Source organism: Polypterus senegalus, chromosome 6, assembly GCF_016835505.1.
Source record: "Polypterus senegalus isolate Bchr_013 chromosome 6, ASM1683550v1, whole genome shotgun sequence".
In the NCBI taxonomy this organism is placed as follows: Eukaryota; Metazoa; Chordata; class Cladistia; order Polypteriformes; family Polypteridae; genus Polypterus; species Polypterus senegalus.
In genome coordinates, this window is record NC_053159.1 from 185,381,883 (window position 1) to 185,526,061 (window position 144,179).

Sequence of the window (144,179 nt, forward strand, 5' to 3'; positions counted from 1 at the left end):
CTTACTACAGCAGAATTGGTAATAAAAAAAAAAAAAAAAGGTGATGATATTCTGGTCAAACTTACCGTACAGCACTTCCTCTGTCAGGTAAGAACGCCATTAGCTGTCAAAAAGAGGGGCGAGCACAGCTGTGAGGGGAAAGTCGTCGCACAGTTTTTAAATATGACATGCATATTTTCTCTTAATGTAAACTGACAAGTTCTGGGGAGAAGATCAGCAACTGCAGCAGGTTAGTCTGACAGACTCCACGAATAGAAGGCTTCAGAGGTGGCTTTCCAAAAACTCCAAGCAGCTTTCAATGTGCATTTTGACAAATACGTGTCTCAAGCCACAGATTGGCAGTGGTCGGTGAAGTCAAATAAAACAGAATACAAATCTACTAAGCAATCCAAGGGGCGGCATGGTGGCTCAGTGGGTAGCGCTGATGCCTCGCAATTAGGAGACCTGGGTTTGCTTCCCGGGTCCTCTCTGTGTGGAGTTTGCATGTTCTCCCCGTGTCTGTGTGGGTTTCCTCCCACAGTCCAAAGACATGCAGGTTAAGTGCATTGGCCATCCTAAATTGTCCGTAGTGTGTGCTTGGTGTGTGTGTGTGCGTTGGGGTGGGCTGGCGCCCTGCCCGGGGTTTGTTCCTGCCTTGTGCCCTGTGTTGGCTGGGATTAGCTCCAGCAGACCCCCATAACACTGTAGTTAGGATATAGCGGGTTGGATAATGGATGGATAGATAAACAATCCAAGTCCATTTCCGGAACTACTTTTATTTTTTTTCTCTGATTTCTTCCTAAGAACACACTTCAACCCATTTTTAGCCTTCAGTTTAGTCAACTGAAGTTTGAAGTTTAAGATTAACAGAAGTTTAGTTTAAAGTTTAGTCAACTTTCTTCTAAAACTTTGTTTAAACAAAGGGCACCGTGCACCATCTTTGACTCTTACTACACGGTTGTGTGGCTTCACACTTCACTCAAGAGCAACTGCAACAGGCAAGCTAAAATCCTATACACGCTGAGCTTGACAAAACGTACACAATGAGAAAAAAAAAAACAAAAAACAAACCATGTTAATTCATATGTAGCAAATAAGGCACAAATATAAAACAGTAACTTTATAAAGATGAAAGAATGCTTTATCATATGGCAAGAGCAGGAATTTTACTGAACAGTCAGCATGGGTTCAGTACAGGGAGGTCGTGTTTTACTAACATGCTGGAGTTCTGTGAGGAAGCAACAAAAGGATACGACCAGAGTGGAGAATATGATATTATTGACATGGACTTCAGAAAGCATTTGATGAGGTGCCACATGAGAGGATTGGCATTAAACTAAAAGAAGAGGGAGTTCATGGTAATGTTTGTAGAAGGGTGCAAAATTGGGTCAGACTCAGGAAACAAGGGGTGATGGTGCGAGGAACCTCCTCATAATTGGCCGATGTTAAGACTGGTGTTGCACATGGTTCGATGCTAGGGTTGCTGCTTATTTTAATATATATGATTTTTACGTATTATTTTGATAGAAATATAAATAAGAGGTTGGTTAAGTTTGCAAATGATACCAAATTAGGAGGATTGGCAGATAATCGAGCATTTGTTGAATCATCACAGAGGGACTTGGACAGCACACAGGCTTGGGCAGATTTGTGGCAGATGACAAATAATGTCAGTAAATGTAAAGCACTACACGTAGGAAGTAAAAATGTGAGGTTTGAATACACAGTGGGAACTCTGAAAATCGAAAGTCCACCTTATGAGATGGATTTAGGAGTCGCAGTGTACTCTAAGTTATCGATTTCCAGACAGTTTTCAGAAGCCATTAAGAAGGCTAATAGAATGTCAGGTTATATAGCGCCTTGATGTGTGGAGTACAAGTCACAGGAGGTTCTGCTCAAGCTTTATAACACACTGGTGAGGCCTCATCTTGACTACAGTATGCAGTTTTGGTGTCCAGGACACAAAAAAGACAAAATGGCACTGGAAAATGTCCAGAGAAGAGCAACTAGCCTGATTCCAGGCCTACAGGGGATGAGTTATGACGGAAAGATTACTGAGCCTTTATTAGTTTAAACAAAAGGAGATTTATGAGGACTTAGAACATTAAGAGGTCCGACTACACAACTGACAGTCACAGGAATGCTCCATGACTGCCTCCGAATCTCTACGATTATGTAAATGATGAGGGTGACTGAAAAAACGCTGGAAAGTCATGTAATGTGACACGGCCTTTACTGTAACATTCACTGGGCCCTGTGCACCTCAACGGGTTTCTGAATATTTGGGGCTCAAGCCCCAATAATCCCTCTCTCCTGTAGACAACAAGTTTTGTCAGGTTAAGAATAAAGTTTCAAATACATTTTGACATGACCTGAAGAAAAAATAAAAACCGAAAAGATTTACACGTTTCATTCAAAATAACGCCGCTTCTAGAAACGGGCAGTAAGACAGCTCTGTACTCCCACCTTATGAAAGGTACAACATAACAAGAGATTAAAAGCACACATAAAATAAATGCATATTTAAATTTAATTTGATAATCTTTATTTACAACTTAATGTTGGCATCATGATGGAAAACTGAAACCAATATGGTGTAATGTGTAGGGTCCAATTTGATTCAGCTTTGCATTTCACATTCCAGTTTAAAATCAGCTGATATACAGGAAAAAAAACGAATTTGACTTACGTATTTGTCTTGCCTGTGTCGTTCTGCTTATTCAAAATCTGCCGCTGCAATTGAAATATAGCCTATAGGGTTGTTATTTTTTTACACCTGGGGAGACCAATAGATTGAGTCAAAAATAGATGAACTACCATTTTTCTTTAAAAGCCAATATACTGCAGGAAATCATTAGGTCTTTTAAAATAAAGGTGTTGCTTTTTGAGAACTGGGATGTTGGGACCAGCCGCTTACTCAAAGTTGGATGTAAAATGAATTCGGTTGTTAGTTCTTTCAGCAGGATCATTTCTCTTCTGTCAGTGGGCTTCGTGTAGCAGCATGTTAAGTCAAAGGAAGTGCCTGGAGGGGGCTTATTTGTTTCTTTTCCCCCCCCAGGATAAATGATACAGTCTCAGTCCACAAATAGTCAAAATAAACACGGGTCAACCTTGACTGCTGGGAAACTCCTTGGATAAACACAGCATTGGATAAACACCGTTGTGAGTCAGAGACTGGGGCAGAAGGGGTCCAAATGTTCTTGTCCCTTTTTCAAGTTTAAGCTCATATTTGGTATGACAATGAAATTTGGAAATGGAGAGAAAGTTGTTGTGACACTTAAAAACTTTGGAGTCGTGAATGTGCACTGTTTCATTACGCCCTTCTGTGACCTCTAAAGAAATCGTCAAGATAACCTGGGAGATGACACTGTCCTGCTAACTCGAGCCAAACACAGCATTACATATTCCTCATCTTTTTCTTTTTTGTTTAACTGATGAACATTGTTTGAACAAAAAAAAAAAAAAAAAAAAAACAGCGCAATACATTCACTCAAAATCTGTACGCATTTTTTGTTTTCCCTCCAAACACACCATATGAGGTGCACTTGCAGTCCATGTGTTTTGGCCATGATGGTCCCAACTCAGAGTGCTGCTAGGGTCCAACAGAAAGATATTTTACATGAAACACTGTCACTAACGGCAGCCATTTTGATGTCCATGAAGCACAGCTAACGGGTGATATTCCTATTCGTCCAGATCCAATGTGTTTAATTCTTCTTCAAGTTCATCTAGATCTTCTCCAGTGAATAGATTTTCATCCACAGGTACGTCTTCAGATTCTCCATCTGGCTGATTATCCTCTTCAGACTCGTCCTGCTCCCCGTTTTCTTCTCCTCCCCCTGAAGCTTCGCTGAGCTTGTTATCTGCAATACAAACAAGGCTTCAAGTCAGTTCGTTATACCACTAAACATGCACTTTTATGCAAACCTCTGATTTTATTTCTTTCTTTTCACTAAATCATTTTCCAAACAAGGGCTGTGCAAAAAGGCAGGCTTGCTGGCGTTCATTTCAAAAAGATTTTTCTGTAAGTGGCCAATTTGGGCCTTTAACCGAGAAACCTACTTAACCTTGAACATTCCTTTATTTACTCAATGCATCAATAAGGCTGGGAATTGCATGTTTTAATTTAAAAAGTGTCAGTAAGGTTTGTGTTCTTTACATAGCCACTTCGTATCTCTGCTGTTCGCGTGTGTGTGTGTGTGTGTGTGGGGGGGTCTTGGTGTGTGTGTGTGTGGGGGGCTGTACACACGCTAAGGAGATGCGGATGGATCAGCTGCTGGCTTTCTGCTGCTGGTGAGATGTGTGTTCTGCTTGTCACTGTGCACGTTGATCATTTAAAAGCCTGTACAGCAGCTGTCCTTTTGTCTCACGGGACGTCAAAGTGTCTTCCGGGAAGATCACGTATCGACCCAAGATTTTTTTTATTATAATAGAGACATCTCAGTACAGTAAGTCCCCTATATATGAAGGAACGCATTCACAAGTCCACTATGTAAGTCCAACAAAGTCAACCAAAGCACTCAACAAACGCAATGCAAGCCCCAATCCCCAACTCCTATAGAAAACATGTACAGCTATTTGTACGTAAGAAAATGCTTTTAAAAGTTAATATCTTAATTTTGTTACAGATTTCTTGTGTATCTCTCTATTAAAAAAAAGAACTTGGAACGAGACAAGACTTTTTCCTGTGATGAGACGTGATCTTTTGAAGGGAGAAAGAGACACTTTCACGTCCCGCGAGACGGTCAAGTCACGTCATACTTACAACCTTTGGAAGCAAGTCCCATGAGGCGGTGTCTTTTGCAAGTCACACCCTACTTACCATTTTCAAACAAGACCACAGTCATCTAACCTCTCAGTTGTTGGAATGCTTTTTGGCAGACACACTTCCTGTGCTCTCTGCTCTTAAAAATTGTATACGCTCTAGATGACATGTCAATGACTAAGCGAAGAAGAAAGAGCAACACGTCAAAAACAGACCCAAAAGCATTGGAGAAAAAAAGAATGCAAAAAAGAACAAAAATAATCTAAGTGAAAATTCTGAAAATCAGGAAAGTAAAAATCAGCCCATCCCGTGAGACTAGACTTTGAGCCAAGAGATTTAACCACAACCGGGGCCAGAAAAAAAAAAACAAGTAGAATGTCGTAAAGAATTCAAAATCGTTGGCACGGTACATATGCAGAGCAGGTTTGAGATAATGGAAGGAGGAAAATTCTCAAGTCTCAAAAAAATAATAGCAAAGATCGCATTAGCACAAACAAATGGAAAATATTACTCAGTGAAATAACGGAACAGTGAAAAGAAATAGATTAGTGTTTGACTATGTCTGGGGGAGAACAGAGACAAGGCAGTGAGACCAAAGGAAGGACAGCTGCTATACAAGCTTTTAAACATTCGATGTGCCGCACGAGATGCAGATCACGCTGCATGGCGGCAGTAGCAGCAAGCCAGCAGCTGATCGAGCAAAGAGGAGATAAAAAAACAAAAAAAGCCAAAACTGTACGTGTTTCCCATTGTATCACCATTTAGGAGGGGTTAGGAGCGACCGCATCTCCTTGGGGTGCGTTCAGGCCCAAACCCCCCCCAAACTTCCCCGCTTCACAACGATGTGTATCATTGGCTGGGGGAGTGGGTTGGTGCGAAGCCCTCTAGTTTTAACATTAAATAACAGAAAGCTAATTTTTGTTTCCATTATTTCCCGTCAGCCGTTACTGCTGTTTATGCCATCAGCCAGCCTACGTATGTAGACTGAACCTCCTACTCTTCAACTCTTATTGAAAACATATTTGTACTGTACAATACACAAGAAAGTGCTTGTAAAAGTTATTTTTTTTATTGATGTTACAGATTTCCAGGGCATTTTATCTTTAACAACAAATAAGTTTTATTCCCATTGTTTTCCATCAGCTGATTTTGGGACAATAGACTCGCTTACCGTTTCTTCAAATCCAATTCTGGTCACCACCCACAAAGTAAGCAATCACATGGCATCACCACTCAACATTTACTGCCCATCATTTAATATTGATGCCCATTAAGTTTTCGCAGTGAAGATTCATGGAAGGTTTTGAAGCGATGACAACAAAAGCCATCACAAAAAAAGTTCTCCCACCGCTAACTCCAGTTTAAGTGTATCAAAAGAAAAGTATTTGCTATGAGCATGCTCCACCTGATGGGATGCACATATCTGAAAATCACACATTTAGAGTTGATTAATGCAAGCTGACGAAAACAAGCTGTTCACAAGATCCAACCAAAGGTCCCTATTGTGCCTGCGCTTTGCCACAATACTTGGTTTTCTATTGCATGTTAATGTGGTTCTCTGAGTGAAGAAGAAATTACCCATAACGAGTTTCTAACTGTGTCCCCCTGTTCTTGTTGAACACCCATATTTTTGGACATCTTGGCTTGAAATAAAGTATGTTAACTAACACTGATACAACCACTTGTAGAGGATGCACACATATAACTGAAAATTTAAATAATACTGTAGGTTTTGCACTCCGCCTAATGCTAGACACACAAACTTACTCACATGTTGCCGCGAAATTTGAAGTTATGCTACCATTTTTCATTTTTCACTTATTTAAATCATTTTCAGTTTTATTGGACATGCACATCCACATCTTTGAAAGTTCGTATGTTGGGGACTTACTGTATATCACCTCAATCTACTTATTCAGAGTTTATTTTTACACAGTTGCAATGGAACCGAAACAGATTAGGGATTCTGTGTACTAAATCCTGCAAAATGTGACTTTGAGGGCAATATTTAAGGTATATGTCAAATCATCTTGTATCCGGGGCAGACTAGTCACCGTCATTGAACATTAAATGTTCTGAGCTTAGTTACCTTGAGCTGGGATACATTACAACTAGAGGCACAGTCATCAGCCACACAGAAGAGGATGCTGGAGCTGAAATACCCAACTACCCATAGCCAATAGATTTACTCTAAGGAAGGACACCTGACAGTACAAACAGCTGGGTTCAATTACAATAATGTGTCTCCACACAAGATTGACAGATAAAAATGGTGATATCACTGGCACAAAATTATCCAGACAGATAAATAGCTGGCTGCCATGCAGGAAAGCTGTTACCATGGAGAAAAGGGGACTCGAGAGATGATGGTAATGAGCAAAAGTCCCTTAATTTACTCACCCCTGTGAATCAGTCCACTAGAGCATATTTCACTTATACACTGCAACCTCTTAACTAAAGATGGTTTTATTAAGCACAGTTGTCTTGCACCCATTCGCCATGAAAGTGAACATTAGTGAAAACATTTTGGGCCCATGATTAAATATTACTTTTCTTGCACTAAATAAGATGCAAAAAGTTGTGAAGAGCGTGAGACAAAATGATCACTGCGCAAGCAAATTAAGTGTGTGAGGCTGGCTGTGAAGACAAAGTGTGTAGTTTCTTAGCTCTTTACTTAACCGTAACTTTTTACAAAATTTAACTTATGATAAATGAGTGTGTATATTTATGGTAGTAAATGATAAAAATAATTAATATTGCATATAATTTACACATTTATGACTTACTAGATCTTTTAAGTTTTCCTTAAATTTTCTAGTCTGCATGTGTTGTAGCAGCCACGAGGTGCTCAGACTCCTATTGCCCTAAAACGGTGATTTACTAAATTTATCTGGAACACACCCAACTTTGATTTTGCTCACACAACTCAGAGACATGTAAATGGCAAATCAATCAAAAGGAAAACGAATATACTTAATAAATAATAACGCAAAGACAAATATCACATGTACAGACACTCACTCAAAAATGAATAAAGATAATAAATACAGTGAATGGTGAAAGTACTGATCCCCCTCTTGGTGCTTATCCTGATTTCTCACATTACAACCTAGAATATAAATGGAGTTTTGGCGGATTACCACCATTTGATTCATACAGAGTGCGTAGCACTTTGACAATGCCAAATATTTTTTTATTGTGACAATAACCAAGACAAAAAAAAAAAAATCATGAATGTGTCAATACTTTGTAGAGCTGCAATTGCATTTGCGAGTCTCTTAGGGAATGTCTCTATTGGCATTTATAGCATAACTTGAAGATTGTAGGCCACTAACACAGCCCATCAAACCTAAAGGAGTCAGAGCAGTTTTGCCTTGAGGAATGGGCAAAAATCCCAGGGGCCAGATATGCTAAGCAAATAGAGACATTCAACAAGACACTTACAGCTGGAATTGCAGCTCTAAAAAGTATTGACTTTGGAATACTTATGCACACTCAGGATTTGTTTTTTCTTTTGTCCTAATTATTGTTTGTGTTACAATAAAATCATTTTGCAAGTTCAACTCGGTAGGCATGTTGTGTAAATCAAATGCTACTAACCCCCCTAAAATCCATATTCATTCCAGATTGTAATGCAACAAAACAGGACAAAAACTGAGGGGGAAGAAGACTTTCGCAAGGCACTGCATTTAACTAAACACAGATACAAAAGTAATTCAACAAAACATTAAGCGCAACAGCTGCACTTGGGCCCTAATCTAGGATCCTGAGTTGGTTTGTCATGTGGTGGGCGCGGCAATGCAATGTATTAGCGCATGCTCCTAACCTAACCTAAACTCACCTCGCCTCACTAAGCACAAATGATAAACACTCAAGACGCAGTCCAGTTTTACAGAGGCAGATGATGGCGGCGGCGGTGGTGTAATATTGAAATGAAATCTCATGTAAACAGCCTCCTGAAGGTTATGTAAAGTTTTGTCCTACCATGATGCACATGTAAGATTTGTAGTTGGAAGTGCTCCCCAGATGAAGACTTTTCCAACCCTGATGAAATACAGGACAACAATATAAATCCACAGAAATCATATAAATTGGGAGTAATAGTAATTCAACTAGGCAGTGAAGCAATGAAATAAAAAGACACCAGATGACTGTGATCCTGCTGTCTTTTTATGGCTCCATTTTAAAAGTAGTGCCTCGTCTCATTTTACCCAGCAACCCTTGCGGCAACCACCAAAGCTGCCCAATGGCACAGTACTCCTGGGATTTGCAGTTCATTTCATTAGTGCTGCTACAGTATTTTCTGCAATAGGTCGCAAAACTGGCAAAGTAATTTCCATTTAATTGTTTATAACCAACTTGCAAATTGGTAGATCTGCGAATTGTAAAACCTATGTATCTAAGGGTTAACAGGCAACACTCGCATACATACAAGACAACTGACTACCAAGAGCATTAATATGTGCTTACGGCTAAACAAAAATGTATGAAGCCTTCTTTTGTAATGTAAACAGCTTACTCGCCTACCCAGGTCTGCTAGTGAATGGCATCTAGTAATGCCACAGCTGCATGGCATCAAACAAATTGTTTTCACGTGCAACTCCTGGCTGCTGAATTGAGCTGCCCATCTCCATTCTAACGGGTCACTTCCTCAGTATGTTTAAGAAGCGTGTGAAGATTCTTGATGTGTGAATATCTAATTGAAAATGGCTTTGATAGGTTCTTGTAACCAAGGAAGTGTAACTCACTTGTTTCTTCTAATGAACTCTTCCCTAGTAATGATCAGTTTTGTAACCTTGCCCTGTAACTCTTATTCCTTACTGATGTTTACTCTTTAGGTTGACCTCTTTTGTAAGTCACTTTGTAGAAAAGCATCTACTAAACAAGTACATGTAAAACAGTGTGCAACAGGTTTTCTAGATCACTGAAACAAATTCCTACATGCAAAAAACAGAAGTAAACCCTTTCCTGTTATATTAAGCAGGGTGTCTGTTTTCAAGTAATAATGGTAAATAATCAATAAATCAATGGAGATCAATTGTTAAATATAAAACATGCCCATGAAACTAAAACAGATCAAGAGTAATCTGTCACATCCTCACACCAACTTAAGTTTCTAACCCGATTCATCTGAACTAGCATTTTACAAAGCGGGCTCACTCTTACACTGACATAACCACACACCAAGGTTCTATTTTAAATTGCACTTTAGACAGCTATACCTCCCATCCGCTGCTGGGACTGAGTGTTGGTTGAGAGCAACATTACAAAAACGAGAAAAACTTTATTATGAACTTACTTGCTAAGCAAACACAGTTTGCAGTTTTTGATTAAGTTTGAACAAGAATAGGTACTATTTGTTCAACTTTGGCAAAAGCTAAGAGTTTACACCATGCAGCTGTGTCACTTGATCTTCTCCATATCTGCTTGTCATGTTGCCTAACAAGAGGGTGGCTACAACCTCACTTAATCCTCTTTAAGGAGAGGATAAATTAAAATACCAGTTTCACATTTCACAGCAAAACCATGTGTATTACACAATGCTCCATTTAACATGCTCTAGAATTATTTCAAATAGGAGTTCCTGACATTGAAGAACTCTTTGACTATCAGCCAAAAACAGAAAAACTGAAACCCAAAATGTCGAGCTTTAGATTCTGACATTTTAGTCTTTCAAGGATAACAGAGTGAAAGTGCCTCAATCACTATTATGAACAAGTTTTATTTTATGGGTACCCATTTCAACAGATTATTAAAAACTAGGTGTTTTAGTTTTTAGCTTTGTAACTACTGTGCCCTCCATTCTGTTGTTTGGGACAAAGACACGTTTTTTCTTGTTTTCCCCCTTTGCTCCACAGTTTAACATTATAAAACAAACAATTCAGACTTGTGATTAAAGTGAACATTGCAGACTTTCATTTAAGGAGATTTTGCAGACATTTTGGTCACACCACAAATGTCAACACTTTTTCTACATGGTCCCCCATAATGTTTTGGACATGGCAATGGCAGGTTTATTAAATGTGTCATATTTAGTACTTTGTCACATATCCCTCACATGCAGTATCTGCTTGAAGTCCGAGATTCATAGACCTCTCCAGGTGATGAAGATCTGCCAAGCCTCTAATGCAGCTAACTTGTTGTAGGATGAAGCACCGTCCTCTGTGTTTTAGAGGCATTTACAGGAACGTGAACAGATCAGATGTTTCTACATACCTTAGAATTCATTGTGCCGTCAGGAGTCACGTCATCAATGAAGAGATGTTTGCCAGGACCTGTGGCAGCCATACATGCCCAAACCATAACACCCCCAGTACCATGTTTAACAGGTGGAGTGGCCTGCTTTGGATCTTCGGCAGTTCCTTTTCATCTCCAAACTTTGCTCTTGCCATCACTCTGATGAGGTTTATCTTTGTCTCGTTTGTCCACAAGACCTTTTTCAAGAATTCTGCTGGCTCTTTGAAGTTCTTTTTCACAAACTGTAATCTGGTCATCTTGCAATTGTGGCTAACTAGTGATCTGCATCTTGCAGTGTGGCCTCTGTATTTCTGATTATGAAGTCCTCTACATATAGTTGCCTTGGACACATCCACATCGGCTGAAGACTGTCTATGATCTGTCGGACAGGCATTTGTAGCTTTATCTTTACCATAGTGAGGATTCTGCTCTCATCAGCAGATCAGGTTTTCCGTGGCCTACCAGTCCCTTTGCGATTACTGAGCTTCCCCAGTGTGTTCTTTCTTCTTCATGATATTCCAGACGGTTGAGTTAGATCACCCAAAGGTTTTAGTGAAGTCTCAAACGGTTTTAGTGTTGTTTTCCAGGCTCATGATAGCTTCTTTGAATTTCATTGGCACAGCTCTCGTCCTCACGTTGAACAATGGCAACCACAGACTCCAAAGGGTCGAAGCAAACTGAGGTGTCTTATCAAGCCATGAAACACACTTGAGGAATCACAAACACATGTGATACAAATTTCCCCAGACATTATGGTGCTCTGAAATGGTGGTGGTGGTTGGGGTTAGGGGGGCATTTATAAAAACTGCAGTCATTTCTATATGGCGCAGCCAAAATGTACTCAAATCCCCTTAAATGAAAGTCTGCCATGTGTACTTTGAATTGTTTGTTTTGCAATTTTAAACTGTGGAGCAGGGGTATTAATCAAGGAATAATGAGTTTTTCTCCCAAACATTATGTTGAGAACTTTATATTATTTTATTATTATTATTTTATTACCACACCTGTTTGTTGTCTGGTATAAATCTTGTAATTGATATTTAACCCACTTCCTATTGTCAAAATGACTTGAAGTTTTGAACACTTACTCACTTCCGATGATAATACATGAATCAATAATCAGTTTCACTAAATGATCAATTAATCCATGTGAATTAAGAAATGAAATTTTCATATGAAGACTAGTTCAAGATTTCAACAATAGATGGTGCTAGTAACGGATAGAAATATTAAAGAAAGTGTTAAAATATTGATTACAAAATTATACTGAAACAAACCAAAGATGAAAAAGTTGAAAATAATATATATATATATATATATATATATGTTTTAAAAATCACACTTATATTACGTTAAAAACTGTACTAAAAAGTAAAAAATAAATCTCTCATACACCACTTGTAAAATAAAAGCATGGGCGCTGTACATCAATCAATATTCAAAAGCGGCCACCTTTAATTTTAAGAGTGCTGTATGAGATATTTACTTTTTAGTACGCTTTTAACTTAATATAAGCGTGATTTTTAAAAAGTATTTTATATATATATATATATATATATTTTTTACATTTTCCACTGAGGGTAGAATCACCTTTTTATATTTATTTTTCATCCATAAGTAGTTAAATGTATCCTCCTTTTTCTACTAAGATGCTATATACAGTGGGATGCAAAAGTTTGGGCAACCTTGTTAATAGTCATTATTTTCCTGTATAAATCGTTGGTTGTTACGATAAAAAATGTCAGTTAAATATATCATATAGGAGACACACACAGTGATATTTGAGAAGTGAAATGAAGTTTATTGGATTTACAGAAAGTATGCAATTATTGTTCAAACAAAATCAGGCATCATCTTGCAGCAGATGGAGTCACTGTGCATCGTTCAATCATTCGGCGCACTTTACACAAGGAGATGCTGTATGCGAGAGTGATGCAGAGGAAGCACAAACAGAGCCGCTTGAGGTCTGCTCAAGCACATTTGGACAAGCCAGCTTCATTTTGGAATAAGGTGCTGTGGACTGCTGAAACTAAAATGGAGTTACTTGGGCATAACAAGGGGCGTTATGCATGGAGTAAAAATAACACAGCATTCCAAGAAAAACACCTGCTACCTCCAGTAAAATATGGTGGTGGTCCCATCATTTTGTGGAGCTGTGTGACCAGTGCAGGGACGGGGAATCTTGTCAAAGTTGAGGGACGCATGGATTCCACTCAGCATCAGCAGATTCTGGAGACCAATGTCCAGGAATCAGTGACAAAGCTGAAGCTGCGCCGGGGCTGGATCTTTCAACAAGACAACGACCTGAAACACTGCTCAAAATCCACTAAGGCATTCATGCAGAGGAACAAGTACAACGTTCTGGAATGGCCATCTCAGTCCCCAGACCTGAATATAATTGAAAATCTGTGGTGTGAGTTAAAGAGAGCTGTCCATGCTCGGAAGCCATCAAACCTGAATGAACTAGAGATGTTTTGTAAAGAGGAATGGTCCAAAATACCTTCAACCACAATCCAGACTCTCATTGGAACCTACAGGAAGCGTTTAGAGGCTGTCATTTCTACAAAAGGCGGATCTACTAAATATTGATTTCATTTCTTTTTTGTGGTGCCCAAATTTATGCACCTGCCTGATTTTGTTTGAACAATTATTGCACACTTTCTGTAAATCCAATAAACTTCATTTCACTTCTCAAATATCACTGTGTGTGTCTCCTATATGATATATTTAACTGACATTTTTTATCGTAACAACCAACGATTTATACAGGAAAATAATGACTACTAACAAGGTTGCCCAAACTTTTGCATCCCACTGTACATCAAAAATGTAAAATGTGAATTTAAACTGCATTACCTAAGTTACAAATCAAAATGTAACGTGACATTTTCTTACTTTAGAGTGGCCTGAAATGTACAAGGCAGAAAAAAACTACAATGCCAAATATAAATGGTGGCTTAAAGTTAACTCAGATATTCAATAGGTGACCATGGCTGGAGTATAAACATTCTACAAGACTAAACAGAAGTAAAGATGTTTTCAATCTGATAAATAAGGCTTCTCAACATTGGGAAAGTGTTGCACTTACATTGACTTGCAAAAATATTAAATACCCTTAAAAGTCATCACAGTTCTCTTGATTTCAAAAAGTACATGCATATACTCCACCTTTTTTATAAATTGAAAACCTAAACTTAGTTTATTTTTTTAAAGCTAAAATGAATAATTTGTCAAAAGTACATATAAAAAACATTAGATGAACTGAAATCTAAAAAGCTCCAAAAATGTGCAAATTAAAGCATAACCTCCAGTTCCATGCACACACATTAACCGGGTTATGGCGAACAACCTGGTTAAGACAGAAACCTGGTTTCTTTAAAATCTGTGTTTACATTTACTCTGAAGTTCTATTTTGTCAAAACGCTCTGACGTTTTCATTAAAGCGAGTATGAAGCCTATGATCATTTTCTGTTGTTTTACAAATATATTTAGTCAAATGGATCCTTTATTAATAGGTTTCTGTTACAGAGCTGCACAAGGCAAACTCTTTTCTGCTTCGCTGTGTGTTTGGGCCCTGCAAAGGATGTGGTAAATATACTTCTTGCCTTACACACAGTGCTGCTGTGATACATTACATCAGGTTACTAGTTACTTTAAAATGTAATCAGACTACGTAACGCATGTTACTTTCAACGTGTTACTGAGTTTAGCACTGTACGTTCAGCTCATCAACATATTATTTAGCAATTTCTGAAATAGTAATGGATCATTTCAGCCAGGAGAAGGAATAAGGTGATCACCAGAGCACTTAACTCTGGAAATGTGCTTTGTGGATGTTTCTACCCTTGGTTGCTGTGCAAAGCAAATACAGTTGTGCTTGAAATTTTATGAATCCTTTATTTTCTATATTTCTGCATAAATATGACCTAAAACATCATCAGATTTTCACTCAAGTCCTAAAAGTAGATAAACAGAAACCAGTTAAACAAATGAGACAAAAAGCATACCATTTATTAAGGAAAATGATTGAATATTATATATTTGTGAGAGGGAAAAGTATGTGAACCTCTAGGATTTGCGGTTAGTTTGAAGGTGAAATTCGAGTCCGGTGTTTTCAATCAATGGGATGCCAATCAGGTGTGAGTGGGCACCCTGTGATATTTAACACTAGAATTACCAGAGCCTACGAAAAAACTCGTAATTCCGTCCCACCTCTCCGCCAGTGTCCTTTGTCCTCTAAATGTGCTGATAAAGAGAAGCTAGGAGCAGCCGGCTATTCCATCCCCCCACCAATTTAGAACGTGCACGAACTTCTCCCAGCTCATGCCTTGATTGAGTATCTGGGAGTGAAGTGGAGTTTTAGAGTGGAAATAATAGATCATTATTTGGAACACACGCATTTCATGTCTGTTCCGTTTCTACAGTAATCTGTGTAAACACATTGTTAAAACAGAAACGTTTTTTACATTCTACTAGTAGATGACAAAATGTAGGCATAAACTATATAATGTATGAAGCCTGAAGTCCAAATATCAAAGAAACATTTTCACAAAAGATACAAATATAACACAATTGCGCTTTTATTCAAAAATATAACTGCAGAAACAAAAAGCCGCCTTAACATGTGACATTGACACCCTTTTATTGAAACTGCCTCCGTGGTGCAATAGAATCAGTTCCCGCCTGGGAATCAAAAGGTCGCGAGTTCGATCCTGCGCCAGTCTGTTTTGAGAAGTAAACTGCTCTTAGTCTTACTATTTTTGAGTAAAAGCATACATTTAATTTCAGTCTGTAACAGCCGGTGCAATTTATGATCCTTGTAAAGGTTAGCTTTTTTTTAAATTCACTATTTATTCTCTCAGTCGCGTTCAGAATCAATCCATACAACCCCATCTGACACGGCTGTTTTCACATAAAAACACGCTATAGCTCTACAGTGTACCACGATGCATACTAACGCCCCCCCCCCCAAAAGGGTTCTGACACACAGACGCTTGTGAAGCTGCCTTCTTCGTATCTCACCGTCACTTGATTTTCTTTTTATTCAGTTTTATTGAGTGTTCCTGCCAGTCCCAGCATGTTGCTGTATGCTGTTTCTTTTGTACTCCAGGACATGCAGAGGAGAGAATGGTAAAGAGCAGTAACTTCGGCGCTATATGCAATCATAATCCAATCGAAATGTTGTGGGAGGACCTGAAGCAAGCAGTTCATGTGAGGAAACCCACCAACATCCCAGAGTTGAAGATGTTCTGTACGGAGGAATGGGCTCAAATTCCTCCAAGCCGGTGTGCAGGAACGATCAAAAGTTAACGGAAACGTTTAGTTGCAGTTATTGGGGGGTCACACCAGATACTGAAAGCAAAGATTCACATACTTTTTCCACTCACAAATATTTTATATTCGTTCATTTTCCTTAATAAATAAATGACCAAGTATAATATTTTTGTCTCATTTGTTTAACTGGTTTCTCTTTATCTACTTTTAGGACTTGAGTGAAAATCTGATGAGGTTTTAGGTCATATTTATGCAGAAATATAGAAAATTCTAAAGGGTTCACAAACTTTCAAGCACAACTGTATATGCACAGGGTGGCAGAGTGCAGACTGAAAAATCCTAAACAGTATCGCAGTTAAGGGTTTACATATATAATCAGACCAAATAATGAGGTTATTCACTGAGAAATTTCTCTCTAATTTGGTTTCTCAGAGGCCAACAATCTGATTTCTCAAACTGGAACACGGGTTTACGTGGTATTTTACAAACCAGGTTTCTGTGAATAACAGGGTTATATTGAGGTGCATGGCCACCGCACAATAAGATATATCCTTAGGCAGGGTTCAAAAGAAAGTATAACAGGGCTAATGCTCAGTGGTGAAACAATGCCAAGAAAGGCTAAAGAAAGTAAATCTCCAAGACTGGAAGAAAGGACAAGAGCAGACCTGACAGAGTAATTTAAATTACCAAAAGGGGAATACAAGTTAGACTGTTTTGGGAACCAACAATAAGGAAAGACAAAGGCAGACTAGTCCTGTTAAACTTCTGCAATTCTGCTAGCAGATAAAGCTTCACAAACTGAAGAAAGACTAGACATGTACTGGGGGTTCAGCATTTTTGTCTCTCTCCATGCTACCAGTGTACTCGGGTCCTAATCCAGTTGGTTCATTGTGTGGTGGGTGCGGCAACATGCTATTGGTGCATGCTCCCAACCTCCTCCATGCTACCAAACAAATTTGGTAATTTTTTCCCCTTTTTTCTTTGTTCTTGGTAGATGTTGTCATGTTTATCTCATCACATCAAAAAAATCACTTTTGTCACTTAATGGATTAAAGGAAAAAAAATGTTATGCTTTATGGCCTGAAACATCCCAACATGAAATGACAGGCTCAGACCTGCTTAATCCAATCTAGGGAAGCAGGGGGCCTACATTTATCCCAGCTCCACTGCGTGCAAGGCAGCAAATAATCCTGGATCCAGCACCAGCTCAGCACGGGGCACACTCAACATGCACACCTATGCATTCACAAAGGGACAATTATAAATTATCACCCCTGGGGATATGGGAGGAAAGCCCAAGCAGGCATGGGAAGAAAGTGCAACCAGCATTTGGATAACATCCAGGTGTGTACGTGAATCAAGGACATTGAACCTGCAAGACGGCAGAGCTACACACTGCACCATCAAGCAATGCAGCACAGCACTGACACCAGATGCTTTCGGCTTGGACCAAAAATAGTCTACGTCATGGATGGAAGTCAAACCTATTAGATAGATAGATAGATAGATAGATAGATACTTAATTAATTAATTACTGCTTATTACTGAAGTATTCAAGTAATGTACAAGTAAAATTACTTTGCTAATATATAGAAAGTTTTAGCAAACCAATGTAGTGGACTTGAATTTCCTCATTTGGCCCGTCAACCACAGCAGACTATCATTACGCAGATCAGTGGGTTTAAAGACAAGATTCTGCTGCACAGAAGCATTTCATGGTTGCCAAAAGGAAGTAAAGTTTTTGGCAATTCATAAATACATTGCAGAACATGCAATGAGAAGAAACGTGTGGATTTTCTGAAGCTGACTTTGAAGTCTGAGAAACTCGCTCAGTCCACTCTTTAGACAGTGCAAGCTACTTATTGACCGATTAAAACAAAAACAATAGGCCTTAGCACTTGTGAAATAATTAACAGTGAATGCGCAAATCAGTCATCCTTCATTTTATGTGACTAATGTGAAAATTATCAAGCCGATCGCCAAAGTTTATTTCAGTTAAAAACTTTAGCCAATATAAATCTCACTTCCACCTATCCAGACAGAGCCCTGTTTTAATAACTCCTCATAATTCAAATACAGACTTGATAATAAAAAGATTGCAGTTTTAAATAGTTTAGCCTGGTGTTATATTGGAAATAGACATTTAACTAAAGTTGGCTTCATGTGTTATATGGAATATCAACAAATTGTGCTTGATTCACGTTGGTTATTTTGGCATTTTAAGCGGAAATGAAATGGGAGCTGTTCACTTGAGGATTCAGAGTTACTTCAGTCAGACTCCCCAATGAAAAACAATCATATGATATATAATTTTTATTTAAAATGTAGTGCTCTTTGTTATGGCATGTTCCCCTGATGCAGACAAATTTCTGCCAAGGGCTGTGCATTCCTGCAACAGGCAGAGAAGGACATTTTATGCTGATCACAGGCCAGTACAGGTTTCAAGGTGAAAAGATAGAAGCTCTGTTTTTTGAATCTCTCTCTCTCTCTCTATATATATATATATATATATATATATATATATATATATATATATATATATATATATATATATATATATATATATATATATATATATATATATACATACACACATACTGTATATATATATATATATATATATATATATATATATATATATATATATATATATATATCCCACTCTCCTTTTTTGAAAATACAGTACATTGGCTGTGTGATTTAAAACTTAAAAACACGGAACAAAATTTTTCAGCTTTGGACAAAACTACTAGTAAAAGGTTCAACAAGTTTTTAGTGAAAAGCAGTTTAGAATGTTTGCCTGTTTTTGCCAAAAATCTCAGAAGATTCAATTACTCTTTATACTGGAACATGCCGTTAGTATTCAAGTTTAAGCAGTAATATAAATGCATGGAAAATTAAACATAAGGGAAAAAAAAAAGACTACATAAAAGTTTACATTATTATCATGACTTAGTTTTGAATTATGGTCATTTTAACTCCCCTCATAAAAAGGTTAAATCCTAGGGTAGTATTTGGGGATGGAGTTAGTAACACATAAAAATATTTTTGAGTATAGTATTCCTTCTTTATTATTTTAGCAAAAAAATACATTTGTTCTGGATGTTGTAAGCATACGATTGAATAACGGATGTGTATTAATTAACTTGAGTAACTGGTGGTCGCCATGGAACCATGCCATTAAAAGGTTTTCTCAGAAATCGCTACAAATAACACATGGCAAGTAACATCCATCCATCCATTTGCAAAACTTGTTTTTTCTGAGCAGGGCTGTGGGGAAGTTGCAGCTTTTAGGGTGCAAGACAGGAACAATCCCTGGACAGGCAGCCAGTCTATGGCAGGTTGAACACGTTCACACAAATCAATTTAGAAACATCAATTCACCTTACCTGTATGTCTCTGAACTGAGGACATAGGGAGAAAGTGAGAACTCTACACAGGGGGTACCCATAACACAAACCCTGGTGTTCTTACTGTATGACAGCAGTACTACCACTGCTCCACAGAAGTAACTGAGGCAGGACAAAATGTACAATAAGTACATCAGAACAAAACCAAAACACTAAATGGGAATAAGAAAATAACTTTAATTAATCATCTGGCCAAAGCTCAGGCCAGTAGGCCTTAACCAGTAGGGTCTAGCACAACTAAGTTTACCATGGGAGGTTTCTGTCTGCCAGCTGGCCATCTGCTGCCTTAACTCTCATAGACTTCTCATGTTTGATCATCTTTTGATTTTAGTAGCATAGACTTGCCCTACACCTCAAAATGACTGAATAAGAAGAGATATTGTGTGAGGCAAGTTATTTATTTATATTACAGATCACAACAAAATTAAAGTTTTGTGAAATCACAGTTTTCAACACAACACTTATTCTCTTAAAAACCTATGCCAGCAATCACCACTGATTAAGCTCAGCTTCATTCTGTAGTGTGGGTGTTTATTTCTGGTTTCAACAGTTTCCAAAAATCATACACCATAAACAGAAAACTTTTATCCATATATGCTTGATGACTGCATTTTCATATTTAATAGAAGCAGCATTTTGCTTGCATTTTGACAGTAAAGTGGGGGTAGAGGGTGCCTTGAAAACATGGGGATTTCCTAAGAAAGGTAATTATTAACAAACACATCCTTGCAGAACATAAGCTTCTAGGCCATTTTTGTGCTGGCAGTTTAAAAACCTCAGTTAATCTACCACTGTGTTGACAAGTCATTCTAAGGCCTTGGAAATTCCGAGGGCCATCAACTACACCCTTTTTGTGAGGTCTTTCTTCTGGTAAGTCACTGCTCCACAAGATGAATTTTCTATCTATTAGCAACTGTCAAAATAATGTTCAAGGAGTGGAATGGTGGTGTAACACACCATTAATGTAAAGTAGAAGTTAACTATTACTTGCCCTAAACTGCAAAACCTCACTACAGTTTGCAGACGAGGCAAATGGATCTGTGGACGATGCTATGAGCTTGGGTCTGCACTTTATGCTAGAGCATCTGGAACACATGTCAGAATCTTCTTTGTAGACTTCAGTTCAGCATTTAATACCATTGTTCCTCAACTGTTGTTAATTAAACTTCCACAAACTGAGCTGAGTGGTTCCATCTGTAAATGGATTCAGTTGTTTTTTTTTAAACAAACAGGAAACAGTACGTTTCGATGAGCGCACACCTCCCAGACTGTCTCCATATTAGCACAGGTACCTTTACAGGGTGTGCACTTTCCCCACTTACTCTATTACCTGTACACCCAATGACTACAGGTCCAGTGAACTTTCAGCACTGTAAAAATTATTAAGTGTGCAGATGACACCATCGTCATTGGACTAATTAGTAATGGGAAAGAACAACATATAGAAAGGGAATGACTGGCTTCACTACAGATAATTTGGTACTCAATATCATCAAAACAGTGGAAATTGGCTTTGAACAGCAGCTAAAACCTCTTTCTGGATGAATAGAAGTTTATTTGTTCCCAGGAGGAAGTTTGTGTTTTTATAGAATCTCTTTACATCTCTGTTTTATGTATGTATGTGTGTGTGTGTATATATATATAAAAAAGGAAGAAAAATGTGAAAAGAAAGAAAATTTCATTTCATTATGCAGACGTATTGCTGTTGGTAAGAAGGAGCCTCAGTCAATTTCTTTACACACTTCTGTTGACGAATTTGTGGTATGAAAGTCATCAGTGTTGTGTCAGAGAGAGGATGTGCAGCATTATTCATGAAGACACTCCATTTTATTGTAATTCTATCCTTTGCTCTGAACACTGGGGGACCACAGCACAGCAGACCACAGCACAGAAAACTGCACTAGCCTGCACAGAGTTGTTGAAGATGTAAAAGATTTTATTTCTCACATTAAAAGGGAAGCAGTCCCTTAAAGAAGAACCAGTCCAAACTGTCATGGACTCCAGAGTACTTGATTCTACAGTCAGTATGGTAGAATCCATCAAATTTTGGAAACAAGTATCACAAACACTCTTATCTAGTCTAAGCAGCAGATACATTTCCTACACCAGCAAAAGAAATTAAATACTTCCCAGCCCATCTTAGCTCAGTTCTAAAAAGCCATAATTAAGAGTGTGATCACATTTTTAAATGTTGTTTAGTTTGGTTTAGCAAAGGTCCACTCCAAACAACAAAAACAAAATTACAGCATGTCGTGAGGTCTGCTGAGACCAGTATACATCCAGTATTATAAACCATGTCAAAAGGATCACCACCAACTCATCTCAACCAGGTCATCACTTGTTTCAGTAGCTCCCATCTGCTAAATGCTTCAGGTCAATTAAAACTAAAACTAATAGACACCTAAATGATTTCTTTCCTGGAGCCACAGTCCTCACAACCCAGTAATTTAGCTCATGTTCTCGCTTATTCATTTTTTCTTCCATATATGAACATGTGTATGTGTGTATGCAGATACACACTATCCACACACACACACTTTCACTTGCACATTTCCTTTATACCTACACTGTTCTGCAGCTGTTTATAATGTATGTTGTTTAACTAATGTTATTTGAACTTGATGCCGTTTTCTGTTATTAGTAGCACCAGAGCTACGAAGTTAAATTCTTGCACATTAAATACTGGTAAATAAAAGTGACTATCAGCAAAGTAAATGTTATTTAAAAAAAAAGTTGTTTTTTTTAATAAAAGATGCAAACGCTGTCTAGATGAACTAGACTTGGGCTGATCAATCCCACATCCATAATGTTTTTTATTTTAACATTCTTTTAATCAGATTGTAGGCAGTCTGGCCTATAAACCACAACAACTACAAGCTGACCACCAACCCCCACTCCCCAGTAAAGCTGCAACCAAAACAACTTGCTAAAAATGGCAATATAAAAATACAGCAACAGTGGGAACTCGCTTTAGGTTTGAAGTGTTACCAAGAAAAATATACCTACGGTCAAACTATCCATCATCGGGGTCTATGAGCAGAGCAACAAATCTGATGTGGTATTAATCAACTAGCTTACACAATAACTAGTCAAAAAAAACAAAAACAAAAAAAACCTCACACACTCCAAAACTAAAGCAACAGACACAACATGCTATCTATCTACTGCAGCATCTCTTTGCTGACTGACCAGCTGAAGTGCCACTCTTATGAGTGCCACAATGTTTCATTATATTAAAAATAGCCAGTTAAGCTTGTGATGTATAGTATCCTCCATAATGTTTGGGACAAAGACACATTTTTCCTTGATTCATCACTGGGCTTTACAGTTTATCTATTTATACATTTATTTATTTATTGAAAGAGCTTCTGTAAAAGAGCCAAATAAAATTTCTTTCTACCTAGCTATTAATATAGTGCTTTTATATCTATCTATCCACATCTATTATATAGCATCTTTCATATCTATCCATCCATCATATAGTGCCTTTCATACCCATCTATCCATTACATAGTGCCTTTCATACCTATATAGCCATCCATTATATAGTACCTTTCCTATCTATCCATCCTTCCATTATATACTGCCCTTCATATTCATCCATTCAATATATAGTGTCTTTCATATCTATCCGTCCATATCTTTAGCTATTCATCTATCTATTATAGAGTGCCTTTCAGATCTCTCTGTCTATTATACAGTGCCTTTGATATCTATTTGCTCATTCTTAGATTTAATTAAAGGACTTTTTTTTTTTTTTTATAAATATGTAGAAATTACTATTTTTTTTTTAAATGCACAATTCCCATCATGTCAGAGCACCATAATGTTTGGGATGTAGCAGTGGGGTGTGTGTATATATATGTGTGTGTGTGTGTGTCTATATATGTCTTATTATATAAAAAAATTTTGGGTCAAGACGTGATCATCTCGGAGAGACATTTTGAAGTCCAACGAGACTTCTTGCACATCACACCCTACTTACAAAGTTAGACAAATGGACAGATGCTGTACAGGCTTTTAAATGATCGACGCACAGCGAGACATGCAGATCATGCAGCTCGGTAGCAGCTAGCAGCAAGCCAGCAGCTGATCCGTTTTTACAGTGCGTTCAACGCCCTTAAGATAAGATGCTTCTATACACTTAGAATTTATTTTACTACTGCCATCAGCAGTTACATCACCTGTGAAAATCAGTGAATTTGTATCTGTATTACTACATGCCCAGGCCATAAAACCCTCCACCATGTTTCACAGATGAGGTGGTATGCTTTGGATCCTGGAAACTTCATTATTCCCTCCACCGTTTCCTCTTGCCATCACTCTAATACAGGTTAATTCTGGTCTCATCTGTCCACGAGATCTTTTCCCAGAAATCAGCAGGCTCTTTTAAGTATTTATTGGCAAGCAGTAACCTGGCAATCCTGCTTGTGTAGTTAACTACTGGTTTGCATATTCCTCTGTAGTGTCTTTCTTTCAGTTTATGAAGTATGTGGATTGTAGTGATTGACAAATCCACTTCTGCATCTGGAGGAAAATGTCTGATCTGTTGAACAGGTATTTGAGGGTTTATGCATCATCATTCCGAGAATTCTTCTGTCTATAGCTTTGGGGATCCATACAGTATGTTGAAAAAGGCAACAACAAACTCCAAAGGCAATCAAATTCTGCACTAATGAAGCACAAGAGTAATCACAAACGCCAGTCAAACCAAATGGGTCCCAAACATTATGAATCTCTGTAAAGTTCTGGGGCAGCAGGAACTGGGGGCTTAAAAAATGCTGAAATTTCTATAGGGTGGTTCAGATCTAGTTACGCAATTTTCATTACGCTATAACTTATTAATGTTTATCACATAGAAAATCACCCGAAAAATCTCGGACCATTGAGAAGTGTGCGAACTGACAACATAAAGAATCGTCTTCGCGCCGAACTGGAATCGTCCCCGCTTAAATCACAGTCATCCAGACGATCTGGATCTGAATAATTAGATCTGGACCACCCTGTACACGATGAGACCAGAATGTATAAAAATATCCTTTAATAAAATCTGAGAATGAGCACTTCATTCAAATGTGATTTTAGTGTGGATACCAATTTAAAATTATGGACCACAGGGGCAATTCATAGGAAAAATCTGTCTCTGGCCCAAACCTTATGGAGGGCACTCTAAAGCAGTAGTATTTAATGAGACAATCGTGGTCATGCCGTAAAGGTTTATTCAAAATCCAAGTGTTCTATTTTCCTTATTTACTGTCTGCCCGCCTACCTATCTATCCAGGTCACTGACTTCCTGTGTTTAAGCAACTCAAATCTCACTATACATAAGCACACCCTCAACACAAAACCTGCATTATTTCTACCAACCCAAATCCTATTACACACTTTATGACAACATAAGCAGCTAACATTTCCCAATAAAGACTTAAGACTACACTAACTAAAGGGAATAAAAGTTGCAACAAGACTTCCACAGTTGGATCTCAAACACTGCATTTCATGTAGCATTTCTATTTTGACCATGATTCTGGATAATCTTAACTCACTCCAATCATTACTGCTGGTAATAAAAGGCTAACTGTATTACAGTCAGTCTTCCAGAAACATGGATTAACTATTGAACTACATTAATCATACATTTACGCAAACTCTGTAACTAATTAGATGTTTTTGTTTTCTAATAATGATCCATTTGTTTATTATATAGATATTGTTGGTTAGAGGATCTTATTTAAAAAGTGACCTTACTTATAGCATTAGAAAATGGGAGTGGCTACTTTTGATATACAGTGTAAACGCCTACAAGAAGAATTATATATTTACTAAATAACTGGGCTGCCAAACATAATATATAATACCAAATTAACAGACTTACAGGTACTTTAGGATCTTTTATTGCACTGGTGCTTTCAGTCAGAGACCAGCACAGTTTTAAATTGGCTTGACATAAAAATTCTAGCTTTTGCTAGAATAAAAATTACATTTCAGAGTAAAAGATGGGAAAAAATGTTTCTGCACTAAAACATTCCATGGCTTCAGTTTAGCATAGTCATAGCATTTTGTTAATTACTGTAATTTGCCTGTAGGAATGGCAGCCAGGTAGACCAATGAGACAAATAACAGTTAAGATTCAAGGATGGTACATGAAATGAAGAAAAATTACTATACTGAACATACCTCAGTGTGTCTATAATACTTTTAATGTATACCCCTAAAGAATAGCTGCGTTTTAATTAAAATGTATTCTAAACTTTGGGCAATTAAATGTATAGTTTTAAAATTTAGGCATGGAAAGTCAATTATATGTCCAATGTAAATATTTTTCATACATTTGAAAGAAATATGAGAAAGACACAAGACTTCAGACTCACCATCTTTCTGATTTGTTGACTTTGCAGTTAACGCTGAAAACCTATCCATTGCAGCAACAGTAATGCCTGAATCATCAACTTCCTTTGGAATAAACCGTGCAAGGTCAATGTCTTTTACCTCTTCTGTTTCTTCTTCCTGTCAATAAGAAAGCAAAACCATCTATAAATAATAATTACTGTATTAGTTTTACCCAGAAACCAAGCAAAACAGGATACAATTCAGATAGCCAAAAGCCGTACTATGTAACTCTTCACAAATGCTTATCCCCACCTTTTTGTGACGCCTGTAATGTGAAACTCCTGAAGTCTGTCCATTATTCAAAAATCAGTCCATCTATATATATAATTCACTAAGGCAAGACAACCATGGAAAGCCGGCGTGGATTCACTGAGCCGCCGACAAGCAAGACACCTATGGCGCACGCAGGAAGGAGCCACGCCCACCAACTCATGGCATCTCCGAGCCACGTTGACTGTTCATAGAGGCATGTTTCTCACGGAGGTGAATCGTCATATGCAGCGTGTAAAACGGTTTGCGTGGGGTATCCCATGGGATCCTTAAAAATATCCTTTACAACTGAGGTTAAAACACAATGAAGTCAGCAGTCTTTAAAAACCGAGTTTTCGGTTACGACGCACGACTGCGTGCACCATAGCAAACTGTTTTACACGCTACATACAGCAATTCGCATCTGCGACAAACATGCGTCTTCTTCACTCACGGACAATTATATGTTGCTCTCTCCAGAGTTCCATCTTTTCATTCACTTTCTGTTGTATCCTCAAACCCTCCCTTTTTAGACAACTGTGTCTTTCCAGAAGTGTTCAACCATCAATAAATTATGCGGCGTTTGTTATGCCGCGGCTTCACTATTGTGCTGTATTTTGCGCTCTCCAGAGTTCCATCTTTTCATTTACTTACTGTTGTATTCTCACACCAACCAGTTTTAGACAACCGTGTCTTTCCAGAAGTGTTTAGCATTCAATAAATAATTATGCATGAGATTGAGCGTGTGTCTACCCGGCGCAGAGAGGTGTGGGTAAGCCGTTGAACCCCATTCGGGCTGCAAACCGTGGAATTCCCACTAAGTGCGACTCATACGCTCCCACTGGTTGCGTCCCTACACTTTGCGCACACCCCCCTCCCACCTCGCTACTACCGTGGTCGGGTGTCTTGGTGGATTATATATAGAAAAGCAGGCAAAACCGCACAGAGAAATGAAACGTCTACGTGAATCACATGTGAATCTGGACTGTGTAAGGACGACAACGACTCAAGTGACGAGTTGGAGGTGGGCACATGAGCGGGCAATGCATACTGAACGACATATCAGTAGACTAGCATAACGGAGGGAGCCGAGTGGATGTCCTTCTCCTCTCCTGCCGTTCCACATGTGCCTGAGCACAGTACACTCGCATCCCTCCGTCTGGCAGGACAAGGCACGATGGCGGTCCGCCAGTTTTCAGACAAGGACGATTGCGTGTTGGTTCATTCCGTGCATTGTTACAAAGTTGCTTTTCTTGCTGATTTATTACATTACCGATTTTATTTTTCAAATGTTAATTTTCTCCTTGTGCTTAAAAATCATAAAAAAAAAAATCGGTGGCGCGTTGGCTAGTACATTATAATTCTCATCGTTTCTTTTGCATTTCAGATCAAGCAATTCTGTACTGAACCTTTAAAGAGCAGTCTTGGGGTTAAAGACTTTGTGGCATTGAATGAATTTATTACAGTGCTGTGGATATACAAGTTGGAACACTTTAAACAAGATGCCTATGATATTTACTTACTTTTGTGTGGTGCTCCGGTTCTTAACACGTTCTTTACATTGAAGGGCTGCTAAAATAATCCACAGCGAAACGTCACTTAGAATTAGTGTGAAAACTTGGATACAAGCTTGCAATTTTTCATGCACTGTCATTCACTCCAAGTGACAGCTCCAGTGACTGAGGAGTACCAAACACATAGCAACTAATATCCTTCAATGTCATGCATTTGGTCTAAAACTCACTGTGAGTTGTTTCAAGATGCAAGTCCAAAACTGCCTTCAGGCAATAACCTGAGCCCCCTGAGTATCTTCAGGCCAGCTCATCAATGTTTCCATAAATATTAAATGTTTATAAGTGATGATGGCAATAATAAGCAATGGGGAATTAAAAAAGCTTGTTGTACAGTCACTGCCCCTTTGCAGAAAAACACAAAGCTGTACCAAAGCCAGTAGTGTAAAACTTAATTATTTAATGTTCTGCAACTGCAAAAACTATAGTATCTGTTGCCTTTATTCTCAATCTTCTTTTGAGGAGATATGCTTTGCATGTCTCTTACAGTATGATTTCAGCTTTATGCCAAATATGCCTAGTGCCGACAGTACATTCATGACATCTCTGAATAACATCTATCTCAATTTATGGTGGATTTTTAAAAAATACCTGCGAAATGAGAAAGAGTGGATTCATTGAAACTCTAAGGTCTACAAAAACTCAAAAGCCTAATTATTTGGACTTATTTCAAGTTGGACTGCTGACAACAACTCATAAGTCTATTAATCATTTTTGATTTAAGATAACACTTATCAAAAATGATTTGTCTTCTTACTGGAGTTATTTTAATTGTGTTTCTTCATGCCCTTATGTTGATATATTTTATAATTTCAGAAATACTAAAGATCAGCTCACATTCATATGCTTATTTGAATTTTTTTAGACAATATTTTGTAGTTAGATAATCAATTAATTAAAATTGTCGATAGATCAATTGTTTACCAAATTTATCGGGGGGGTTTTTTGCTATCACAGATTATTGGTGCTATTTTTCTTGCTTGCAGCACCAACCCACCAGCTATAACCTCACCAAGTTACATTCTGCTTATTGCTCCGATTTTGCAATTCTGTTTCTTCTGCAGTTATGTTCTGCCATAGCTTGTAACACCACACAGATATGCACTCAAATCATATTTTTTCCTAAACACCACCTACTTTTTCCCTATTACATTTTGTGTTGCTATTGTACATAGCGTACGGAGTGAAATTTACACTGAGTGGTGGTGAACAGCGCAGAGGTTTACAGTACTGAGAATATCAAAATTATTATTTATAGAAAGCTTTGTCACAAGCACGCCTCAGAAATGCAGAAGGCACATTTTCTTTCTTTTTATTTTCACACTGGGACCCTGGTAACCTTCTTCTCCATTACAAAAAGTAAGAGCAGGCTAGTTATACTTTAAAATTTATGAAAAATAACAAAAATTAATGTAAGAAATTACTATTTAGCAGGATTATGAAGAAATAACTTCAATTTGAAACTTAAACTTATCATTTAAGGATTTAGTTTTTTTTGGAAAGTAGGACCAGGTTAGGTCAGGTTGGGGCCCAGGTGTTACATGGGTGTCTTTTTGCCCAGGTCCAGCCTCTTAGGTCTCTGTGAGGCAGATCACCCTCATGGAATTGTGCCACATGGCAGTACTGCCACAACTGACACTCCCTCACAATGCAACTAACGTGCCTCATTTGGCACACCACGAACAACCACTCATTTGACACATTTAAACTAAACTGTTTACATCATTAAAGAAACCACATTTTTGTGTACTCAGATATTTGTGTAACAATGAGTAATATTAGAAATTATTACAGTAATGACAGAATGCATCTGCATGCATTAGTGGAGAACATAAAATACATATCCTCTGAAGTTCTGACAGTCTATCAAATTATGTAAATCAAAACTCAGCTCAAACAGAATATCAATGCAATTTCAATTTAAACTGAATTTTGTGGTAAGTAATGTACCGTATATACTTGAATATAAGTCAGGTCTTGAAACCAAAAAAATCGATCATAAAATCAGACATCGACTTGTATGCCTGTTCAAAAATATGACAATTAATTTTTAATTTTTTTTTTACATCGTCTTGCTTCCTCCAATCTTGCACTGGTTTCTCAGACAAATTGAATTTTGTTGCAGCAGCGCAGTTACCAATTTCTTTCACCACTTCAACGACTTTTAATTTAAAACCAGCTTCATATTTTCTTCTGATCGAACGCTCCATCGTAGATAAGGGATGCTCTTATGATAAAGGTGTATGAGGGTGTGAGATACAAAAAACACAAAACAGTGCAAATGTCACTTCGGAATAGTTTGGGTGTCACCGTGTGGTCACGCAGGCACAATACATAGGAAAAAAGGCAGTGTGCTCTGTGGTTACTCTCTCAGGTGGGCATTAGCATATCATATTCTTGGACCAATAGCGTGAGTTTTCCGCATTCAACTTATATGACTGACACTATAAAATACAAAAAATTATACTGTAAAATCAAGCCCTGACTTATCCGTGGGAGAACTTAAACGAGAGTATATATGGTATATTTGTCATCCATGTGTTTCTCAAACTTGCCATGTCCAATTCATGGTAATGGGTGTTGAAGGATAGCCTGGCAGCATCACATGCAAAGCTGGAACAATCTAAGATGGGACACCAATGATTCACAGGGCTCAGTTACACCCACACCAAGACAATTCAGAATTGCTCATTAACCTGCTTTACATGTCTTTGAGACATAAGACTGGAATGCATGAAGGAAAACACACAGAGACAGAAGAACATGCAAACTCTACAAAGATGGCCCAAGATGTAAACCCAGGATGCCAGATTAGTAAGATATCCCAAACTGCTGTGCCATAATGCTGCCCTTCATTCAGCTAGCATTTTTGTTATTTTCTGATGGTTGGTATTCTTACTTTCTTTGTAAATCATCATGGGGCGGTGACTGCTATGACAGACATTATACTGTATAAAGGAGAAAGTAGTATTTTTCCTAAAGAAAATCCTTTCAACATTGGCTACTTTTAAAACATGAGTTATGGCAAAGAACACTTGCCAGATCTTTAAAAAAATTTAAATATAAGTTCCCACAATAAATATTTATGTATTTTAAATATCTGGCATAAAAACCTCCAACTCTAGAAAAAGCACACAAAGAAAACTTACTGCTTCTTTTCATGTCACACAAGTGGTGTATTGATTAGGTAACTGGCATTTGTAGACAGACGTTACAATTATTAGTACAGATATTTTTGTGCTATGCCATAATGCCAGGGAAACACTTTCTTTAGCTAGCAACATGCCATTTCCTACCTAATGATGAAGCTTTGTGTAATGTAGGTTTTCTTTAAGAAAGCACAAGTAGACATATTACAGCCATGTTGAGACACACAAACAAAATAATATAATCCAGACAACTCTTACATTTCAAAGCCATACACCTTTGATTCACAGAATCATCAGACAATTCTTTTTCTGAAAGGAGCACTTAATAAAGCACCTTTTCTAACAGAACGGAATCTGGTTATGTAATCCAGCATTTTATTGATCCACTGTGTAATGAGAAAGACCTTGACAAAAAGGAAAGCGAGTCAAATATATTCAATCATAGGTATCAGCCTAGATAGGAGATTGATTTTAAAACGGGGAAAACATCACCTGAAACTGAAATTAGCACAACAAGGAGTTTACGTTTGTATACGGCTTCTTGCACAGTTTCCGAAATACTAGAAATATGGGCAAATCCTTTTTTAAGACCATTTAAAACTTATTATAGTTTTCAAGGTCTCTAAAAGTCTGTCCACTACACTACTTGATAGTTTACTCTAAATGCCTATGTTTCCGTGTGTGGAAAAACTTTATTGACATTTGTTTGATATTTACTCTTAACTTTCTACCCGTGTCTCTGCATTCTCATTGAAAAATTTGTGTTAAGGTATCAGCCTAGACCCTCTGAACTCATTCCTTTCTTAACTTTAAAAGCATCAATCATGTCAAAATGCGAGTTTAATGAAGGTTTAGCTCCTTCTACCTTTCCGCATAACTCATACACTGCAGACCTGGAATCAGCCTACTCGCTCTCTTCTGGACTTTCTCTAGCCCTGCTATGTCTTTTTTTGTAGTCCAGAGACCAAACCTGCACACAGTAGCACAGATAAGGCCTCACCAGTGTGTTAAAAAGCTTAACCATAACTTCCTTTTACTTGAACTCTACTTATGGTGGTATATAACCTAAAATTCTGTCAGCCTGATTGATCACTACTGTCCATTGTCTTGATTTATATAGTGACAAGTCCACTGTGACTTGTAGATCCTTCTCATAAGGGGTGCTTTAAAGTTTCAATCCTTCAATTATGTATTCATATCTAACTTTTTCACTTAAATGTTGACTTGAACCATTAAGTTCCCTAAATTATTAGTTGACAAATTACGCCCAATCATCTTAGCTCACATGATGGAGACATGGACTCCACTACTTTTTTGGCAGAGGTAGAGTTGCAAAAATCTTCAGCAGTTACACCTCAAATGCTTTAAAAAAACAGGACTACAACTCTAACTGTAACATCTCTCAGTTGGTTAATGGCTAAAAGAAAAAATAAAACGTGTACACTGACTGCCAATGTAACTGAGCTTAAACAGAATTCATTTTCAAGAATGTTGATACCTGTAACAGGCGATTTCAGCCCCCAAAATGCAGAAGTAAAGGAGATGCTGTATTAAACCACCACAAATTCTGCTCTGATAGGGTTCAGTTTATCTGAAGTTGATTAAAACAAACAGGGCAGTGGGGCCAGATGGCATATCAAGTCGACTCTTACAGTACTGCTTTAAGCAGCTCTCTCCAGTTTCTCATTTGCTTTGTAACTGGCCTCTTACCTGTGGTGTTGTACCTAAGCTGTGGAAACAACCAGTTATTACCCCAGGTTCTAAGGTTTCCACACCAAGCTGTCTGTATGACTACAGACCAGTGGCACTCACCTCTATTCCAATGAAATGCTTCGAACATTTGGTGAAAAAAATTTAATTGACAGACCAAGTCTTTTCAAGATAACCATCAGCCTGCTTATGGTGCAACCAGAAGTGTTGAAGATGCTGTTTGTTATCTTATATCAAATCTATACTTTTCTTGATCAGTGTGGTACATGTCAGGGCACTATTTCTGGATTTTTCTTCAGTGTTCAATACCATCCAGCCTCGCATACTGAAAACTGAATAGGAGGAATATAAACCCATTATAAGATTATTATGGATTCAGGACTTTCTTTTAAATCGTTGTGAGAAGTCAAGCAAAATAACACCTTTTATTCATTTTAAATCGTTCACAGACAGTCAAGGTATAGGACGCTTTTTCAAAAGTCATTTATTCAAACACAGGAAGTCTGTAGGGGTGCGTTTTATCACCATGACTATTTACTCTGTAAACAAATGACCCGAGACAGAAGAATGAGCACTGCTCCATTATCAAGTATGCTCAAAGGACGCATATCTGGGGAGAATGAAAGCCACTATCTAAATCAAGTGATCTGTATGGTAAACTGGTGTAATAAAAACTCTCTCACTCTGAATGTGAAAAAGACCAAAGAAATTATATTTGATTGTAAGGGAGAGAAATCTGTATGTTCACCCATTGTTGTTTTAGTGGAGGAGGTAGAATTAATAAATGAATATAAATACTTAGGAACCAACTTAGATAACAATCTTAACTGGAAAAAAAATACAAAAAAAAATTCTCTAAATGCAATCAGCAATTATTTCTACTCCGTAAACTCAAACTATTTAAAGTAGACAAGGACCTCATGTTGTCTGTTTATTGCAGTCTGTTATCACTTTCAGTTTCATTGCCTGGGTTAGTGATCTAACAAACCAAAATTTAAAAAAGCTCCAGCAGATTACTATAGCAGTAGAGTGTTGTACCATGTTAGCCTTAGATTGATACAGGAGAAAGTAGGGTGAAATGACACCTTTTATTGGCTAACTAAATAGATTACAAATGCAAGCTTTTGAGGCAGCTAAGGCCCCTTCATCAGACAAGTCCTTGCCTGATGAAGGGGCCTTAGATGCCTCGAAAGCTTGCATTTGTAATCTATTTAGTCAGCAGATTACTAGCCATGCAACTAAACGTATTGGGACTGATGTAGATGATCTGACAAGTTTGTGTCAGAACACAATGCTAAAAAAAAAAAACTAGAAATAATCTCAACTGACGACAGACATCCATTACATGTAGAAAACGTAACTTCAGTGAATCAGGAAGGACAGTTGCTTTGAAAACCCACAAAAATCTCTCCAGAAATTCCTTTCTTCCCAGTGCCATATGACTTTTTAATAAAGAATATCAGAGAAAATGATTAAGGTTTGATATGTATCCTGTAAAAATTTGTGTAAATATGCATCATCAAACTGCCTTACCTTAACCTGTCTTGTCTCTATTAGTTTTGTTTTATTTCTTTCTGTCTTGTTGTTAGACATAACTGAAAAGGCAAATTTCATGCCTTCTTGTCTAAACAGGACTAAACAAAGCAACCTTGAACGTTGAGCTAGGTGGAAGTGGCAGCAAGGGTTGCACGGAGATGCACGATTTAATCTTTGCCACACAAGCAAGTCATGCAAATAAAGTTATGGAGTGACAGCAAGTGACAGTGCAGCTCCAGGGTGTTTATATGTTGTGTGTAAGATTGATTTTATTCCAGTTTCTACAAATAATATTAATATTAATTAATATTTCTTCCCGCTGCACTTTTTTGTACAGAACTGTTAAATCTCCCAAAGTAAACAGATAATAAAAGGAATTTAAAATCTGTTCAGGGATTTTTTTTTTTAATTTTAATGAAAAGACCAGGGACACACTGGATGCTTAGATTTTACCAAGTACTGAATACTCTGAGCTGCTTGGAGACAGAAAAAAAACACAGCACGGAAGTGGAGTGGTTAAGGTTGCTTGCTGGAAGCATGAAAGAAGTAGTTTATTTTAGTGCACAGGTTTATTTAGACTCTACTTCAGGTAAACCACTTCAAAATGTCGTGTGCTCATCAGGAGTTCCACTTTTTTTCTCTTTTATGTTAGGGTTGGAAATGGAAACTGACGTCCATGCAGTAAGAACATATCCATTATGAATTTACACATATAAAAGATGTTATATGGAATTAAATGAATAAAATCAAAATTCAAAGGAGACACAGCAATATTTTGAAGCATTATTCACACACTGATAGTCACACATCTTTTTAGTTAGCCAATAAAAGGTGTCACTTTGCTTGACTTCTCACACTAATATTAATCAAAACTGTTGCATTTTGCTTCCATTTCAAAAAGGAAACGCAAAAAGCTTTTTACCACCCATAAAAGCATTGGGATGAATGCCTTCATATACAAGTTAAACACAATTTGCTATTTTGTCTTGCTCAGCTTTTACCACGGAGAACGACTGAACCAAAACCATTTGTCTTTTTTTTTTTTTTACTGCACTGTAATATCTCCAGGCCTTTAATGACCTCTTGGGCACAGCCATCCGCAGTGTGTGTTTGCGGAGAGTGTTGACCTTGTCGAGAGGTTTACTTACCTTGGCAGCGACATTCATGTCTCTTGGACTCTTCCTATGAACTCAGTAGACAGATTGGGAGTTCCCTTTGGGGGTTAGGGGGGTTCATGAGGTCACTGGAAAGGGGTGTGTGGCGCTCCCTGATATCTTTGCAAAAGGACGAAGGCCCAAGTCTTTAGAGTGCTGGTGCTTCCTGTCTTGCTATACAGTTGCGAGACATGGACGCTATCCAGTGACCTGAGATAAAGACTTGGGACTCCTTCAGTAGTGTCTCTCTCTGGAACATCCTTGGGTACTGCTTGTTTGACTTTGTGTTGCTCATGACATGACCTGTATTGTGAGGGAGCGTCAGTTACAGCACTATGACCATGTGGCATGATTCCCTGAGGGTGATAATCATTGTTGTCATTTCCAGAGGGTGGGACTTGACCGCGTTTCTGCATGGGGGGTTGCCAACCGGGATCCCGAGTTGTTTTATTGTGTAGTGGGTGTGGCAATGCACAGTACCAGTGCATGCGCCCCAACTTGACTTGACTTATAATATCTGCTTTGGTCGTGCTTTGCACGTTTGGCTACTCCATTATTCTCAATATACTTGATATCTGGCACAACATCACTATGATAACAGCATTAAGGCTGGATTTTTAAAATGTCAACACTTTTATAATAATGGTCTTTGCATATTCAAAGCAATAACATTTTAATAATAATACATTTCATTTACATATCACCTCTCCCATGCTCAAATCTTATTGCACATTGTTACTTGTCACATTTCTGAATGCCGACCTGCATCCTTGCTTGCATGAGACTGAAAGCTGACAACTTTTATGTTGAATAAAACACATCTCTAGCACAATTTATTTTCATTAGTAAACTCAGTTGTTGAAATGAGTGTTTGTCTTGATTTTTAATATTAAAAATGTATAAATTACCAACCATTTAGAATAATATCTCCTATAAGCTACTTCCTATGAAGTCAGTAGACGAATTGGGAGAGCATGGAGGGGTCATGAGGTCGCTGGAAAGGGGTGTGTGGTGCTCCCAATATCTTTGCAAAAGGACAAAGATCCAAGTCTTTAGAACCCTGGTGCTCCCTGTTTGTGAGACATGGACGCTATCCAGTGACCTGTGATGAAGACTGGACTCCTTCATGTGTATCTCTTCAGAGAATCCTTGAGTACCGCTGGTTTGACTTTGTGTTGCTCACAGAGTCCCGAATGAAGCACATGACCTGCATTGTGAGGGAGTGTCAGTTAAATCACTACAGCCAATCACAGTTCCCTGAGGGTAATCTGGCTCACAGGACCCTGATTGTTGAGGACCCAAGTGGCTGGACAGGCCACGGAGATGCCCACGTAACACCTGGCGATTAAGACAGATGGTCACTTCCGGGGGTTGGGACTGGACTGCATGTGTGCCTTGGGGGATTGCCGTCCAGGATACCAAGCTGTTTCATCGTGTGGTGGGTGAAACAAAGCACTGTGCCAGTGCACGCTCCCCAATCTGACCTGACCTATAAGCTACACTTAGAAAGCAGGTATATACTAAAGGCTGAGTTGGAGGCACATTTTCTACGCTGTTTGGAGTTGGAAGCTTTTTCAATGACTCCACAATTCTGGTTGTCATTACTCCAAATTGACAGTAAAATACAACATTTAGGATAAACATCCAACCTGGCACTCAAGTAGTCACCATCCAAACACCAGAGTGGTGAGACTTCTTTCTTTTTCAAATACTGTACTGTTTTAGCCCAGTAAAATCTGTGGCAGTGACCAGTGCTGGCAGGATGTGCAGCAGAGCACAATTAGATTCAACCAATAAAGCAGTGTTGCTCTGACATGCTAAGGGAAGGATAGGGTTGAGAACAATGCCATCCAGACAATGGACAATAGCATTTGTAGGAGACTAAACAGTGTCCTTAACAAATTATAGCTGGTAAGATCACAAGTCACTGTTTGTTAATTAGCTCAACACTTTAGCACCCTGAAAAAACACTTCCTCAAAATAAAAAAAGCAAAAAACATGAAAAGTGCAAAATGATACCACTGCCATTCCCACCCTTTCTATATGCTGTCAAGTCTCTTTTATTTTAAAATAAATTATTCATTTCTGTACATAACAGTGCTACCACCTAGGAAACAGATCTATAATGTTGTCTTTGTGCCTTAAGTTCAAAAAGAAAATGCACCACTGTGGTAATTATTCTCTTGAAATCTTCAATCAAAATAGCTAAAGTAAATATATATGACAAAAGAAAACAATGACAAAGGTGTGAATTATGCGACCATGAAAAGATAGCTATGATTTATTGGGACCCCTGACAGGGCTGGTTCTGCCTTGTACCTTATGCTACAAGGAATGGTGCTGGACCCCCACAACCATAAACTGGATTAAGAGGGTTTGAGAGTGTTATATTAAAAGAATTAGTGATGTTTAGCGAGGTCAGCCTTTACTAACATTTAAAAATAGAAAAAGGTTAAAATAGCTAAAAGTAAAACATAAAAATGGGTGATGAACAGAGTTCAATGTTCAGAATGGGAATACTGAAATTCAAAAGTCAGGCTAATGAAGTAATGAAAAAAATGTTGACTTGTTCCCAATGAGCTTATGAAAACATTACTCATCAAATGACATGATGTTATATGGATTCTGTCAGCCATATAGAGTGTACTCCCTTCCAGCATAAAATATGTATATACTTGCCCATGGGACTGGCTTGTAATTAAAAAAAAACCAAAGTTGAGAAATGGATGTAAAAAACTGTAACACAGTATGAAGGAGGCTCTTCCAAAATGTAACATTAAAATAAATAATACTACAATCACGGCTACAAAAATAATAAAATAAATAAACAAACAAACAAACAAAAAAAGTTCATCATTCCAACTAACTATTCTGTCTTTAACCTTTCCATCTTCTGGATCCCTTTTTTCTTTTAAATGATTCAAGTACAACAGCTCTGGATTTCAACATATTTTTTTATAGTCAGGATTGCACAAGAAGCATGGTTATAGTAAATATTACAAACTGCTACATGTATGTTTATTATAGCAAATACTATCCTCAGGTATTGTACAGGAAAGCACTCATTTTATCAGTGGCTGTAAAATACCTAGGATGATGTTTCATGAGCTTCACAGAAACCGCCTCTATTATTTTAATGCATTTATTTATGGATGAAAAGCAACGCTCGTCATGGCAATTCATATTTAGTTTGGTTCACTGCATATCAGACTTTGATAACACACCAGTTAGGATGTGGGAGTTTTAGGGTGTGCTAAATTATACTGGATTAAACAAAGTTAAAAGAGGATTTCTACAAATATGGTTAGTATTGGTGCAATATGTTTTTTTTTTATTGTTTCTTAACTCATGTACTGTAGTTTTTAGTGGTAGCCGAGATAAGTTTATCATCTCATGTGTTCGTGAAGAATTTAAATGTTGAATATTCCATCTCAACATGGCCAATAGATAGCCAATACTGTGCAGCTCCAAACAATATTTAAAAAAAGTCCAAAAGGGGGGGCGAATTCTAGCGTATCTCGTTTTGCATAATCCACATGTAAAGTAACCATTTATATGGTGAAAATGTGCAAAAAGTGTGCATGTTATGCTAAATTATTATTAAGTATGAAAAACTGGAGACAAAAGAGGAAAAGAGAATGACTTTAAGAACAGTGAAGGCTAGGAGCAATGCAGAAAAGATTTTAGTCAGATAAAGCAGAATGAAAGATAAGCAAGCTGAGCATGATAGGCCAAAGAATACAGTAGATGGAAGAGGAAACGTTGAATGAAGAAAATCCAAGGGTAGTATTTGGGGATGGAGTCCCAAAAGGAGGACTAGTACCAAGAAGGAGGAGGGAGGAAGAAAAGGAGGTGCTGAAAAGAATGAAAGTAGGAAAGGCAACAGGACAGGATGAAATACTAGCATAAGTGTAGAAGAGTTTAGGAGAAGAGGGAGCAGATGTGTTGGGGGATCTAATGCCGAAGATCTATGCACAGGAGAGAACACCAGAGGAGAGGAGGAACAGAGCGATTGTTTCCATTTATTAGGAGAAAAGAGACATTCAGGCCTCTGGAAACTAGAGGGACAAAGTTGATGTCAAACACAATGAAAATGACACAATCAAAAGGTACAAAGGTGGGAGAGATATCTAAGAAAGTACAGGAAAGTAAGCTGAAGTGGCATGGACACGTGATGAGGAGAGGCAATGAATATGTGGGCAAAAGAGAGATGTGAACAGAAATACAGGGTAAGAGAAAGTGATGGAGGCCTAAGTGGAGGTGGATAGATGAAGTAAAAACGATTTGAAGGAAAAGGTTAAGACTGGGGAGGAGGTGCAAGACCGAGCATTATAAATAAGGCTGATCAAGCACATCAACCCCGCATTAAAGAGGAAAAAGAAGAAAAAAATAATTCAGTCAGTTCCTGAAAACTTTGCATTAAATGTAAACAAGTAAGACACTGTTCCCACAATACTGTGTGTTTGAAATGAAGATCTGCCTCTGCCTCTTATTCACTGGTGAAGAAACCTGTTTTTCATTCAAAGACACAGCATGAAGGGAATGAGGCTGTCCGTTAACCTTTACATTTAATGTAGTTTTCAGGAACGAACTTGTTAATGTTTCAGCACAAAATGCACACATTTTGATGACACAAATGGTTATTGGATATGAGGATTGTGCGACACGAGTTATGTGAGAATTTTTCTTTTTCTCCATAGACTTTTTTTTTTTTAATATCATTTGGCACTATATAGTGTTAATCCCCTATTGACCACTTGGAGCGTGAATATTCAATGTTTCATTTCTCCATGAAAACATGAGATTTATAAATTTTCTCAGCCACCACTACAAACTACATGGTGTGAGTAACATTTAAAATAAATATTTTTGGGTGGAGTATTGTAATTCCTTTAATCATATAAAAGTCTAACAGGCAGAAGTGGTCTAAGTATAATCAAGTGGGTGAACAGTACTGCTTTGGATGTGGGCCTAAAGACGGTGCAAGTGAAACAGTTTAAAGGTGCTGAGCTATTCCCAGTGTGGTATCATGTTTCATTGATTGTACATCAGTTTAATGGTTACATATTTGATTATTAACATGTAAAATAATTTGTAACTGTTGTTTGAACAAATAAAATCCCTGGTAAAATTACTTGGGACCTTTGAGAATGAATACAAGGTAATAATCTTGTTAATGTGGGAAAGAAAACTGCAGAGCTGAATATCTGATTTTTGGGAGATTTTGAATATCTGGTGTATCTTTAAAAACAGAAGTACTTTTCCGTTACAAATGTATAATTTTAGTATAAAAGCTAAAGCTAAACCATTAAGATAATGTAAACAAAAACGTACTAAACTAACTATAATGTAAAAGATTTAAGATTGTGGCAACTGCAGAAAACAAGGAAAAAGTACTTTCCAGCACACTCTTAATATTAAAAACAGCAGCAAGACAAAACTTGACAGATATATTCAGACAAGTTACATGGGACAGGGAGTTGCACAATACCTCATCATCGTCATAGTTCTGAATATATTTAGAGTCATCTGCTTCTTCATCGTCATCATCCACCAGTTCAGGTCGGAATTCAAACACTTCACGCCCACTAACCTGAGAAAAACAAACACATTTTTAATTACAGAGAGCACACTTCACATGCTTCACACAGTGTACACTACCACCTATTGGTCAAGAGATGCTATAGCCATTAAGATGAATAAAGCATTGTATGATGTGTTCCTATAAATACAGGGCGATTCAAAATTATGTTAACACTAATGTAATGTAGTATGTTTTGTGAATAAATTGTTTCCACCGTTCAAATGTTAAAATAATTTTGACTCAACCTGTATATCGTAATTGAAAACTATAAAAAGGTAAGACTATTATAGCTAGCTTACTGCATGCACGTTTCCAGGACTTCAATAAATTGAACTTTTTGAATGAATTTTAATTTGTAACTATCATTATCAATGAATGACAATAAAAACAGCTGATTAAACTTTGTGCCTCATTTAAAACATATTACAGAAAAATATAAAAATTAAAATATGGGCTACACAGTGGACCAAGTTTTGCCATTGTGCATATATGGGAGTTTAACAATCCTGAATACGTGTGTTTTCTGGACCTGCAAAAAAAGCTTAATGTAGGTGCACTACATGGTGTCTCTTAGAAGGTGCTCCAAAAAGAAAAGGGTTTTGAGCTGCAGCCACTTGGTTCTTGTATTTGCACCGTGAGAGTTATGATTGTACACTTGGCACTTGACTTTTCAAGGGTGCATTTTATCTTCTTTCCTGTTCCAGATATTCAGGGTCAAGATATCAAAATGCTGCTGAGGCTTGGAAACTGCTCAATTTGAAAGACAAAGGATTAGATCTTTGCTGGTTATAAATGGTGTTGTTCCATTGGGTTTATCAGACTGTTTTTGGCCTAAACTGAAATGCTTCACAGCTGAATGACATGCGGAAGGGAAATCTGAGGTCAATGTACTGTACTGGAAACAAGTAGCTTGTAAAGTGGTAAACAACATCCCCAGAAGGATGAGTTTGAGTACTTAGGGGCCTTATTCAAAATCCTGGTTCAGTAGCAGTGTGTTGGTCTCCTCTCGTTTGTCAAATTACTTATGTTCTTATGTGTTGTGGTTCATGGAAATATGTTGAATTCGAGTATGTCTTTACTCTGTAGACCAGACTTAAATTTTGCATGTTTGGTATACAAAAAAAAAAACAATAATGTAAAATTACAGCCCAAGGGATTGTAATGAAACAATTAAGCTCATTATATTTGAAAGATCTGCGGTGGGCTGGCGCCCAGCCCGGGATTTGCTTCCTGCCTTGCGCCCTGTGTTGGCTGGGATTGGCTCCAGGAGAACCCTGTGACCCTTTAGTTGCGATTTAGTGGAATGGGTAATGGATGGATGGATGGATATTTGAAAGATGCACCTAAAAAACTGGCAACCCAGTAGATATCTGCAACTCGCTGTATTCTGGGATTAGCAAATCCCTGATACGCAGGTTACAGTTGGTCCAGAATGCTGCCGCTCGCTTTCTGGTTGGGGCAAGAAAGTCTGATTCGGTTTCTCCAATATTAACTTCTTTACACTGGCTGCCTGTCAGTTTTCGAATTGATTTTAAAATCTTGTTGCTAGTTTTTAAATCTTTACAAGGGATTTCTCCTGCCTATTTATCTGAATTGAATTGCGTGCTTTACACCAGCCATCTAGAGTGCTTAGATCTTCTGGTCAGTTGTCTCTTGCTGTCCCTCATATCAAGTGTACAATTAAGGGGGACAGACAGGGCTTGTGCTGCTGCTGCTGCTGCTCCACGCCTGTGGAACTCTTCACCTCATCACATAAAGGAGTTGTCTACAATTGAACTGCTTAAAACGAGATTAAAGACTCATTTCTATTCACTTGCTTTCTGTGACCTTCAGTAATACTGATGGTTTCCTCATTGTGATTATGTAATCTTACTTTTATTATATTTATGTTCATTTATTTTATTTCTATTCATGTTATTTATATTAATTGTATGTTTTTTCTTCTTTTATTGTAAAGCACTTTGGCCACAGCATTCCTCTGTTGTTTTAAATGTGCTATATAAATAAATTGACATATCAAGTAGTGTGCTGCACAAGAATTTGTCCGACCATGGATTCCACAAGATGCTGGGTGTATTGATCAGGAATGCTGTGCCACACAGAAATGATTGTGATGCACAACTGCTGTAAACTATAAGGCTGTGCAATCTTGTTGCCAACAACCACTTCCAACATATCCAAAAGATTCTTGACAGGGTTGAGAGCCACCATAGACCACTGAAGCAATAAAACATTTTTGTCACGTTCTCAGAGATATTCAGTGATGGTGTATGTGCTTTGTAACATAGTGTGTATCATTATACTAGAAATGTCAGTCTCACTCATGATGTACCCATAATGACATACACTTGGTCTGCAAAAATGCTTAGATACACCTTGGTGTTTAGACATATCAGGCTATTAATGTGTGCCAGGGAAACACATACAGCCACCACTGGTCACTACTTGCTGACACTAAAAATGATGACTTCATGTGCTCATTTTGATTGAACCAAATTCTGATGCCTGCAGGATCAGAAGGAATCTGAATTTGTCCAACCAGGCAACTTTTTTTTTTACCCACTCCTTAAGAGTCCAATTTTGATGCTTCTGAGGCCACCGGAGATGAACATTCCTGTTTTTCAATGACAACATCAATAACAAATGGTCCACGGCTGTTGTAAATCGTTTGTGAGAAAGTTTTCTAAGTGGTGCATTCAGAGATGACATTCTGTACTCAGATACTGAAATCAGAGGTGATCTGGCTGGTTGTGGACTGCCTGTTTGTTTGTATAACTCACTCTATTCTCCTTTGACTCTTCTAATCCACAACCCGTTTTTATTATCTGGTCTGGTTTTATTTTGTCTAGTAGTTTTTTGTACCATACTAAGAAAACCCTTGAAATGTTTTGATCATAAAACCATCAACACCTGTTTATAATCTGCTACAGCGGACAGGCCTTGCACAAACTATTAGGCCACAGTGAGTGTAAAGAAGGTCACTAGTTTTCCCATCCCATCACTTAGTTTACATGAAGGATGCAGCCACACCACCTACACTTCAGAAGCTACCTGAAGCTAAAAATGTAAAAAAAGTATTTGAAAGGAAGACCATCTATGGAAAGCCTGAGTTGATGCTGGAAGATGTGTTGGTGAGGCCATCAGGGGGAGTTTACTGTGTAGTGGATCCCAAAGCCCCAGTGCAGTGACAGGGACAATGTGGTGTAAAAATGGCACAGTCTTTCAGATCAGGCATAAAACTGAGGCTGACTCTCTGTGGTCAAAAAAAAAAAGATCAATGGGCACCTTCCTGAAACAGTAGGGTGTTTCATGATGTCCTGGCTAAATTGCCCACCATGGACTGGTCAATCTGGCTCCCTGATCATACACAGTCCCTGAATGGCTAACACACTCTCCCTCTTTCTCTCACCTCTTCACAACCTAATGGCTAAAGCGTGGTGAGCTTACTGGTGCAAGTATGGCTGCCACTGCATCATCCAGGTGAATGCTGCACATTAGTGTTTTTGAGTAGTGAGAAAAGTGCTATATAAATATAATTATTATAAAATAATGCTAGCAACACTAGTATGCCAGATTTATACCACCCACTGCTACTATGTGTCAAATGACGTGTTAAAATGGAGAATTTGTGTAAAGGTGGACACAATTAAGTTAATAAATCATAACATTAATGTAGAGGTCTAATTTAATGTGTATCACTGTGTCAGCAGGTGATCCACCACAATAACTTTTGTAAATTTTTTTTTCTAAGCCTGTTTTATCCTGAGCAAGGTCATGGGTAAGCTGGACCTCATCCCAGCAAGCATGTCTGTAAAATTAGAACTTTTTCTGAGAAAAATGCTATATAAATATAAAGAATTATTATTTTTCTCAGTCCACTATAAGAGTCACTATTCTCACAAACGGAATATGAAATAAGAATATGGTAAAATGTAACAAAATTTAGAAAAAAAATGAATAGTATGCCTTGAAGCATATAAAAAGTTTATGAATTTGAGAAACTCAACACTTAAACAGTCCCCTTATTTTTGACTTACAAAAACAGGCAGATCAAACCAAAAAAATAAAAGCCTACAGCTACATAGTCAAATGAAGAAAACTATTTCACAGTTTAAGAACATCTACATACCCCTAATGATCGTCCTGCGTTGAAGTCTGCTTTTCTCTTCTCCATTTCCATTTCTGCTTTGTTAATTTTTTCTTGTCGTTTTCTCTTTTTCCAGGCCAAAAACGTTTCAAGTGTAATTCTGGTAACATTGGGTCCCAATGCAGATCGCTGTGGAATACAATAAAACAATTAGTTAGTTTGTGTGTCCTCACAGTTAAACAAATAAATAAAAAAATATATAATATAATGTTATGCAGGTCAGTGGGAGCCTGTCCATTTGCCTAAGCAAAATAATATCATTGTATGTTAAGACTAAACTGAAAGCCAGAGATATGTTGCTAGTAATGGCATATCCACCAAAATTGAAAACACTAGTTATATAGTACTTTTAGACTTGGCTCAAGTTTGGAGATTTTTGCTCAAACTATGCTGTTATAAAACACCATAAAAATTGGTTTATGAAACACCAATTCAACCTGTGTGGTTTATTCCTACACCTCAAACTATTTTCAATATATGTGAGAACCAACATAAACTTGCCGGATGAACATTTTACTCCTGTGTGGTACACATAATTAATAGAAAAAATATCTAAATAGTTTCAAGTTCGTTAACATCAAAACTGTCTTTCAACAGGCACATTACTGTACACACTGTTATATGCTGGACTGAAACCCTACAATGTTTGCTTGTTCCCAGTGTGACTGGAACTTACCTGTTAATGTATTTCCCTTTTATTACCCTTATTTATCTGTTAACAAGAAGTCAAGTGTGAATAAGCATGTTAATTAATACAAGGGACGTATATTGTAAATATAACCTGGACATATTATTTACCAGATAGAAATTGCTTATACAACAATCAATACATTAAAATTAATGGTGCCATAAAAACATTTTAATCTACTTTAAACAGACTTGTGTCATAGCATTTTACATTTATATACATCAAAATAAACGAAATACATGCTAATGTTGAAACAAAAAAAACAAGGCACTCAGTTACTAACATGCAGAACAATATGTTTACAACAATATTATTATTATATACCTCATGCTCAATGAGTTCTTCCAGTGATATTTCTTCTTCTTCTTTTTCTTCTTTCTTTTTGTCCTTCTTCAGCACAAACCCTGGGGGGAGGGCATGGCGGTACATACAATTGTCTCCCCCCCCAGGACATACCCAAAACCAACCATATTTGCTATTTTCTATTGCGTCAAGGAAATACTTGCAGACCTAGAAATTGACAAAAAGTAAAATGAGATGGCACACATGTACTGAAATGTCTAAGAGAAGTGTAAGTTTGCAAATTATTAAGTGACAAATGAGCCCATTTTTTTCTTGTAATTCAACCTTCTTTACATAAACATGACAAAGAAGGCACAAGTGCGTTACAAACAGTATAACTGGAATTCACATAAAATCAAAAGAATTGGTAATATAATGCTGCGTTCCATTTGAAGTGGGAAGTTGGAATTTTCAACTGCCCCCTTAAGTCGAATTTCCAACTTGGAAACTCAGGCCCGGCCTGTCAAGTGTGAGTTTGTCCGACTTCACATTATGATGTCAAACCAAAATGGTGACATACACTGCAAACATTAGTGAAAGCTGTTGTATTACACTGTTTATTAGCACTTCGTCTATTTATGTCTCATTAAAACAGTCGTACAAACAGTACTATCTAACTTGTACTCATTGACGTTTTAATATGGTGATGGGATGCATAATGTAAGGTGTAATGCAATGTTATCAATTGGTGTTATTATTCCAATGGTGCAAGCGCAGCAAAGTTTTTCCGGGACATGACCAGAATTGGTTCTCCGAATGTTTTACTGGAATGCAGTCAACTAATTTGTGTCATCATTTCTAGCTCTGACAGCAGACTAACAAAAGAAAATGGAATGCAGTGTAAAAGTACTACTTCTGAGTATTCAACAAAAACCCAGTCATTCTGGTAGTAAAGAATTTGATTCCGATCAAAATATTTTCTATTAGTTATTATAAAATTAATTGCATATTTAAGAACCAAAGAATACAAAGCTAATGGTAGGCTTATCATGACACAAAATCTTGGATCTTACATTAATTATCTTTTGAACACCAATAACAGCTACTGGTGCATATGTTCACCAATCAACTTGAGTGTAGCCATGTATCAGTGGTTGGTAATACTGCCTAACAGCTCCACAGTACAGAGTAATAGTTCTATTCCAGGTACTGTAATTGTCAAGTCTGCTTACTGCCACTTTCAGAGGGGGCTCCAACCTCTTCCTACAGACATGCATGTTATGTTGATTGGGAACAGCAGAATGGATCTGTGCGAGTAAGTGCACAAGTGTATTTCAGCATGCCCTACAATGAAATGCCAATACATTCAGAGCATTTCAGTGATGCTAAGATATGCTTTGGCTTCCATGATCCTGAATAAGTAGCTTCAGATAAAGGATAACTGAACATTAGAGGTAAATTTAAATTATAAATCAATCAATGCTATATTTGAACTGTAAACATCAAATTGAAAATTACCTAAACATCCCACCTCTTGCAAAGTGATGGTTTTTTGCCAACCACATGGCAGTTAAGGCATTTTTGAATGCCGTTAGTTAAGCACTTGCCACAAAATATTGATATGGTAAATTGCAGACTTTTACAGTAAGAATGAACACTTATGTTTTTGATTTACTGCTTACTGGCAGTCTAAAAACTGAGGATGGGCATTTTCAATTACAACTTCATTTCTCTATTTGGATATCCATATGTGAAAGCAGGATTAACTAAATGCTTCATGAAATAATAAAAAATAAACAGACTTCTGTGGAATTTCTGAAGTATACTGAAGGATAAATAGCAGCTGTTCTCCTAGTGTATGGCACAGGATGAAAATGTTCTTTTCTCAAAGGGAGACTTTCAAGCCGAACTGCAGGTAGAACTGATTTCATATAGTACCAAGTTAGATTTACAGTTTTTCTACTTTTAATGGATAGGATAAATTAAACAAGTGATGCTGTTGTGAAAATTTCTACATTTCCATAATTAATGCTTAAATAAATTAAAAAAGTGCATTATTATGCTTTGAATACATACAATTAGAGTTTTTGCCTTCTTCTTTTCTGTCTCTCCGTGCTTCTTATTTACTACTTCTTCCAATTTCTTTTCATCCCACTTATCCATTGTATCTGTTTAATTCAAAATAAAGTTGTTTTACATATATTGCTTATTATGCCCCCAGCCAAAAAGTTGGACATTAATCCAATTACATGCAACATAATAAAGGATAAGTAAAAAATAAAAAAACTCAGTGATTAACTTATTACAATAATGGCTGAACATATGGACAGAAGCAAATGACTGGAAGTGGCAAATGGTATTTGTAAGATCAAGGGGAGCTAAATATTACTGAAGTGTAAAAACTAAGCATGAGACAAAACTCTGCTTTATTAAATTTTTCGATACAAAATACTATCAACATAAAATGTGGCTTTGTATTGCGCACTATAGGACATTACCACATGAATGAAATTAAGCACAAAGGCAAATGATAATGTCTTTTGCCAAAAGCAAGGAATTTAAAAATCTGATTGAAAAACTAGAAGTAAGGTGTAACAGGACAAACTGCTCTTTAGCAGAGCCGTTAGTCATTGTTTGTATGTCAAAACACACAGTGCATCACAGCTTGTTGCCTATGGGGACTGGTCAGCATGTCCACCACTTAAAGTGATTACAATGGGCACATGAGTGTCAGAACTGGACCACAGAGCAATGTAAGAAGGTGGCCTGGTGTGACGAATCCCATTTTCATTTAGATCAAGAGGATGACCAGGTGTGTGCACATTATTTACCTAGGGAATAGCAGGATGCACTATGGAAAGAAGACAAGCCAGTGGAGGCCGTGTGAAACTCTGGGCAATGTTCTGCTGGGAAACCTTGGGTCCTGGCATTCATGTGGATGTTGCTTTGACACATACTACCTAATAAAGATTGTTGCCTACTATGTACACCCCTTCATGGTAACAGTATTTCCTTATGGCGAGGACCGCTATCAGTGGCATAATGTGCCCTGCCACACTGTCACAATTGTTCAGGAATGGCTTGAGGAACATGACAAAGAGTTCAAGGTGTTGAGTTGGCCTCCAGACTCCTAAGATCTTTATCTATTTGTGCATGCGTAGGATGTGCTGGAACAACAAGCCCGATCCATGGAGGTCTCACCTTGAAACTTACAGGATTTAAAGGATCTGCTGCTATTTTCTTGGTGCCAGATACCACAGGACACTTTTAGTGGTCTTGTAAAAAGCATGGCTCATTGGACAGCACTATTTCGGTGGCACAAGGGGGAACCTACACAATACTAGGCAGGTGTATTTGTAATATTGTGGCAGTATGATGCAATTTCCAGTCAGAACTCACAGCGAAAAGGTCAGTATGTAATTCAAGATGGAAATAAAGAGACAGCTATTGTTGGAACAATGTCTGACGGCAAAACAAAATAAATTAAATTGGGATGGTTTTGTACTGCAGTAATTTTATATTATGTTACAGCAGTGGAAATATTTTATGTAAATACTTAAGATTATTTTATATGGGAAAGGTGCATTATAAATAAAATATTTTAATAAAAGAGCATACAAAAACTTGCATTAAAACTTGCGTATTTGTGCAATGATTTAAATTTATTTTGCTATGTTTAGATTTATAGATGTCCAATAATGTGCTATCACTTAACATACAGTACATTTCTTTTCACTTTCCCAAAGAGCTCAAAGGCAAAGGCTGACACCGCACATTTTACGGAATACATTACACTATTGTGTTTTTATCTGCCATTTTCATTCGGGTAACTTGCATTCAGAAAATCGAGAGTGGTCTCAATTTGACTTTCTCGTATACTCAGATATGGGGATGGATGTTTGTGGAGTAAACCACAAGACAATGATTATATTTTTACATTATGTACATTAAAGAACCATCAACAACAAATCAAATTAATAATATATCGAACAATTATTATAAAAGTAAAGTTGAATAAATCGGACTCTGCAGCTGCATGAATAAAAGGTAAAGTACCAGTTCCAGTTAGCGGAAAGAGCCCAAAAGTTGATATAAATCTACATTTTGTACCTAATACTTGTATGCAAAATTTGGTTGACCCAAGTGAAAGCATACTCAAGTTATCGTGTATACACATACACACACACATAATTCCAAAATGGTATTTTCAGACTCTGGGATCTAAAATGTCGAGATTCATCAAAATCTTGAAATGAAATTTTTGGAGGATTCCAATACTTTCCCTTTACTTTATATACGAGAAAGTAAAAACAAAAGCCATTTGGCAATTTCATTAGTTTGTGTACTGGCAGCTTCAGGGATACGTTTAATACTTTTGAAGTGTAAATTATTTGTTAAGAACAATGTCACACATTTATCTGCCCCAGATATTTTCTTTGTATTTAAAATTAAAAAACTACTTAAAAAAAAAAAACACTAACAAAAATCCCCAAGTGGCTTACAATTGTTGCAAATATTTTGTTTCATCTTTCTTCTGATACCTTATTGGCTACAATTATAAAACCCCAAAATTGTTAGCCGTGTAGGGGGAGATGCAGTGTTTTTTTCTCTCCTTTATTTAAATTAATAATATAAAATTAACAATTAAGCTTCGCTTAGCCTATTTTTAGAGAAAATTAATGAATGCCATGACTGAAAAAGTAACTGGCTTAAATATACCAAAGCTAATTAATAATTTAATTATAATATATAATATAATCTTTTTCAAATACATTTTAAATTATAATACTCAACTGTCATACACAACTGGCAAATTGGGTGGGTGTTTGTTTAAAATAAACTCCAGAATTTTTCTGTACAACTGCATGATTGACCAAAAAACACTATTTCATAGTGTATCAATACAAATTAAAGCCTATTTCATTAAGTTTTTTTTTTTTGATTTTACATTATCATACTTTATTAATCCCCAAGGGGAAATTGTCTTTTTGCATGACCTTTGGGGGGCACAGCATTGTATAGCACCCCTGGAGCAATTTTGAGGCTAAGGGCCTTGCTTAAGTGTTACTATTGTCAAAGATGCCTTCATAAAATACAAAATATTTCATAAAAAGTATAATTCATCTATTAATATTAATTCTATTGTCACTTGCCACAAAATGTGCCAGAAGGGGAGGGGAAAAAACTAAAATTCTGAAATTTCAACCAATCGTGTTTGTTAAAAGTAATTATCCAGTAAAAATATGAATTAATGAAAGCTGATAGGATTACCTGGCTATGTCAAAAAGTATCTGTATTTTACAGATGAATCCTTCTTCTGAGAAAGCAAACTTACCTTTCTCCAAATCTTCATCTCTTCCATCAACATAAACACTCCTCTTTTCACCTTTTCTTTCGAGTGATAAATCATGTGAAAATTTGCACTTGTCTCCTTTAGTGCACTGCCCTTGTTTATAAAAGGCACAAACAACCGACTTGGGGTCAGCACCTGCAATGAAGATGGTGACGAAAATGAAAATATGGAAGAGCACATTTTTTTTTTTAATACAGCACAGCTAAATTGATTTTGTAATTTATACAGATACATAGTAATAAAATACAGTATTCCCATATCTTTGATAATGTGGCAATGCGGACAAGTCATTTGGTTGTCTGTATGCTGAAACTGCTCTGAGAAACTCACAAATAGAGATGATGACTATTTCCAAATTATGCACCTCAGTTGTTATTCACAGCAACATAATTAAGTATTTGCTGGTTAAGTCAATCATAATTTCAGATGTAAATAAATGTGGAACAACTCATTATGTGAAACACCATGGTTGCCAATGAACAAGCTATTACTAGGCAGCACTTCTGACCAAAGAATGACAGGGAGAGGCAGGAATTCAAGTCAAAAAGACAATCCCTTAAGTCTTTGGGCTTATTGGTTATGTGCAAGCGAATAACTCTGGAAGTAACCATTGAACGATATTTTAGCAAAAACAGCATTAGCTCTGCATGCTTTAACGACTTGATAAAAGACACGTGAATTATGCAACACAATTAATACAATACTTTTTTTTTTTCTTTCAATGGAGGTTTTTTCACATTGCTTGCCATTGTACATAAGTGGTAGGCATTTAGTTCTGTTAGGTGATAAACTTCCAGCTCTCCATTCTGCATGAAAACATGAGAATACAACTTTCTTGGTCACCACTACACTACTGGGCAGAGACTTTGCCACAATGCACACCTTTTCCAGTGATTTTCAGTTCTAGCTTTTATTTACATAATCTTGGACCTGTCAGACGCATGTTTCAGTGAAACCAGTTGCCTAATGTCATATACCCAGCAACTCACCCCCATCTAGTCTCTGATTTCCACAGAACAGTCTTAATTTTCTCCTTAGTCTTTGGACGGGTTTTGTTTGCATGACAGTTGAGAAGTGACAACAAATAGAGAAAATGAACTTCACAAACAGAAAAGAAGCTTGATTGCCTGATATCGCTTGATTCATGTTCCACAAAAGTATCGGAAATGCAGAATATAGGGCAGAAACTACAGCTGAATTCGCCATACCTGTGAACCCTCAGGCAGCACATTATTGGCTGACACAAGAAGGAGTGAGTACGACTGCACTGGAAGGTCAGCACTCTGTCTACAAATGTGCCCAGTGCGCCCAGTCATTTAAACTAACATGTTTTGGTAATAAGATCAGCATCTGCAGTTGGAAGTCTGACCCCACAACTAGAAATCACATATTATATCAGTTTTAGAGAAAACCAATGTTTCAACAAAAGTACCTAACTTTATCAGTAGATATTATGTAAGAGAACAAGCATGGTGTCCACTATACATATCAAGTTAACCAGTGGCCATCTTGAAAGGCCTTACTCTTTGTCATTAGGAAACATTTCATAAAACGTTTTAAGCATTTTATTACTATAGACAATCATGCTGCTTGGCACTAATGTAATGATGGACTGTTTCCATAACTCAAACATAATACCACTTTAGAGCAGGGGTCACCAAGTCAAGTCCTGGAGGTCCACCGTGGCTGTAGGTTTTCATTCTAACCCTTCATTTAATGAGTGCCCTGTTTGTACTGCTAATTAACTTCTTATGAATTAATTTTAATTAAATTACTTTCATAAGATTTTTTCCCCTAAATTTCTTCATCGTTCCTCTGAATTGCTTTATTTCTTTCTTTAAATGGCACGCAAACAGAAATGAAATGTGAAGTAAGGGAGCCAACAGAAGACCAACTTAGTCAAGGCCTCAAACTCCAACCAATTTCACTCCAGCCAGCTGCTTAATGAGGTGTTGAGTCTTGTCGTTAATTAAACTCTTTAATTCCAAGGCTTGCTGCTGCTCTCGTGGTGCATTAGCAGACATTTCTGAAAATTGTTGATTTTTCTCTTTCTAAGAGCACCGTTAAAATATTTGTGGACCTGACCAGATCAACATTCCTGAGACCTTCATCTTTCTTTATTTTCAAATATTGTATGATGGACACCAGTTGTTTTGGCTAATTTTGTATCTCGTTATTGTTTGACTGCTAATTAAGGAAAAAGAAACAATTAAGGGGTCTGAGTCTTCATGAGCAGGTCAATTAAAATTATTTCAAAAGAAGTTAATTAGCAGCAAAAACAGGTCACTCATTAAGAAAAGGGTTAGAATGAAAATCTGCAGCCATGGTGGTCCTCCACGACCGGACTTGGTGACCCCAACTTTAGAGAATTAAAAATTGCAGAGATCTGCTTGAAACAGAACTTCAAGAGAAGCCCTAATATTATTGTCTGGCCCCTTAATGCACTGTTGGCTCTTGACCTGGTGCACAAATGTTTCTAGTCCAGCTATAGTGATCTCCATCCCAGTGCCACTTATGCAATTTTTAAAAAAGCATTTCCTTTACTAGTTAATTCTGAATGTTGAACTCATTGGTTTCAAATGTTGAAAAATTCTGTCTGGGTCACTGGTGAAGAGCTCATAGTTTTTGTCTGTTGTAATGTAGCATCAATCTGTGGGAAGGTCACGTTTTACATACCAGTCCTCTGATAGTGTTTAGTCCCTTCAACACCTGCTTTAGGTTGTAATAATTAATTGCCTCCCAACCAGGCAGGTACATCATTTTACTTTATTAGGCCTGGTTATCCTTCTCCGTATAACCCAGTTCTTATACCACACTTTCCAGGTAATTATGTTTTTACTGGAAAAAAAGCAGATCTTTCATGATTAAGGGTCTTTCTATTTGTACACTGTAACATTACAGAACATTGGTAAATGGTATTGAAGGATACTTCTGTAAATTTATGTCTGAAATTACAGACATGTATAAACCATACATATTGAGCATGGGAGAAAGTAAGATCATTGTACTTTACGAGAAGTGTAAGAGTTGTCTAGGGGCATTTCATTACACACAATGCCTCAGAATTCATCTCATGTGTGAAGCTAATGTAACAAAACCTGTGGCAAGGTGCCACTGATATTGGGGCATTTAGAATAAAAAGCCAGTCATTGCTTGTAGACTAACCTGAACAGGTGGCTCCCGTATGGCCTACAGGATCGGCATATCAAGTCAGGGGCTGCACAATCTGCTTTCTTTTTTCTCCTTTAGAGATACAACAATATTTTGATAAAAGTTGTCTGAATATTTTTAATTACACCTTATTATTTTTGGCAGTATGTGTCAAGCCAACAGTCACATAAGATGGAGACTAACTGGGGGACAAGGTGTATTGGCTGGTGAGGCTCTCAAATGTTGACAGATGACAGATATTGTCCATTTGCTTTAATGTGAAGTTTTAGCATTAAAAAAAACAGTCAGAGATCTTAGAGTTTAAGAGTGAATGTAACAAATTTGGATACAAATGATACTTTTAGGGCACAGGAGAAACGTTTAGAAACTGCTCTGAATACATTTGTATATCATTATGCACAGTAATGGGATATTAAAAAAAAAACCAAAACAAAAAACACTATATTGTTAAGGGGTCAGGTTGCAAGTTTTGCTAATGAAGAACATCAGATAACTATTCAAAATTAAGAAAAAATTGATAATGAAAGTGAAACGTAAAAACAGATCAGTATCTATCTATCTATCTATCTATCTAAAATATTGCAGATTGGCCTAGTGTGTCTTGAGTAATGACAAAATTAGATAGTGTAAAAGAAACAACCGTTCATTGACAATAAAATGGCAATTTTTGCCTTCAAACAAGGCCTTTTCTAAATAAATTCATATAGCCAAGTTCAAACTGACAAACCTAGCAGGAAAGGTTAACAGGTACGGTCAATATTTCAGCTGCAATCCTTGTCCTTCCCTTTGTTCCTTATGTAAAATATGAGATATTGGAGCCTCTGCTCCGTTTGTGGTAAAAAACACCCATGTTTCTTATTCTTCACTGCTGCATTTTATTAATCGAACTTCAAGATAAGCATTTATTGTTTGTCAGCTCTCATCCACAAAGGGCCTTCCCTTTCGACCAAAAACAAAAAACCTGTCTGACTTTGTTGGGGCAAGTCACGGACTAGATGGATTGAATCATTGAGTATATAAGACTAGACGACTGACCTTCATTAAAGCATGCCGTCTATTATCTCCTAATCGCTAAGATTATGTAAATGAAGGCTATGACTGAAAATAATTATTTCCTTTATATGGATTATATATATAAAACTGATTTAAGATGTTGCTGCAACTGCAAACATACGACGAAGTGAGCATCTTTGCACTGTTACAGCCGATATTTTAGAACTGACCACTTGGACCATGGCTTATTTTTATGGTCCACCGAAAAAATAAATCTGAAAAAGTATTTCTTATGGATCACTTACCTTTGCTTATTTTTTGAGAAGCAACAACTGGTCTAAAAAGTTCATTTAATTCAGCTATATCCTTCTTCTTGTCCGTTTTCTTGGTCTTGTCCACCACCTCTGTTGCTGCAACCTAGCAAAAATTAAAAATAAACTAAGAAATCATTAAGAATGCAAAAGGTTAGTGAGAGTACTTAACAGGTTATGCTGAGGCCATTTTGTAACCAAATAAAATAAAATAGAAACTTTCATTTGACACTGTGGCAATTATTAAAAATGCATATTCAACTATACCTGTAAACTTAAAACCAAGTCTGCCTGGCTGCCGTGAATTTTAAGATCATACCTTACCCTATGTTCACATTTGACACCTGCAACATTTCTTATATGAAATTAGCAGATAACTTACTTTATGATTTTCTGTACATGAATAATTGCTTCATTAACAGATAATACAGTGCCTCCCATAATTTTTTGTAAATGTTTTCTTGATTTCCCCCTCTACTCCACAGTTTAAAATGACAAATAAAAAAATTCAAACATGATTAATGTGCACATTGCAGATATTCAGTTAAGGGGACTTGCATACATTTTGGGCACAGCATGTAGAAATGACAACACTTTTTATATATGGTCTCCCCATTTCATGGCACCATAATGTTTAAATGTAGATCAAATCTCGGACCTGTCCACGTGTTAAAAAAAAATCACTTCATAGGGTGTATTTACTTTATCATGACTGCATGTAAAAAGAAGGACTGGAACTTATAGCTGACTGATCGAGATTAATCAAGTAAAGAAAATAGCTGTAAAATTAAGTGGTATTCTTCAGTGAGTGTCTGAAAGGCCATTTCTGTCCTCTGACAGCTTTTAACAAGTTAATGAATACCTTAGTTATTGTAGATGACAGGAAATACTTCATAGTCATAGTAAATGCTGCAACGCATATTTTTTGGTTGAATACACAGTCTGGTGCAGACACAGCAGCAGATGTCACTCCTGGAAATGATGATGCAAAGTGAAAAGCACAAATGCCTACCCTGTGTATTTGATTTGCGTAATGCTGTAACAGTACCCTTTTTCACTCCTGCCATACTGCAGCTAAACACACTGCAGAAACAAACGCTAGGTTCATTTAATTTATGATGGCAAGTGTCAAGTTATTGTCCTTCCCCATCTTTGCCATTTATTAACTTGTTCAATTTATTTTGCATCTAGCCAGGTTTAAGTCAACTTAGCATGTTCCCGTGGCCACTCACAGAGTGTAGCTAGCTTTCTGGTTTACAGACAGCTTTGCTTGTCTGTAAACTGGCAATTGCAAGAATATTATTACATGAATGTTAAACAAGAACTGACAATGTTGCTTTCTTATCTAGTCATTGTAGATTTATAAAGGACCACTCACAATTTTGTGTGTCTAAACAGCAAAAAATGCTACAGCTCTGAAAATAAATGTGCCATAAAAAGATTGCAGCTGTTTTCATGTAAATTGTCAGTAAAAGAGCAGTAAAGTGATATCTCTAACAGTGGGTACAGAAAAGAACCCCCCCCTTCGAAATATTCCCATTTTTTTGCTTTACAGCCTTAAATGAAAACACACAAAAAATATTTCTTCTCAGCTTTACTTACTCAAGGCAACCTCTAACATCCAAGTGAAAGATATCACAGCTACAGTTCAGACAAATTAAAAAAAAATCAAAAACAAGACATACCGAGATTAATAAAGGATCACTGATGTCAATGTCATTTTGTTGAACCACCTTTTGCTTTAATGAAAGTCTTGAGTCTGTTGGGATACTACTCTATCAGCTTTGCACATCTAGATTGGGCAATATTTGCCGCCCCACTCTTCTTTACAGAATTGTTCAAGTTCGGTCAAACTGGATGATGAGCATTGGTGGACTGCTACCTTCAAATCTTTTCACAGATTTTCAGTGGGATTTAGGTCTGGGCTCTGACTGGCCACACCAGGACATTCACTTTTTTCTCCTTCAGCCACCATGTGGTCAATTTTGCTGTGTGCTTCGGGTTGTTGTCATGTTGAAAGGTGAACATTCTGCCCATCTTCAACTTTCTGGCAGAGGGTAACAGGTTTTCCTCCAGAATTTGATGGTATTTTGCCCCATCCATTTTTCCTACTACCCTAACGAGAGCCCCAGGGCCCCCACAACAGGATGCTACCCCCTACATGCTTTACTGTAGGTATGGTGTGTTGTGGATGGTGAGCTGCTTTGGTGCACCGTTTGGTATTGAGGTCAAATAGTTCGATTTTGGTCTCCTCTGACCATAAGACCTTTATCCACTTGACATCAGAATCTTTGAGGTGCATTCTAGCAAAGCTCAAATGAGCCTTAATGTGGCCTTTCTTGAGAAGTGGCTTTTTTCTTGTGGCACTCCCAAACAAGCCACAATTGTGGAGCACTTGTGAAATTGTTGTCACATGCACAACATTAATGACCACTCTTTGTCATAAAATCCTGTAACTCGTTCAAAGTGGCCATTGGCCTCTTGGTAGCCTCTCTTACCGGTTTCCTCCTTGCTCTTCCATCCAGTTTGGAGGGAGGGTCGTAGTAGCACCAAACACTTGCCACTTGATTGATAAAGTCTTTGAGATTTTTTTGTATCCATCTCCTGCCTTATGTCTGTCCACAACTCTATCCCTGAGATCTTTTGAAATTGGCCTGCCAACCTTAGTCAGTTGTTTGCTGTCAGTTGCACTGTCAAGCAAGGGAATGAATGAGCCAGGAACAACTGTTTGTATGCTTCACTAATCACACTGATTACAACTGATCACAGGTGGAAGCCAGTAACCATGTTCTGTAACGGAAATGGTGGGTACTTACACCTGATTGAGTTTACAAATATTGTTTAGGAGGGGGATGATCCTTTATTAATCTTTTTTATTTTTTTAAATTCTTTTGAACTGTAGCTGTTTAATCTTTCACTTGGATGTTATAGATTGCATGTAGTAAGTAAAGCTGGAAAAAATATTGGTTTGTGTGTTTTCATTTAATGCTGTAAAGCAAAGGAAAATGGGAATATTTCGAAGGGGGGGGCTTCTTTTCTATACCCACTTATCTAGTAGTAAACTGGAGAACTCCAAAACTTAATAACCAAGAATGTTGTTTAATGCCACAAAGTACTTTTTGCTGTTAAAAGAAAGAACTTAACTATTTCTCTTTGATAATATTGTGTAAAGGCTGTTAACATATTCATAAATCTAAAAACAGCCAAACACCTGAAATCAGCAACAGTCTGCTCCTTCTTTAGTCTCGAAGAGTCATGTTGCTGTTGGCTATAAAATGCTACAAGACTCACTGTTATGCTTGAAGACTAAATTACTAAGGTAAATGATTCTCAACCATTGTTCCTCTCACTTTACAATCTTTTGGTTTCAGTCTCGTCACTCAGATCTAAACAAATGTAATTCAACTTCAGCCCGTACCTGTCGAGGATTTTGCTGGCCATACTTCACTTGATGAGTCACTGTTTTTATGAACTTCTGTTGCTTTGCTCCTTTCTTGTTCTTCAGGCCGAAAGTCTTGTCCTAATGAAATAAAAGATTGCTCAATAAAGATCATAAAAAAATTACAAAATTACACCTCCCAAGCAAAAGAGTATTATTTTAAATTTACAAATTACAAACAAGTGTGCATACTTCAATGCTTAACCTGACATACTGTAGCTTGACAAATGAAGTACAACACTGAAAAGTTTGTTGATGTTGTGCTGATTTGGTATGTTTATAAAGAATTAAAAAAAAAATAAGATGTTAAAAAAACAACGTTTTTAAATTGTACATTAGATATAAGCTATTAACTTATATACACACATTCACACAAAAACACACCCCCCTCCATAATGTTTAGGACAAAAAAACATTTTTCCTTAATTGCCCACAACTCCACAATTTAAAATAATAAACAATTCAGACATTGTTGCTAAAGTGCACATTGCAGACTTTCGGTCCTGTGTAGCAATAACAGCGATAACAGAAATAACAGATACTGAATTTTGGGTTTTCATTAGCTATAAGCCATAATCAGCAAAATGAAAATAAACACTTGAAATATATCACTCTGTGTGTAATGAATCTATATAATAAATGAGTTTCACTTTTTGAAATGAATTACTAAATAAATTATCTTTTCGATGATATTCTAATTTATTGAGATGCACCTGTATACACACACACACACACACAGTTTATACACATACTATACTTAATCAATATAATGCATGGGCTATCAGAAGTTGCAAAAGATGTTGTAGGAAGTGTGTGAGTGGGTAGCAGAACGCTGATTTACCAAGTGTGATTTCAGATACCAGCAAAGGCGTTGTTTTGGAGTAAATGGAGACGAAGGTGTGAGCAAAGCCAGGGTGAGATGTGCATGGAAGAAACTCCGGGAGCTCTGTACCATCTTACTTCTTAAAGGAGTCTTCCTGGCATTAAAAGACCGCCCTTACAAAAACTGTCTGAGGAGCAAGCTGTAGACAGAAAAAGTTGAACATGAAGCGAAGCTGGAAAGAACAAAATGATCAGGCGGATGTATTGAGTGTCACAGAGTGAGAAGATGAGTGGCGAGTTAAGAGAAAGACATGGTGTTGGAGAATCAGACTACAGTTATAGTGTGTGGCAAAAAGATCGATTGGATTAAGAGGGCCACCCAAATGGAGGTGAATTTGGAGATGAAACATAACATGGATGAAAAGAACGAATCTCATTCCAGGACCATGGAGACTGAAGTAAAAAGATTAAACTGGACAAACCCAGATGACAAGTCCAAGCAAGGATGTTGTATTAAGGAAAAAATTCAAGACTACTGCAGGGCTGTGGAGTTAGTACACAAAACCTTCGACTCCAAGTCCAACTCTGACTCCCCTATTTGTAATGTAAGCCAATATATAGTACTGGTCAAAAGCTTGGGGTCACCCAGAAATGTTCATGTTTCTCATAGAAACGGATACCTTTTCTTACCAAGATACCATTAAATGTAATTATAAACAAAACCAAGGGATTACTAAGTGTGGATAATGGCTGTTACTGCATTAAAAGATTTTTTAATTGAGTATTCATATAACTGAAAAGCCCCTTTTCAGCTGCCACTCTGTCAGCGTCTTAATAGTAAATTTCCTTAAGTGTATCCTTAATTCATCAAGTGTTAATGCTAATGGGTTACTAGAGAGACCTTTCTAACTGCTTTAACACCACTGAAACCTGCTATCCTGTTCATTTGGAACTGGCATTCCTCCTCTGCCACACAATAAAGATTAAGGTCTACACTGTAATTTGATATTTATGAATATCAGTACTTGTTTGCTTTAATGATAGTTTGATAACTACTTGCTGGATATACCAGTATTTTAAAGCTGTTGTTACTGTTAGTATTTATATATTTCATATCGTATTACACAAAAAGTCATAATAATATTCACTTCAATTACAGGAAGCCATTCAATGGGAATTCTGTTTTTGCAGCGGTATCGAATATCATAAAATCTCATTGGTATATATCACAACATTACTACCCCATACAGTTAAAAAGGTACAATTTTACAACTCTTCAGAAATTCTCATTTAGTTTTGTGGCCCCTAACTTCATTTATTTGTGATCCCTTAACTATCTTAACCTTTAAAAATCACATCACTGCTCTACCTTTTCTTCTGTCCCCCACAACCACATGTTCTTAAAGTCCAAGTTCTTCAATGTCACTCTCACTGTTATAATATTTACTTGGTCTGCCAGCCTTTCAGCTTTCCTTGCTTCTATACTTCTCTATGACTATGCCAAATGATACTTTTTCTGCAAATATTTTTAGATATTTTGTTTCATATTTTTCAACCGCTATCCTGGATTTGTATTTTTCATAGATTCTGGTATACAGACATGGATAAATTTGTTGACCCCTTACAGCTCATTAAAAAAGTGTTATATGCCTCCTGAAAAGAAATGACATGAAAAGCAATTGTCCCCTATACACCTGCATGCATTCAATATGTCATTGATTAAAGCAAAGCAAGTGTAACAAGTGATCAAGTATTGCTTTTCTACAAAGATCTTCTAACATGACCTGGATACATTTGTTGGGACCCCTAGAAAAAGATCATAAAGAATTGGATTAGAGCGATTTTTCAAAAGTGCTGTTTTCTTGAACTCATGTCACAGACATTTCCAATTGTGCAACTAGTCATTCACCTCATTTAAATGGAGAAAAATTGTCACACTGCTGTTTGGTATCATCATGTGTCTCAAACTGAACATAGACCAGAGAAAGCAAAGGACACGAAGTTGTTGTTGGGGATCAGAAAGAAAATGATAGACAATCATATAAAAGGCAAAGGCTAGAAGACCATCTCCGAGCAGCTTAATGTTCCTATGATAACAGTTACAAATACAAAGTTTAAAGTCTATGGCACTGTAGTCAACCTCTCTGGAAGCAGCCACAAAGAGGAAAATCGAACTTAGAAAAAGGGCAGAAGGGTAGTGAGAATGCTAGACAAAAAGCCAAGGACAACTTCCAAATAGATACAGGCTGAACTCCAAGGTCCATCAGAGTCTGATCACACCATCCATTGCCTTTTGAATGACAGTGAGCTCAGACACAGGAGGGTTTCACTACTGAAAGACAAACATAAAAAGAGACTGGAATTTGGTAAGAAGCACTTTGACAAGCCACGATGCTTCTGGAAGAATGTTCCTTGGAAAGATGAAACAAAACTGGATCTTTTTCTCAAGTCACATCAGCTACATTACCACAAACAATAAAATGAAGCTTTTAAAGAAAGGGACACCATCTCTACTGTGAAATATGGAGGAGGCTTGGTTATGTTTTAGGGTTGCTTTGCTGCATCTGTCATAGGGTACCATGACTCTGTGCAGGTAACACTCAAATCTCAAGACTATCAAGACATTCTGGAGTAAAACGTACAACCCAGTGTCCGAAAGCTCAGTCTCAGATGCATGTCATGGATCCTCGCAACAGGATAATGAGCTAAAACACACAGCTAAAAGCACCCAAGAATGGCTAAAAACAAAATATTGGAATATACTAAAGTGGCGTTCTAGGTGCCCAGAATCAAATCCTATCAAACATCTATGGGAAGAACAAAAACATGCACCCAGGAGAAGACCCCCTTCAAACCTGACACTGCTAGAGCAGTTTGCTCAGGAAGCGCGATTACAAATACCTGTTGACAGGTGCAGAAGTCTCAGGAACTGCTCGTTTGCAGTGATTGCCTCTAAAGGATGTGCAACGTAAAATGAGGTTAAAGGTCACATCATTTTTGTCCAGGCCATTTTCACTTGTGCTTTTGCTTCAAATATTCTGTTGAATTAAAACTCTAAAGCAAGGACTGATTTTTTTTTGTTTAATACAGAGCGAACAATGATGGGTGTCAAGTACCTTTATCAGTTTCAAGTTATTTCAAAGACAATTAGGGGTTCTTCCTTTCATGTGGAGGGGTACCAACAAATTTGTCCAAATATTAGCCAAATACAGACTAAGTAACCAAAACAAAATTGACAAGATGCTATTCATTATAAAGGGACAGAAGGATATTTTACAACCAGAATACACTAAACCAGGGGTGGCCAACTCCGGTCCTGGAGGACCACCGTGGCTGCAGTTTTTCATTCTAACCCTTTTTTTAATGAGTGCCCTGCTTGTTCTGCTAATTAACTTCTTGTGAATTCATTTTAATTGAATTGCTTTCATAAGATTTGTTCCCCTTAATTTCTTAATCGTTCCTCTGAATTGCTTTATTTCATTCCTTAAATGGCACTATAAACATATATATACAGTATATGACCTGTATATATGACCTATAAATACCTGGGAGTGCAGCTGGATGACAAATTGGACTGGACTGCCAATACTGATGCTCTGTGTAAGAAAGGACAGAGCCGTCTATATTTTCTTAGAAGGTTGGCGTCCTTCAACATCTGCAATAAGATGCTGCAGATGTTCTACCAGACGGTTGTGGTGAGTGCCCTCTTCTACACGGTGGTGTGCTGGGGAGGCAGCATAAAGAAGGACGTCTCACGCCTGGACAAACTTGTTAAGAAGGCAGGCTCTATTGTAGGAGTAAAATTGGACAGTTTAACATCTGTGGCAGAGCGGCGGGCACTAAGCAAACTCCTGTCAATCATGAAGAATCCACTGCATCCACTTAACAGTGTCATCTCCAGACAGAGGTGTAGCTTCAGTGACAGACTTTTGTCACTGTCTTGCTCCACTGACAGACTGAGGAGATCGTTCCTCCCCCACACTATGCGACTCTTCAATTCCATCCGGGGAAGTAAATGCTAACATTATTTAAAGTTATTGTCTGCTTTTACATGCATTTTTATTACTATTTAATTTAATATTGTTTTTTGTATCAGTATACTGCTGCTGGATTATGTGAATTTCCCCTTGGGATTAATAAAGTATCTATCTATCAAACAGAAATGAAATGTGAAGTGAAGAAGTCAACAGAAGACCACCTTAGTCAAGGCTTCAAACTCCAACCAATTTCAATCCAACCAGCTGCTTAATGAGGTGCTAATTCTTGTTGTTAATTAAACCCGTTCTTAAAATGAAAACCAGCAACCACGGTGGTCCTCCAGGACTGGAGTTGGCGACCCCTGTACTAAACAAGAATGGACTTGGAGGAAGAATCCACAATCTCAGACAAAAAGGAAGTGTATGACCCTGACCTTTACACCGTCACGATAATGACATCATGGATTGCCCATGACAAAACAATATGCAACATGGGAGAGTGTACTTTGTTTTTATCATTGTTAAAAACACTTCTAAATATATAAAAAAAAAAATCAATAGATTTCTTAGGCTTCAAAACTCTGCATATGCTGCTCAAAAATAAACATACTAGACCAAGAATCTTTAAGAAAAAGTAAAACAGCACTGCAGATAATAACACCTATCATATTATCTTCTAGACATGTTGATCAGCATAAAAGTCCTTTCTAATAGCATGAACAAAAAGAAAATGCATTAACACATTCCAAAAATGAGTGTGCAATTTGGCTACAACTCAATCATTAAATTTACTTTTGACATCACTATATTAGTCTGATAATCAACAATGACAACTTTCAGAGAAGACTGCTGATTTAGTGGTGCCAGGACAACAATCGCACCTTTAACGTTAGCAAAATCATGGAGCTGGTCATAAACGTCAGAAAGCAGACCAAACTGAAGTCTATCTTGAAAGGGAGGCTGTTGAAAGAGTGAGCAGAATTACATTTATGAGAGTGACCATCCACAACACATTTGGTCTCTTGGCAAAACAGCTCACCATCAGACGTGCCTTGGATGTCAGCTCACTCTTCTCCATCTTTCTCAATAACCTCTACAGGGGTGTCCATCCTCTCTGGCTGTATCATATCCTGGTGCTCATTCCAAGACCACAGGGCACTACAAGATGGCACCAGCTGCCTTCTGTTGAGGACATTTAACACACCTGCTGCCTTAGAAAGGCAAACACAAGTATTAATTAGCTCAGCTATTTTGCAGAGTTGTTTTTTCTCATTTCTCTCCACTGGCATTTGCAGCAGCAGATTCAGAAACAGTTTTTACTTACAAGTCATAAGGTTATTAAACAATCAGTGATAAGAATTCAAATACTGTACATATTACGCTGGATGCAATGTATATTATTATTTATTTTCTTGTATTTTTGTTAAGTATTCAGAGGACATGTGGAGGGAGTAAAATGACACTTAACTGTCTTTTTGCGCAGCTTAATGATCTCAGACTGTTTCGACAATGATTACTTGCCCAATGTAAACACAGACTATTAAGGAACCAGGTTTCTGCCTTAACTGGATTATTCACCTTAAGCTGATTATGTAGGTGCATTTAAATGCACTAATAGGATGCACTGATAATGAAGACAAATTAGAGTACAGGAGACTTTCTCTTGTGGTGCAGGGACAACTACCTGCGACTTAACATCAACAAGACTAAAGAGTTGGTCGGGGATTTCTGAAGAGTCAGAGAGCTCCTGAAACTAGTCATCATCCAGTGTTAGGAAGTGGAAATGGTGCAGGGCCATAAGCACCTAGGGGTCCATAGGAACAGCAAACTGGACTGGTTTGTCAAAATAATGGTGCTGAATAAGAAGGGCCAAAGACTTTTAATGTGTTTAGCAAGCTACTAGAAAGGTTTTACCAGTCTGTTATAGCCAGTGTATTATTCTATGCTGTGCTCTCCTAGGGAAGCAACTTGACTTGAGGTGATGCAAAACGTCTGAACAAACTAATTAGAAAAGCCAGCTCCATCAAAGACCAGCCCTGGACACTCTGAAGGCTGTTGTGGATTAGGAGATGGGGGGTGGGTGTGATCAGATGCCAACATGAACAATTCTGCCCACCAACCCAGAGTGCACTTTCTTGGGAGTACTTTTAGCCACAGGCTCATTTCCCTGATGGTGCAATAAGCACCACCTCTGAGGATCTTTTCTGCTTGCTGTCATTAGGCACTTCAACACCTACTCCTAACATCCCGTCCTTCACTCCAGCCAGAAGATATAGGAAGAAAGTAGACCGAGCGTGTGCTACAGTTATTTTAGCATAGTATTTATTGTATTGTATGTTGTTATTCTATTGTGTTGTATTATATTTTGAGTCAGTATTTGTATATTCTATGTTTATGCTACGGTATGAACTTCAGTTTATCCTTGAGCAGTAATAAAATGTATCAAATCTAATCTATTTTTTGTTTTACTTAACAATACATCATAATGTGCCTTACAACTGAAAATTACATTTTTTAAAGACATTTGAATACATGGATGGTTAAATGTACCTAGTGTACTTTCAATTGTGGCAAAAAAGACAAACGTTGAAGGAGATTAAACCAGTAGTCTTGTAGTTTACATTCAAATGCTTTTGCAACATTTCCTTGAGAACAGGTTCCTTTGTGAAGAAGAAAACAAAATTACATAATTTGAGGATGCATCTCTAATCCAGATCTTGAAAATCTGTGATAATCCAAGTGGAAACAAAATACACGGTGAAGTGTTCAACCACATGTATGACATCTGGGACTTAATGCTCCACCAAAAGAATGCCATAAAACAGTGTTTTTAAGGCTTCTTTTAATGTAGGTACCTTTTCATTTATTTACTAGCCACAGTACCTATCAAAGACAGGTAACAGAATAATTTAAAAATATTTGGTATCTCTTGCCCTCTGTGCCTTTCCTCTGTATTCACACATTTCCGAATCTCTCTTCACCAACACAACCCTTTTTGAGCGTGTTCTTGTGGAACCTGCTTCTCAAAATCTTATTATTTTTAAAGCAACAAAGGGGAGTCGCTCTACCTGCAGGTGTAGCTGCCTTCCACACTGGTCCGGTTGCCCTCCAATCCCTGGCTACGTCGGGCTCCATCCAGACCGAGACTTGGGTTCTTTCCCCAGCAGCCAGGGTGCTCAAGCTGGGGCTAAACCAGCCCAAAGCCTCCATGACTGCCACTGCCTTTCGACAGCCAGTCATCTTCAATACCAGTCACTCCAGCTCCGTGATCGCTCAGCTGGACCGAGTGTCGGCCAAACACTCATCTGTTGGGGTTCACCTCCCAGCTGCCTGCCTTTGCTCCATTGAATCTGCTCTCTCTCTCGCTCCCTGTTCTGAACCGGTTTTCCTCTATCTGCTTCCTTCTCCATTAACCTCCAGTTCGTTCCTGTTCTCCCCCTAGCCGCCTCACATTTCTATTTATCACGGGGACGTGGATCAGATGTGGCAATTAGCAGTTCCTGGGAACAATTACGGATATGGAAGACTCCTCACCTGTGCACTTAAGCTAGGACTGCCCGTATCACGAATTCCCCGGGAACCGATCAGCCACAAATACTCGCTAAGCTGCGAGTGCGGCGATTATTTAAAAAGTTGCCTTTTTGACTTGAGCTGTGGACCCGCTACACCACACTGTCCAGTCATTGTAGGAGAAAAAAACGTGTGCGAAATCGTGGATAAAACCTTGTGGATATGGTTTCTTCAGGAACGTCGAAGAGGTAGAGTACATAATTTAGAAATATTTTCCTACATGACAAGAGGTATGCTTTGGATTAACCGGCCAATACGGCAACCAGCCATGGGTCCAGTCCCGAGGTGGCCGGTTAAGAGGGATTGTACTGTACTTAACCATTTTTTTTATAACTGTGCCTTTCACTTTTCTCAACTCACTGCTTGTATGAGTGTTTCCAAAACTAGTACTTTATGATGGAGAAATCAACATGTATCACTGTTTTCTTTCTTCACTAATGATACAACTCCTTTCACAGAACCAATCACTGACTGAGTGAGCCTAACCTGTATAAATTCCCAGGCACAGAGGGGGAGCAATGTAATGGCACTACCACATACACAAGTAGGCAAAAAGCGGCACATCACCCTTAACTGATTGGCTACTGGGGGTGGCTTTGGGGTCCATCCTGCTTGCAAGCCAGCAGTCCAGCCAGGAGCAAAAACACCTTTATTCCAGGGACACATGAATGAAGTTTGCTTAGTTTGTATAAAGTGAAATGCTACGTTTTCTGAAGGAAAGCCCAAACTAAGAGCCGTACCACAGCTAACCAGAAACATCCAGTCCAAAACATTCTGCAATGACACACATATTATCCTTCTAATCTTGCCTTAACTAGGGATGCTCGGGTTCGTTTAAGGCCGATACCGATCACCGATTTTATGTTATCTCATCAGCCAATTCTGATTTTTTTTTAATCCCTTGAAAAAAAACTTTTACAATAATGGCCTGCATAACCAGAAGACATATGCCCTATTTTAAAGTGTATTTTTATAATTAAACTATATACAACAGGCATTAACTGTTCATTTTTTATCAACAAAATGAAATTCTGTAGGCTTATTATTCAGCGACCATAAAATACTAAAATAAAGTTACTTAAAATGCATAATTTAACTGATAAAATATGCTCAAAAATATTCATCCATAATACTTATGGAAGAAAATAAAATAGAATACTTGTCATATAAGCTGTCCCTATCTGAAACAAGGCTTAATTAAAAAAATAGTTCTTACTATTTCTCTAACAACAAATATATATATTCTTACACAATCAATTCATATTGACAATTAAACACTGCATAAATGTAAAAATACATGCACTTCCACATTTTAAATCATTTAATTGCACTACAGCTTTTTCCTGTTAAAATATACATGTACTATATTTAACCAAGTGTATTTTTTTCTTCAGTGTTATCAACTAGACATTCGTAATTCTTGCTTGTGTAACTATAAAATACTAGCTGTGTAAGCCCGGGATTTTTGGGTCCTAGAAACTATTGAAATTGTCAGAAAAGAAATTGAAATGTAGAGATTTCAGGTAAGGAAGGAGCTACTCTGGGCATCTCTCTTCTAGGAGGTTTCATTTTGCCGATGTGCTCGCCTCGCTTGTGAATTACCGGCTAAGCAACTTTGTCTTTCTTCTGAGGTTTCATTTTGCCGATGTGCTCACCTTACTTGTATATTAGCGGCTGAGCGAGTTTCTGTTTCCTCGGAGGTGTAGCCCTTACCCAGCTCCACCTCTCAGACAGACACACTTCCACGTGTAGATTTTATATATAAGATGGAATACCATTTTAATTATGTAGTACTTGTTTACTTACCAAAATTTATCCTGTGTGACACACAGCAACAAATACGCACAGTACACATCTTGAAAAAAGGCCTATTGTTTTCTAAGCAGCAATTTCAAATTCATCTTTATCTTTCCTATTTAAAATTAAAAGTGTAAGCTGCTGCAATTCAAACAAGCTTGCTGTCTAAACTCAAGTGGTGCCTCTTTAAATTTAAAAGACAAAATAAAGGTCTGAAATCTTTAAAGTAGCTTTTCTCGCCATTTGTCTAGCTGCATAGGATGACTTCTCCTATTACCGTTTTTTTTTTTTTGCAGTTTATTACTCCACTTTCTTTAACCAATCGTCTCTCGTTCACTGATAAAACAAGCCTCACTCACTGCTCTTTGTTTACACTGCAGGAAGTTTGCTGCAAAAAGATGTGCGCTGGCTCAACTACCATAACACCTTGCATAAAGACGTACTGCAACTAAATTACTATAAAGTTCAAAACAGCAGGGATGGAAAATAATTTTTGTGATCAGCCATTTTACGGATCACAGATCGAATCTTTTTTTTAGTGAATATCAGCTGATTTTGACTGCTGCCCAATCGATCGGAGCATCCCTGGCATTAACCCAAATAGTTTTAGCGCTGCCCACTTAGACCATGATCTAAATGCAATCTTGGGTACCAGTAACATTTATACGCACAAAACACTGGCTTAATTAATTAACAAGTGCATCTCCTGGAATACTGCTGTGGCACTCATGAAATGGATGAAAACCACGGCTGTGGAGTTGGTACACAAAAACTTCAACTCTGACTTCTAAATATTTGGTACCAGCCTCTCTGAATCCTCCTTTTGTAATGAGACTAATATATTTACTGCGTTGATTGAAAGCACACAACATACAAAGGCTTTCAAACACTGCCAATACAAATCGTCAAGCTACTTTTTAGCACCCTGATCTGTTAAAGTTTGGTTTAAATGCTTTTTTAAACTACTAATGAAAGATGTTACAAACACTGAACATGACTGAACACGACACATATAAACTTTTAAAACAAAAAAGGCTATATTTGCATCAAAAGGTTAAAATTAAAAAATTGTTTAATCAAATTAGTATGTGTGAAACTTGAAATTGCAGTTCATTGTATTACATTTAACATTAAGTCAGAGTCGGCACATGTTTACTGACTCCAACTCCAGTAATGCGATAATTGTTTCCGACTCCATAGCCCTGCCTAAACATGCAGTCAAAAACCAGTATTCTGGAATAACCTACTGAAGACCCACACTTCAGTTACAATTGAAAAATGTTAAAATTGTTTAAAACGATAGTTCATCAACTATACCATTTGAATGTGGAGGAAGATGAATACTATTCACAATAATGAACACAATATGCAGAGCTAGTGGAGACTACTAATATAGGACTCTACTTTTTCTATGACTAGTATGTGTGATATATAAATGTGTATTGATTTATTTTTATTTATTAAGTTTGGTATGCCATTTATTAATTCCTATTTTTGTTAATTGTAATTTGTTTTTCTTGTCCTGTAACTACTGTATATACTTGTATAAAAGCCGGGTCTTGAAACACGAAAAATCCATCATAAAATCAAACCGCGACTTACATGTCTGTTCAAAAATGTGAAAAAAAATTTTTTCTTCTTATTTACTATTTACTCCAATCTCGCATCAGTTTCTCTGATAAATCGAATTTTGTTGCAGCAGCACTTCAACGACTTTTAATTTAAAACCAGCTTCATATTTTCTTCTGATTGAACGTAGATAAGGGATGCTCTTACGATAAAGATGTATGAGGGTGTGAGATACAAAAAACCCAAAACAGTGCAAACGTCGCTTCGGAATAGTTTGGGTATTACCGTGTGGTCATGTAGGCATAGTACATGGAAAAAAAAAGGCAGTGTGCCCCGTGGTTACTCCCTAAGGTGGGCGTTAGCATATCATAATCCCTTGTATCAGTAGCGCAAGTTTTCCAAATTCGACTTGTACAACCAACATTACAAAATACCAGAAATTATACAGTAAAATTAAGCCCCAACTTATCCGTGGGCGAACTTAAATGCGACTATATACGGTATTTCTTTGACATCTTGAAAAGCCACATGATTTGTATGAAAATGTAGGATAGAATTACATATTGCTATTGATGACTTAATTTTACCTTTCTGTTAAACATTTTACTTTACTTTTAATTAAAAGAGGATACAGAGAGTTTTGTTCTCCCATCAATATAAAGCTTCTGTTGTTGCTCAGGTCTCCAAACACTTAGCACAATTCAAAAATAAGCAAGTAAACACTGGGCTGGTAGTTATTAACTGTTGTGGCAGACGGTCAAGGACCTTACCCGGCCCAGGACGCCTCGATAGTGGAAGGACCGGGGAGTTTATTCAGGACATTATCACCCCCAGAACGCTAGAGGGTGGCCTCCCAATATGCTTTGGGGCATAGATGCTCAACCCTGCTGGGGCCCGTGGACACTGCCAGGGGGTGCCTGGATGTTTGCCGAACACTAGTTGGCAGCACTTCCGCCACACCAGGAAACTCTGCCAGAATAAGCTCATTGAGTACCTGGAGTGCTTCCAAGTGTCCTATAAGAGGAGCCAGCCGCCACGTCTCGGGTAGCCAGAGTCAGGAGGAGGTGGATGAAGCTTGCTGGGTGAGGAGTGAAGATGGAGGAGAGAGAGAGAGAGAGAGAGAGAGAGAGAGAGAGAGAAGGTAAAGGACTGTGAACTGTACTTTGGTGCTTGTAGTGTGCTGTGCTCTGGGGAGTGAGGAAAAGTGCTTCCCAGCTCAAAATAAAGAGTGTTGTGTGTCACACATGTGTCGCCACCTGTCTGTGTCAGGGAGACTGCATGCACCCCTGGTTTCCATACTGCATAAACCTTAATATTCCCTCTACTTGGCAACAACAGTAAAACCCATTGATCTTAAAGTGATCTATACACACAGTGCTTCTGCAGCACCTCAAGGTGTTTTGGTGCTCAAAATTGTAAACCACGGCTGTGGAGTAGATACACAATAACTTTAACTCTGACTCTTAAATTTATATTGCCACCCTCTCCAACTCCTCTATTTGAAATCAGACCAATATATTTACTGTGTTGATTGAAAGCACACAACATATAACCTACAAGGCTTTTCAACACTGTCAGCGTGAATCATTTTAGCACGCTAACCTGTTAAGAGTTTGGTTTTGAAGGCTTTTTTTAATATCACTTATTAAAGAAGTTTCAAACAGAGTAACTTTAAACATAAGACATAACTAATAGAATAAAACCTATGTTATACTTTTATCAAAAGAAGAAAAAATATTTTAATCGAGTGGAAATTTTACCACAATTTACGTTTAGTGAATACATTTTTACTGACTAAAGCTCCTGTAATGCAATAATTGCTTCCGTCCCCAAGACTCTGACTTATTAGCCAAAAACCAGTATTCTGGAATAACCTACTCAAGACTCGCACTTCAGTTCAATCGAGAAATGTTAAAATTGTTTAAAATGATCGTTCATCAAACTGTCCCATTCAAATATGAGGTAAGATAAATACGCTTCTCAATAATGAACACAACATGCACAGCTAGTAGAGACGAATACAGGGCGATTCTAATCAGCAGGGCACCCAAGTGTTGAAGTACTACTGTCTTAATAATGAAACAACCCAAACCAAATAAAGATCACAATATTCCTGGATAAATGTACGATCGAGTAGAGGCATGGCTCTCTTTTTGATTTATCTGTGAATGTACTGGAGGACCGTGCTATCAGTGAAGGTTATTTCCAAAAAGATGGGGCAACCCGTCACACTTCAGCTTGCAGCATGGCACAAATTGAATCTTTATTGGCAATCGGGTCATTTCAAAGGGACTATGGCCATCTTGTTCCCCGGACCTGTCACCTCTGAATTTCTTCCTCTGGGAAACGCTGAAAGCAAAAGTGTACAAGGACAAGCCTCATACACTGGAACAATTACAGTGAAACACTGAACAGGAAATTGCTGCCATCACCCCTACAGTGGTTGAGGATAAATTTGCAAACATGGAGCGTTGTGTCGATCTGTATTTGCAAAAAGATGGCGACCATTTCCAACACCGAATGTGATTGGATCGTTTACACATCTATCAAGGTATGCACTATATTTATTTAGTTTCTATCACTTCATTACTATGGGAGTAACATGTCATAACTCGGAGCCCACCTATTAGAATTTCCCTGTATTATGGGACTCTACCTATGACTTTTTACAGTGCTATTATAGTGTGTATTGGTATATTTTTAATGACTAATTTTGGTATGCCATTCACTCATTAATATTTTTTATCAATTCTCTTTTTTATAGCTATTTCTTTCACATCTTGTCAAGCACTTTGAGCTGCATTATTTGTATGGAAATGTGCTATAGGAATACAGGGTGCTGATGTTGATTTCTACTTTTATATTAAAAATATTGGCTCAAAAATGTGTGTATAATTAAAAACCTTTCTTTACTTGTAATTAAACAGAGGATACATAGAAGGTTGTTCTCCCTTCAATATAAGGATTTTAGTGATCATTTAACTGAATGCAAAAGTAAAACAGTAAATGGCGAGCTGGTAGTTGTTAATTGTATAAAACTTAAGCTTTGTACATGACAACAAAAGAAACACTTTCATTTTTCATAAAGTGAGTTACACACACAGAGCTCTCCTAAAAGTACAGATTCACCATTCTCCATTTTTCATAGAGTGAATTACATACACATACCAGTCCTGAAAGTGAAGATTCACCAATCTCCATACGTTCAATAAAAATGCTTTCAACAAACCACTCCATTTCAAAATCATGACCTCAGTTGGTCTTCCTTGTGATATATATATATATATATATAAAAATACAAAACAAAATGTTCCTTTCGTGATGCTCGGTGATGACTGCACAACCCTTTTCTCCTAACCGCTTCAGTAAGTCAGGGCTCATGGGGTCGGTAATCCCAGATGCTAACTGGAACTTTTCCATTTTAAAAGTACTGACACGGCTTATCCCTTCAACTCGTCAAGATTTCCTTTTTCATTTTTATTTTTCAGAGTGCCCGACCTTTGCGAATACCGGCAACGCTAGGCCCTAAAACAGCATGGTTAGCGCTAAACTGACATGTCTGACGTGCACTACTGCAAGCCTCAAACGCTCACCTCGATTATCTTCTCCTTTTTCTTTTGGTCGGCTTTTTTACCGGGAGCTGCCGATGCTGGTTTCTTGGGGGGCATACTGTCTTCAAATAAACAAAACGAAGCAAGCGGTGACAAATTTCTTTAATAATAAACTACTTCTTGTATCCACCAACACCACCACCCGAAACTCAGGAAGCAGGCCTGCACACTGGCAGGGCCGTAGAGCATCATGGGTAGAATGAGAGCGCCGCGGCTCGTCGCACACGCGACATCATAACCGGAAGTGCTCTGAACCAATAAGAAACGGCCAGTGCAGTACTGCTCATAGACTTATACTGTGTAGATAGACGCCGTGGGTTGCCCAGTCGACACGTAAGTCAGCGCGTCCGCCCTATTGCGAGTGGCAAAAGTGCAATTTAAGCTAATACAGGTAGGCGTGTTTTTCTGATGAAAAAACAATAACATTTAAAACAGTATCGTTTACGTACAACAGATTTTGGCGAATCTTTTAAATGCAATTATTTATATCCATTTATAAACTAATAATGGCAATTATTGAGACGAAAACTTGACCAATGTCTGAACGTCAAAATAGTAAGACTGCAACTGGGAGTCTGGTCTTTCTTTTAACAGTGAAATGATCCACTCAATGACAAAACTAAACAATTTTATTGTATAAAAATTGGCTTAATAATTTCTGAAAACATTTCACTCATTCCTCTTTCAATCTCTCTCTCTCTTTCACACACAATGTGGTTACTTAAATATATACAGGATAGGATCTAAAATCCTTCAAACAGAACTGTCTTCCATAGCTTTTTCCGTGTGTTGCTACTCTGTAATTTGAGAGTATTCACTCTGGCAATACGGTGCAGCCTTAGTTTGTGGAAGACAGACACAACTAAAAACATGAGCATGAAATGATGGCTGTCAGTTTCAAACTGTGTTTCCTCGATGTGCTCCTTCATCTGAACCAATCTCAGCCCGAACAAACTGATTGATCAAAGATCCACTGACAGCTTGCCCTAATGTCGACTGTCGGATAACACGCTCAGCTACTTCGACCGCCTTGACTGGACCCTCAGAAGGAATCATCAGACCTCCTTTGTTTGTTAATGTGAGCGAGTGGTAGCTTTGATCATATGATGCCGGTATAGCATCTGTTACCAAACTAGCACAGCACACATCACAGGACAGCTGTCTCAAAATCTGACTTCCCACTACTTATGTGAATTTCCCCTTGGGATTAATAAAGTATCTATCTATCTATCTATCTATCTATCTATCTATCTATCTATCTATCTATCTATCTATCTATCTATCTATCATATAGTGCCTTCCTATCTATCTATCTATCTATCTATCTATCTATCTATCTATCTATCTATCTATCTATCTATCTATCTATCTATCTATCTATCTATCTACTTTCTGAGGTGGATTTCTTTGGGAACCTTCAAAGTTTCACCAAAACAAACAGAGTGGGTATTAATGTGGAGTCAGTCTTCTGGTTACTCGAAGAACCGGTAATATGGAATCCAGTCTTGGAGTTTGACTCGTTAGTTTAAACTCACTGCTAATGAACAAAGGCTTTACCAAAGTAGCCAACTTTATTGATCCGGTCAGCAACCAGTGGAAGTCTGGGGCAGCTGTGGCACATGAGCTCGGGATTAGGTCTGTCCGTCTTGGGGGGTCGATAATCAACAAACTTAAAGTCTCTTTAGTGCAATTGGGTGCAGGTCCTCTGTGTGAGGATTATATCTCTGGAGATCTCATAAAAGAGGCAGAACCTCCTGAATGTATCATTACAATTAAACCAAATGTAAAAGATTTTATCAGTTCTAATAACTCCATTTTAACAATTAATCACATAAATGGAATTTCGTTCCAAAATTTGTCAAAAAAAGAATTGTATGACTGGTGTCTTAAAGTGTCCCATTTTATGTATTTGAAAGACATGACTGATACCCTGTGGAGGAACACTCTGTGTCTGCATGACACGACATCTCCAGCATGGAGGACTTTATATAAACCGCCAATTGAGAAAAGAGTTGGGGACCTGCAGTGGAGGATCCTACATGGAGCAATAGCCACCAATTCATTTTTAAAAACCATTGGTGCCAGCACAACAGATCAGTGTCCATTCTGCCTTCAGAAAGAAACAATTTATCATTTATTTCTGTATTGTACCAGATTACAACCACTGCTGCATTTTCTTGATTTATTGTTCAAGGATTTGGGAATTATATTTAATAACCTCATTTATATTTTTGGAATGTCTGTGTCAAAACTTTGTAAAAGACAATGTTTACTTGGCAATTTTTTGTTAGGCCAGGCCAAGATGGCAACGTTAAAAACGAGAAGAAATAGAGATAAAGATCAGAAAACTACTGATGCTCTGTTAATGTTTAAGGTCCTCCTTCAAAGAAGATTGAGAATCGAATTTGAATATTTTAAACTTATTAATCAATTAGATATATTTAGAGAAATTTGGGCTGTAAATGATGTTTTATGCTCCTTGGAAGATGAATGTCTAGTCTTAAAGTATGAGTAGGAAAAGTGTGTTATTAAATGTTGTTTAATTTTGACTGTTAATTTAAATGCAATTATGTTATAATTGTTAATAAAGGTCTGTTTAAAATTAAAAAAAAAAATTATCTATCTATCTATCTATCTATCTATCTATCTATCTATCTATCTATCTATCTATCTATCTATCATATAGTGCCTTTCCTATCTATCTATCTATCTATCTATCTATCTATCTATCTATCTATCTATCTATCTATCTATCTATCTATCTATCTATCTACTTTCTGAGGTGGATTTCTTTGGGAACCTTCAAAGTTTGAGAAATGTTAACAGCTAACAACAATCTACATAGTTAGTGAATAAATACGTTTAGCCAAAATTTTGTTTGGAGGTTCACTTGAGCACATGATTGCATAGCTTGAAAAAAAATGTCCCCAGTCCGCTGTTTAGGGTCGCTAGGCACACCTCTAAAATAATGAAATGTCACTTATTTTGTCTTTAGACTTTTTCATACACAGCTCTTTTTAATCTTTTTGTCTGTTCACTTTCGAGACTTCCATCTCCCCATCCATATACACATGTGTACACACACCTCCTTCGTTCATGTCTCCTCCGTTCCTGTGCATGGCCGTCTTAATGCAAGGGCATGCTTGGCAGTTGCCTGTGGGCCCCATGCTAATCTACTTTATGTATATTGTGACTTGCTGTCAATGAATAAATACTATACTATACTAAACTATAAATATTTGTTATTGTGCTACAAGTGGACATTGGCATTCGCCTCTGATTTAGTATCACGGTCACCTCTGCAACCTCACGTGCAGGTATGTGTACGGATCTCACGCGCTACATAACGTCAAAGCGTATATGTTAACATCACTGCAACTCAATTCTCTGCAAAGAAATTTCACAAATGTTTGTGTAGAACACTTGATTATTAATAAATGATTCATAGTAATTTCATACTGCGCCAGCTCCATCTGTATGGTTTACCAATTGAACATCATTTATATGTTAAAATCTTTGTGTTTTTCAAGGTTCATGTTATATTGTTCAGACATTTGTGTTGATTAATCTTTGCTGTACAGAAGCGGTTCTCAAACTATGGGGCGCTGAAGCTGTACAAAGGAGGCATCGAATAAATGAACAAGACATCAAAATTATTTTTTTAGATTTTTATGTCAAATTTAAATTTGCAAGCATATAATCACAATGAATGCATCATAACTAAAATTAAAATCAAACATTTCTAAGGCATAGATCTAATGACTAATATGTGCCTGCTTTAAAGTACACAGCCAGTCCAGGTTTGGTTTGATATTCAAGATGGACACTCTGAGCAGTGGCGTAGCAAGGTCTGGTGGCACCCAGTGCGGAGTTTAAACTTGTCACCCCAATGTCCACCAAAATATAAAATGAAATTTATTGAGAAAGCAATTTTTTTATTCAATTGGTTAAGTAAAGAGGGCATAATGTTAATTATTTTGTAAACAATTTTTTATGAATAAAAAAAGCAAAATGCCTTTTTATTAATAAGCCAGTTTAATGTACAATGTAAGAAATCTTTTTTCATAGAGATAGTACCTAGTACATAACTTTATTATTATTATAATATAATTTAATGAAAACTCAATTGTTTACAAGTTTCATTCTCTAGGCTCTAATCCTACAAACTGTAGTATAACATGACACTTAGAATCTCTTCTTTCTAACTTTTCTGCAAATTTTGAAATTGCGTCATCAAAATCGATACCTTCATGCTACACTATTTTCAGTTGGCAAAATGGCTACGCTAGAGAGTCGTGCTTGGTTCATAGTGGATCTGAGATCATTCTTAATTAGTTTGAGTTTCGAAAAACTCCTCTCACATGATGCAACAGAAACACATAAAGTTAAGAAAAATCTTAATGCTAAAGCGAGATTGGGAACAGAGTCTAAAAGGTCATATTCAACCACAAACTCTAAGAATCTTAAGGAAGTCCAACCAAGAGACTCTTCTTTTGGAACTTTGGCAGCTTTTAGAAATCTTCTTAGGCGTGGAATTTCTGAAAGGATACCAGTAAACTTGTTAACTTTATGGTCAGTTCTAGAGCGGACAATACCTACCCACTCCACTGTCTAAAACGTTTCGCGCCGACTATATTATTATGATGTTCGGGTTAAAAATATCATCTTGTTGCACAGAACGGGGCGATGATATACAGTACAGGCCAAAAGTTTGGACCCACCTCCTCATGAATGCCAAGAATGTGCAAAGCAGTAATCAGAGCAAAGGGTGGCTATTTTGAAGAAACTAGAATATAAAACATGTTTTCAGTTATTTCACCTTTTTTTGTTAAGTACATAACTCCACAGGGTGGCACGGTGGCGCAGTGGTTCGCTGGCATGGTGGTTCGCTTCCCGGGTCCTCCCTGCGTGGAGTTTGCATGTTCTCCCTGTGTCTGCGTGGGGTTCCTCCCACAATCCAAAGACATGCAGGTTAGGTGGATTGGCGATTCTAAATTGGCCCTGGTGTGTTTGTGTGTGCCCTGTGGTGGGTTGGCACCCTGCCCAGGATTGGTTCCTGCCTTGTGCCCTGCGTTGGCTGGGATTGGCTCCGGCAGACCCCTGTGACTCTGTATTCGGATTCAGCGGGTTAGAAGATGGATGGATGGACATAACTCCACATGTGTTCATTCATAGTATTGATGCCTTCAGTGAGAATCTACCAATGTAAATGGTCATGAAAATAAAGAAAACCCATTGAATGAGGAGGTGTGTCCACACTTTTGGCCTGAACTGTATTTGTGGCAGGGATGAGACAAAGTCACAGGATCGGTTGTTTGTTTACTTGAGCACCAGCACAGTTCAAAATAAACGAGACAGAACACCCCCTCCAAACACGCACCACACAATAATACTAAATCATTACAGCATCACATCGTTCACCCGCAATTTGCAGCAATTAGGGATTGTTAAAGCCCATGTAAATTATTTGACATGTTATTTTATGTAACAAAAAGGCGCATTAATACAAAACCGGCAATTTTTTGTCACCCTCTCAGAGCTGGTACCCGGTGCGGGCCTCACTCACCGCACCCGCCTTCCTATGCCACTGACTCTGAGCTCCTTTTCTATTTGAAGTTTGTTTCTATGACAAGCGGTGCCGCCGCTGCTGCTTTTATTGTCGCGTATTTTCAATCCAGAAAGTTCGAGACGTATCGTTATCTGTCGCGAACATTCAGGTAACAGTAGATCAGGTGATAAGGCGGCGCGACTGCACCACACTGGCAGCGTAGCCAATATTGCCAACTTGAGTTAAATAATTTACTGCGTATTGGGTTATTTTCATGACACGACTAACAGCGGTTTAATATTTGTCGGACGAAAATACGTTCATCTCGCGCAGATTGACTTCATCGGTGTCCTCGTTTACAAGATTTTTAAAAATCAAAACGTGTATTCGTTTCTTTACATAAAAAAATCATTAAATAAGAATAAATAATTTATTATTTGGTTTTGGGATTAGAATTACTACCAAAAACCACACAAGGCATTTTAACAGTTATTAAAGCACTTAAAAAAATAAATTGCAAATATTTAATCGAAGTTAGCCGAACACATGCAAATCTTATGGAAGTAAAATGATAGGATACCGCGACACCGCACGAGTGTCATACTTTTGTTAGCTGTATCATGGGATATTCTCATCTATCTTATATTATGCAGGGGGCGCAGAATTATTATACGAAAGTTTGAGAACCGCTGATGTAGAGCATGTTTTTTAATGTTTAAAACATTAGAAGAATCGAGACGAGAACAGACCATGCAGCCCAACAAAGCTCGCCAGTCCTATCCACTTATTTCTGCCAACATAACATCAAGTCGAGTTTTGAAAGTCCCTAAAGTCTTACTGTCTACCACACTACTTGGTCGCTTATTCCAAGTGTCTGTCGTTCTTTGTGTGAAGAAAAAACTTCCTAATGTTTATGCAAAATTTACCCATAACAAGTTTCTAACTGTGTCCACATGTTCTTGATTAACTTGTTCCATGTTTCTGTGGCTCTCTGTTTCTAATGTTTGTGTGAAATTTCCCCTTCATACATTTCCAGCTGTGTCCCTGTGTTCTTGATGACCTCATTTTAAAGTCACCGTCTCGATCCACTAGACTAATTCCCTTCAGCATTTTAAACACTTCAGTCAGGTCACCTCTTAATCTTCTTTTGCTTAAACTGTAAAGGCTCAGCTCTTTTAATCTTTTCCTCATAACTCATCCCCTGTAGCCCTGGAATCAACCTCGTCGCTCTTCTCTGGACCTTTTCTTGTGCTGTTATGTCCTTTTTGTAGCCTGGAGACCAAAACTGCACACAGGACTCCAGATGAGGCCTCACCAGTGTCTTATAAAGCTTGAGCAGAACCTCCTGTGACTTGTACTCGACACATCAAGGCGCTATATAACCTGACATTCTGTTCTGAACACTGTCTGGAAGTCGATAGCTTAGAATTCCACTCTGACTCCTAATTTCTTCTCATAAGGTGGACTCTCAGTTTTCAGACCACTCATTGTGTATTCAAACCTCACATTTTTACTTCCTATCTGTAATTCTTTACATTTAATGACATTAAATTTCATCTGCTACAAATCTGCACAAGCCTGTCTGCTGTCCAAGTCCTTCTGTGATGATATAACGGATTCCAAATTATCTGCTAATCCACCTATCTTGGTATCATCTGCAAACTTAACCAGCTTGTTCCTTATATTCCTATCTAAGTCACTTTTCTTTATTTCTTTATTAAAAATAGCAGCACCTCTAGCACTACCCCCTGTTGGTCACCACTCTTAACTTCACCCAGTTCTGATGAAGTTCCTCACACCATCACCCACTGCTTCCTGTGTCTGAGCCAATTCTGCACCCATCTACGCACCACACCCTCAAGTCCCTCTTCTTTTAATTTGATGCCCAGCCTCTCATGTGGCACCTTATCAAATGCTTTCTGAAAGTCCAGATCAATAATATCATCTGCTCCACTTTAATCGTATCCTTTTGTTGCCTCATCATAGAATTCCAGTTTAAACACCGATTTTGTTGGAAGCACCAATACAATAAATATATTTTAATTTTATTGACCATTTAGATTTTTATTCCTCTGAGTGGTTGTGTAGGTAGGGGCCTTACTAGGTAGGGGCACTACTTTGCCCGGGGGCCTAAAATGCTGTTTAGATGGACCTACTCCTTTGCATGCACTTTCTGTCTTCCAATCATTATGCTGCACTGAACTGATGCTTTCAGTTGGATTAGGGATGAGAATCAATGGTGGGGCATCTCTGGCATCCATGTTGGGAGGAGAAACTAAATGAGCAGCAAAATATGGTGCAAGTCGATCTTGATGAAGAACAAGTTTCTTCCCTTCCGGTGTAATTTGTACATGATAAACTACTTCCTCTAAGCAAGCAAGAATTTGACAGGGCGCCACCCATGGGCTATCCAGCTTGGGGCAGTGCCCTCTTCAATTCCGAGGGCAGTATACCCAGACCTGTTACCCCCTCTCGAAAATGCCTTTGTTGTGCTCGGGTGTCATAGTTATGCCATTGTCCCTTCCCTGCAGCCTTCAGCTGGTCCCTGGCAAAATCATGGGCTTTCTCCAGTCTATCATGTAAATGGTGGCTATATTCAGGACCTGAGTGAGGAAAGAGTGAATCAGGAGGAAAGCCACAAGCAAGGTTTGGGGTAGTCCTGAACTCCCATTCGAGCAACAAGAGTGCAGCTGTGCATCCAGTAGATTCTTGGACAGCAGAATGGCATGCCATGAGGATGAGCGGTAATTGGTCATCCCATTCCCTCTGACCCTTTGATGTGAAAAGTGCAAGTTGGATGCCCAGAGTCCAATACAACTGTTCCACTAATCCATCCATTTGTGGGTGTAAAGGGGTAGTCTGAGTGGATCCCACTTCTGACACCACTGTAGCGACTAAGAATGATGATGGTGAGACTCAAAAACAGGTGCTTGAAATGTGCTGCTCCAAAGATGCTGAGTTATCTGAAAAATAAGAACTGGACCGAACAGTGAAAAACAATGTCCCCAGCCCACTGTTTAGGGTTGCTAGGCACATCTTTAAAACAACAGAATGTCACTATTTTGTCTTTACCCCTTTTCATACACTGTTCTTTTAAATCGCTTTCTCTGTTCACTTTCGAGGCTTCCTTCTTCCATCTCTCCATCCACATACACACGTGCACACACACCTCCTTTCTTCCTGTTTCCTCCCCTCATGCTCATGCACCTTCTCTCTGTGTAGTCAGAACCCAGAGCCTCTCCTAAACACAGTAAATAGAAAACATTGTAAAAATTAATTACAAGACATCGCAATATTTATACAACAGAAATGTTTAAATACTTAAACATCAATAAAATAATAATAGAAAGTTACATTAAGAGCAGGTGAAGAAGTGTTGGGTAGGACGACAGGAAGGAGTGATGGAACAGACAGGTGCAGAATGAGATAAAGGCAAAGGTTGAGGTGGTGCACTCCTACAACAAGTACTTGGAGGTCCACATCAGTGACAAGTTGGACTGGTCTTGTAACACAGAGGAAATAAATGAGAAAGGGTAGAGCAGAGTCTTCTACCTTAGGAGACTGCATTCCTTTAATGTGGGAAGTGACATCCTTCAAATGTTCAACAACTCTGTGATGGCCAGTGTGGTGTGCTGGCCTGGTAACATCACCTTCAACAGAGGCTCACCGAATTCACAAGGTAATTTAAAGGACAGGCTCAGTTATGCGACATACTCTGGATCCCCTTAAGGTAGAAGTGGAGAAGAGAATGAAGACAAACCAGAGTACCGTTATGAACAATACTGCACGTCCTCTGTCGGAGACACCAACACTGAGGACTTTCAGTCAATAAATTATTTAGCAGAAATGTGTCAAGAAATGCGACAACATACCTGTATAGCACCTCACTGGGAATGGAACTGCCAAGTCAGAAAGTTTTCTTTTTTATGTAATTTTCTTCCTTTTTAAGTCATTCTGGTGTATGTTTAGACCAAACATATGTGTATATACATTCTATCTATCCACCTTTGCAGGCCTTGAAGCCTGCCTTTTGAGTTTTGGGTTAAGCCATCTAGTGTGAAGCCTGCTTCAAGGTGAACTAGTGAACTCCTGGTCTGGGTTTTGGGTAATTAGGAGGTCTGTTCATCCCTTTATGACATTTTGTGTCATGACAGCACAAAAGACCATGTTTCTTTGTAATACCACTGAGAACCTGTAGATGGCAGTGCCCACAAAAAAAAATTTGAAATTTTGAATATCAGATTACTCAACTGACAAGGAAAAAGTACAGTTGCGACCAAAAGTTTTGAGAATAACCCAAGTGTTGGTTTTCACAAAGTGTGCTGCTTCAGTGTTTTTAGATCTTTTTCTCTGATGTTACTATGGTAGACTGAATCAGAATTACAAGCATTTCAGAAGTTTCAAAGGCTTTTATTGACAATGACATGAAGTTTATGCAAAGAGTCCATATCTGCAGTGTAGGCCCTTCTTTCCTTTTCAAGACCTCTGCAATTCACCCTGGCATGCTGGCAGTCAAATTCTGGGCCAAATCCTGACTGATGGCAGCCCATTCTTGCATTATCAGAATTTAGGGTTTTTTGTTTGTTCACTCGCCTCTTGAGGATTGACCACAAGTTCTCAATTTGGATTAAGGTCTGGAGAGTTTCATGGCAATGGACCCCAAATTTTGATGTTTTGTTTCCTGAGCTGCTTAGTTCTCACTTTGGCCTTATGGCCCAGTGCTCCATCTTGCTGAATTCTTGGTCACCACACTGTCCTTGGATGGTTGGGAGAAGTTGCTCGCAGAGGATGTTTTGGTCCCATTCTTTATTCATGGCTGTGTTCTTAGGCAAAATTGTGAATGAGCCCACTGCCTTAGCTGAGAAGCAACCCCACGTAACATGAATGGTCTCAGGATGCTTTACTGTTGACGCGACACAGAACTGATGGTAGCGCCACTCACTTTTTCTTTTTTTTGCCACAAACAGTCAGAAAGGGGATTCATCAGAGAAAATGACTTGACCCCAGCAGTCCTCAGCAGTCCAATCCCAGAATATCAGTCTGTCCCTGATGTTTTTCTTGGCCTCTTTGCTGCCCTTCTTGTCACCCACCAGGCCATCCTCCAAAAGTCTTCACCTCACCTCACACCTGCCTGCTGCCATTCCTGACCAAGCTCTGTCCTGGTGGTGCCCGCAGCTGAATCACATTTAGGAGATGGTCCTGGCTCTTGCTGAATTTTCTTGGATGCCCTGAAGCCTTCTTCACAACACATGATCCTCTCTCCTTGAAGTTCTTGATGATCTGATAAATTGTTGATTGAGGTGCAGTCGTATTAGCAGCAATAGCCTCACCTGTGAAGCCCTTTGTGTGCTCTGCATGTGTTTCCTTGCAGGTAGCCATAGTTAGCAGAGGAAGAACAAGGATTTCAAGCACCAGCCTCCAGTCTGCTTTTGTAACTCGGTCAGCGTGACAGAGTGACCTCCAAACTTGTCCTCGTCGACACTCTCACCTGTCACTGATCACTGAAATGACGTTAGCAGATCCTTTGGTGGCAGGGCTGACATGCAGTGGTTTTTTGGGGATGAAGTTCATTTTCATGGCAAAGAAGGACTTTGCTTTTATTTTTAATTCATCCGATCACTCGTTAGAACATTCTGGAGACGACGCAAATTACCATCATAACATCTGAGGCAGCAAACTTTGTAAAAATTAATATTTGTGTCATTCTCAAAACATTTGGCCACGACTGTACAATGAAAATGATTAAAGGTTCTCACACATGCATGAGGTGACACCATTCAGGCTCTCTCATGAGGTAAGTAATACCACCCTGTAGAGACAGGGGCCACTATTGCTAACCACATCTCCTTTGTTCCCACAGTTCTGAGGGACCTGATGCAAACTCTGACCTGCTTCAATAGCCCCACCACTTTCAAGTGAGTGCTCGTGTATTCTGGTCGTGCAACCGAAGTGGCGGTCACTTAAAGATTATTGACCTGAACAGACAGAGCTCCTAAGAATTGTGATGCAACCTCAACTTTGCCATGGCAATAGCCAAATATTTATGTGTTGTTCTGTTACTTTAAGTTCAAGTTCTAAAAAAGACGGTTATGCCAAGTAGACTTCAAGTTTCAAAATCATCTTGCCAATTTATAAAACTGACGAGCGGCATACAGTGGGGGCTGGATCTAGAAGTTTAGCAATTGTTTTATCAATATACAGTGGTGCCTCAGTGGTAGAAAATGCAGCAACACATGGCACTTACACAGAGAAGGTAAACGTCATGTGTTGTACGCCCAAGTCGTCTCTTGCTTTCGCTGTGAAAACATCTCTTGCATTACGCTCGTGTGTATTCAGTATGTTTTTTGGTTTATTTTTGGTTTGCTGCAAACGAAACAAAGTTAGTCCATCCAAAAGGGGTGAAACTTGTTGTTTTTCCTCCGTGCCTGAGGAGCAGCCAGCTTTTCTTTGGTCACCTGGAGTGCTATCTCCAAGTCTCCCGTGCCTCTTCGCAACCTTTACCCCCACGATCACCTCTCCCGCTCAACTCCAACAACCCCCTCCTTTTTTTTTTTTCAATTTTCCCACTTCTTCCCTTCTCCGCGTCCAACCGAATCTCTCGTGAACACCGCCTGGAGCTCTAAAGCCTCTGCAAACCACGTAAAACTTTTTTTTTTTAAACAAAGTGAAACAACCAGTAAACATTATTAAGGGGAATATTATATTATATGAGCCTAGGGCTACATATCTATCTATCTATCTATCTATCTATCTATCTATCTATCTATCTATCTATCTATCTATCTATCTATCTATGTATCTATCTATCTATCTATCTATCTATCTATCTATCTATCTATCTATCTATCTATGTTATCTAGAAGTTTAGCAATTGTTTTATCAATATACAGTGGTGCCTCGTACTTCAAACGATTATAACTTCAAACGTTCAAGAGTTTGAATGCTAAATTCGAGAGAAATTTGATCTGGGGTTTGAATTGTGCTTCTACATTTGAATTGCATACGCAGTTAGAAAATGCAGCAACACATGGCACTTACACAGAGAAGGTAAACGTCATGTGTTGTACGCCCAAGTCGTCTCTTGCTCTCGCTGTGAAAACATCTCTTGCGTTACGCTCGTGTGTATTCAGTATGTTTTTTGGTTTATTTTTGGTTTGTTTAGTTATACAGTATATTTAACCCCTATCTATTTACTATGGCATCTACATGGAATATCACTACTCCTTACTAAGATACAGTAAATACAATTTTCATTTTATTACACAGTATTTATATATTGTTTTCACGTCTTAATGTATTATTTAGGGCATTTAAATTGTGTTATTTTCAGCTTAAATTATGTGTATTTGCTGTTTAAGTTAACTGACATGGGTATGTTTATGGTCTGGGAACTAATTAATTCACTTTCCATTATTTCTAATGGGGAAAACTGATTCAGACTTCAAACGATTCACAGTTCAAATGGCCTTCTGAAACAAATTAAGTTTGAAATTCAGGGACCCACTGTATAACATAAAATAGATGTGGGTTGATCATTAATCAGGGCCTAAATTGAATTTCATCAAAAAAGAAAAACATCAGGGGCTTACTGCTCTTGATGTGCTGCATGGTTGAGAAAAAGATCAGGGGCTGCATGCAATAGATCAGGGGCTTAAACCTCTGAAGCATGCTTCCAAAAACCTACATGCCACTGCTATAGCTACTGGTGCCCATAGGAGTCAACCCTGCCTACTTGGAGCACTGGGGTGGAGGCTTCATTTTGCAGAGATAAATACTTGAACCTGACAGTATCCATGTATAGTTCCACGGCTAACCTGTAGATGGCACTGCTGTCAAAGATCAGACAATGTTGTTCCCACCTTGCTATGATTGTGGGGATAGGCTCTGACTGTCCTGCAGACCTGCGCTAGATAAGCAGGTTAAGAAGGTGGATGGATGGGTGGATGGATGGATTAATCTTAAACTCACAAGAAAGAAAAAATCAGTTTCAATAGTATGGAATGCACTATGGGGCCACCATCTGGTCCCTACTTAATCTAGCTGAGAATGAGGCCTGAAATGACTCCATTGTAGTACCACTGAAAACCAATAAGGGACAACATTTCCAGGGGTGAAAATTTTGCATGCTGATTCTTGACCTCACTATGAAAAAAAACAGCCTTCATATTAATAGACTCTGTTACCCTTAACCTTGGCAAAATCAAGGATGATAGTGTGAAAGTGTGCAGTACCAGAGACAACCTGCAGATGGCAATGATGTCAAAGGTTTGGATTTTTATGACTAAATACTGAGCTGTTGAAGAAAAGCAGATGTCAAACGTATGGTGGGCATAATATAGTGCCTTTCATATCTATCTATCTATCTATCTATCTATCTATCTATCTATCTATCTATCTATCTATCTATCTGTAGCGCTTTCTTTACCCTTTAGCCATAGGATAGCGCCCTAAGTTCGTAAATTCTATTTCCCTAAACCGATTTATAGAAAACACCTTTAATTTTAAGTATGTGTTTTAGAGGATAAATTGGAATCCCTTAACTAATACCTACTTCCCAGTAATAATTTGCCAGCTGTTTCACAATTAGTAACTTGTAACACAATTCACAATACAAATATGTTCCCAAACCATAACAAAATTTATTGAGTAAATTGGAACAATATCAAAAAATAAATAAATAAAACCATTTATATTTAAGACCAATCAAAATTCCCACCAATCATAGATTACAGAAATTATAAAATTCACACAAGTTTCAATATATTTACCCTTCACAACAAATACCCTATAAGTTCAGGCAGTGTACTATAACCTTACAAATGTACCTTTTAGCTGTTTGCTTTTACCAGCACTTAAAACATCCCACTGATAATAAAAAAAAAAAACAATAACCAACTCTATAATATGAGCAAACTTAATTACTAAAACCTCACATTAACTTAACAACTTTAGGGGCCCACAGACACACACATACTCACACACACCCAAGCCAGTGGCCACCAAAATAAAAAATAATATTTACACAAACTCCCCTCGTTGCAGACGCTCGCGAACGTGGTGGCCAAAAACCACGAGCCAACATAAAAGGTCACAGTACTCACAAATAAGTGAAGTGAAAACCAGTGTCCATTGTCCAAACACAGCACTTCCACACTGTGGAAAAATGATGGAGTTGCCCTGCAAGCAGGCTCATGGCAAAACGCTGCAATATTGTCACACACGTGTGCATGGGAAGCAGCTGAAGGGCTTAGACAATACTGTTTATACATCTGCCCAGGGGGGTGCGCTGACGCTCTTTCTGAGTTCTCTGCAGGTCTTACCGGAAATCCCACCAGGAGCCGCCATTTCCAGGAAGGACACACCACCTCGGTTCCGGCCCCAAGAATGAGGTCACTTCGGTTCCGGCCCCAAGGGTGATGTCACTTCCAGTTCGGCCCAGAGGGCGACATCATTTCCGCCCTCTGAGCTATAAAGCTCACTGCCTTTGCTTAGGCAGGCAGTTCTGTTTGGACTCTGTTGTGTAAACAACTGTTTGAAATGCCTCAAATTCTTTGCAGCCGGAAACCGCATTAAACGGGTGGCTGCCCCAAACCTTTCACGCCTCTGGTCTCCAGTTATTACAGTGGCGTAGTCGGCAGGATGGTGTCCCGAAGAACCGGGACACGGACCTTCAAGGAACCAGGTGGGTGAGTACCGGGCCGAGTTTCGGGGCAGGGAGTGCGCCGGAGGGTCAGGAAGGACGCGGTGCAGGCTCTGCTCCACGAGCATAACCCGGGGCTACCAACCCATCTCGTGGAGAAGGTAGAGGGGACCCACAGGCGTGGGCTGGCTTCTGGGGAAAACACACGAGTGGCTCAGTATGCTCTTCTGGGTAGGAAAGCCGAGCGCCCATCGGGACCAAGGTCCCTGTTAACGATGGGCTGTCCCCAGGCCGGCAGGGAAAGAATATAATAGACTGGGAGGTTAACCCAACAAAGGGCTGTCAGAGCAGGCTATGGCTCTCTGGCAACAGGTGGGTGAGTGGCTACGGCCATTTGATTTGACCCCCTTGCAAATAGTGCAGCAAGTGGCCTGTTTTTTGCTGCTACAGCGAATACCCCAGGAATTTGCCCAGCCGGCCTGGGGAGAATTCCATTCCCGGACGAGCTGCTACAGCTCCTGCAACCCAGAGGCCGGCTGTGAAACCGGGAGGGCAGACCAGCCGCTCTGTGGACTACCGGGAGTTATGTCCTACAAAGCAGTCCCTTCCACGCAATCCAGAGCCTGTTCGAAGTCGCCGGGCCGTCTGGCTTGCGACCTGTCGGGGAACAAGGCGGACCGTAGGGGACAATGGCGGGGTTGTTTGTGTGCCCTTAGCAATCCCTGGCGGATAAACATACGGGAGAGCTTATTATTAATGGACATATGGTAACAGCGCTGTTTGATTCCGGCAGTAACGTGTCTGTCGTTGCTCGCCGTTTTGTTCTACCGCAACAATGGATTAAAAAAAAGACCAGTCTAAAATGTATACACGGAGATATCCGCTCGTACAATACCGCCCGGTGTTACGTATGTCTCCGGAGGAACCCTCCGCGCTTACGTAGCGGTACACCGGATCCTCCGTTTCCGTAATCCTCGGGCGGACTGGTCTGACAGTAACGCGGTAGTTTAGAAAGCATTCCCCGAAAAGCTTTTGGCCTCGTTATAGATGATAAAGACTCATCTCAAGCTGCTTCCACACCGTGTAATCAGCCGACAGGGAGTGGGGCGGTAGGCCAAGAGAGTGACGAAGATACTCCCGGACCGTCGCGGGCTACTACGTCATCCACTAGCGCCCGGCAGCGAGGAGGATTCTCCGCCCCTTGAGGTCAGACCGGACCCGCTCTCTGAGTTGCACTTTCAGTTTAGAGCGACTCCGGCTTCTTTCAAGAGAGAACAGTGGAATGACGACTCTCTGAAGCACATAAAGAATGCAGTGGTTCTCGTTAACGGCCAACGCACGCATTTGCCCATGCCACAGGGACCTCACTTTGTCATGGATAATGAATTATTGTATCGGGTTGCTGAACATGAGGGAAGGTCCGGAAGTTGTTGCTAGTCCCGCGGACCTACCGGGCAGGTTTGCGAGTTAGCCCACTCTCACCTTCTTGGAGGCCATCTCGGCTCCGATAAAACATTAGAGCGCATTAAGCTCCGTTTTTTGGCCGGGATTAATGAGGAGGTTAGCGCTTTTGCATTTCCTGCCGGAGTGTCAACTGCGGCAAATTCCTAGGAAGGACCGTGCTCCTCTGATTCCCCTTCCCCTTATTGACGTTCCTTTGACAGGATTGGGGTGGATATAGTAGGACCCTGGAGCCCTCAGCCGAGGATATAAATATATACTCGTCCTCGTGGATTATGCAACCCGATTCCCTGAAGCCGTTCCATTGCGCCGGCTACCACTAAAAATATTGCACGGGAACTAGTAGGAGTCTTTTCACGCGTGGGCATTCCTAGAGAAGTCCTGACGGACCAAGGAACGCCTTTCACCTCGGAAACGTTCAAGGAGACTGCCAAGTTACTGAAAATAAAGCATTTAAAAACCTCGGTGTATCATCCTCAAACCGATGGGCTAGTGGAGAGATTCAATCAAACTCTCAAGCAAATGCTACGTAAGGTAGTCAGCAAGGATGGGAGGAATTGGGACCAACTCCTCCCCTTGTCCTCTTTGCCTACGGAAGTCCTCAAGCCTCTACGGGTTCTCTCCCTTTGAATTACTATACGGAAGACAGCCCCGGGGCTTATTAGATATTTTAAAAGAGGGCTGGGAAGGGGAGGCACAGCCCTCCACTAACATTTTGGAGTATATCGCCCAATTGCGCGATAGATTTGATGTAATAAGACCTATACTAAAAAGTCATATCGAGGAGGCACAATCAGCACAGGCCCGCCTGTATGACCGTGGTACGACTCTCCGGGAGTTCCAACCGGGGGATCGCGTCATGGTATTGGTTCCTACTTCACACTCTAAACTGCTCGCACATTGGCTAGGCCCCTACGAAATTAAGGAGAGGAAGGGATTGGTCGACTATTTGGTGAAACAGCCCAATCGCCGACCAGCTGAGCGAATATATCATGTAAACCTGCTGAAACCGTGGAAGGAGAGGGATCCCGATCCCTCCTCCGGACAGCCCTGCTCTCTCTTCGCGGAAGTAAGTGCCCTTAATTTCGCGAACAGCTATCTCCCAGACAGAGACAGGAGCTCGAAGCAGCTATCCGCTCGGTCCCAGAGGTGGTAAGTGAACAACCAGGTCGGACCTCTCTGATTGCGCACGACATAGTGACTGACCCGGGGGTGATCGTCCGTGGCGACCCTACAGACTCCCGGAGGCAAAGAAAGTAGAAGTGGAACTGGAAATCAAGCGAATGCTGGCACTAGGAGTGATCGAGGAAAGTAGTAGTCCCTGGTCCAGCCCCATCGTCTTGATTGCTAAGCCTGACGGCAGTTGGAGGTTTTGCAATGACTTCCGTCGGCTCAACCAAGTTTCCCGATTTGATGCTTATCCCATGCCTCGCGTGGACGACCTCCTCGAGACTGGGACCAGCCAAATTCTTGACTACACTTGACATGACAAAGGGGTACTGGCAGGTTCCTTTAACGGAGTCCGAAGGAAAAAACCGCGTTTAGCACTCCTAGCGGACACTGGCAGTATCGTGTCCTTCCATTCGGGTTACACGGGGCGCCTGCGACTTTTCAGCGTCTGGTGGACAAAGTGCTCCGCCCCATAACTCGTTCTGTGCTGCCTATCTGGATGACGTTGTCATCTATTCCAGCACCTGGAAGGAGCACATACAGCAGGTCACAGCAGTATTACGGACATTGGGAGAGGCCGGGCTCCGCATCAACCCCAAGAAATGTTACTTGGGTTGAGAGAAGCCAAATATTTGGGCTACCTAGTGGGCGGGTACTGTGAGGCCACAGTGTTCCAAGTTGCAAGCCATAATGGCCTGGCCCGTCCCAAACCAAGCGGCAAGTCCAATCCTTTCTCGGTTTGGCGGGTACTACCGCCGGTTTGTGCCTCGCTTCTCCGAGAGCGGCGCCTTGACCGACTTGACAAAGAAAAGAGCTCCTAATACGGTGGTATGGTCTGATAAAGCGGGGGCTGCATTCAGTGACTTAAAAAGGGCTCTGACTTCAGCACCTATCTTAATCTCCCCTAACTTCTCTCTCCCTTTTGTCCTCCAGACGGACGCTCGGACACAGGCTTGGGAGCCGTGTTGAGCCAAAGCGCCGACGGTGTTGAACACCCGTTATGTACCTGAGCCGGAAACTGTTGGACGGGAGACCAGGTACGCGGCGGTGGAGAAGGAGGCTCTGGCGATCAAATGGGCGGTGACGCAGCTGCGGTACTACCTCTTGGGTCGCGTGTTCACTCTGGTGACGGATCATGCGCCTTTAAAGTGGATGGCCCTTCACAGGGAGTCGAATCCGCGGGTCACGAGGTGGTTTCTTGACCTGCAGCAGTACAAATATACGCTCGTTCATCGACAGGGGTCCCTTCATGCCAACGCCGATGCCCTCTCCCGGCCCACGACCTCTCGGTGCAGGTCGCCCGACCCACGGGTCTGGGCTGAGGGGAGTCTTGTCACCTGCGTGTGCATGGGAAGCAGCTGAAGGGCTTAGACAATACTGTTTATACATCTGCCCAGGGGGGTACGCTGACGCTCTTTCTGAGTTCTCTGCAGGTCTTACCGGAAATCCCACCAGGAGCCGCCATTTCCAGGAAGGACACACCACCTCGGTTCCGGCCCCAAGAATGAGGTCACTTCCGGTTCCGGCCCCAAGGGTGATGTCACTTCCAGTTCCGGCCCAGAGGACGACATCATTTCCGCCCTCTGAGCTATAAAGCTCACTGCCTTTGCTTAGGCAGGCAGTTCTGTCTTGGACTCTGTTGTGTAAACAACTGTTTTGAAATGCCTCAAATTCTATTGCAGCCAGGAAACCGCATTAAACGGGTGGCTGCCCCAAACCTTTCACGCCTCTGGTCTCCAGTTATTACAGCTTTTGTAGAAAGTATCCATTCAATCTATTTCTATTACACAATGCCAAGTGTTAAGTGATCCTGGAGACAAATTAGAGTACTTAATACAATTTACCAAAGACGCACCTAAAGAAAAGATACAGAACTGTGCGTATCTACCGCCAGCAGAGGGGTATAGAAAAGCTAGAGAAATGATTGAAACCCTTTATGGAAACCATACACAGATAGGAGATGCTTACATGAGGAAAGTTAGGAAATGGCCACAAATAAGAACGGGCGATGGAGATAGCCTAAAGGCATACACACTCTTTCTTGGTAATTGCAAAAGTGTTATGTCGGGTTTAAAGAACAGACACGAATTTGATAACAATTTAAATATTTGTACTATGTTATTAAAGCTTCCCCAAGAGCTACAAGAGCTCTGGCAAAATAAAGCACCAAAGATTGAAAGTAATTTGGTGCAACTTCATCACCGAGTTGTGCTTCCTATGCCTTAAGAAGAACAGCCGAGGATGCAAGAGGCACAGCTCCAGAGGAAGCAGTTGACACTGTATTAAATAATTTCTATGTTGATGGCTGTTTAAAGTCAGTTGCTACTGAAGAACAAGCCACAAAATTGGCCAAAGATCTTCAAGCCCTGTGCTTAAAGGGACGATTTTATCTTACAAAATGGATAAGTAATAGTAGAGCACTCATGTTGTCCATTCCTGAAGATGACAGGGCAATAGATCAAGAGGGCTTAGACTTAAGCCATGATTTGTTATCAGTTGAAAGAGCCTTTGTCGTCCAATGGCGCACACAGACTGACAGTTTCAAGTTTCAGGTAAAGTTGCAAGATAAGCCTGCTACAAGATGTGGTATTCTGTCAGTGGTCAGTTCAATATATGACCCACTTGGATTTTTAGCACCAGTCATACTGCCTGCTAAGCTTATTCTAAGAGAACTGTGTAAAGAGAAATATGCTTGGGATCAAGAAGTGAAAGTTAACTATGTACGGCAATGGAAAAAATGGATGGGTAATTTACAGCTACTTGTGGGTTACAATGTAGACAGGTGCATTAAACCGCCTGGATTTGGTCAAATAATGACCACACAGATGCATCATTTTGGAGATGCTTCAGAAAACGGATATGGCACTGTTTCCTACTTCCTTCTGTCTAACAAAGAAAATGAGAGACATTGTTCATTCCTAATGGGGAAATCAAGAGTGGCACCTCTAAAACTTGTCACAATACCAAGGTTAGTTAGAACTTACGGCAGCAGTGGTAGCAGTCAAAATGGACAAAATGTTAAAACAAGAACTGCAGATTCCCCTGCAAGAGTCAATCTTTTGGACTGACAGCACCACAGTACTAAGGTACTTTGCAAATGAAAGTGCACGCTACAAAACTTTTGTTGCCAACAGAATCGCAGTGATAAGAGAGCACACACAACCCTCGCAATGGAGGTATGTCGCATCTTCGCAAAATCCTGCGGATCAGGCATCAAGAGCTTCAACAACAGAAAGCTTCATCAAAAGTAAGACTTGGATACAAAGCCTTAACTTCATGCTACACCCAGAACATGAATGGCCTAAGAGACCGGATGAAATGGACCTGCCTACTAGCGATGATCCGAAAAATCTTTTTAAGTTTTCTTAACCAACTCGACTTAGTCATCATAATCAGATTTTTCCAAATTTAAATGATATGCTCAATGCAATTTCTTCTCTAGAGAAACATTACTGCCAGCCTGTCTCTCAGTCGCTAGACTCCATAGTGAAGCTTTGCAGTCCCTGCTGTCTAATGATCACTGTTTGAATTTCCCATGATGCCTTTTAAAGGCTAAGGATCTGCGCTGGCATTTGGAAGGTTGCCAGTCTGAATCAGGTAAATGCCAGAAGTGACTCTACTCCTTTGGGCTCTTGAGCAAGACCCCTATCCTGTAACTGCTCTGTCCCAAGTATGATGTTAACCTGCATCCTAACATTAACATGCTACCATTATTCAAAGTTATTGTCTGTTTTTACATGCATTTTTATTACTCTTTCATTTAATATTTTTTTTTGAATCAGTATACTGCTGCTGGATTATCTATCTATCTATCTATCTATCTATCTATCTATCTATCTATCTATCTATTATATAGTGCCTTTCATATCAATCTATCTATCTATCTATTATATAGTGCCTTTCATATCAATCTATCCATCTATTATATAGTGCCTTTCATATCTATTGTAAAATATGCAACAAGAGACAACATAAAGGTTTGTGGTTTCCGGCCCCGTATATTGCAGAGATATCCACAATCAAAAACTGGTGAAATTATATAAATAAAACAGTTCATATGCGCGACGCCATACTAGGTGTCGGCGGCCATTTTATAAGGGAGGAGCCGGAAGTGGAGGAATGCTGGGAAGAAACCATGAGGGAGGATGGGACTGATGACATCAGGAAAGATGGCGGAGGAAGGGCGGAAGTAACGTACTGCGGGAATGAGGCTTATGGTGGCGGAGCGTCTTTGTTCCTGGAAGAAAGCATAGAAGAAAGGTTAGTACCCCGCCATTCCCTGCCGGCGAACGTCTTCCGAAGCGTGTTCAGGTCCGTCCGCGGTCTCCTATTCGCGCGTGCGTGACACGACCCCCACCTTAGCCCAAGACCGTCAGGTCGGGCAGACCTAAACCGAGAGGTCGTGGATGTGAGAGAGGGCATCGGCATTGGCCTGAAGATTGCCGCGACGATAAGTGACCGTGAACTTATAGGGTTGTAAGTCCAGAAACCACCTGGTGACCCGCAGATTCGACTCTTTGTGCAGGGACATCCACTGAAGCGCAGCGTGATCAGTCACTAGAGTGAATTCGCGACCCAACAGGTAGTACCGGAGATGGGTAACAGCCCACTTAATGACCAAGGCTTCCCTCTCCACTGCCGCATACCTGGTCTCTCGGTCCAGTAGTTTCCGGCTTAAGTACATCACGGGGTGTTCGCACCATCAACGCTTTGGCTCAACACGGCGCCCAGGCCTGTGTCCGAAGCGTCGGTCTGGAGGATAAAAGGGAGCCCAAAATCAGGGGTCCTTAATACAGGTGCCGACGTTAGGGCCTTTTTTAGGTCACTGAATGCGTATTCTGCCTTGTCGTTCCACACTACGTGCAGGGGAGCGCCCTTCTTTGTTAAATTGGTCAAGGGTGCTGCCCTTTCGGAGAAACGGGGTACAAACCGGCGATAGTACCCCGCCAACCTCAAGAAAGCCTGCACCTGTCTCTTGGTATTCGGACGGGGCCATTCCAGGATGTCTTTGATTTTGGAACATTTGGGTCTCACCTGTCCTCGTCCCACAAGGTAGCCTAAATACTTGGCCTCCTTCAAGCCAAAAAAACACTTACGGGGGTTAATGCGGAGGCCGGCTTTAGCTAGTGTCGTGAGGACAGCGGAGACCTGCAATAGATGCTCCTCCCAGGTGCCGGAATAGATGATGACGTCATCCAGGTAAGCGGCACTATAGGACTGGTGGGTCTTCAGCACTCTATCCACCAGACGCTGAAATGTTGCTGGGGCCCCGTGCAGCCCAAATGGGAGGACCTTGTATTGCCAATGTCCACTAGGGGTGCTAAAGGCCGTTTTTTCTTTTGCAGATGCCGTTAAGGGAATTTGCCAATACCCTTTCGTCATGTCAAGAGTAGTCAAGTATCGAGCTGCACTCAGCTGTTCAAGTAGGTCATCAATGCGGGGCATCAGGTAGGCGTCGAACTTGGAGACCTGATTCAGACGTCTGAAGTCATTACAAAACCTCCAGGAGCTGTCTGGCTTGGAAACGAGGACGATAGGACTGGACCAAGGACTGTGGCTTTCCTCAATAATGTCCATATCCAACATCCGTTGCACCTCCAGTTCCACTTCAGCGCGTTTTGCCTCTGGGAGTCTATAGGGCCTCTCCCGGATGATTACTCCGGGGTCCGTGACTATATCGTGCGCAATCAGCGAGGTCCGGCCCGGTGACTTGCTCACTACCTCGGGGACGGCCCGGATTGTCTGGGTTATCTCCTGCCGCTGTAGGGGTGTCAGCTCGTCACCGAGGTTAAGGGCAGACGTGCTAGTGAATAGAGAGAGGATCTACGAGTGTCGGAGACTCCTCCCTGTCCTTCCAGGGTTTTAACAAATTGACGTGGTAGATCCTCTCACTCAGCCGACGATTAGGTTGAATGGGAGGTAGGAATGAGCACCATCACTCGATCCCCTGGGCGGAACTCCCGGAGGACGGAGTTGCGGTTGTAACACCGGGCCTGCGCTGCCTACGCACGAGTCACGTGGTCCTTTAGGAGTGGCCTGATTTTAGCGAGCCTGTCGCCCAGTTGCGCCACATACTCCAATATATTGGAGGAGGGAAGGGCCTCAGCCTCCCAGCCCTCTTTTAGTATGTCCAAAAGTCCTCGGGGTTGTCGCCCGTACAATAACTCAAAAAGGGAGAAGCCCGTAGAGGCCTGGGGCACTTCCCGGTAGGAAAAAAGCACGAGCGGTAAGAGCTGGTCCCAATTCCTGCCATCTGCGTTGACTACTTTGCGGAGCATCTGTTTAAGCGTCTGATTAAAACGCTCTACCAGCCCGTCTGTTTGAGGGTGGTAGACAGACGTCTTCAGGTGCTTTATTCGCAGTATTCTGGCAACCTCCCTGAACGTATCTGAGGTGAAGGGTGTACCCTGGTCCGTGAGGACTTCTTTGGGTATACCCACTCTAGAAAACAGGTTGACTAGTTCCCGTGCGATATTTTTTGTGTTAGCGGAGCGCAGGGGAACCGCCTCTGGGTATCAGGTAGCATAGTCCACCATGACCAATATATATTTGTGGCCACAGTTTGAGGGCTCCAGGGGTCCGACTAAGTCCACCCCTATTCTGTCAAAGGGAATATCTATCAGGGGTATGGGGACGAGAGGAGCGCGGCCCCTCCTAGGAATCTGGCGAATCTGACATTCCGGACAGGATTGCCAGAAACGCCGGACCTCCTCGTTGATCCCGGGCCAATAAAATCGGAGTTTAATCCTTTCTAATGTTTTTTTGGCCCCGAGGTGGGCGCCTAGGAGGTGAGCGTGAGCTAGTTCATATACCTCCCGCCAGAAGGTACGTGGGACTAGCAACAACTTCGCAACCGCACCTCACCCTCGTGGATCGCCACGCGATACAACAGATCATTCTCCAGAACAAAGAAGGGCTCACGTGGCATGGATCCGTCAGCTTGTGAGCTGCCTGGCAGAACAATCGCATTATGGGCAAACCACAGGGAATCGTCATTCCACTGCTCTCTTTTAAATGAGGCAGGCGTGGAGCGAAACTGATGTTCCAAATTGCTCAGGGGGTCTTGTGAGCTGGTCAGCGGAAGCGTCCCTTGGCTTGTCCCTTCCCCGGTGGATACTTCCGGGTTAGGGTCCGTTGCCGGAGAGGCGTCCCCCGATGTGCCTGCGCCATTAGGGCCTGCCCCAGAGCACGGCGTGGAGACCGCGGGTAGGGTGCCTTGCCCCCTCATAACCAGACCCAGTGAGGCCCCGAGAGCGGTGTTTGTCTTACCGCATTTTCTGTGCGACCAGTCTTGTCCCAAAATCACTGGGTAGGGGGGTTCGGGCAACACCGCGACCGTCAAGTTGGATAACTGCCCCTTCCAGGTGATATAACAGTGAGCGGAACCATATGACTTGGTCTCCCCATGCACGCAAGTGACTTGCAAATGTTGTTTAAGCCACTGTCGCGGTAATACATAACGGCGAGCAACAATGGTAATGTTGCTGCCAGAGTCAAACAGAGCCACCACCGAGTGCCCATTCAACAACACCACTATCGTGTTAGGACTTGCGAGCGGGTGCGACGGAGTACAGTACCTTTCCGCGGTGGCCCAGGTGCAGTCCATCGGCTCCGAGGTTGTGTTGAGGGGACAGGTTGGCAGTAGGTGGCCGGTCTCACCGCACTTGTAACAACGTGGGGAGGCCGGCTTTTCTTTGGATCTTGGCGGCACTTCCGCAGTGCGTCGAGAGTGCTCAGGGGTGGCCGCCCGTCCCTGTCGGTTCCCACAAGCTTGCCTTTCCAACCCCCCGGCTCGGAAGACCGCGAGCTGACGCTCCAGGACTTCCAAGAGTCCAGACATATCCTTGTAGGGGTGGCGCCGGACCTGCTGGGCGAGGGAGCTAGGCAGGGCGTTTACCAGGCCCTCACAGGCCACCTGCTCCATGACCTTCCGGGCTTGGGGACCCTCGAGCCGTAGCCAACGTCCCATTTTTCCCCAGAAGTCGAAGGCCTGATCTCGGGCCGGCTTCTCGGGGTCAAACTGCCAGCTCCGCCATTCGACCGCCTGCTGGCCCGGCGTAATGCCGTAGCGTGCCAGGATCTCCTGTTTTAGGAGGTCATAACTCACGGCCTCCTCCTCGGGGAGGTCGTAGTAAGCCCGCTGCGCGGGTCCCTTCAGGTAGGGCGCCAGAATGGACGCCCACTCGGACCGCTGCCACTCGTTCGGGGTGGCCGTCCTTTCAAAAATGCCCAGGTAGGACTCTGTATCGTCCGCTTCAGTCATAGGCACCAGAGGCGGAGGCGTTGGTCGAGGCGGGTCGGGTCTTACCCTCCGGGCTTCTGCCAACCTGACCTTCGTTTCCTCCAACTCCTGGGTGGTAGCGGCTTGCGCTTGTTGCAGGGCCAGGATCTGGGCGTTCATCCCCTGCAGCACTGTGTTGAGGTCCTGTCCTTCAGTCATCTTTTCCGGACTTCTATCCTGCCGACTATGCCACTGTAAAATATGCAACAAGAGACAACATAAAGGTTTGGGGTTTCCGGCCTCGTATATTGCAGAGAAATCCACAATCAAAAATTGGTCAAATTATATAAACAAAACAGTTCATATGCGCGACGCCATACTAGGCGTCGGCGGCCATTTTATAAGGGAGGAGCCGGAAGTGGAGGAATGGTGGGAAGGAACCGTGAGGACGGATGGGACTGATGACGTCAGGAAAGATGGCGGAGGAAGGGCGGAAGTAACGTACTGCAGGAATGAGGTTTATGGTGGCGGAGCGTCTTTGTTCCTGGAAGAAAGCATAGGAGAAAGGTTAGTACCCGCCACTCCGGCGAACGTCTTCCGAAGCGTGTTCAGGTCCATCCGCGGTCTCCTATTCGCGCGTGCGTGACACGACCCCTCCTTAGCCCAAGACCGTCAGGTTGGGCGGACCTAACCGAGAGATCGTGGATGTGAGAGAGGGCATCTATCTATCTATTATTATATAGTGCCTTTCACATCTATCTATCTATCTATCTATCTATCTATCTATCTATCTATCTATCTATCTATCTATCTATCTATTATTATATAGTGCCTTTCACATCTATCTATCTATCTATTATTATATAGTGCCTCTCACATCTATCTATCTATCTATCTATCTATCTATCTATCTATCTATCTATCTATCTATCTATCTATCTATCTGTTATTATATAGTGCCTTTCACATCTATCTATTATTATATAGTGCCTTTCATATCTATCTTTCTATTATTATATAGTGCCTTTCACATCTATCTATTATTATATAGTGCCTTTCATATCTATCTTTCTATTATTATATAGTGCCTTTCACATCTATCTATCTATCTATCTATCTATCATTATATAGTGCCTTTCATATCTATCTATCTATCTATCTATCTATCTATCTATCTATCTATCTATCTATCTATCTATCTATCTATCTATCTATCTATCTATCTATCTATCTATCTATCTATCTATCTATCTATCTATCTATCTATCTATCCTCCCTGCAAGCAAGTCCTCCAACTTACAGGAAAAACTTGGGAGTTGGTAGCAGGATTGACACACGTAAAAAAATCCTCACAGTGTTCCAGTGTGATGCTGAGGTGTTAACTGCTGCACTAGGGTCCCAGTCCTGGTGGCACATGTGGTGAGTGTAATAACGTGCTATCAGCGCGTGCTACCAACCTTTTAGAGGCCATATGAACTTAAACATCTCACTGTATTGCAGTAATCATTATCACCATTACCATGGATCACATTGATTATTTAAGCACAATAGAAAGTCACAGTTTTCCCATTAAGCAAATACTGGAAATTAAATGTTTGGAACCACACTGGCTTGAGGAATTGAAATCTGCACTCTTGCATTGAAGTTGTGAATGTGCTAAGATATCACAAAAGACTGAGTTTCTTTGTAATACCACTGAGAACCTCTAGATGGCAGTGCTCACAAAGGTTGAAATTTTGAATAGCAGATTACTGAACTCACAAGGGAATTGTACAGTCGGGGCCAGAAGTTTTGAGAATGACCCAAGCATTGGTTTTCACAAAGTGTCCTGCTTCAGTGTTTTTAGATCTTTTTGTCAGATGGTAGACTGAAGTAGAATTACAAGCATTTCAGAAGTTTCAAAGGCTTTTATTGACAATGACTTGAAGTTTATGCAAAGAGTCCATATTTGCAGTGTTGGTCCTTCTTTCTTTGTCAAGACCTCTGCAATTCGTCCTGCCATGCTGGCAATCAGCTTCTGGGCCAAATCATGACTGATGGCAGCCCATTCTTGCATAATCAGAATTTGGGGGTTTTTTGTTTGCCCACCCGCCTCTTGGGGATTGACCACAAGTTCTCAATGGAATTAAGGTCTGGGGAGTTTCCTGGCAATGGACCCCACATTTCATATGTTTTGTTTCCCGAGCCTTTTATTTCTCACTTTGGCCTTATGGCCCGGTGCTCCATCTTGCTGGAAAAGGCATTGTGGGACACCAAACTGTTCTTGGATGACTGGGAGAAGTTGCTCGCAGAGGATGTTTTGGTCCCATTCTTTATTCATGGCTGTGTTCTTAGGCAAAATTGTGAATGAGCCCACTGCCGTGGCTGAGAAGCAACCCCACGTGACATGAATGGTCTCAGGATGCTTTACTGTTGGCGTGACACAGGACCGATGGTAGCGCCGCTCACCTTTTCTTTTTTCCAGATACCCCAAACAATCAGAAAGGGGATTCATCAGAGACAATGACTTGACCCTAGCAGTCCTCAGAAGTCCAATCCCAGAATATCAGTCTGTCCCTGATGTTTTTCTTGACTTCTTTGCTGCCCTTCTTGACACCCACCAGGCCATCCCCCAAAAGTCTTCACCTCACCTCACACCTCACACCAGTTGTGTTAAAATAAACCCACATGTGACGAATTGTCAGTGATAATACTTCCGAAAGACGGAGATATCAAAGACAGAGTAGATATTCATGTATATCCAAAGGCAAACCATGCTTCGTCATTTATGTCAAACTAGGCTGACCCGCCTTTTAAGGCGACTGACTCTTAAGTTGACCACTTCTTAAGGCAATTCAATCTGTAGATCAATTTGATATTTTATACAAACTCATTAATTTGGTTATATTGCATTTGAGCGGTATTACTTTAATACTCGTAGTTTCTGTTATTTTTGTGATGAAATTGAAACTTTTTCTATATTGAGGTCGCCCTTTTGAACCCCCCTGATATTTACTACGCGGTGAGGCATTTGTACTCCATCAACATTAATTATTTCCAGAGACATAATTTTGTCTATTTTTCCAGCGCATCGCGCACAAAAACAAGGGAACGATGAGAGCACCAGAACTCTGCTCACATCGTGTCACTTCGTACCGCAAGCTGCAAGTAGTAAGTCTGTGACAAGCGGAATACCGCTACACTTTCCACTCACGGGACGGAAGGACAATCCCGACCGCTTTTATATAGTAAGAAAGAAGAAGAAGATATCGCACAGTCTGGAGTAGAAAATCATCTGTTACCTGGAAAAACGAAACTACAAATCCCATCGTGCATTGCAAAATGGACGGGGCGTGTGTGAAACTCCGCACCTGCGTAGCACTCATGGGATGGAAGGACTTTTATATAGAAGGATACATTGCCACATGCCGACCCTTTACTCTTTCCTTTTGCTTTTCCCAGATGGTGAAACAGGATGGTCGTACAATATGAAACAAACGCATTCAGCAAAACAGATAACACCCACACAATATTTAGGGTCCAAATTAGCGATACGTTCCCATGTGTTTAACCCACTTCTATCATCTCAACGTCTATTATTAATGCATATGTAAAAGTCGCAACTGATCGTCTCTCGTTCTTTATTAAATCGAATCAAGCTAAACTTAGAATGGAACATATGCAATATCTCATTGATCACGTTCAAAATTCAAATATGAGTAGTTCAGACTAATTCAAAATAGGTACAGCAGTAATGTTACCATCATCATATCAAGGTAGTCCAAGGTAGTCCAAGAGCATTGAACAGTTATATCATGATGCAATGGCAATATCCAGAACTATCGGTCAGCCAGATTTATTTTTTACAATGACGTGCAATCCGCAATGGCCAGAAATCCACAGCTTCTTGAGAACAATACCACCTGCTACATTGGCTCTAGATATTCCCATTTTCATAAGTAAATTGTTTTATCAGAAAAGTCTTATTTTTATTGAAATGCTATTCACTCATGTCCAGCTACACGTTGCATTATCAAAAGTGAATATAATGCATATATAATATGCGTATTATAAACAAAAATCCTGGGAGGGAGACTAGGGAGACAAGACGTGATCTCCTTGGAAGACAATTTGACATCCCACGAGACAAGGCAGTGACACAAAATTTCAAACAAGTTCACAGACATCTAACCTAGCAGTTGTTGGAATGCTTTTGGCAGACAGACGTCATGTGCTCCCAGCTCTTAAAACAACGACAAGCGACAAGCAGATCGACAGCAGCAGCAGGAAGCCAGCAGATGATCCGACCGCTTCTCCTTAGCATGCGTTCAGCCCCCCCCATTTCACAATGCGAAGTGGCAAAAGGACAGATGCTGTACAGGCTTTGAAATGATCGATGCAAAGTGCGACAAGCAGAGAACACAGCTCGCCAGCAGCAACAAGCCAGCAGATGAACAGATGGCAACTCCTTAGCATGCGTTCAGCTACCCCTTCACAAGGCAAGCAGCAGAGATGTAAAGTGGCAAAAAGACAGCTGCTGTACAGGCTTTTGAATGATCGACGTGCAGCGCGACAAAAAGAACACACAGCTCGCCAGCAACAGCAGCAGAAAGACAGCAGATGATCCGATGGCATCTCCTTAGTGTGCCTTCAGCCACAGCCATAATGCTTCACAACATGAGCAGCGTTATACATACTGTGAGAAAGAGTAAACCACGCCCACGGCCGGAAATAAAGGGCAAGTATTGTTTTTACAAACGTTTTAAAGTAAAAGTGAAAATAATGCATATGTAACAATTACCATGAAAATAACAGTCTCTTTAAATTGTATATCTGGTAAACCAAACCCAGGGGTGGGTGAATGAAGCAAGCAGCGGGTAGAACCCCCTAGTATATCCATCCATCCATCCATCCATCCATTATCCAACCTGCTATATCCTAACTACAGGGTCACGGGGGTCTGCTAAAGCCAATTCAAGCCAACACATATATATAGCCCCATTTAATGATTGTACTATATGACAAAATCATATGTTCATAATTCATAATTTTGTGTGATTTTGAAGGCATTATTCTATTCACAGTTCACCATCATTGATGGTGGTTAACCACTCTGATCTTACACGGTTCCATCCATGCAGCTCCAATGATCTTTTGTATTCCGTGTTCATTGCCTTGCTGCGGGACAAATGAAGAAGTAGGGCCAAAGCCAAAAGCTTAGGGTGCCAACCAGGCACAAGTCTGTTTAATTCAGGTCAGGTCAGGTTGGGGAGCATGCACTAGAACAGTGTGTTGCTGCACCCAACATATAACGAAACAGCTCAGGGTCCAGGTTGGCAACTCTGAGAGGCAGACACGAGGTCCAGTCCCATCCTCAGGAAGTGATCCCTCTATCTGCCGTAGCCAAGTGTTACGTGGGCATCCCCTTGGCCTGGTCCAGCTGCTCTGGCCCTCAACAATGAGGATCCTGTTTAATTCGGACAAAGAAACAAAAAAAAAAAATCAATAAACTTACGGAAAGGATGCGCTGGAGTGCGCTATTTGTCAGGTACAACTTCCCTTTGGGAATCCCTTTGGCAGCAAATTCTGGTCTTGATCTGCACATTAGCAAGATCAGTACTGAAATGAGACGTCAACTTTAGTGAGCATTCTGCTTTTATATTGGAAATACTGGAAGAGGCGGGGCTTCATTGGCTTTGTTGACCTCAAAGGGCTGTGTGGGAAAATGGAGACAAGACTGCTAGAGACAGCGCCCCCTCTCTTCCTGGGATGGTACTGCTTACTTTAGGCGAACCTGTAAGGCAGGGGCCCTCAATCACAGTCCTGGAGGGCCGCAGTGGCTGCAGGTTTTTGTTCTAACTCGGCTGCTTAATAAGAAAGCAATTCTTGCCAATAACTTAAGTTCATGGCTTATTAGTGCTTTAACTCTGCTAAGTCAGGTAATTCTCATATCCTAGATTTTCTTCCTCTTTCTAAGGATATCATCCAAATGATTTGAAGGCTAAAATGGATGAGTAATTCTCAGTCCTTCACTTTTTTCTCTTCACTGTCCTTCCAAGTATGTAATTAAACCCAATAGTGCATGATAAATAGACACAGGTGTAAATAGTAACAAGCTAAACAGAGAAATGCTGGTCTCCTTTGTCATTTGCATGTTATTGCTAATTAGGAGCAATTAAAAACCAAGAATACAGCTGTTTAAGACTAAAATAATCAATAAGGGTTCAAAATCTTAACGAGCGAGACAACTAAAGTGAAGCAGAAGTGTTACTTGAGCAATAAGTGCTTCATATTAAGCAACTGGGTTGGAGCAAAAACCTGCAGCCACTGCGGCCCTCGAGGACTGCGATTGAGGACCTCTGGTGTAAGGTGACCCTCTTGGCATACATGTGTGACATGCTGGCAGCTCTGTCACTTGGAGTCACTGGTAGCACTGTCTGCACTCACTTTCCCTGACTCTGTGAGTCACTCTATGCCAGGGTGCTTCCTGGGACTCGGCAGAGGCCATGACGTATCTTGGCCAAGGGATTAAAACAAAAGTGCAGATTTCGTAAGAACTGCTTGATCATACCTTTTGCTCTTGCACCTTTCTCTTCTATTATGGCTGGCTACTCAGGATGACTCCTTTTGACTTCTACAGAGAATTAAACCCGTTCAGTCTGAGCAGAGGAGATGGTGTGGTGACCTACTCCAGTTCTTCCAAATTCTCAAAGGCACTGATAAAGTAGACCTGGCAGAAATCTCTGAGTTTAACGGCGAATCTCGTTCTTGAGGACATCAGCGGAAATCAAGGGGACGTACATTTAAGACTGAAGCCAGGGAGCACTTCTTTACACAATGAATTGTGGGACTTTGGAACAAACTACCAAGACATGGTGTTGAAGCCAAAACTTTTGATAAAGTTTAAGAAGAGTCTGGATGAAATATTGGGGCAGCTTAGCTGTTAGCAAAACAAACAAGCGACCAATGGACTGAATGGTCTCCTCTTGACTGTCAATTTTCTGATGTTCTTATGGCTCCATTTCTTTTAACAGTCTGTAAACACTAAGCCCCACCAATATTTATTTTCATATAAAAATGTCACCATCCATCCATCCATTATCCAACCCACTATTTCCTAATACTTGGTCACTATATACTTTAAAAATAGTAAGAGAAGGACAAAATCATGATAAAGAGTTGGGGTCACCACTTTATATAATTGAAGGTTTGTCCATAAACAAAAACATGAAATAAGTGGCGCAAATGTCTTTTCAGACGCAATTTCAAACTGCACTAGGAAAGATGGCAGAGTTTCCGGTTTTCAGCCCTTCCGATAGGAAGAGGAGGGTCTAGGTGAACATAGACAGGAAGTGACATCAGAGGTGTTCTAGCCATTAGTCATCCACTCTGCAGAGGGAGGAAGAAAAAAACGACATTAGGACACAGTGCCAACCCCTGGAGCAATGGAAGAATTAGTCACTAGAGCCCATCAAATGTCCTCTATGCACACACACGTGACAACACATGCACACTTTATTAGGTACACCTTGCTCGTCCCCGGATGGACCCCCAATTTGCCTTTAGAACTGCCGTAATTCTTCATGTCATAAATTCAACAAGGTGCTGGAAACATCAGGGATTTTGCTCCATATTGACATGACAGCATCACACAGTTGCTGAAGGTTTGTCAGCTGCACATCCATAATGCGCATCTCCAGTTCCACCACATCCCAAAGGTGCTCTATTGGATTGAGATCTGAAGACTGTGGAGGCCATTTGAGTCCAGCGAACTCATTGTCATGTTCAAGAAACCAGCTTGAGATGATCTGAGCTTTGTGACATGGTACGTTATCCTGCTGGAAGGAGCCATCAGAAGATGGGGGCACTGTGGTCAGGTTGGCTGTGGCATTTAAACGATTCTCAGTTGGTACTAAGAGGCCCAAAGTGTGCTAAGAAAATATCCTCCACACCATAACACCACTAGCAGCAGCCTGAACTGCTGATACAAGGCAGGACAGATCCATGCTTTCATGATGTTGATGTTAAATTCTGACCCCACCATCCTAATGTCACAGCAGAAATCAAGACTCATTAGACCTGGCCATGTTTTTCCAATCTTCAGTTGTCCAATTTTGGTGAGCCCGTGTGAATTGTAGCCTCAGTCACCTGTTCTTAGCTGACAGGAGTGGCACCCGGTGTGATGTCCTGCTGCTGTAGCCCACCTGCTTCAAGGTTTGACGTGTTTGACGTGTTGTGTGTTCAGAGCTGCTCTTCTGCCCACCTCGGTTGTAACGAGTGCTTATTGAGATAGATAGATAGATAGATAGATAGATAGATAGATAGATAGATAGATAGATAGATAGATAGATACTTTATTAATCTCAAGGTGAAATTCAAATACTCCAGCAGCAGCATACTGATAAAAAACAATTAAATTAAAGAGTAATAACAATGGAGGTATAACAGACAATAACTTTGTATCATGTTAACGTTTACCCCCCGAGTAGAATTGAAGAGTCACATAGTGTGGGGTCTCCTCAGTCTGTCAGTGGAGCAGGATGGTGACAGCAGTCTGTCGCTGAAGCTGCTCCTCTGTCTGGAGATGATCCTGTTCAGTGGATGCAGTGGATTCTCCATGATTGACAGGAGTCTGCTCAGCGCCCGTCGCTCTGCCACAGATGTCAAACTGTCCAGCTTCATTCCTACAATAGAGCCTGCCTTCCTAACAAGTTTATCCAGGCGTGAGGCGTCCCTCTTCTTTATGTTGCCTCCCAGCACACCACCGACAGAAGAGGCGCCACAACCATCTGATAGAACATCTGCAGCCTTCTAAGGAAGTATAGTCGGCTCTGTCCTCTCTTACACAGAGCATCAGTGTTGGCAGTCCAGTCCAGTTTATCATCCAGCTGCACTCCCAGGTATTTATAGGTCTGCACCCTCTGCACTGTCACCTCACAGGGTCCATGAGGGGCCTGGTCCTCTTAAAATTCACCACCAGCTCCTTGGTTTTGCTGGTGTTCAGGTGTAGGTGGTTTGAGTCGCACCATTTCACAAAGTCCTTGATTAGGTTCCTATACTCCTCCTCCTGACCACTCCTGATGCAGCCCACCATAGCAGTGCCGTCAGCGAACTTTTGCGCGTGGCAGGACCGAGTTGTATTGGAAGTCCGATGTATGTTGGCTGAACAGGACCGGAGTAAGTACAGTCCCCTGTGCTGCTGACCACAATGTCAGACCTGCTGTTCCCGAGATGCATCCATGGCACCAGGTATGACTCTACTCCCATCTCTGTCAGCTTGTCCCTAAGGAGCAGAATTTGGATGGTGTTGGTGTGAAGGTACTAGAGAAGTCCAGAAACATAATTCTTACTGCACCACTGCCTCTATCCAAGTGGGACAGGGATCGGTGTAGCATATAGATGATGGCATCCTCTGCTCCCACCTTCTCCTGGTATGCGAACTGCAAAGGGTCGAGGGCGTGGCGGACCTGTGGCCTCAGGTGGTGAAGCAGCAGCTGCTCCATGGTCTTCATCACATGTGACGTGAGAGCAATAGGCCATTCTCCTCTGACCTCTGCCATCAATGAGGAATTGTCACCAACTGGATATTTTCCCTTTTTTTGACCACTCTCTGTAAACCGTAGAGATGGTTGTGTGTGAAAATCCCAGTAGATCAGCAGTTTCTGAAATACTCAGAGCGGCCTGTCTGGTACAAACAACCTGATGCTCGGTTTGAACTTCATCAGGTCGTCTTGACAACATCTACAGGCTGAAATGTATTGAGTTGCTGCCATGTGATTGGCTGATTAGAGATTTGCGTTAATAAGCAGTTGAGCAGGTGGACGTAATAAAGTGGCCACTGAGTGTATTTGTATTATATTTACAGTATTATATATTTTGTATGTTTGGCTACCACTAATCCTAGATATTTAAATTATCCATTCATTTCAGTGGCTTCCCCTACAGGCTATCTTCTGAATCCTGATCATCATTACACCTCAGATATTCTGTCTTCTTCTTCTTCTTCCTATTTATCTTCAGCTCTCTATCTTCCAAAGCCCTTCTCCATTCTTCCAGCTTCCTCTCCACTTCCTTTTTTGGTGCCACACAACACGACGTCATTGACACAAATCCAACCATACTGGGTCACGGCCGATCACTGGTCAGTAAGTGTGCAACAGAGTATCAACATTCGCATCATATTCAGTGGATTCAGGAAGTACCGAGACCTCCTCATTTTCTGCACACTTTATTGTGTTATACTGTAGATTTCATTTTTAAATTGATCAGTTTGCCATTTTGGCCCAACAATCTACACTCAATAGCCCATAATGACAAAGTGCAAGCATGTTTTCTGAAACGTTGTCAGATTTATTATAAATTGAAAAACTGAACTCTCTCATTCCTAGTTTCCATATAATATATACATTATATAATACTGTATATAATTTAATATTATATTTTATCAGTATGCTGCTGCTGGAGTATGTGAATTTCCCCTTGGGATTAATGAAGTATCTATCTATCTATTATATAGTGCCTTACATATCTATCTATCTATCTATCTATCTATCTATCTATCTATCTATCTATCTATCTATCTATCTATCTATTATATAGTGCCTTTCATATCTATCTATCTATTTATTTATCTATCTATCTATATACTGGACATACAGATGAGCTTCAGTGGCTGGGACTTGTGTGAACTGGAGGCCGCTGCTTCTTTGGCTTGTCATGTGTATACTGGGGGGGGTTCAGGCGAATTTGACAAATAGGGGCCTTTAATTTGCAATCGCCAATCTGGCAGATATATTACAGACCATTTACCTCTTTTGCATAACCACCCCCCACTGCCAGCTCTACACATATGCCTACTAATGCATTGTGGGCATCGCTAATGATACCTTCTCCATCGCTCATTCCCTCTCCTGAGAGCCATTCACTCGTTGGCATTGTGCACACTATGCCGTGATGGAGCGCACTCCTGACACGCTCAATAGTCCCATTCAGCCGGGTTTTCATCTTTCAGGTGGATCCTTAAAACACGGCTCTCAGCGAAAGTGCCAATTATTCTTTTTCATCTACATTCATCTGAACGTCGCCATTAACTCTTACATCTATCGACTGGTTAATGCGCTCAGCAAAGTGAAATTAATGCAGATCTCCTTTTTTTTTATCTCATAGATACAACACTGAGTAGTAAGTTGCGTGTTGCTGCACCTTGTAATGGTGCCCATTGTGAAAGGAGCTACTGTGTATAAAGTTTAGAATGGTTGGTTTCTTTCTTTCATTACCTCTGTTTTTTCTTTACAAGAAGGGAACCAGAAGTGGACAAATTTGTTGGTACCCCTTTTGGACATCAGGGGGCGTTCCAGCTCCCCATACACCCAATACAAGCAGACACGGACACAAGTTAAAAGCAGAAAGTGTCTTTATGGTGGGAAACTCTTCTACACCAGAATTGTTTGCCACAATCACAGCTACAAGTACACTAAAGCACAAGACAGCATCCAGCAACCCTGTGTCTTCTCACTGCCTCCTCTCCTCCTCCTCGCAAGTGTTGTTCACTTTCCTCCTGACTCTGGATCATCCCTGTGAGGCAGGCATCTCCTTTTATCTCCCACCCGGTTCTCTGTACATGTGTGCCGAAAATACTTCTGGTTGAAGTTGGAGCCCCATGAAGTTGGGCTCTCCTGTCCCTGCAGCACCCCCTGGTGGCACCCATGAAACCCAATAGGGCTATGGCAAAGAACTTCATCTACCATGATGCCCTGTGGGAATCCAAGGCACCGCTGCAACCCAAGGGAGCTACCATCTAGCACTCCGGGGGAGATAATGCTTGCTCTCTCCTCCTGGCCCTTCCATCCTGAGGGCGTCCCGGGTAGGTAAGGATGTGGGCCGTCACTCACACCCTCCATGACAAAAGAAAAACCCACAACTGTCTTTGAAGGATATCTCAAAACTCAAAACATTGACACCCATCATTGTTTATTCCAAATTTAACAAAAAATGAACTTTGCTTTAGAGTTTTAATTCAACACAAAATTTCAAATAATCTTCTTCTTCTTTTGGCTTCTCCCTCCATGGCGGATCATCCGTCTTCATTTATCCCTGTCATTTAAATCACGTTCTGCCACGCTGGCTGTCTTCATGTCTTCTCTCCCCACTTCCATAAACCTCCTCTTTGGCCTTCCTCTTTCCTCCACATTCTTTTCCAGATGTTCCCCTTGTCTCTCCTCTGCACATTCCCCAACCATCTCAATCTCACCTCTGTCACTTGGTCACCAAACTGTCGTACCTGTGTTCTTCCTCTCATATACTCATTCCTAATCCTGTCTACCCTTATGACTCCAAGCAAAAATTGGAGCATCTTCAACTCCGCCACTTCCAACTCTGCCTCCTGTCTTTTTATCAGTGTCTCCGTCTCCAAACCGTACAACATAGCCGATCTCACTACCGTTTTACAGACCTTCCCTTTCACTCTTGCCAAGTACTCTTTAATCACAAATCACTCATGCCACTCTTCATCCAGTCCTCCCTGCCCACACTCTCTTCTCCACATCTCTGATGCACTCTCCGTTACTTTGGACTGTTGAACCCAAGTATTTCAATTTGTCTTCCTTCACCACCTCTGCTCAGTTGCACCCGTCCACCACCTTCCCTCTCATTCAAACACATGGACTCCATCTTACTCCTACTGACTCTCATTTCCCTTTCTCTCCAGTGCGTACCTTCACCTCTCCAGGTTCATTTCAACCTGCTCTCTACTCCCACTACTGATCTCAATGTCATCCCCGAGCATCACAGTCCACAGAGACTCCTGTCTGACCTCATCTGTCCATCACCATTGCAGACAGGAAAGAGCTCAGAGCCGATTCTTGATGTAATCCCACTGTCATCTTGTACCAGGCTATCATTCCCACTGCAGTCACGCTGTCCTCATACGTATCCTGCTCCACCCTCACATACTATTCTGCTACACCCGACTTCCTCATACAGTACCATACAAACTTGTCACCCTGTCATATGCTTTGCTTTCTCGAAGTCCACAAGCATGCAATGCAATTCCTTCTGACCTGGTCTGTACAGTAAACTCCCTCGCTATATCGCACTTCGACTTCCGCAGCTTCAATGTATAGCGGATTTTATATGTAACTATATTTAAATATATATCACGGATTTTTCGCTGCTTCGCGGGTATCTGCGGACAATGAGTGGTACATGCTTCCTCAGTTGGTTTGCCCAGTTGATTTCATACAAGGGACGCTATTGGCGGATGGCTGAGAAGCTACCCAATCAGAGCACGTGGTCAAGTTCCTGTGCGCTGATTGGCTCAGTGATGGAGTGCTGAATTCGATTTTGCTGCTTGAACCAGGAAATCTCGTCTCGCTCATTCAGCATCAACGTGTTTCACTGTGTAAAGATTTAACTTTTGTGCTCTTTTGTGTTGATCCTTGTGCATAGTCAAGCCCTTCGTTATGGCTCCAAAACTGCTTCAGGGGCCGTGCCCAAGCGCCAATGGAAGATGCTAATGAAATGGTAAAGGTTTTGGATATGTTGAAGGAAGTGAAAAATTACACCGCTGTAGGATGCCATTACGGCATCTATGAGTCCACGGTTCTTTTTATTTAAAAAGGAAGAAAAGAATATAAGATCTACGGCCGCAGTGTCCTTTTAACCAGGGTGCGAAACGAGTTGTAAGTGGACGTAATAAGGAGGTAGTGCGGATGGAATCTGCTTTAGGGATTTGGATTGAAGACTGCCGGAAGAAGAGCAACGGCGGTGCTACACAGTCGCCTGAACAGGCTCCTTTAGAAGAGCTGTAACGCTCTCCTTTGTTGTGCAGTAAAATTAAACTCATCGTTCTTGGACAAGTCATCGTGTCATTGTTGGTGAGTAACTGTAATTAATTTTCTACTTACAGTACTTAGTACATGTACGTACGTTTAGTGTCACTGTACACACATTTTACTGTATACAATTTTTCTTGCATTGTACGTATTTATTGCTGGTGGCCTGTCTGTCGTAATGGCTGTAACATACGTGATATCGGAGACACTCGATATCTTTAAAATAATATTTAGGTTTAACTGTATATAAACAGTGTGTTTACATACATAATTTCAACGAATCTTACCTAATATCTAAGAGAATACAAAGGGTTCATGCTGTATAACTGTGCGGGAAATGTTTATAAGAGTGTGGGAGAGTTTAGAAGGGTTTACAATATATAAAAATAACCATATTAACATATGGTTTTTACTTCGTGGATTTTCACCTTTTGCGTGGGGTTCTGGAACGTAACCCCTGTGATCGAGGAGGGATCACTGTACTCCTCAATCAACACTCTTAAAGCAAACATTGCATCTACCAGTTGTGGACCACTGGGGTGCGTACAGCCGCCCTAACCCGACACAGACGGGCAGACATAAGTTCCAGTCCAGCACACGTGTTTTATTTACAGCTGGGCAGCACTTTTCTCTGCTCCCCACAACACAGTACACAAAGCACAGCACACTTCTTCTCTCTTCTTTCTCTTCCTCTCTTTGTCCTTTCGCCTCCATTTCTCCGCCAGGTTGGCTTCATCCACCTCCTCCTGACTCTGGCTCTCTAAATGGAGTCGGGGGATTCCTTCTAAGCTGATCCTGGGAGTGTTCAAGATGGCTCATTAATCGGACCTGGAATCACTCCCAGGTGTGATGAGAGTCCAACGCAGGGCTCTGGAGTTACCCCTGGTCGGGCCACCATGGAACCCAGCAGGGCTGTGCCAAACTCCAACTCCAGGCATACCCTGCGAGGAATCCATGGTGCCACAGACGCCCAGGAGAGTTGCCCTCTATTGTCCCGGGGAAGGTATTGGCCTGCCGATGCTCGTTGCTTTCTCCCCCAGGTCCTTCCATGCAGTTGGTGTCCCGGTCAGGTAATGCCAATGGCTGCCTATCACACAGTGGAGGCATGGAAATGTTTAGGGGAGATGGCAGTAGAACTTCTAACTAGATTGTTTAACAAAATCTTGAAAAGTGAGAAGATACCTGAGGAGTGGAGAACAAGTGTATTAGTGCCAATTTTCACGAATAAGGGAGACGTGCAGAGCTGCAGTAACTACAGGGGTATGAACTTGATTAGCCACACCATGACGGTATGGGAAAGAAAGATGGATGCTTGGCTGAGAGGAGAGGTGGCGATCTGTGAGCAGCAATATAGAAAATTAGCTGACGCGCGCCGTAGCATATGGTAGTTGTCAGGGATGCCAGGGGCAACGACCCGGCCGGGATGCCTTGAGGGACCGGAAGAGGGTCGATGCCCACCCTGGATCACGTGGGGGCTGCCTTCCTGGTTGCTTTGGGGGCCACGGGTAGAGGGCTTGGAAGCCCAACCCTGTAGGGACCCGTGGTCACTGCCAGGGGGCGCCCCAATGCCTTGGGGACCCTGGACCTCAGCACTTCCGCCACACCAGGAAGTGCTGGGGGGGAGAAGAGAAGGGACACCCGGAGAGCTTCCGGGAGAACACCCGTCATTTCCGCCACACTGGGGTGTGTCCAGGGAGGAATGCCGGGACACACCTGGAGCTCATCCGAGATGTTATAAAAGGGGCCGTCTCCCTTCTTTCGAGGCTGGAGTCGGGTGGAAGCAGAAGAGAGAGTGGAGGCGGCCCAAAGAGGAAGGCATTGTGTGGCCAGGACTGTGTTTGGGGTTTGTGTGTGCACTTTGACTTGTAAATATTTGTGTAAATAAACGTGTGGTGGTGATTTACAACATGTCCGCCTTTCTGTGTCCGGGCCGCGTCCACACAGTGTAAGAATAGGAACGGAAAATGGTGAGCAAGGAATTCAGAAATCAAGAAGAAAGAAATACTTCTTGAAAGACGTAGTTGTGAATAGGTGTTTGGTAGTCCGAAGGAGGAATAGGAATCGAGAAAAACGGCGTGGGGGTGTATGGGAGGCTGCAAGCAGCGTGAAGAAGGTTTTGGAAAAGGATGAATAGGAATCAAGAAATGCCGTGTTGGCTGGTTGTGGACCGGCTTTGAAGAGAAAGCAGGACGAACCAGAAGAGAAATATATATAAGAGATTTTGAATAATATAATAATACAATAATTGTGTCTGCTGCCCCCTAGTGGCACTCTTTTTAAGGTCAGATATCCAGGACGTGGAGATAGACTCTCTTCTACTATATGACACGTTTTACAGCTATGGCAGACCCTCAGAGCTCTGGGCACCAACCCTGAACAAGAACAAGAGTGGCACTTTATCTGCTTCCGTTTCTTGTTGTTTAATTGTTTAGTCTAATCCAGCTGTTGGTGACCCGGTGGACTTTATTTAGCATAGCAGACCCCCGTGACCCTGTTTAGGATTAAGTGGGTTACGCATTGACTGACTGATTGACTGACTGACCTTTTGATCCAAAACTGCTTCTGTATGTTCCTCGAAGATCACATGCATTGTTTTAGCAGTTCTGTCTTTCCATCTTAGTCTCGGTCATCCACTTCTCCTTTTTTCCCAACATGAGATTCTTCTCCAAGGAATCTCAGCTCCTCATGATGGGGTCGAAGTATTTGAGCTTTTCTTTGTCAATCAATCTGGTTGTATTTCTTCCAGTATGAATTAGTTGAATCTTCTTTCTCCAGCCCCAAAGTTCAAGTTCGCTATTCTTTTGTATCCAGGTTTAGCGAATAGTCCACCACCTACAGCCATGCATCACTACTAGAAACACCAAAGCTTTAACAATACGGCTCATTGTTAAATAAGTGATGTCTCTGCTCTCTATTGTGAATTTCCCCTTGGGATTAATAAGGTATCTATCTATCTATCTATCTATCTATCTATCTATCTATCTATCTATCTATCTATCTATCTATCTATCTATCTATCTATCTATCTATCTATCTATCTATCTATCTATCTATCTATCTATCTAGTTTTGTTGTCTAAAGTTACCATAGGAGAATCAAGTGTCATTTCATTTCATGGCTGCAGTCTCTGTCTACAGCAGCGGTTCTCAAACTGTGGGGGCGGGCCCCCCTGGGGTGGTGCTGAAGCTGTACAAGGGGTGCATCGAATAAATGAACAAGGCATCAAAATTAATTTTTAAAATTTTTATTTCAAATTTTAATTTGCAAGCATAAAATCACAATGAATGCATTATAATTAAAATTAATTAAAATCAAACATTTCTAAGGCATAGATCTAATGACTAATATGTTCCTGCTTTAAAGTACACAGCCTGTCCAGGTTTGGTTTGATATTCGAGATACGACACTCTGAGCTCCTTTTCTATTTGAAGTTTGTTTCTATGATGAGCGGCGCCGCTGCTGCTACTTTTATTGTCGCGTATTTTCAATCCAGAAAGTTCCAGATGTTTCGGTATCTGTCACGAACATTCGGATAAAAGTAGATCAGGTGATAATGTGGCGCGACTGCACCACACTGGCAGCGTAGCCAATATTGTCAAATTGAGTTCAATAATTTACTGCGTATTGGGTTATTTCATGATACAACTAACAGCGATATAATATTTGTCGGACGAAAATACGTTCATCTCGCAGATTGACTTAATCGGTGTCCTCGTTTACGAGATTTTAAAAAATGAAAACATATTTAATCATTTCTTTACATAAAAAAATAATTTATTCTTTGTTTTTGGGATTAGAATTACTACCAAAAACCACACAAGGCATTTTAACAGTTATTAAAGCACTTTAAAAAAAATAAATTGCAAATATTTCATCGAAGTTAGCCGAACACATGCAAATCTTATGGAAGTAAAAATAATAGGATACCGCGACACCGCACGAGTGTCAAACCTCTGTTAGTTGTATCGTGGGTTACTCTCATCTATCTTATATTATGCAGGGGGCGCAGAATTATTCCAGGTAGAAAACGGGGGGGCGTGAAATATGAAAGTCTGAGAACTGCTGGTCTACAGAAACCCTAAAGAGTACGGCTTATCCCATCATGGCCTTGTCATTTTAGTCCCTGGTCATTCTAATCATCCTCTGTCTCTAACAGGCTGTCCCTCTCTCTCTCTCACTAATTCACCACCTACAGCTAATGTATGGTAAGCATTCTGGCACAAAAATGGCTGCCATTGCATCATCCAGGAGGATGCTACACATTAGTGGTGGTTGAGGTGGCTCACCACTCAATGAAAAGTGCTGCATAAATGTAAAGAATTGTTACTATTATCATTATTATATCTCTATTATAAAAAACAATCTTGGAAGGAAACGAGACGTGATTGTCTCAGAGAGACACTTTCACGTCCCGCGAGACGAGTCTTTGTGCCAAGAGATGTAACCACGCCTGGGGCAGGAAGCCCTGTGAGACAAGAGCTTCTTATGCAAAGAGATTTGGAAAAGTCCTGCCCACATAACCACGCACACGGTTCAGTCATTTCTCATTTGTGTGAATGCTATTGTCAGACAAATTTCTTATAGAGAGAAAGAAATTATATTAATCTCACAGGCAGGCAGTTATATGTTGCATTGGCATGATGTAATTCCAAACACAATATTAATGAAAAGATACAGTCATATGAAAAAGTTTGGGAACTCTTCTTAATTCTTTGGATTTTTGTTTCTCATTGGCTGAGCTTTCAAAGTAGCAACATCCTTTTAATATGTGACATGCCTTATAGACACAGTAGGATTTCAGCAGTGACATTAAGTTTATTGGATTAACAGAAAATATGCAATATGCATCATAACAAAATTAGACAGGTGCATAAATGTGGGCACCCCAACAGAGATATGACATCAATACTTAGTGAGCCTCCTTTTGCTCCTTTGAGCCTCTCGACGCTGTCCTCCTATAGCCTGTGATGAGTGTCTGGATTCTGGATGGAGGTATTTCTGACCATTCTTCATACAAAATCTCTCCAGTTCAGTTCAATTTGATGGACAGCCTGCTTCAAATCATCCCATAGATTTTCGATGATATTCAAGTCAGGGGACTGTGACGGCCATTCCAGAACATTGTACTTCTCCCTCTACACGAATGCCTTTGTAGATTTCCAACTGTGTTTTGGGTCATCGTCTTGTTGGAATATCCAACCCCAACTTCAACTTTGTGACTGATGTTTGAACATTATCCTGAAGAACTTGTTGATATTGGGTTGAATTCATCCGACCCTCGACTTTAACAAGGGCCCCAGTCCCTGAACTAGCCACACAGCCCCACAGCATGATGGACCCTCCACCAAATGTGACAGTAGGTAGCAGGTGTTTTTCTTGGAATGCAATGTTCTTCTTCCGCCATGCAAAGTGCTTTTTGCTCTGACCAAATAACTCAATTTTTGTCTCCCCAGTCCAAAGCACTTTGTTCCAAAATGAATCTGACTTGTCTAAATGAGCATTGGCATACAACAAGTGACTCTGTTTGTGACGTGAGTGCAGAAAGGGCTTCTCTCTCATCACCCTGCCATACTGATGTTCTTTGTGCAAATTGAACTGAATTGTAGAACAATGTCCAGATACACCATCTGCAGCGAGATGTTCTTGCAGGTCTTTGGAGGTGATCTGTGGGTTGTCTGTATCCATTCTCACAATCCTGCCTCTCCATATACCGCTCCTGTATTTCTCTTGGCCTGCCAGACCTGCTGGGTTTAACAGCAACTGTGCCTGTGGCCTTCCATGTCCTGATTCCATTCCTTACAGTTGAAGCTGACAGTTTAAACCTCTGAGATGACTTTTTGTAGCCTTCCCCTAAACCAGGAGACTCAACAATCTTTGTTTTCAGATCTTTGGAGAGTTGCTTTGAGGATCCCATGCTGTCTGTCGCTCTTCAGAGGAGAGTCAAAGGGAAGGAAGCACAACTTTTAATTGACCACCTTAAATACCTTTGACCACTCATGATTGGACACTCCTGTTTGTGAAGTTCAAGGCTTAACGAGCTTATCCAACCAATTTGGTGTTGTAAGTAATCAGCATTGAGCAGTGACGGGCATTCAAATCAGCAAAATGACAAGGGGACCCACATTTGTGCACAGCCAGTTTTTCACATTTGATTTAATTTCATATGACTAAATACTGCGTCACTAAAAATCTTTGCTTGGAAAACACCGCAGTACTCAGATGTTCCTAGGAAATGAAAGACACACCACTGTTATCTTTGTGTTGAAAGGAGAGTCAATTATTATGCAGGCTGAGAGGGGTTCCCAAACTTTTTCATATGAAGGTAAAAGCGAAAAGAGATCGAATATATGGACATAGGTGATATGACAGAAGTGCGCCGTGCGAGATGCAGATCACGCGACACGTCAGCAGCATCAAGCCAGCAGCTGATCGAGCAAAGACGAGGTTAAAAAAAACTGTATTTGTTTCCCATTGTATCACCGTTTAAGAGGGGGTTTTGGAGGAGCGACTGCGTCTCCTTGGGGTGCGTTCAGCCCCACTTTTCACAACGCGAGTGACAGAGAGGCAAAGTGGCTGGGAGGGGTTGGCGAGCAATGTGAGCAGGGGTTGAGGTCCCCTAGTTATTATTATTATTATTATTATTATTATTAGATAATAATCCATCAACAACTACAATAACAATATCACATCATGTCATTTCCTAACCCACTTAATCCCAACCATGCAGTTGTGGGGTGGGCTGATCCCTATCCTGGTTAGCATGGGACGCAAGGCAGGAACAAACCCTGGAAAGGGCGCCAGTCCATCACAGAATATCAGCAATAATACCAATATTAATAATCCTCGAACTGGCATAGCATAGGAGACACAGATGTGACAACATAAAATCAACAGGGAATCGCGACTGCAATGCTAGAATTTGAATACATGGCTAATGATTTCATTCCAAATTGAGCTTACATTGCAGTCTGCAGTAAAGCTCTACAAAACCCATCCTCTGCTGGTCACCCTGGCTTGATGATCCCACTCCTCACATTCTTTATACTGGCATTTTTACCATTGTGACTTTTCACCAGCATCACTCATGTATTTCTCACAATGTTTTTAAAAAGGCAGTAAATACAGTTGTGATTGAAAACACCCGACTCAAATTTCACCTTCAAACTAACTGATCATCCTAGAGGTTCACATACTTTTGCCACTCCTTAATATATTAAATGACCAAGTTTAATATTTTTGTCTCATTTGTTTAACTGGTTTCTCTTTATCTACTTTTAGGACTTGAGTGAAAATCTGATGATGTTTTAGGTCATATTTATGCAGAAATATAGAAAATTCTAAAGGGTTCACAAACTTTCAAGCACAACTGTAAATAAGGCCCTGGATGTAAATGTCATTCTTTGCCTACGCACGTCACTTTTTTATTTTATCATTTTGTAATAAAAAAAAAAACTCCACGCTCTTACCAAAGTGCTTTTAGAGCCAATGGCCTTGTCGGACCACTTCACGTGTTGGTCAAACCTGACAGGGTTGGCTTAGCCTGGCCAAATGACCCTTTGGAGGTGGCCCTGGTTTGTGGTGGGTCGCGAGTGTATTTGCGAAGCAACCTGCAATCGTGCTCGACCCCTCCACCTTGGTTTGTTGCAAAGACATTGATATGGGAAAAAGTAAGTCACGACACCATAAAGGTTGAGAAATGCTGCTCCTGAAAAACACTGACCACCAGGGGGCTCCAGCTCCCCAACATCTGACACAAGCAGATACAGGCATACAAGACTTCATTGTGATGTGGGAAACGCTTTCCTTTCGTTCCCTACCACCAATGCACAGTCCGACACAATGAAGCACACAGCACTTTACCTTCTCTCTCTCTCTCGCTCTCTTCTGCCAGCACTCCTTCCTAAGGCTTCATTCTCTTCCTCCCAACTCTGGTTCTCTGAATGAAGTGAGGCAGCTCCTTTTATAGCGCACCCGGAAGTGCTCCAGCTGTCCCATAAGCTCCTGTCTGGTGTGACAGAAGTCCTGCAGATAAGAGCTCAGCTGCTCCCCCTGTGCCCCCTGGTGGTGGCAACGGGTTGAGATTCCATGCTCCAAACCTGTGGCACTATAGCACGTCAGGAGTACTGCCCTCTGTTGTCCCGGCACTGCCCCGTGAAAGCTGTTTCCCCAGGTCCTTCCCTTAAGAAGGTGTCCTTGCCAAGTAAGTGTTCCAGTTGTCCATTCATTATGAGGTGGCAGGATGTGATAGAATCCCAGCTGAGCTGTTTATACATCGGCAGGCTGATGCTATAAAATCTGCCGGCAGACGTTTAGAACTCAACAACGGCCATCAGATTGGAAGAGATCAGCTTATATCCTGTCACATGGGCTTGTGTATTTGTAATTCTCCACCAAGACATGAGATGGTGCAATCTAATAACTTTCTCTCTTCTTCTTCTCACATTGCAGAAAGGGCGATTGACACTATTCCACCTATGATGTCACTTTTGGGGTCTGCTCACCTGGACACGCCTCTTCCTCCCAGAATGCATCTTAAAACATAGCAGTACCATTTTGGGGATTCAGACTAGGAAGTTTGGGAAGACCCAACATTTTGTAATTCATGCATGTCAACCCCCCCTTATAATATATGGGCATTGACCATGAAGGTGTCCCAGAACACTTTCTATGTGTTTGTCGCTTTACATTTGGCGTAGTCGGCAGGATTCCTAGGGAAATTTCACGATGTCAGAAACCCAGGATGCCGGCTCAATAATTCAGGTGATGGCAGCCGAGAATTAGAAACACACAAGCCTTTAAGCTGTTCGCCATGTGCACGCGTGTGACAATCTCAATAGCTGAGAACAGAAATAGAAAAGACTTCAAATTACTGGACTCATCTGCTTAGACCCTAATATTCTCCTTCATGGTGGCTGCCAGTCGTCCCTGATGCCCCCAGTCATTCATTGTACATACACACTAAAGAAATATCCCTTAGGGAAATTAGTTGACCACCCCAGACAGCAAATGGATAGCAACGTCTACTTAAAAGGGCATCCCAGGTGAGGATGAAACACCATGCTGCTGGTAGTGCCTGCCCTGCCGTGATTCCACCTTTATTAAACACTTACAGACTAAATGGAAATCCATTCCTGAACAGATGCTCGGCAGGAGGCCCTCGCTGGCTGTCAGGATGTGGCGGTGCCGCACTTCAACAAGGTGAAGAACACGAAGCTGGCTCACCGGGGTGGGGGGAGGGGGTGAGCAAGGCTTCATGCCAAACCTGACAGTGATAGCGAGGCCGGGGGCACGCTGCCAGCGATCGACGCAGTCGGAGTCCAAGGCAGAACAGAGAGGACCTGTCTTTAGCTCGTCTCCGCGTGCCCAATTGGTTGTCAATTAAGCCCTAAGTGAACGCAGTTGTTGGAAATTGCAAGGCAATCAACCCTGTGAGCAGATGCTCTATTTTTGGAGTAGCAGCAGGAAGTAACCGAATCAATGTCAGAAAAAAACAATTAAAATGTAATACAGCGCCTCCTGGTGGACTGTAATAAAAGATGCAGCTGCCAGTCCCTTTTTTTAAATCAAAATAATCCAATTGCAGAGCTGTAGAGCCACACATCACCACAGTTTTTAAGTACCACTGAACATAATGAGCAGCGGATGTTACCTCACGTCTATAGACAGTGTGGCCACCTGGGGGTGCTCCAGCTTCCCAAACACTCGACACACACACACACACACAGGCTGAGGACACAAGTACCAGCAAATGAAGGCTTTTATTCTTTTTCCCATGGGAATTTCCTCAAGTAAGTGTTTCCCACCTCAGACAGTGTTACAACAAACAGCACACAACAATGCTCTTTCTTCTCTCCGTCTTTCTCTACTTCTCTGCGTCACCGCCTCCTTCACACCTCCTAGCAAGCTTCATCCTTCTTCCTCGCGTCTCTAGCTTCTTGAGCTATGGCTGGCATCTCCTTTTTATATTATTATGTACTGAATGGTGTCCCCAAGGCTTGGTCCAGGAGTACATCCGTGTAAGGCCGGAGCCCCTCAAAGTAGCGTGAGTGAGAGCAAGAGAAGGGGAGAGCATAAGAGTGAGGGAACACGTATGCAGTGCGGGCCAATCGGCTGGGTGCTTCCGAGGAAGTGGCTTGTCACACCTGCACCCAGTTAGAAGGGATAGTTGAAATGGAGGAAGGAGAGGGGGGAAAGAAAATGGACTGGCCAATGAGAGAGAGTGAGAAGAAAGAGATGGCAAGAGCGAGAGAGCTCAAGTAAGAGAGAGCGGGAGACGAGAGAATGAGAGACGGAGAGAGAGCAGGAGTCTACCAAGGAGTAGAAGTGGCCCGTTATGTGGTATTCCCACAGATGCTGAAGGACAGGCGGCAGGAAACGTATGCGATTTGGTGCGACGCCCCAGGATTGCTGAAGGCCTACCAATACGGACCTGAGCCAGGATGTGATGGTGGAATGCACCTGTCAAAGGACAGCATTGGGGCTCATAGTTTTGTGGACTGTTTTTAATGGAATATATTTATTGAGCTTTTCACGTTCATCATCACACTGTTTTTATGGATTATTTATTTCATTGAGAAGATGTCACTGCACTAATTATTTGGACACTTTGAGTTGTTTTTTGGATTGCTTTTAATAAAAGCACAGTGACACCTGTGTGTGTCCTCACTTGCCCAGCTCATTCTTGGTTATATTATCAATTGGTAGCAGGTTCAAGAGACTCTCAAAGGCAACAGGGAGTTTGGAGACAACATGCACCATCACAGGGTGGGGGGACAGATTTTCTTGCCTGGGGCACCAAGTAGGTCAGAAACAGCCCTGTGATATCCGAGATATGTTTAATTTGATTCTCTGTAATAAGCATATGCCACAGTACCAGGAACAGTCCGTGACTCGCCATAACACGTAAAAGTTTAACCTGAACATTCCACATTTATGAAGGCCAGTCTAAGTCCTTTCCATTTTACTTTATTCCTTCCTCCATATTCTTTCCGTCTTTGGATGAGCTGCTGCTGCTATAAGGTGCAACAGTTAGCGGTGATCATAGAGCTACCGCATTCGACTTCTACAACCGACATTATAAAATACCAGAAATTATACGATAAAATCAAGTTCCGACTTACCTGCAGGAGAACTTAAACGGGAGTACAAGGTGGTCCAGATCTAATTATGCAGATCCAGATGGTCTGGATGACTTTGATTTATGCGGGGACGATTCCAAATCCGCGCGAAGATGATTCTTCATGTCATCAGTTCACACACTTCCCCATGGTCTGGGTTTTTTTTGGGTGATTTTCTAAGTAATAAACTTAATATCATTAATATCATTTCCGGCGCCGCATCCGAGTGGCAGCCTTTCCAGCAGCTCCGTATATGACTTTATCTTTTTACCTTTTTATCTCTATTTATCTCTATTTCACTGATCACTTCTACCACTTTCTTTTATGTGGAATTGCTCCCTGGAAACTTTTTACTATTTTTACTACTTGACATGGATGGAGCACTGAGAAGAAATGCTTATGCCGGTGTGGTTCCTTATTTACCTGACGAGGTAAGAGGACGATATCGGGGCAGCCCAGCCGCGCAAAGATAAAAGATAAGATTAAATCGAGACAACTTGAGAGAAAATGGCGTTATAAACCGTCGGTGCCTTCTGTGATCCTGGGAAATGTGAACTCACTGCCAAAATCGACGAACTGGCTGTGCTGGTGAAAAATGTCAGAACCTACAGAGAATGCAGCTTGCTGTGTTTTAGTGAAACGTGGCTAACAACTACTATCGCAGATGCTAACGTGGAGCTACCCGGGTTTAGCACAGTCAGAGCGGGCAGAGACGCAAATACCTGTGGGAAGAAGAAAGGAGGAGGACTCGCTCTCTATGTCAATACAAGATGGTGCAACTCAGGACATGTAAACGTTAAAATCTCCACTTGCTGCAGGGACATCAAACTGTTGGCCGTAAGTCTGTCTCCCTATTACTTGCCCAGAGAGTTTGGACACGTGATTGTTGTTATTGTTTACATCCCCCTCAAGCGAACGCGGAGATGGCGAGTGACGTCATCCATCTGCAGTTGCTAAGTTACAAACGCAGCACCCTGAGGCACTTGTGCTAATCTCTGGAGACTTTAACCATGTGACGCTGGACAAAACATTACCTGCCTTCTCCCAGTATGTGGATTGTAACACTCGGGGAAACAGGACTATCGACCTACTGTATGCAAACGTTAAAGACGCATACAGCGCCACCCCGCTGCCTGCGCTTTGGGAAAGCAGATCATAACCTGGTTCTGCTTCAGCCTCAATACAAACCAAGAGTGAGGGCGCTACCTACAACCACACGATCATTCAGGAAGTGGTCCCCTGAGGCACAGCAGGCTCTGAGAGACTGGAACTACGGACTGGGATATCCTGCTGGGGTCACATAGTGAGAACATTGAGGAGGTTGTTGAATGCACAACTGATTACATCAACTTCTGTATGGACATTGTAGTTCCAGTAAGAACAGTACGCTGCTATGCTAACAAGTCATGGATTACAAGTGACATCAAGGGCCTTTTGAACCAGAAGAAAAGGGCTTTTAAAATTGTGGGATGGGATGAAGATCATCACTGGCTGCAGCTCCAAGCGGGGTGCCACCATCGAGGGCGACGAGACGTGGAGAGAGCAAACCAAATGAACAACTTCTTTAATAGGTTTGACCACCCTAACCCACTCTCACCTCAGAGTACTGCACCCTCCAACCATCCTTCTGCTGATACCAGCATAGGTGAGACATCCCCACCCACAATTACAGCAGCCCATGTGAGCAGAGAGCTGAGAAGACTTCGTGCCAGCAAAGCAGCAGGTCCAGATGGAGTATCGCCACGACTGCTGAAGGCCTGTGCGTTGGAACTGGGGAGTCCTCTACAGCGCATCTTCAACCTGAGCCTGGAACAGGGGAGAGTCCCAAGGCTTTGGAAAACATCTTGTATCACCCCTGTCCCAAAGGTGTCACGTCCTAGTGAGCTGAATGACTTCCGGCCTGTTGCTCTGATGTCACATGTGATGAAGACCATGGAGCGGCTGCTGCTTCACCACCTGAGGTCACAGGTCCGCCACGCCCTTGACCCTCTGCAGTTCGCATACCAGGAGAAGGTAGCGGAGGATGCCATCATCTGTATGCTACACCGATCCCTCTCCCACCTGGACAGAGGCAGTGGTGCTGTAAGAATTATGTTTTTGGACTTCTCTAGCGCCTTCAACACCATCCAACCTCTGCTCCTTAGAGACAAGCTGACTGAGATGGGAGTAGAGTCACACCTGGTGGCATGGATTGTGGACTATCTTACAGACAGACCTCAATATGTGCGTCTTGGGAACTGCAGGTCTGACATTGTGTTCAGCAATACAGGGGCGCCGCAGGGGACTGGACTTTCTCCGGTCCTGTTCAGCCAACATACATCAGACTTCCAATATGACTCGGAGTCCTGCCACGTGCAAAAGTTCGCTGATGACACTGCTATGGTGGGCTGCATCAGGTGTGGGCAGGAGGAGGAGTACAGAAAGTTAATCAAAGACTTTGTTAAATGGTGCGACTCAAACCACCTACACCTTAACACCAGCAAGACCAAGGAGCTGGTGGTGGATTTTAGGAGGCCTAGGCCCCCCATGGACCCTGTGATCATCAGAGGTGACTGTGCAGAGGGTGCAGACCTTTAAATATCTGGGAGTGCAGCTGGATGATAAATTGGATTGGACTGCCAATACTGATGCTCTGTGCAAGAGAGGACAGAGCCGACTATACTTCATTAGAAGGTTGGCACCCTTCAACATCTGCAATAAGATGCTGCAGATGTTCTATCAGACGGTTGTGGCGAGTGCCCTCTTCTACGTGGTGGTGTGCTGGGGTGGCAGCATAAAGATGAAAGACGCCTCACGCCTGGACAAACTTGTTAAGAAGGCAGGCTCTATTATAGGATTAAAGTTGGACAGTTTAACATCCGTGGCAGAGCGACGGGCACTAAGCAAACTCCTGTCAATCATAAATAATCCACTGCATCCACTGAACAGGATCATCTCCAGGCAGAGGAGTAGCTTCAGTGACAGACTTTTGTCACCATCCTGCTCCACTGACAGACTGAGGAGATCGTTCCTCCTCCACACTATGCGACTCTTCAATTCCACCCGGGGGAGTAAATGCTAACATTACTCAGTTATTGTCTGCTTTTTTTTATTTTTATTTTTTTCATTTTTTTATTTTTATTACTATTTAATTTAATATTGTTTCTTTGTATCAGTATACTGCTACTGGATTATGTGAATTTCCCCTTGGGACTAATAAAGTATCTATCTATCTATCTATCTAATAAGTTATAGCGTAATGAAAATTGCATAATTAGATCTGGACCACCATATATATACGATATTTGTAGTTGGAAAAAATAATCAAATAGGCACTGTCTGACATGAGCCTGTGGTGAAGATCCGCTTTCGCTTTTAGGAAAACATTGGACTTTGTGATTCCAACTTTGTTTTTTTCCCCATTGGACATGCAATATGTGACGTAAATTTTGACAGGTTAGTTCACCTACACGCTGGTTCCACAGTCACCATTTGTGTCACACAGTCAGAAATAGAGCGGTCATTTATATGTATACTTGCATTTATTTAATTTCTTTTTTGACCGGGAGGATATCAGCATATATGGTTAAATGTGTTTGTTGCTGGGTATTTACGTAAAAAAGTCCTCATAATTATTGTATTTTATTGAAGAACGCTGTAATAGCCAAATATAATGCGTGCAAAAAGAGAGATTTTGACTTTTAAATCGACATTTATTTGAATAGTAAATAGAAATAATTTTGCTGTCCTACAAATACAGTTAGGAAGTTACGTTCCAGACCCATCAACAATAGGTGAAAATCCATGATACAGAAAGACCATATAAATAAACTTTTTTTGTAGTTTAAGCCTTAAGATACCCCTCCCACACGCTTTAAACACATGTAAACTTATTAAAACACACTTTGTAAACACATATGAGATGTGGATGTTGGGCTAAATATATGAGTAACATAATGATAATAATAACAATAATATAATAGTAATAATGTAGCGTACCGTTGATTCATTCAAGCCATAATGGCGAGCAATGTCCGCGTAACGCTTTCCTTCCCTTCTTAGAAGATGAAGGACACTTGGGAGCCATCGTAGGGCTTTAAAATAAATGAAAAGTTCACAAAATGTTTGCTCACAACAATCGGGCCATACGCAGAGAACTGAGATGTGTCAGGGACCCACGCTCGCTGTTCTTGCGAGATTACACCAAGTTAGCAGCAGCCAATCAGAGCCCAAGAGAATGAAAATCCCGCTCTGATTGGTTGAGTCTTCTTTTTCAGCCAATAACGGGCCTTGTAAGAAATCATCTGGGCACTGTAATGCGAAACTCTTTGTCTACAGAAGTGTACAATGTACAGTACAGGCCAAAAGTTTGGACACACCTCATCATTCAATGTCCATCCATCCATTTTCTAACCTGCTGAATCCGAAAACAGGGTCACGGGGGCTGCCGGAGCCAATCCCAGGGCACAAGGCAGGAACCAATCCTGGGCAGGGTGCCAACCCACCGCAGGACACACACAAACACACCCACACACCAAGTACACACTAGGGCCAATTTAGAATCGCCAGTCCACCTAACCTGCATGTCTTTGAATTGTGGGAGGAAACCGGAGCGCCCGGAGGAAACCCACGCAGGGAGGACCCGGGAAGTGAACCTGGGTCTCCTAACTGCGAGGCAGCAGCGCTACCACCACCCCACCGTGCCGCCCATAATTCAATGTGTTTTCTTTATTTTCATGACCATTTAGTATGGTAGATTCTCACTGAAGGCATCAAAACTATGAATGAACACATGTGGAGTTGTGTACTTAACAAAAAAACGTGAAATAACTGAAAACATGTTTTATATTCTAGTTTCTTCAAAATAGCCACCCTTTGCTCCTCTGATTACTGCTTTGCACACTCTTGGCATTCTCTCGATGAGCTTCAACAGGTAGTCACCTGAAATGGTTTTCACTTCACAGGTGTGTCTTATCAGGGTTATTGAGTGGAATTTCTTGCTTTATCAATGGGGTTGGGACCAGCAGTTGTGTTGTGCAGAAGTCAGGTCAGTTGGACGATCATTTATTTTTCAACAGGACAATGACCCCAAGCACACCTCCAGGCTGTGTAAGGGCTATTTGACCAAGAAGAAGAGTGATGGAGTGCTGTAAACGGTCATGAAAATAAAGAAAACACATTGAATGAGGAGGTGGGTCCAAACTTTTGGCCTGTACTGTACATATATTTAATGTATTGCTTAAATGTGAGATATGTTCCACAGAAAAAATCCATGATATAGCGGGGGATCACTGTACTTTTGCTAACCCAAAAATACAAATATAAATACAAATACAAAGAGTGGATGCTCTACACACCCCGGAGCAAACTATTTTATTCAATATTCTCATTCCCATTTCAAGTGTCTGAATTGCTAGAGTATAACTAATTATATTAGTTGTTTGAAGGGCATTATGCATTTTTCATATCTGAGTAGTTAGTAGTCTATTTGAACTGATGCACAGGCATTCATAGGCCCCATGTGAAAACTAAGAAAACGACTTTACATAACTCTAATCTTTTACTTCCACTTGTACAATACATAACTTTGTAACAATATCCTCAACAGTTAGGCCTTTACTAAATGGTAAATGGTGGTGATGGACTGCTGGTTCTGATGAAAAAAGTAAACTCATGGGTCATTTGTTCTCACTCCTTAAAAAATACAAAATAAACTCAACACGAACACGTTCAAAATTGAAATGGTGAACTATGAACGTGAATTGATTCATATGAATCTGTGTGAGCTGAGCTTTGAGCGAGTTCTTGTGAGGTGTGAACTTGTACGACACTAATTATTTGAGCCAGTAAACCACGGGTGTCAAACTCCAAGCCTGGAGGGCCGAAGTGGCTGCTGGTTTTCATTCTCACCCTTTTCCTAACCAGTGACCAGTTTTTTCACTGCTAATTCACTTTTTTTCTCATCATTTTAATAGCCCTGTTAGAAAGATTCAGTCCTCTGAGTTGATGCTTTTCTTCAATAAATCACAGCAAAACAGAAATGAGACGTGAAATGAGCCGACAGATGGCGATTCTAAATTGTCTCTAGTGGGTGCTTGGTGTGTGGGTGTGTGTGCACGTGCCCTGCCCAGGGTTTGTTTCCTGCCTTGCGCCCTTTGGCTGGGATTGGCTCCAGCAGAACCCCGTGACCCTGTAGTTTAGGATATAGCGGGTTAGATAATGGATGGATGGATGGATGGATAATGGATGGATGGATGGACAATAATGACATACAAAATGAGCCAAAACAACTGGTGTCCATCACACAATATCTGAAAATAAAGAAAGATGAAGGTCTCAGGAATTCTGATCTGCTCAGGTCCACAAAACATTTTAACAGAGCTGTTAGAAAAGAGAAAATCACCAATTTTAGAAATGTCTTCTATTACACCACGAGCAACATGCCACAGAATTAACTCTTTGAGGGCTGAATATTTTTTCCAGAAACACACAAACCAATTGTTTCAGACATAAATCAACTGAAAATGTCTGTTGCTATGTGCTGTGGTTGCTGTTGGCGCATGTTCAGCATCTCTGGCAGCAGTGGCTGCACGTGGGGTGCCTCAATGGTCAGCAGGAATGCACGGTGTATTCTCACAGCAGGTGGGAGGCGATGGCGGTTTGTACCTCTTGTCATCGTGAGCGGTGGTCCTCCCATCAGCTATGATCAGCTTTGGACAAATCAGATGATGCTGGTACCTCCCTTTCATTTTCAATATCCATCTCCAGATCACTTGCATCAAACTCGGAGTCCAATAAGTCCCAGGCCCGTCGCGACAAGGCAGACAAACCAAGCAATTCCTTGGGGCCCCGAGCTGGCCTGGGGCCCCAAGACAACGACTGGTTAAGAATAAAATGCAGCGACAGACTGTGTGAGCGCCCCATTGATAGTGAATGCAGTAAAGTGCAATGACACTGTTATCGGGATCCCCCTCAAGGGGGCCCCCCCCTCGCTGACAGCAGCCAGCCAACCACGCGATCTCTGCTGCCGGCAAAATACAAAACTTCCTTGGCAGTCAGGAAGCGGAATTATGCTTCAGGAAGGCACAAAAGAAAGAAGAGAAAGGAAGAGGAGGATAAGAAAAAACAAGACAGTGGTAAGTGATAAATTACACACATAAAATAGCTCTACTTGTCTTGTACAAATGGTGCAATTTTGCAGCAGGTAGGCTAGCAGAAATATGTTTATGTATCATACATAAATGACATGACATTGCTATAGCTTTTGTGAACGATAGGGGGCGCCCTCGCTCCCTTGAACCCCTGTCCACGACTCCAGACACCAGGTAAAAGTCCTCAAGTTGACTTTATTTTTCTCCCACAGTGCACAAAGCACACTCTCCTCCACAATACTCATTAAATTACAATAAACCACAATAAACCAATCCTCCAGCTCCCAGACGCGTTGCCACCCTTCCACCCAGCTCAGCTCATTGTCTGCGAGTTCCCAAAGTCCTTTTATACTCCCTGACCCGGAAGTGTTCTCAATCCCCAGGCCATGTGATCCTCAATCACTTCCGGGTCAGGTAAAAGCTCTTTTCTTCAACCCGGAAGTCCATCGCTCTTCCTGTGACGAACCTCCGGGTCACAGGGCACGAAGAAGCCCTCGGTCCTCCCTGCAGCTCCCTCCTGTGGCCCCCACGGCATCCAGCAGGGCTTTGCATAAAAACTCCAATGTCCAAGATGCCCTGCTGGTCTTCTGGGGACCTCCATGCTGCAAGGAGGGCTCCACCTGGCGGCTTGGGGGTATTGGCCGGGATAAATGGTCGGCCATCCATTACACTTTGTAATAGGTTTCGATGAAAGTGGCATAGCATGCTATACTAACTATTCCACTGTGATAATCTATTTAGGAAAACCACACAATAAATTCTGTGCATCAAACATTAGCTTGGGATGTTTTTAAGCATTGGTAGTCGACTCACAGCACTACTAATAATTAGTAAACATTTAATTATAATTTCATTGTTTGTTAACAGTAAAAAGTTTATTTATATAGAATGGATTTAGTTATTGTGCACTTTTTTAATGTATATTTGATTTTATGGTACAGTGGTGTTTTTTGCAAATGTTCAATTGTTGAAAATGTTCAAATTTTATGCACTTTATATGCAACAGCAGTATTTGCACTCTAAACATTTTTTTATTTATGCACAGTATATGCGACAGCAGTATTTGCACTGTACACCTTTTTTATTTATATAAAGTGTGAGTGAATTTAAACTGTATGGCTATGCTGTGGTTCCGTTGCGTGCGTGCGTGCGTGCGGGGGGCCTTCATGTCCATTTTGCTTGGGGCCCCCAAATTCCTTCAAACGGCCCTGATAAGTCCTATTCAACGAAATTACATAAAACGTCCATGGAGTATATTGCTTTGTACTTTGGTCTCTCACCAGATGTCGATACCATTTTAGAGGCTGTTTGCTCTTCACTACTCATGCACGCGTAGGGAATCGAGGTTCAATCAACAAAGCTGTGTAACTTTCCTTCTAGCAAAGAGAGTCGAACTAAAATGTAAGGGCGAGTTTTGTCACAGTTTACGGCTGATTACTGTCTTCTACCCCTGAATTTTGACAAAAGTCGACATCAGCCCTGAAAGAGTTAAAGAACGAGTTGAATTGACGACAAGACTCGGCACCTCATTGAGCAGCTGGTTGGAGTTTGAGGCCCTGACTTCAGTTGTCTTCTGTTGGCTCCCTCACTTCAGATTTCATTTCTGTTTGGGTGCCATTTAAGGAAAGAAATGAAGCAATTCAGAGGAACAATGAAGAAATTCAGGGGAACAAATCTTGTCAAACAAGTCAATTAAAATGAATTCACAAGATGTTAATTAGCAGCACAAACTGGGTGAGAATGAAAGCCTGCAGCCACGGTGGTCCTCCAGGACCTGCTCTGGAGTGCCTCTTTCTCTCAAAAACTAATCAGCACGTTGTCATCTCATAACAGCCTTAAGTTTCAAGTTTAGTATTTTTCAGTCCAGCCATTTTAGCTCTGGACCACGGGTATCAAACACCAGTCCTGGTGGGCCGCAATGGCTACAGGTTTTCATTCTCACCCTTTTCCTAATTAGTGACCAGCGTTCACTGCTAATTCACTTTTTTTCCCTTCATTTTAATAGCCCTGTTAGAAGGATTCAGTCCTCTGAATTGATTCGTTTCCTCATTAAAATGCAGCCAAACAGAAATGAGACGTGAAACGAGCCAACAGATGACCAGCTAAAACTGGGGCTTCAAACTCCAACCAGTTTCTTAATGAGAAGCCGATGCTTGCTGTTAATTAAACCCGTTATTTAATTCCATGGCTTGTTCCCCCTCTCATTCTGCCACAGCAGACATTTCCAAAACTGTTGATTTTCTGTTTTTCGTAAAAACATTGGCAAAGTGTTTTGGTGAGTTGAGAGATCAGCCTTACTGAGACCTTCACCTCTCTTTATTTTCAGATACTGTGTGATGGGCACAGGTGAGCTGGCCATGTGGCGACTATTGTTTGGCTGCTAATTAAGGAAAAAGAAACAACTACGGGGCCTGAGTCAGGTTAATTAAAAGAAGTAATTAGTAGCAAAACTGGTCACTAATTAAGAAGATGGTTAGAATGAAAACCTGCAGCCAGAGCGGCACTCGAGGACTGGAGTTCGACATCCCTGCTCTAGACCAGTGGTTCTCAAACTGTGGGGCGAGACCCCCTAGGGGTGCGTAAAATAACAAAAAGGGGCGAAGATTTGAAAAAAAGAAAACAAGAATCAAAAATATGAAAAATATATCTATTGAAACCAAAACAAATAAACTTAAACTGCATTCTGATACTAGAAAAAGAAATATAGAGTTAAATAAAAAATGTCAATAAAAGTTAAGTAGGTATAATAAAATATGCATTTATGATATATCATTAATTAAAAAAGAACAAATTGGTATTAGTAGGCTCCTTTCAAAAAAACTGTTATGAAAACTCGGGTCGCAAATATGTAAAGGTTGAGAAACGCTGCTTTCGTGTATGGCGTACGTATTTTTCCAAGTGTAAGCACATTCTTTACATGAGGCCCCCGGTCTTATCTTATGGCCATTTCGGCTTTGGAGTTGGCTCAGTCGTGACCACTGCAGTTTACAGTGGTGTAGTCGGCAGGATTACCTGGCTATCCAAAGGCATAAATCTATCTTGTTTTTAACTACACACTGCCATCCTTGGCACGGTATTAAGTGTATCCTCCTGCTACAGACACAAGAAAGGTCCAATCATGTGGTGGTCAGTACAAGTTTTGCCCGAGGCTGGCCTTCATCCATTTCTACAGCGTCAGCCCAGACAAGTTAAGTGGCTTATTCAGGGTGCCTCTCCCAGATGAACACCAGCTAAAGTCTCACAACAATCACTAAGGCGATGCCATTGTGTCAGCTAATAGCTTAAGTCTGAGTTTGCCCTTTGGTCTCAGCTCAGTCCTCTTGACTTTAAAGGAGCTCATCCTTCTCCATAAAAGCTTTAAAGTCCACGGTGAGTAGTTGACAAAAGGAAACAGGAGGTGCTGGGCCAGCTTAAGAAGTCAGATTGACTTTCATTAGACACACACGTCAGGCCTTCTGACCGAGTGACGGCCCATGGCGCTCCACAAGTGCTTCTGCACACACCACGCCTCCCTGAACATGAAATTGCTCCGGCCCACCCAATGAATATTCAACAGCTGCCTTTCATTAGACCCCCACGGCACTCAAGAGTACATTTGGACCTATTCATCAGCCCAGTGTTTTGTGCTTATAGCAGCAAACCAATTATTCCTTATCTGCGTCTAAAAGCAGTTTATTGTGATTTACGCTCCGGCCTAACAAACATAAATCTCTACAGTGCTCCGGGTGCAGAGCAATAAATATTTTTCGAGTACCCAGTGGAAACGCATGCTGCAAAGAGAAGGCGACTGTTAATTTTAGATTACAGAGGCAAAATCTGAGAGCCATTAAACTTACTGTACTGTACGTGGTGGTGCTGGTGTCCAGTGTCATTTATATAGCGCCTTTCTCAAGCCCAAGCTACAACACATAGCATTCATAAAAGGACAATAAGACATACGCTGCTTTTTCGTAAAGGCTCAGATTTCTGTGCTAACTCCTGTGTATTTCAGGGTGATTGATGATTCGTGTAATAATAACAATAATAAAAATAGTAATAATAATAATGTTTATTTTTGCAGCATCTTTCTGAAACCCAAGCTTGCAACACATAGCCTTATTAAAATAATAATTATACACATAGGGATTTTTTGCTGGTGCTCTGATTTTTCTCCCACATCCTCAATGATGAGCATATTAGGCCGAATAGCGACTCTAAAAATTAGAATAATAAAAATGAAGCTTTCTTTATATAGCACCTTTCTGGAATGCCAGCTTGCTACACGTAGCATTAATTAAAGGACAATAAGACACAAAGGTGCTATAATTTTAGTCCCACTTCTCCTAATATGTGTGTATTTTTGACTCTAAACAAAAAATAATAATAATAATAATAGTGTTTTATGTATATAGCATCTTTATCAAACCAAATCTTACTATGTATTGCATTAATAAAAGGGCAATAAGTCAACAAGGTGAACCGATTTTAGCCCCACATCCCCACAGCTGGGTATATTAGGCTGACTGGTGACTCTAATAATAATAATAATAATAATAATGTTGTGTTTATATAGCACCTTTCTGAAACTCCAGCTTGCTACATGTCACATTAATAAAAGGACACTAAGACACTAAGACACACAAGGCTTTTTTGCAGGTGATATTGTTTTTATCCCACATTTCTTAATACATGCATACCAGGGTTATTGCTAATTCTAATAATAATAATGACAATAATGATAATAGGGTGGCACGGTGGCGCAGTGGGTAGCGCTGCTGCCTCGCAGTTAGAAGACCTGGGTTCGCTTCCCGGGTCCTCCCTGCGTGGAGTTTGCATGTTCTCCCCGTGTCTGTGTGAGTTTCCTCCAACAGTCCAAAGACATGCAGGTGAGGTGAACTGGCGATCCTAAATTGTCCCTACTGTGTGCTTGGTATGTGTGTGTGCCCTGAGGTGGGCTGGATGACTTGCCCGGTGTTTATTTCCTGCCTTGTGCCCTTTGTTGGCTGGGACTGGCTCCATCAGACCCCCGTGGCCCTGTAGTTAGGATATAGCGGGTTGGAAAATGGATGGATGGATAATAATAATAAGAAGAATGCTTTAATTATTTACTTTATATATGTAGTATTAATAAAATGACAAAAGACACTTTATTCCACATCCACTAAAGACAAGTACATTACTCTGACTGGTGACTCTAATAATAATAATAATAATAATAATAATAGGGGCACGGTGGCGCAGTGGTAGCGCTGCTGCCTCGCAGTTAGGAGACCCGGGTTCGCTTCCCGGGTCCTCCCTGCGTGGAGTTTGCATGTTCTCCCCGTGTCTGCGTGGGTTTCCTCCCACAATCCAAAGACATGCAGGTTAGGTGGATTGCCGATTCTAAATTAGCCCATGTGTGTGGTGTGTGGGTGTGTTTGTGTGTGTCCTGTGGTGGGTTGGCACCCTGCCCAGGATTGGTTCCTGCCTTGTGCCCTGTGTTGGCTGGGATTGGCTCCGGCAGACCCCCATGACCCTGTGTTCGGTTTCAGCGGGTTAGAAAATGGATGGATGGATGGATAATAATAATAATAATAATAATGTTGTGTTTATATAGCACCTTTCTGAAACTCCAGCTTGCTACTGGGGCTTTTTTGCAGGAGGTATTGTTTTTTATCCCACATCTCTAAATACATGCTGTTAGGCTGACTGGTGACTCTAATAATAATAATAATAATAATAATAATAATAATAATAATATCTTATTTGAATATTGTGCCCTTATCAAAACTTGGACTACATCAAATTAATAGGAGGACAGTAAGTCACATATTAGGCTTACTGGTGACTCTAATAATAATAATAATAATAATAATTATTATTATTTTTATTATTATAATATGTAGAAAAGCCAAGCAAAATGACACCTTTTATTGGCTAACTAAAAAGATTACAATATGCAAGCTTTCGAGGCAACTCAGGCCCCTTCTTCAAGCAAGATGTAAACATTACATTACATCTTGCCTGAAGAAGGGGCCTGAGTTGCCTTGAAAGCGTGCATATTGTAATCTTTAGTTAGCCAATAAAATGTCATTGCTTGGCTTTTCTCTACATTCGTAATGGCTAACACGGTACAACAACCTAGTACTACTATTATTATAATAGTAATGATAATAAAGATAAAGCGTTTTTTATATAGAAACTTTCTGGAACCCCAGCTTGCTACATGTACCATTAATAAAGGACAATAAGGCACACAGGGTTTTTCTTTTTTAACATTTCCAAATACGTGTATATTAGGCTGACTGGTGACTCTGAAAATAATAATAATAATAATAATAATAATAATAATAATAATAATAATAATAATAATAATAATAATAATGTTTTAACTGTATAGCACCATATTCAAACCAAAACTGGGAACACATAAATTAATAGGAGGACAGTACGTCACACGGGGCATTTTTGCTGGCACTCCAGTTTTTCGGTCACATCCTCAAAGATGAGGCTGATGGATGACCCTAATAATGGTAATGTTTCATTTATATTGCGCCTTTATTAAACCTAAGTTTGCTACATGTAGCATTAAGAAAAGGACAATAAGAGACACAGTGCTCTCCTACATCCTTAAAGATGTGTATATCAGGGTGACTGGTGAGTCTCGTAATGATAATAACAATAATTTTTATTTATATTGCACATTTCTGAAACCTAAGCTTGCAAAAGAACAATTATACACACAGGAATTTTTTTTGCTGCTGCTCTAGTTTTTCTTCCACATCCCCAAGGTCATGTATATTAGGCTAATGGGTGACTCTAAAGGAACCCCTGGCCGAGATCTAACATTACTGGGACGCCTCGCCTTCTGATCCGGACTTGTCAAATGTTCAGATGTGCTTATGGTTGTGGCACTGTCCCCAAGTCCTAATCTACCAGTATGTTTCCTCAACTGTCCTCTTCAATCCTTCCTTCTTTGATATGCCCCACAATCCTGCCCCCTGCAGACGCTTTATTGTTTATGCACGCCTATAATCTCTCAGACTGGCCTTTCTTATTGGTTGATCTAAAAGAACCAAAATGGAGGGGCTTTGAGGGGATATTTTGCATATCTACAGAAGCGTAGCACCTGTCGTTATACTGTATATAGCGCCTTTCAACAATTCTGCGCCAGGCCGGGGCGTGGTGGGTTGCACTAAATCTCTCTATTTTCTCTCTCTGCAGACCAGACATGAGAAATTCTTCCTGATTACGGTCCGACGACATCATTTGCTGTTCTGGCCCCGACGACGCCACTGCGTGTCCTGGCCCCGAGGATGTCACCTCCGATTCTGCCCCGATGACATCACTTCCCTTGAACCACCTTAAAAACCCGCCTTACTTGAATAATCAGTTCTCCTTTGGACTCAAACCTGTACACATCGTACTCAAACTTCAGCCTTTTGCAGCGAGGGAAACTTTGAGGGTGGCTGCCCCAAATCTTTGTTGTGTGTCTGGCTATTTATTTCACACTATCTATTGTAAGAGGGAAACTTTTGTACTCATACAGTATTTGCTTGTGCTCATATGTTTGGATTTTTTTTTTAAATAATTTTATTGTAATCATTCCATATAAATCGATCAATTTTTGACAAAGAGATTGAAAAACAAGTCGACCCCCACCCCTGACATATATTTGGATTTTATTATACATTACGTTTACGTAGGGCGGCACGGTGGGGCACTGGTAGCGCTGCTGCCTCACAGTATGGAGACCCAGGTTCGCTTCCTGGGTCCTTCCTGCGCGGAGTTTGCATGTTCTCTCTGTCTCTGCATGGGTTTCCTCCCACAGTCCAAAGGTGCGTTGGCGGTCCTAAATTGGCCCTGGTGTGTGTGTGTGTGCGCCCTGCAGTGGGCTGGCGCCCTGCCCAGGGATTTGTTCCTGCCTTGCACCCTGAGATTGGCTCCAGCAGACCCCCGTGACCCCCCTGTTGGATAATGACTGATTACTTTTATGTAAGTAAATATACTTTTATATTATTAGTTAAACACCTCTTAAGCCATCACCGCAGCCTGCAATGGCACCTGCTTCCTGTTATGAAGTGGGATGATAACCAGGCAGTGGGCTGTCACCACCTTTTAAGTAACCACGTACTGTATGTCTTTATTACTGTAACACACTCCTCTCAGGACCACCCAAAAAAGACATCAATCGATTGCAATGAGTGCAGAATGGAGCTGCTAGAATCTTAACTAGGAAAAGAAAATCTGAGCACATCACACCAGTCTTAGCGTCACGACACTGGTTACCTGTGTCATTCAGAATTGACTTTAAAATCCTGCTGATGGTTTACAAAGCCTTCAATAATCTGCTCCATCTTATATCTTAGAATGTCTGTCACCTTACACTCCAAATCGTAAACCTCAGATCTTCAAATGAGTGTCTGTTTAGAATTCCAAGAGTTAAACTTAAAAGAAGTAGTGAGGTGGGCGGCCTTCTTCTGTTACGCACCTCAAATCTGGAATAGCAGACCGATAGAAATTCGCCAGGCTAATATGGTGGAGACACTTTAAAGAACTGATAAAAACTCCTTATTGTAACATGGCTTTCTCAGAGCTTCATTTTAGCGTAACTCTGAAATTCTGTTTATGCATTTAATTATCATTTTTATCATATCTCCAAAATCCGTACTAACCCCTACTTTTCTCTGCTGTTCTTTTTCCGGTTTTCTGTGGTCCTGATCTGCGCCAACACCACCTGATCAAAGCACTGTGATGTCCCTACATTGATGGATTGAAGGCCAGAGGTCCACAAGACCGTCATCATCAAGTTCTTCCTTGTGAACCCTGAATACCATGAGGAATGATTGAGGTCATTGATGTTAGGTAAAATGCCTAGTAGGGGCTTGGTGGTCTCGTGGCCTTGATGTCCCTGCAGATTTTATTTTTTTTCTCCAGCCGTCTGGAGTTTTAGTTGTTTTTTCTGTCCTCCCTGGCCATCGGACCTTACTTTTATTCTATGTTAATTAGTATTGTCTAATTTTATTTTAAAATGTTGTCTTTTTTCTCTTTCTTCATCCTGTAAAGCACTTTGAGTGACATCATTTGTATGAAAATGTGCTATCGAAATAAATGTTGTTGTTGTTTGTCTGCTTGCCAGTTTTTTCAGATTAGAAGCCGAGGAAAACAACAGTAAAGTGCCCGCTTCCTTCTTCTCTGCAGCACTGTGTGGATTATTTGAGCCTTTGTTTAAACATAAGGAAACCGTATGAAAGAATAAAGCTTATAAGAACAGATCCGTCATGAAAAACCTCAATGTTTCTGTGACATCACCTACTTTTGATGGATGGCTTGCTTATACAGAGACATATATATACTGACGACACTGCATCAGGAGTGGGCAGGAGGAGGAGAATAGGAACCTAATCAAGGACTTTGTTAAATGGTGCGACTCAAACCACCTACACCTGAACACCAGCAAAACCAAGGAGCTGGTGGTGGATTTTAGGAGGTCCAGGCCCCTCATGGACCCCGTGATTATCAGAGGTGACTGTGCAGAGGGTGCAGACCTATAAATACCTGGGAGTGCTGCTGGATGATAAATCGGACTGGACTGCCAATACTGATGATCTGTGTAAGAGAGGACAGAGCCGACTATACTTCATTAGAAGGCTGGCGTCCTTCAACATCTGCAATAAGATGCTGCAGATGTTCTACCAGAGGGTTGTGGTGAGCTCCCTCTTCTGCGCAGTGGTGTGCTGGGGAGGCAGCATAAAGAAGAGGGATGCCTCACGCCTGGACAAACTGGTGAGGAAGGCAGGCTCTATTGTAGACACAGAGCTGGACAGTTTGACATCCATGGCAGAGCGACGGGCGCTGAGCAGACTCCTGTCAATCATGGAGAATCCACTGCATCCACTGAACAGGATCATCTCCAGACAGAGGAGCAGCTTCAGCGACAGACTGTTGTCACCATCCTGCTCTACTGACAGACTGAGGAGACCCCACACTATGTGACTCGGGGGGTAAACGTTAACATTATACAAAGTTATTGTCTGTTATACCTGCATTTTTATCACTCTTTAATTTATTATTGTTCTTTATCAGTATGCTGCTGCTGGAGTATGTGAATTTCCCCTTGGGATTAATAAAGTATCTATCTATCTATCTATCTATCTATCTATCTATCTATCTATCTATTACATAGTGTCTTTCATCTATCTATCTATCTATCTATCTATCTATCTATCTATCTATCTATCTATCTATCTATCTATCTATTACATAGTGTCTTTTATCTATCTATCTATCTATCTATCTATCTATCTATCATATAGTGCCTTTCATATCTATCTATCTATCTATCTATCTATCTATCTATCTATCTATCTATCTATCTATCTATCTATCTATCTATCTATCTATCTATCTATCTATTTATCTATCTATCTATCCATTATATAGTGCCTTTTATCTATCTATCTATCTATCTATCTATCTATCTATCTATCTATCTATCTATCTATCTATCTATTGTGAACGTGGCCCGGACACAGACAGGCAGACATGCTGTTTTTTTCACCACCACTCATTTATTTACAGTTATATACAAGATAAAAGTGCACACAAACCCCAACAGTCCCCAAAGTCCTGGCAAATAGCACACAATGCCTTCACTCTTCGGGCCGCCTCCACTCTCGTCTCCTGCTTCGTCCTACTTCCACCTGACTCCAGCCTCGAATGATGGGAGGCCCCTTTTATCCTCACCCAGATATGCTCCAGGTGCTCCCCGGCAATCACCCGCCGACATGCCCCTGTGTGGCAGAAGTGCCGGCTGTACTCCTGTAAGTATTCTGGGTGTCCCTGCTCCTCTTCCCCCCAGCACTTCCTGGTGTGGCGGAGGTACTGAGGTCCAGGGTTCCCAAGGCATCGGGGCGTCCCCTGGCGGTGACCACGGGCCCCTACAGGGTTGGGCTTCCAAGCCCCCAACCCGTGGCCCCCAAAGCAACCAGAGTGGCGGTCCTCACGTGATCCCAGATGGGCGCACGCCCTCTTCCGGTCCCTCAAGGCATCCCAGCCTGGTCGTCGCCACTGGCATCCCTGACACTATCTATCTATCTATCTATCTATCTATCTATCTATCTATCTATCTATCTATCATATAGTGCCTTTCTATGTATCTATCTATCTATCTATCTATCTATCATATAGTGCCTTTCATCTATCTATCTATCTATCTATCTATTTATTCTTGGGCTGGAGAGCAACCGAGTTCAGGTGTCTTCTGACTGCTGTCTGTCAGCACTGCTGAAGTAAAGGGAGACCATGTCAGCCACAGTGCACCCCCACCCCCATCAGAGGGGTATTTCTTGCCTTGCAAGAGTCCTGAAGGTGCCCCCTAGATGC

At 40.7% G+C, this 144,179-nt stretch overlaps 1 protein-coding gene across 2 annotated transcripts; it reads right to left on the reverse strand.

The window, feature by feature from the left end:
- Positions 1 to 2,860: 2,860 nt before the first annotated feature.
- On the reverse strand, positions 2,861 to 74,933 carry zc3h15 (zinc finger CCCH-type containing 15). 2 transcript variants are annotated; one of them, XM_039757721.1, is made up of 10 exons: positions 74,721 to 74,933; positions 59,372 to 59,473; positions 55,948 to 56,059; positions 51,461 to 51,613; positions 48,202 to 48,293; positions 46,168 to 46,353; positions 45,138 to 45,284; positions 40,916 to 41,017; positions 26,037 to 26,172; positions 2,861 to 3,842 (listed from the first exon to the last, which is right to left on the reverse strand). In XM_039757721.1, the coding sequence occupies exons 1-10, from the start codon at positions 74,793 to 74,795 to the stop codon at positions 3,664 to 3,666; spliced, it is 1,284 nt and encodes a 427-aa protein (XP_039613655.1). In that variant the 5' UTR covers positions 74,796 to 74,933; the 3' UTR covers positions 2,861 to 3,663. The 2 variants fall into 2 exon arrangements, with proteins under 2 accessions (XP_039613655.1, XP_039613656.1); XM_039757722.1 differs by lacking the exon at positions 74,721 to 74,933 and adding an exon at positions 65,231 to 65,337.
- Between the last annotated feature and the right edge of the window lie 69,246 nt (positions 74,934 to 144,179).

Coding starts and splice junctions, on each gene's coding strand:
- zc3h15 (XM_039757721.1), bottom strand. CDS start 74,795: ATGCCCCCCAAGAAACCAGCATCGGCAGCTCCCGGTAAAAAAGCCGAC. Junction 51,614..55,947: donor TTCTCAAAAAATAAGCAAAG/GTAAGTGATCCA, acceptor TCTTCATTGCAG/GTGCTGACCCCAAGTCGGTT. Junction 3,843..26,036: donor GTCAACAAATCAGAAAGATG/GTGAGTCTGAAG, acceptor TTTGTATTGCAG/ATAACAAGCTCAGCGAAGCT.